Source organism: Myodes glareolus, chromosome 10, assembly GCF_982192425.1.
Source record: "Myodes glareolus chromosome 10, mMyoGla1.1, whole genome shotgun sequence".
NCBI classification, from domain to species: Eukaryota; Metazoa; Chordata; class Mammalia; order Rodentia; family Cricetidae; genus Myodes; species Myodes glareolus.
Genome location: NC_142035.1, coordinates 14022713 through 14164346, shown reverse-complemented (window position 1 = coordinate 14164346; position 141634 = coordinate 14022713). Strand labels below are relative to the sequence as shown.

Genomic DNA, 141634 nt, shown 5'->3' with positions numbered 1-141634 from the left:
AAACTCCTATTTATCAAGCAGCATCTCCCTTCCAGGACGTTCTGTTTTGGTGGGGCAGGGGCTGTTGGTAGGCATCAAACCCAGGCGTTAGACAATTACTTTATGATTGAGTCACATTCAGCTCTTGTTTGTTTGTTTGTTGCTATTTTGGGGTTTTGGATTTGGTTTTTGAGACAGAGTTTTGATGTGTGGCCCAGGCCTCTCACTCTTGACTGACCCCACTGCCTCTACCTTCCGAGTTCAGGGATTGACTGCATGTTGTTAGATAGTCGAATGTATTACTTTCTTTGAGTCGTTTTGAGATTTTATACTGTACATTTGAGAGCTCTATCCACCCACGAAGATTAAAGAACAAAAGGCTTTAAAACTTTAATGGTCAAAGCACAGTTCTGAGACGGGGCCTTATTCTGTAGCCCAGGCTGTTCTGGAATTCACAGCAATCCTCTCTCCTCACTCTCCGGAGGGCTGCGAATGCTGGGGAAGGCTAACATGAGCCGCCAAACCTGGTTAGTCAACGCAGTCTTAAAAATGGAAAGCCAGTATTCTAGGTCAGCGCTTCTAGAACATGAGTGAGTCCCTGGGGGCCGCTGGCCCCCACCCACAGCCCCAGCACCAAGCCCAGAGACAGGGAGTGAGGATGCAGTAAGTGGGGTCAAAAGCCATTCCTACCTCGAGATTAGCAAAGAAAAATAGTTCATTCTTCTTCTTTCTAGAGAGGATTTGCCCCCAAATAATCCTTCTCATTGCGGTTATTGGAACAAGGTAGATGTAGCTTCATTTCTTCCAAGTAGCTGACCATTGGTGTACTGCCATACTCCGTAGTACCTTCTGCCTTTAGCGTATACCAGACTCCCAGGGGAGTCGGCTGATTTCTGGACTCGCTGTCCTGTCCTGGTGACTCTGCCTGGAAGGTTGTGCCTTTTAGCGTTCTGCCTGGAGCTGCAGTCTGAAGACGTGCCTCTCTGTGCTGAATAACTATTGTTGGCGCTTAGCAGCTTACAGGGAAAGTAACGGTGTTAAATTTCCTTCCCATCACACACCTTCATTCTGCCCTTAGGGACTAACTACACGCTCTGTGAAAAGGCTTTAAAGACATTTATGTTTTGTGGTGGTCTGAATGGGAACGGCCCCCACAGGCTCATAGATTTGAATGTTTAGTCACCAGGGAGTGGTACTATTTGAAAGGAGTAGGAGGTGTGGCCTTGTTGGAGGAAGTGTGATATTGGGAGTGGGCTCTGAGGTTTGAAAAGCCCATGCCAAGCCCGGGGTTTCTCTCTCTCTCTCTCTCTCTCTCTCTCTCTCTCTCTCTCTCTCTTTCTCCTCTCTCTCATTCTTCCTGCTTCTTGTGGGTCTGGATGTTAAACTCTCAGCTCTTTCTCTAGCACCATGGCTGCCTGCGTGCCACCATGCACCCCACCATGATGACAATGGACTAATCTCTGAAACTCAAGCAAGCTCCAATCCAGTGCTTTCGAAGAGTTGCCGTGGTCATGGTGTTTCTTCACAGCAATAGAACACCGACAAAGACAAGCGACTAGCAGATGGTCATCCTGGTTATTGTTAGTGTTTTGTTTTTGTTTTTTAAAGACCACGTATAGAGAAATGTGCAGAGACCCTCAGTTGGTCCTGTGGTCAGTGACCACTCATTAATTGAACACACCTGTGGTAACTTCCTGGCGCTGCCATAGTTAAGCACCATGAACTCAGTGGCTTAAAGGGACAGACACTGGGGCAGGCGAGACGGCTGCAGGTAAAGGCACTTACATGAACACAGTCAGTGCTTGGGTTTAGGGCTCAGCCTAACCAGGATAATCTCATCTGGAAGGATCTCTTTTGCTAAGTAAGGTCACACTCACAAATTCTGGGTGGGCATCCGCCTGAACACAGAGGTGGGAATTGGTCAGGACAGGAATGGGTTAAATGGCATTCTAACCAGCCCACAACCTCCCCCAGGTAATAAAAATTCCACAGCAGAACTGGGCCTACTCTTGGGGGTTGTAACTTGGTAGTAGGGCACCTGATCAGCCATGTATGAGGTTCTAGGTTCAATGCCAGAAATGGCAAAATAATAATAACAACAACAACAGTAATGACAAAGTAATGATGATGGCAATAACAGACACCATACAGCTCAGCCTTCCTCACATCCTGTTTGGCATCGGAGGCACCACTTCCATGACTTGGTTTCCTTCCAAGCTTTCGTCTTGAAGATCTCAACACTTTAAACAGCACAGTGGGCACCGCGACCTTCACCGCCACACAGCTCTGCACATACAGCCCACAGGCCGCTCCTCTTCTATTTGTGTCTCTACACAACAGACTTTTGTTGTTCTTATCCTTGGTTTTGAGACAGGGTCTCCCTATGTAGCCCTGGCTGTCCTGGAACTCCCTCTGTAGACCAGGCTGGCCTCAAACTCACAGAGTTCCACTTGCCTCTGGCTCTCTAGTAACGGGAGTGTACACAAGCTGGGTAGCAGTGGTAGATCCACCACTTCCGGGAGGTGGATCTCTGATCCACAGAGCGAATTCCAGGGCATCAAGGGCTACACAGAGAAGCCCTGTGTCTAAAAAACAAACACAAACAAAAGGTGTGTGTCACTACACCAAGCCCAAGTTCATGTATTTTTTTTTTAACACAGAGAGTTGGAGGCAGACACCCTCACATTTCACTCCTAAGTTCTCTACCTCAGTTTCCAAAGAGCAGGGCAGACTGCTACATAGTTAATGGACAACACAAAGTCTGTATTGGGGTCCCCCCAATGGTTCCTTCCCCTCATTTTCCTCAATGGGAAGAACTTTTCTCACCACCCCCCATTCCCGCCTCTGGGTTTTGTTTTGTTTTGTTTTCTTCGAGACAGGGTGTCTCTATGTAGCCCTGGCTGTCCTGGAACATGCTCTGTAAACCAGGCTGGCCTCGAACTCATAGAGATCCACCTGCTTCTGCCTCCCAGTGCTGGGATTAAAGGTGTGTGCCACCTCCTGGCTTCACGCTCTCTTTTCCATCAGTTCAGGGCCCAGCCCCAGGAATTGGTGCCCTGAGTCCACGTTGCTGAATGTAATCTGGCATGCCCACAGGTCAACCCCTTCTAGACAGTTTACTCTAGATTGTGTCAAATTGACAATTTCAAGTAACCATCGCAAGGAATATGTCGCCCCACGCCTGGCCATTTCTCACAGACTTTTGGAAATACAGCATACTATTGACCCTGGATTCAACATCTGAGTGTTGCTGTGTGCCTAGCTCAGCTGTACCTACTCCAGATGCAAATACTCAGCCAGCTGTGATGTCTCTGGGGCGTCACTAGCCATGGGTGACATCCGAATGCTTGAAATGTGTCTGATCACACTAAAGTGACTTCTAATTTTACTTAATTTCAATGTAAACTGAAATGACCCATGGATCTCATGGCCTCTGAGTCAGCACCCACGCCACCCCTGCCATCTTGCTCATTCTGCACACACAGCTGGGACTGCTGGCAGGGACAAGAACCGTGTCCTGGTTCCCTGGGATTTTTCCTAGAGGGGTGTTGCTTTGTCCTGGGAGAAGGGGAGGGCAAAGGAGGAGCCTGCAGCATCTGTGAGTCCCCTGCCTCTTCTGCATACCACCCCTCGTCACTCCTTCCTGGGTGCACACACATGTTTACCGAGCACCTCCTAAGCATTTGGCTGTGAAATGACAGCAATAGACAAAACAGATGTGGTCTCTGCCATGGCTCTGATGGAGGGGGTCGTAAAAGTCTGCGACTGTGTGGGCCATACATCCGCTTATCATCCTCTGAGGTCAGGGCCTGGCTCTATGCCTGGCAGTCAGAAAGAGCTTGGTCAAGGTGTTCTGAGGCCTGGCCTGTGGCCTGTGGCAGTCATACTCAGCAGAGTGAGGCAAGGAGGTTGCAAGCTCAGGACCCATGTGTGTTACATAAGAAGTTCAAGACTGACCAGGCAACTTAGAGAGAGCCTGTCTCAAAATAAAATTTGAAGAAAGGATCTGAGAAAGCCTGGTGCAGTGGCAAATATCTGGAATTTTGGGACTTAGAAGATAGAGGCTGGAGGACCAGGAGTCCGAGGTTATGCCCAGCTGCACAGTGTGTTGGAGGCCAGGTCTTGAGATGCCCCCATACTCTAAAGAATGTGTGTGGGCTAGCTTATGCTACATGAGACCCCACAAACACACACACTAAGGAGGTATGGGGGGCAGTCTGTGCTACGTAAGATTCCCTCGTACACACAAGGAATATGTGAGCCAGCCTGTGCTACATGAGATCACCCGACACTAAAGGGGTGTTTTTGGGCCAGCCTGTGCTACATGAGCCCTACACACACACACACACACACACACACACACACACACACACACACACATTATTTGAGCATGTGTGATAATATAGCTCACTGGCAGAAGCTTTGTCTGGTTTGCCTGAGGCTCTGAGTTCAATCTTACGAAGTATCACCAAAACTCAAAAGTTTCCAGAAGGAAGAGTGGAGAGGAGTGGAGCAGGCTTTCTTGGACTACCAGCCCGTCCCCCGTCATGACACAGAGACTTATTATTAGTTATATATTCTCGGCCTTGTCTTTTACTTGTCCCACTAGTTCTTATAACTTAAATTAACCTGTTTATCTACGTTTTTCCTTGGGACTTTTTACCTTTCTTTCATTCTGTATGTCCTACTCCGTGTCCGGCTAGCTAGTGCCTGACCCCAGGCAGCTCCCTCTTTTTCTCCCTCTTCTCTCCACCTGCCAGCCCCACCTGTTCCTCTACTGCCTAACTATTGGTTGTTCAGCTTTTTATTCGACCAATCAGGTGCCTTAAACAAGCAAAGTGAAACAGCAACACATCTTTACATAGCTAAACAAATGTAAAACAACTTTACATGGCTAAAACAAAATCCTGCAACACAGACAAATGTAACACATCTTTACATAGTTAAAATACAATTCCACAGTAGAGGAGGGGAAGTTTGGGGATGGCCTTTTAGTGCCAAGACAGAGGAGACAGGAGAGCTGCTGCTGGGGTCTCACCTCACCTCGGGAGGACTGGGTCCACTTGAGAGAGCCCAGGCAGAGGTACTAGCTCCCAACAGAGGTACCAGCTCCTGGCAGAGGTACCAGCACCCCGGAGGAAAGAGACTCAGCTCTTCAAGAGCCTGGCCCTTAGGGCAAGAGGACACCACACCTCTCACCCCCGGGTGTGAACTCTGCCCTGCCCTGCCCTGCTCACAGCTGACTCAGACTGAAACTGGACCAGGTATTCATTTCACCCTGAGACGTTTGTCCTGTCAGAGCCTGGGCTGCCAGTATCTGGGGTGTGACCAGCTGCCTTTCATTTGCCCTGCAGGGAAGACTGTGGTGATGTGAGGGGGACTCAGACTGGAGATTGCCAAGGCTGTCGATCCCTACTCCTCTTTTCTATACAGCAAACTGCTATTCAGTTCTCAAAACCTGCCAAAGGCATTGTTCCTGTGGAAGACTTCCCTAACCTCTGGCTTCTACCAGAGTTCACCACCTCTTCTGATGGGCACTTGGGTTTGAATCTTAGCCTGCCAAATATTAGCTGTTACCAAACTTTTCTGTGCCTCTGCTTCTACATCTGGGAAATGGGGAAAATAACAGCACCCAGGTCACTATGGGAATTAAATGAGTTATTAAATAAAAAATTTTAGGATAGTGCCTGGCAAATCAGATGGCCCAAAGAAAAAGGGTGCTGTCAAGACAGCTTAGTGGGGAAAGGTGCCTGTTGCAAAACTCAGACTGATCAACTTCTGGAGCCACACAGTGAGAGGGGACCCTCTGGGGGTTGTCTTCTCGCCTCCATGCTCGTACAGTGGCATCCATGCATGCACTGTGCCACATACCCACACACCTATGTGCCAACACACCCAATACCCATGTACCCACACATGCCCACTCTAAACAGATACATATAGCAGACAAGTAGACTGCCATCGGTATTCTATTTCTTTATTTAAGAAATATCTGTAAATGCCACAAACACAGCCTTTATCCCGGTGGTGAGAGAGAGAGACAAACAGGAAATCCACTCTGACTTATGAAAAAAAATGCCACAATAAGGGAAGTGGTGGGTTGAGGGGAGTCATGGGAGCAGGGAAGAGCTCTCCTTCCCAGGTTGGGTGGTCAGCGGGATTTTCCTGCAAGAATCTGACTCAGTTGAAATCTAAGAAATGAATAAAACAGCTGGATAGAGAGGGAGGGTGAGGGAAGGCACAGGAAGGAACAGCATCCAGCAGCTGGGGGCCTTGGTATGCTCTGGCGGGGGTAGGGGAGTGGAGTGCTGGTGGGTGGGTGCCCTTGGCTTGTAGCCTGGAATATCAGTCCATCACCTTTCTCTGTCTCCTTTCTTGGTTTTCAGAAAGAGCAGAGCTCACAGCCATTCTCTACACTGGCACCCTGCCTGGCACCCAGCCTGGCACTGGGCAGAGGCCCGGTGAGTGTTGCTGATGGGTGGTTATTTCAGCCAACCTTCTTATGTGTTGATGCTTGTAAGTTCGAGCTCTTAAGAGCTGTAGGAAGTCAAGTTCATGAGTCTGTTCAGTGTTCTTTTTTGTAGGGCATCTCAGTCCTCAGAATTAATGATTGCCTTCAGGAACTTAAACCCCCGGTCTCATACATGCTAGCCAAGAACTAAACCTGAGCTATAACCCCAGTCCCCTGCAGCATCCCAGCTTCTACGACCTACCTGTCACCTAGGGGGCTTGTGCAAATGAAGCAGATTCTGGTTGAGGAGCTCCAGGTGTTTGCTTGGACTTCTGCGTTTCTGATGGACTCCTAGGTAACAATGTTACTGTGGGTCCATAAGCTACACTTTGAGAAGAAAGACCAATCTAGTGACAGTATTGTCTTTTCCTCCTCTGCCCTTAATTGCCATCCGGATTGCAAAGGCAGGTTGGATCCAGACTCTCTGAAGCCTTGGATGGTAGGCTAAGGAGTCCATTTATTTTGGAGGCACTGGGGAGCTGTAGAAGCTCTCAGGACATGACCAGGCATTACTGACCAAAGGGGTAAACCTGGGGATAAGGGTGCTGAGGGCTCAAGGGCTAACCCTCTGCATATATAGCAGAAAAGGAAGGGCTGAAGCTCAGAGAGAGGCTGTGATAGCAAAGGAGGGAGTGTATCATGGGTTAACCTGGGCCCCCTGCAAATTTATATGGTAGGTACTTAACCCCCAGCACCTTCAAATGGATTGCATTTGGAGATGGGGTCTTTAAAGGTGTAATTAAGGCTGGGCAGTGGTGGCGCACACCTTTAATCCCAGCACTCGGGAGGCAGAGGCAGGCTCCGTGAGTTCGAGGCCAGCCTGGTTTACAAGAGCTAGTTCCAAGACAGGCACCAGAAACCCTTTCTCGAAAAAAAAAAAAAAAGATGTAATTAAGTTGAAATGAGGTGACTACGCCAGTCACTAATCCATTATGACCGATGTCCCTAAGGAGAGGCTATTAGGACACACACACATATGAAGAGCATGTGAAAGAGAAGCCACCTAGAAAACAGATGGGAGGCTTCCAAAAAAGCCAACCAACTGACGTCAACACCTTGATCTTGGATCTGCAGGTCTGTGAAAAATGACCTTTCTGCTGTTTAAATCTCCCGGGCTGTGGGGTTTTGTTGCAACAACCCCAGTGAATGTATAGATCCATAGTGGGTGGTTTTGTTACAGCAACCCTAGTGAATGTATAGATCCATAATGGGTGGTTTTGTTACAGCAACCCTAGTGAATGTATAGATCCATAGTGGATGGTTTAAGAGGATTGCTCAGGCTGCTAATGACTTGAGGGACAAGGACAGGGAGAAGACACAGAAGGTTTGAGAAGACCCAGAACGAGAGAGTGCAGTGAACGCAGAGCGGGAGGGAGCTGGAGGGCTCAGGTCCCATTGGAAACACCACAGAAGCATCAGGAGATGCTCTAGCAGGCAGGAGGAAGGGAGGCCTGTGGTTCCTAGGGCCAGGCACTTGGGGCTGAGCAGAGGAAGAGAATGGTCCTTGTCTTAGTAGGGACCCTCATTCGCTCTCATCACGTCTGTTTCAGTTAGCGCATACAAACAAGAATGCAATGGAGCCAGGCAGTGGTGGCACGTGTCTTTAATCCCAGCACTTGGGAGGCAGAGGCAGGCGGATCTTTGTGAGTTTAAGGCCAGCGTGGTCTACAGAGCAAGTTCCAGGACAGTTAGGACTGTTAGACAGAGAAATCCCGTCTCGAAAAAATAAAGAAAAAAGAAAAGAATGTAACAGAAAGGTTTCTGGAGGCTCCTAGAAGTGATGCGAAGGCTTGAGGGCCAGGCCTGGCAAAGGAGCTGAGGCCTGGGTAGACAGGTCATCAGAGCGTGGTGGGAACAAGCTGCCAGACCACCTGGGAGGACTGAGCACGCTGGGTGAGAGCATCCTAAGGTGCTAGTCTAGTCACATGACTGCATCCTAGAAACACTCGCAGGTGTCCAGAGAAAGATTCTCTCTGCCCCTGGAAGATCAAAGATGGCTAAAGGCTCTAGGATTCTCTTTCCATGAAAAAAAATGGACTATACACTTCCTGTTCTTTGTGACTGCCTCAGTCAAAGGACTAGAGTAGAGATGGCATTGAGAGAGTCAGAAGCTTCGGCCTGGGACTGGGAGACTACAGAGCCTGTGGAGAAGGCCCTCTCTCAAACACTGGAAGCAGGAGGTGGTGGCTCCAAATGAACCCATTCCTCAGGTTAGCCCTGTCAAGAACCCAGGATTTTGGTTTTAACAGGACTAGTGAGGCCAATTGAAAAGAGAATTTGTTATGTTGGGTGTGGTGGTATGCACCTTTAATCCCAGCAGAGGCAGGCAGATCACTTATGAATTTGAGGCCACCTTGGTCTTCATAGAGAGTTCCAGGCTAGCCAGGACTATATACTGAGACTCTGTCTTTTAAAAAATAATAATAAAGCTGGGCACTGGTAGCACATACCTTTAATCCCAGTACTAGGGAGGCAGAGGCAGGCAGTTCTCTGTGAGTTTGAGGACAGCCTGGTCTACAGAGTAAGTTCCAAAACAACCAAGGCTATACAGAGAAACCCTATCTTGAAAAACAAAAACAAAATAATAGTAATATAATGATAAAAATAGATAAAATAAAAATTAAAGAATCTTCTGGGCAGTGGTGGTGCAAGCCTTTAATCCTAGCACTCAGGAGGCAGAAACAGGTGGATCTCTGTGAGTTCAAGGCCAGCCTGGTCTACAGAGTGAAATACAGGACAGGCTCCAAAGCTACATAGAGAAACCCTGTCTCGAAAAATTAACTAACTAACTAACTAACTAAATATTAAAGAATCAAGAAAGGGTGAAAAATTACTATTTAAGTCCCCAAGAGGGCCACCTAGGGAACACCAGAGTACCACTATCTAGCCAAAGCTGACTTAAGATTCTTGGTAATCCTCCTGCCTCAGCTTCCTGAGTGCTCAAATGACAGGAGTGAGCTAGCACAGTGGCTGTGGAAACTGTGTTGGATGGGGTCTGGCGGTGTGTGGAGGAAGAGACAGTGATGAGGATTGAACCCAGGGTCTTGTGCATGCCAGGCAAGCACTCTAACCACTGAGCTACATTGCAGCTCAGGACTAATTAATTAGTTTGAATAATTCCACCGAGGTCTGATTTCCAGGAGTTAGCCTAGTTGCCCAGTGCCTGGGTCTCGGGAGATGCCGAAGTGCAGGAGTCAGAAGAGTAGGTAGGAAGCTTAAGAGGTGTGGGTTGTCTGGATTGGCTTGCAGCTCCATTTACAGGGTGCTTGCAGGCAAATTGTTCTGGGATCCAGCTAATCCTGGGAGGGGCAGTCCCACTAAAGGCCTAGAAGACCCAGATGTGGAGCCCTCATAAACTAGAGAACATAAAAGGAGTGATTAACATGTCCAAAAATGTAAACAAAACCTCACTGAGCCTTGCAATCTGTCATCAGCCACCAGCTGACTATTCAGTGGGACTAAGCAGAGTCACCGAGGGAGTGAGCAAGCAGACAGACAAGCGGAAGGAGCAGGCTCTGGGCCTTCTATTTAGATTACTCAACCACAACCTAGTGCTATTGGTCAAAATAAACCATGTTGTTTTCAGAGATATGAAACACACCTGTTTTTGTGTGTTTGGATTTTGAGCAGGGGAGTCTCAATATGCTGTTCCAGCAGGTTTTGAATTCCTAGGCTCAACTCATCCTTTCTGCTTCAGCTTCCCCAGTGGGAATGGGACTTCCAGGCAAGAGCCATGGCTCCAGTTATTAGCTTTGAGGCCCCTTTTCACAAGACTCACCCATTAGTCGTACCTTCCAAACTTCACGAGGGCCTGGTGAATATATGGTTTCTCTCACCGCATAGTGAACTTAAAAGCCCCCACCCCAATACATTTTACTGGAGGAGACAGGGTTTCATATGGCCCAGGCTGGTCTTGAATTCTATGTGTAGCCAAAAATGACCTTGAATTGAACTGATGATGCTCCTGCCTCTACTTCCTAAGTGCTGGGATAATAGATGTGTAACTGCACTCAGCTCGCCTTTTATTTATGTATTTAGTATCCGGTATGCATGGAGGAGCGCACCACAAGACACATGTGGAGGTCAAAAGCAGTCTGAAAGAAGTCAGTTCTCTGTAGGGTGGAGTGTAGAAAGGGGGGTGGCACATGCTTTTTGGGACAACCAGGGCTCTGGGGGATTGATTAGATTGAACTCAGGTCATCAGATTTGGAGGCAAGAGGCTTTATAGCCAGCCCCCCCCCCCCACCTTTTAGATGAAGAAACTCAAATTCGAGGAGAGACAGTTATAATTAACTCAAGGTCACACAGTTCAAGTCCAGGTCTGCCAGATCTCACGCCCCTGCCCGGGCTGCCCTCCACCTGTTGCCCATGACTGGAGCTGGGAGAATATTCTGGGTGGCCTCCAAGCCAGGACCCTCATTCAGACCCCTGAAAGGAGGAAGCTCCCACCGCCCCATCTTCCTAGTGCTCCCTAGTGTTTTCCCACTAGAGAAATTCCGCATGGTCCAAGGGACCGGCTGCCACCAGGCCCCACGCCTCTCTCACGGTCACAAGGCTTCCCGCACCGTGCTCCCGCGTCTTTCCGCCCCTTCGGGTGTATCAAAATCGCAGCGCTGCGGGAAGTTCAAGTTCGAACACGTCTCAGTAGGCTTTGTGAATATATTAGTTTTCTTTTCCTCTAACGCGCTACAGAGGTAGAGCTGGGGGGCGGGTGGGGGGAGGGGGGGGATGGGCGGCGCTGGAGCCCGGTATGCAAATGTATGCAGATATCTAAATGAGGGTGTCTCGGGGATTCGGGAGCAGAAGCCGCTCAGAGCTGGCCCGGCTTGTCGCAGCCCCCGGGCTCTGCGGCACCGCAGTGGGGAGGGCGGCTCGTGCTCTTTAGAGTCTGTGCTTTGAAGCAGTGTCTCCGCAGCACAGGGGAGGAAGCGCTGCGGAAATTGGTTCTGGATACTTCCTGGCGGTGTTCTCAATTGCTTCAGCTACGTTGGGGGTGCAGTGGGGGAGAGGGCGGAGAGTCTCTGAACCTCTCTGGGTTTCCTCAGCCGGGAAGGGGGCGGCTGTTCCTGTTGTCATTTCTACATCCAGAGATCTTGCTAACACCCGTTTCCGGACCCCACTGATTACTGAATCAGAGTCTTTTATTTATTTATTCCTTTTAAAGTCCCCAGCCTAGGACAGAGTGCAGTAGCCCACGCCTTTAAGCCCAGCACTCTGTCTCTGTGAGTCTGGGAGTCTGAACGAGGCCAGCCAGGTCTACACTGGGAACTCCAGACCAGCTGGGACTACAGAGTGAGACCCTGGTCTTTAAAAAGAAAAACAAAATGTCCCAAGGCTTGATAAGGACTGAGGCAAGCAAACCTGGAGCTGTTAATTTAGTCTCTGGCAGGTGGGGGAAGGGCTGTGTAGATATGTTCCCAGCCGTGACCGTCAGAATCCCTGGAGCTTCACACTCAGGTTGCGCCCCAGACCAGCTAAGTCAGAGGGGTTGATGAACCGGGGACACCACTAGCCACAAAGAAAGTCCCAGGTGGGAAGGCTGTATGCGGAGGGCTGGTACCTATGGCGGAACTAGTCTGTAGAGTGTGTGGTCTTGGGTTCTACCCCCAGCATGGACACAAAAAGACGTTTGTACCAGGAAGCCCACTGTGCAAGCAGCTTTGCTGGACAGATTTTCCCGCAAGACACATGCTCTTCCTGTGTTCTTAGTCTGTTAGGCTCAGGCCCCACGCCTAGTGTGCAACCTTCAGGGGTCTCCTGGAATGAAGCCTGAACCACACCAGCATAGCGGCAGCGCTATCAACGTACTGGCAGATTCCTGTGTGAGACTTTGAACCTCGCTATTGCCTTGCGCCCTAGCACACCTGGACCCTCGAGATCCAGTTCTGAGAGCCCAGGGCTCCTGAAGTGCTTGACTGCCTCTTCCATCTATAACATGGCAAGGAGAACATCAGCATTACGGTCAAAAAAATCTGGATTGGCAGCCAACGTTGGTACTAGTTATATACCTGGACAATTGGCTTTAATTCTCTGACCTCAGTTTCCCCATCTGGAAATGGGGTCAAAACCCTTCCCACTCACTGTAGGGATGAGGCTGTATTAAAGCAGAGTTTTCGGGCACCTGAATCACCTAGCAAGCTTGTTAAGTCTAAGGCTGTAGGGGTGGGGCAGACAGAGATGGGGTCACTGGTAGATAGCTTGCCTAGAATGTACAAGGCTGTGGGTTTGAATCCCAGCACCACAAAAATGAATGAATGACGACTATTTCTGGCCTCCATTTGGACTGTTGGGGTAGGGACAGGTGCGGGTTTGCTTTTCTAAATGTCTCCAGGAGCAGCTACTGCAGGGTGCTGGGGACCCCGAACAGGAAGAGAACTTCACCTGAACTTGAATAGGAGCAAATTTGTGTGCTGTGTGTACGCCTCCCTTCTGAATTATTCCCCAGGGTCTCTTCCTCTTCCATTCTGTCAGCAAGCACTGAGCCCCTCAGACTGTCACCACCGTGAACAGTGAGGGTTAGGTGTACTGTGATCTCAAGAGTCACAGTGCGCTTTCCAGATGTCACCAGGGTCAAACAGCAGCACTAAACCCTGGAATGACCATAGAAGGACATCCAACTGACGGTGGATTTTTTGCACATTGGCCATTTTAAGGTTTTTTTTTCCCCTCCCAAATATCAAAAGCAACTTTTAAAAACGTGTATTTTGAGACTGCACCTGCTTGGCTGAGACCCCAAGCATATTCTGAACTGTCAGTGGGCAATTTAATGTAGAAGGAATGGGTCTCACCTCCACCCTCCTCATCCCCTCCCCAGATGTGACTCTCAGCATCATCCTGGGAACATGACCATCAGGCCCTCAGGGAACTCCTCTGGACTGTTCTGTGCCCCTTCCAGCTACCTGGCTTTCTTTCTTTTTTTTATTCGCCTCCCATCCCTCTCACTTTTGTTTTCTATAGAACCCAGCCAAATGTATCCTACCTACTGTTGGTTCTTAGACTTAACCCCCCCCCCCCAGCCTGGCTTCTGAGCACCCCCACCCCACCCCAGATGCTTCCCCCATTGACTTCCTTCTTGCCTGAACCAGTGACCTGATGTTAGCATGGGATTTAGAGTCAGAAGCCTGAGGCAGGAGCCCTGTCACATTGGGGGATGGGGGGGGGGGGCAATGAGCAATTTAAACACTTCTCTAAGCCAGGCATAGTGACACATGCCTTTAGTCCCCAGCTCCAGAGGCAGAAACAAGAGAACCGGAAGTTCAAGGCCACCTTGAGCTGTATAGCAAGTCAATCTCAAAACAACAAAGGGCCGGAGGTGTGGTTATTGGGAGAAGGTTCTTCTGGCCTACACCAAGCCCCAGAGCTCTAGGTTCCCTAGCACTGCTTAAATCCGGGTGTGTGGTGTGCATCTGTCCCTCCCTAGCACTGCATAAATCCAGGTGTGTGGTGCACATCTGTAATCCCAGCATTAGGAGGAAGGGAGGAGGATCAGACATTCAAGGTGATTCTCAGCAATCTTGTGAGGTTGAGGTCAGCCTGGTTGCATGGAACTTTGTGCCAAAAAAGCAAGACAAAACCAAAAAAGCACTTCTCTAGGCTCTGCGTCTGTCACCTTGAAAACAGTTCACAATCTCTGCTTCCAATGAGTGTCAAGGATTCTGAAAATCACAGATCCAAATAGGACGTCACGAGGATCTACCCTACGGTACAGTTTTCTTATCTGTGAGATGGAATTATGAATGGATGCTTATTTGTAGCCATGAGATGAGAACATGAGAGTCAAGGAATCATCACGTCCTTCTCCACCCCCTCCTTCCATGCCTGTCAGGTGTCAGTCACTGTGGTAAAATTTGCAGTGCATAATCTCAGAATCCTCACCGTAACTCTTTGAAGCAGACCCCTTGGAACCAGGCCTTTGCAGGACCCACAGCAAACAGAGCACATACTTCATGGCTGAGCTGTACCCCAGTCTTGCCAGAGTTTCAGAGAGACAAAGTGACCTGCCTGAGGTCACACAGCCAGTGAATGGTAGAAGCTGGGGTTTGAAGCCAGTTTCTGACTTCCCTATGCAATGGTGCTAAGCACTGGCAAGGGGGAGGCGTGGCTTAGCATCAGGAAGGAATCTTGGAGTCAGCAAGGGGAATTGCCCCCAGCCTGTGGGAGGGATGCCTGTGGGAAGCTGGGATCTAGTAATGTACTTCATGGGGACACCTGTTTCGTCCCAGACAGGTAGCTTGTCTCCCTCACATCCTGCCAGAGCCTCTCAGGCCTACCTTCCGCTACCCTCTCCAACAAGTTTGGGAGAAGCAGACTTGGAATTCCCCCATGCTAGATAAAGCATGCCATTCCTCAGCTCTGAGGCTGTCCCTGCAGTGGAGACTGTCTGGGGCTAGGTCACCTAACCAGTGACTCAGGACTCTAGGTCTAGCCCAGTCCCCATCCGACTGTAAGGGGCTCAGAATTCAAAGATTCCAGGTCAGGGGTTCAGGGGGTCAGGGTTGTGCCTGCTGGGGGGGCACTTCCTGCTCCCTGCCTCCTTTCTTGGGTTCTTAGGGGGAGCTGAGGAAGTGGGGAAGGGGATGTGGTAACCAGAACCACTTCCTGCTATAGTTGTGTTGAAAACCAAACTTCTCCCAAGTTCCCTTTGGTGGGGGCTGGTGTGCAGGGTGTGTGTGTGTCTGTGTGTGTATGTGTGTGTGTGTGTGTGTGTGTGTAGGTGGTGGTAAAGGAGGAAGTTGAGGGTGGGGAGAGGAGAACTCTTGCTCAGATGGACTCCTAGCTCTGGGGTTCCCAATGGGCACTCTCTTCTCAGTTAGTAAGAACCACCATGAATCCTGAAGACAAGCATAGCTGAGAAGTGGTAACCGTAATTTACACAGTGTGCCAGGCACCACTACATCAGGCCCAGACGGGAAGCACTGTTATTAGCACCATTTTACAGATGGGGAAAATGGTAGGTTGTGCCAATCGCTGGAGTCACACAATGGACTGAAGCTTGAATTTAGGCAGTCCAACCCCAGAGGGAGAGCTCCTATTGCCCTACACACTCTCTCTGCCATGTGACTCTGCTGGGCCTCAGTTTCCTCATCTGCATAGTGAAGGGAATTGAGTAGATAGGCACACCTCCATTTATGGCGTTTGTATTTCTGTTAACACTTTTTGCTTTAAAAAAAAATTTCTAACAGGTCACAGCAGTGTACGTCTTTAATTCCAGCTCTCAGAAGGCAGAGGCAAGCAGCACTGTGAGTCTGAGCCAACCTGGTCTACACAGTGAGCTTCAGGCCAGCTAGAGTTACCTGGCAAGACCCTGCCTCAAACCACAACAATAAACAGTCACACACACACACACACACACACACACACACACACACACACACATTTATTAAATTTCTCTGTGCATGTTTGTGTGTGTTATGTATGTATGTTCGAATGTGGAGGTCAGAGGACAACTTGTAGGAGCTGGTTCTCTTCTACCATGTGAGTCCCTGGGATGAATCCGGGTCCTCATGCTGGGTGATAAGGAAACTGGCTCTCTGGTGACTGATTATTTATTCAGCCCCTCTCTTACTGGACTATCAGTCCAATAAGCAAGGGGGCAAAAGCATAACTACTAATCCAGTTTATTTTTTTTCATCCTTTTCCTCTTTTACTTCTTAGCTAGGATCCCGTGTAGTCCAGGCTGGGTGAGAACTTGCTATGCAACCACAGATGGTCTTGACCTTCTGATCCCCCTTCCTCTGACACCTGAGTGCCAGGATATAGCTCACTTCTTAGCATAATGTCTGGCTCATAAAACTTAACAAAAATGTGTTAATAGGTTTATATACTTATTTACTTTTTTGACTTTTTTTTTAAACTTTAACTTTATTTCATGTGCATTGGTATAATGTTGTCAGATTCTCTTGAACTGGAGCTACAGACAGCTGCAAGCTGCCATGTGGGTGCTGGGAATTGAACCCGGGTCCTCTGGAGGAGCAGTTAGTGCTCTTAACCACTGAGCCATCTCACCAGCCCCCTTTTTTGACTTTTTAAGACAGAGTATCTCTGTGTAGTCCTGGCTGTACTAGAACTTGCTCTGTAAACCAGGCTGTCCTTCAACTCACAGAAACCTGCTTGCCTCTGCCTCCTGAGTGCTGGAATTAAAGGTATGTGTTACCGCCACCCACCCATCCATCCATCCATCCATCCATCCATCCATCCATCCATCTATCTATCTATCTATCTATCTATCTATCTACCTACCTACCTATCTATAAAGCCCAGGCTGGCCTCAAACTTGCTATGTATCAGAGATTGGCTTTGAACTCTTGACCCTCTTGCTTTTACTGTCCAAGTGTTGAGGGTCAGCAAAGTAGAGCAGTCATTAAAGATTTGAGGACCAAGCTGGGCATGGTGGCACACCATTAATCCCAGCACTTGGGAGGCAGAGGCAGGCAGACTTCTAAGTTCATGCCTTGTCTACAGAGCAAGTTCCAGGATAGTCAGGACTATACACAGAGAAACCCTGTCTTGAAAAGCAAAAAGCAAAAAACTACAACAACAAATTGGGGATCATCATCAATGGTTTGAGTATTTGATGCAACTTTTGGACCACTTACAAAAAAAAAAAAAAAAGAATCAGCACACACCAGAGGTTCTTTCCCCTCCCCCAGGGAACATTTGGCAACATTGCTGGTTGTCACAACTGGCAGAGGTGGTACTACTGGCATCTGGTAGGAAGAGAGAGGTTGAGGACACCTCTACACACACTTCAGTGACCAGAGAAGTCCCCAAACAACCATCAGCCCCAAGTATCAAGAGTACCAACCTTGCTAGGTGTGGTGGCACATACCTTTAGTTCCATCACTTAGGAGGCAGAGGCAGGAGTATCTCTGTGAGTCTGAGGCCAGCCTGGTTCATATTAGCAAGTTCTAGGCCAGGCAGGATGCCAAGCTTGAGAAACAAGACAAACATAGACATGACATATGGCATAGATGTGTCACACAACACAGACAGGACATATATACATAGATATGACATTCAACATAGACATGGCATAACCCATAGACATGTCATCCACACATATAACATCCTCAGCACAATTGCTGGCAAGATGGGGTTACTTCATAGATTTCTCTGAAGTCCTTGTCTGCCACCTAGATAAAGGGAGGCCCTCTTTTGTTTCCATTTCGAATCTTGTATTACTCTTTGACCCCACACTCCCAAGTCTGTGTAATATAGTTGCCTGGATCCCTGTCTGCAGCCTATGAACCCTCAAAGTCCTGAGCCTCTGTCCTTATTGTAGGAAGGTGGCATGGGATCAGAGGAGGCGGGTACAGGCTCTAAGGCCCTGCAAGCCCACCCATTTCTTTCATCTGTACTCTGATCTGCTTAGCCCCCTGCACAGGTAAAGGGCCTCAGAGTCAGGCTGTCCATACTTGAATTCTGGCTCTCTGTCTGAACTCACTGTGTGATCATGGGCAATTCCCTTGACTGCTCTGAGATGAAGTTTCCTATTCCCCAAAAGCCAGGGTTACTCACCAAATCAATCTCATAAGCCAGGCATGATGTGCACACCTGTAATACAGCTCTTGGGAGTCAGAAGCAGGAGATGGAAGCTAAACACAAACCTGAACTACATAGGATCTCGTCTCAATAAACCAAGGATGAGCCAGGGAAATGACTCACTTTCAGGGTAATAGCATCTATCTGCTGTAGAAGCCTGAGGACCTGAGTTCGGATCCCTATCATCCATGTGCAGATCTGGACATGACCACCCATGCTTGTATTCCCAGCACCAGAGGGATGGAGACTCAGACAGGAGAGCTGCTAAGGCTTGCTGTCTGCCAGCTTATCTGAAAAACACTGTGCTCCAGGTGTAGCAAGAGACTCTGCCTCAAAGGAATAAGAGGGAAAGATGGCAGAGGAGGACAACCAATGTCTCCTCTGGCCTTGGTTGGCATGGATGTGTGTCCCTGCACACACACATGTAGACATATACATACTCCCAAAACAAATAAACAAAAACAAGGACTAGGGACATCTCAGATGCAGAGTGCTTGCCTGGCATGTGGCAGACCCTAGTTGTATGTATGAACATGTACACACACGCACACAGAAAGACACACACATACACAGACACACACACACACACACAGAGAGAGAGAGAGAGAGAGAGAGAGAGAGAGAGAGGAGGAGGAGGAGGAGGAGGAACAGGAAATGAAAGGTTTATAGGGAGCACATCACAGTGTTCAACACAATAAAACACAAAAAGTGAATTATCACTGTGGCTTGGAGATGAAATGACTTGCCCAAGGCAACATAGTTGGGAAATGGTGAAGTTGGGAAATGGTGGACTCAGGACTGCAAGTCAGGACTGAAGATCATCCATCAGAAGCATATAAGAGAAGCAGGGATGCCTGGGAGCACACCTAGTCTCCCTTCTCCATCTCGCGAGTCTGTTCAGTGCAGGAGTGGATAAAGTTTGTACACACGGGAGGCTCTGTCAAAACAGTTCACTGAAGGCAAATAAAGGCCTGTTTCACCATGGTGGCAGGCCGGGTGGATGGAAGGCGGAGGGGGGGGGGGCGGGCGGCGGCTGTTGGCTCTTGGTGACACCGTGTAGAAGTTCTCATGGATGGAGCAGGGCTGGAAGAGGGAAAGGGTCTGTGAAGAATTCACAGCTCAGGGAAAGGAAGGTGTGTTCTCCATATCACCCAGAGGCTCAGAGTCAAGACTCCAGTCTCTTCCTTCCGATCCCAAACCCAGCCGCCAGATGGTTAAGAGGAATCAGTGCCATCAATTAAGGGCCCATGCACACTGTGCTAAAAGCATTTTCTGTGATTCATGAGTCTCATTTTAGCCTCACATCAATATGGGGACAAAGAATTGAGGGATGAAGGGTCTGTTTTTATTTTTTATTTTGGTTGTTTTAATTCTATGGACAGCAAAGGAAGGATGCTTGCCTGAGGCCCCTGGGAAGGGTGAAGTTTCTGCTTGTTCCCACATGTCCCTGAGGCTCATCTTTCTTTCCCCAAGGAGTCAGCCTGCTGAAGCTAGGGGCTTGCCCAGTGGAATTCCCCAAATCCTGCCTCAAAGAGCCTGCTCCCAGCTGTCAAGAGAGGAAGCTGAGTCAAAGGCACTATCAGGGAGAGGGATGAGAAGACAGAACCTACAATGTGGGGAGGGGCTCCAGGCTGAGCTCTGGCCAGGGAGTGGGTATCTCAGAAGCCCAAGAAATGGGGAATCTCAGGCAGTTTTTCCAGTCCTCTACCGAACTAAACACTTAGGACCTTCAGTCCTAGGGCTAGGGTAAATCTCCCCACCCCTTTCCCACAAATTCTGTAGTTTGCAAAACTCAACCACCCCCAGTGCTGTGGTTTCCTGTGGGTCTGGGGTCCTGCCTTACTCAGCAATGCTAGACTGTGGGCAGGGCAGAAAGGAGGGGGTGGTGTAAGTCCTTTCGTTGGGCTGTCCAAGACACATAAACACACACACACACACACCCTGAGTCAGCACCTGCCTGGAGGGGAGGGGCGGGGCTACTGATTCAGTTTTACAGCCTCTTTAAAAATCTCCGAGAGGGCAGCTTCAGCCAGACACTGCCATCCTCACCATGAGCCCTCTGGTCTTTGCACTCCTGGCTCTAGGCTGCAGCTCTGCAGCTCCTCTCCAGCGTCAGCCGACTTTTGTGGTCTTCCCTAGAGACCTGAGAACCAACAACCTCACCGACACTCAGCTGGCACAGGTAGATAAATGCCTCGGTAGAAAGTCGGCAAGGGCCAGGAAGATGCCCAGTGTCCCTGAGAAAGCATGGGGCTTCAGATATGCTTTCTGAATTTGCCTGGCACTGGGCATATCTGAAGAAACAGAGGTGCCAGGGTTTGGCACTAGGTGTAGTGTGGAGGCTCTGGGCAGTGATGAAAACAATGGACAGATTCGGGTTTACTAGGACAATGGGCTGGGATGACCTCGGCGGGTTGTGGATTAGGCACAGGTTGGAAAGGAGTCATAGGGGGGCTGTGAGGTAGGTAGGCATGGTTCAGAACATCTTAGGTGGGAAGGGGCTGTGTTATTCCTAGGATGGGGAAGTTCTAGCTGTGTGGAAAGCCCTGGTGAACTGGTTTTAGAGTCCCTAAGCGTGTGACCCAGAGGGCAAGGAAAGGGTGCCAGAACTCTGCGATGTTTCTGTCCCTCCGTCCATAGGAATACCTGTACCGCTATGGTTACAGTCGTGCAGCCGAGATGCAGGGCGAGAAGCAGAGCCTGCGGCCTGCTTTGCTGCTGCTTCAGAAGCAGCTGTCCCTGCCCCAGACTGGTGAACTGGACAGCAGGACCCTAGAGGCCATTCGTGCACCACGCTGTGGTGTTCCAGACTTGGGCAAATTCCAAACCTTCGAGGGTAATCTCAAGTGGCACCACCATAACATCACATACTGGTGAGATGCTGGGCTCGAAGCAGGTGGCTGGGGCGGGACTGGAGGCCAGGCTGCACCTGTGCCTGACTGACGAGGTATTTTAGCAATACACGTTCTGAAAGCTGGGAGCCCTGAGTGTGTAGCTGCTACCCCGCCCCCTCTCCTTTGTGAACCCGGCACGCTCCCTCCGCCCCCAGCAACTCCGGCTTTTCACCTGCAGGATTCAAAACTACTCGGAAGACTTGCCGCGAGATGTGATCGATGACGCCTTTGCGCGAGCCTTCGCCGTGTGGAGCGCGGTGACACCGCTCACGTTCACCCGCGTGTATGGCCTCGAAGCAGACATTGTTATTCAGTTTGGTGTCGCAGGTAAGAACTCCTGGTCTGGGCCATAGGAGGACAGAATAGAAGGGGCAGCAGACAGCATTTTATTTTATTTTTTTTTTTTGCCTGCCCCACAACCCACAATCCCTAGTTGCACAAAGGAAGCCCCCTCCTGCGGGGCATCATTGCCACTGTCACCTCCTTGCAAGCCTGGGGAGTTGTTCAGGGGGACACAGCCTTCAGGCTTCTGTCACCAAAGAGAGCAAAGCCTACGCAATTATCGCTGGTTGACTCCTTTCCACCTGCCTCTGCAGAGCACGGAGACGGGTATCCCTTCGACGGCAAGGACGGTCTTCTGGCACACGCCTTTCCCCCTGGCCCCGGTATTCAGGGAGATGCCCACTTCGACGATGAAGAGTTGTGGTCGCTGGGCAAAGGCGTCGGTGAGATCTTGAGCCTTCCTATACTCTCCCCTGCCCCTGCCCCAGCTCCCTTCTCTTACAGTGGCCCGTGGCCGGTCGCCCTGACTCTAGTCTCCTTACTACAGTGGTTCCCACCTACTTTGGAAACGCAAATGGTGCCCCATGTCACTTTCCCTTCACCTTCGAGGGACGCTCCTATTTGGCTTGCACCACAGATGGCCGCACCGATGGTGCGCCTTGGTGTAGTACTACAGCCAACTATGACAGCGACCGCAAATTCGGTTTCTGCCCCAGTGAGAGTGAGTATACGCTGGGGTGGGGGATTATGTGGCGGGATGGGATGCCAGCCACCCTTAAGGGTCCAGAATCTTAGTTTCCAATCCCTCTTTGCCACTAGTGGTGTGGCCAGGTCTCTCTCCTCTCCCCTCCCCTCCCCTCCCCTCCCCTCCCCTCCCCTCCCCTCCCCTCCCCTCCCCTCCCCCTTTCTCTCTGGGTCCAATCTCCTCTGTGTTATGAGGCTGGGACCCTGACGATCGGGGCCACACATGGAAGTAATAATGCTGGTCTCCTCAGAACTCTACACGGAGCACGGCAATGCGGACGGCAAACCCTGTGTGTTTCCATTCATCTTTGAGGGCCGCTCCTACTCTGCCTGCACCACTGAAGGTCGCTCGGATGGTTACCGCTGGTGCGCCACTACAGCCAACTATGACCAGGATAAGCTGTACGGCTTCTGCCCTACCCGAGGTACCTCTGCCTTGCCTGGAAGGTTGAGCCTGGCTCTGTCCTCCAGCATTGTTCTCCAAAAGGTGGCTTTTCCAGCATTCATTTTCTCTCTCTATTTACCACCCACCGTCTCCCTCCACATCTCTCTGTGACTTCCAGTTGGGCAGCCTTTTTTGTTTGGCCTTAGGCCTCTGCCTTGCTCTCCTATTCTAGGCGCTGCCCATTAGGGTTTCCTGGCTTCATCAGTGCTCCACAGCGCCCACTAGGCTTCAAAAAATAGGCTATCGAGATTCTCTAGTGCAGCCCTTAGTTTGCCCCCACTTCTCCGCCCCCGCCCCCCCAAGTATCACATTAGATCCACCCACCTGACTCACTTATGGTCCTTGGTCTCTCCAGCCGACGCGACTGTGGTTGGGGGCAACTCAGCAGGCGAGCTGTGCGTCTTCCCCTTCGTCTTCCTGGGCAAGGAGTACTCCACTTGTACTAGCGAGGGCCGCAGAGATGGGCGCCTCTGGTGCGCTACCACCTCCAGCTTCGACACTGACAAGAAGTGGGGTTTCTGCCCAGACCAAGGTAGGCGGCGCTCTGAGCCTCCTAGAGTGGGTTCCGAGGCATCTCCTGGTAGACGTGGTGGTGGAGCAGCCAGGACTGGGGCCTTGACCTGCTGTTTACATCTTAGGCGTCTTCTCCTTTCCAGGGTACAGTCTGTTTCTGGTGGCAGCGCATGAGTTCGGCCATGCACTGGGTTTAGATCATTCTACAGTGCCAGAAGCGCTCATGTACCCCATGTATCGCTTCCTCGAGGGCTCCCCTCTGCATGAGGACGACGTGAGAGGCATCCAGCATCTGTATGGTGAGGTTAAGGGGACAGAGATGGAGAAGCAGATGAGGCTCAGCTATAGGACCAGAGAAGAGGGGAGGGAAGAAATGGAACCTCAATATCCATCTAGGGACAGGGCCTGAGAGCCCAGTGAATGCTTGGAGATGGCACCCTGGACCTGGGTTCAGAAGCCAGTCCAGGGCTGGGTTTGCAGCCTAGTGGTTAGAATAGGCACTGGGTGCTGCAGAGCAGACATGAGGCCCTGGGTTTGATCCTCAGCAGGAGGTGACATCCCAGCCACTTCATAGGTGAACTTGGGTATGTCAGATGACCCTTCATGTCCTCCTCTCTAAGGTGGGTGTGTGATAATAGTATGCCTCACATAAGGCTTTGATAGAGTTATCTGAAGCAGAATGATGCCTGGCTTTACTAGGTGCCATTTGCTTGCTTGTTTTGTTTTTGGTCATCATTTACCCTAAAAAATGGGGATGCTTGCTTGGTATGATGTTGCAAGCCTGTAATCCCAACACTCAGAAAGTTGAAAGGAGAGTTACCAGGAGTTTGAGGCTAGCCTGAGGTACATAGTAAGCTCCAGGCCAACCTGGGCTACTTAAAGCCCTGACTCAAAGGAGCTTCCAAAGATTAACTTACTTGTATTTGTATGGGTGTTTTGCCTGTGTTTATGGCTGTGTACCATGTATGCATAATGCCAGCTGAGGTCAGAGAGGGTGCTGGATCCCTTGGAAGGGAAATTACAGATTGTTAGCTACCGTGTAGGTCCTCCGGAAGAGCAACCAGGGTCTTAACCACCTAGCCGTGATAGCAGGCCAGGTATGCTTACACATGCCTTTAATCCCAGCATTTAGGAGGCTGAGGCAGGCTGATTTCTGTGAGCTGGAAACCAGCCAGGTCTACATAGTGAGACTCAATCTTAAAAAAAAGAAAAGGGAGGGAAGGATATTGAGGAACTAATTTTGCGAATTTATAATGCTTAGAGTACTGTTTGACATGGTGGCCACTCAAAAGACTCTCGCCTCTCCTGATTTGGGGGAGGGAGGGAGACACTGCCTGTTGTTCTGCTCTGACAACCCAATCCGTATCTTCACAGAGTTCAGTATGGACAGTTAGGCTTGGTGTGTGGGAAGAGGCCTGCTTGTAGCCTCCAGCTTCAAGGGAAACGGAAGACATCACTGCTGGCTTCAGGAGTAGGCTGGGGCCCAGAGAAATGCTAACTAATATGTCTTACCTAGTGTCTTGTTTTAGGTCCTGGCCCTAAGCCTGACCCAAGGCCTCCAACCACCACTACTATGGAACCACAGCCAACAGCTCCTCCCACTATGTGCCCCACCCTACCTCCCACCACCTACCCGACCAAGAGTCCCACAGTTGGCCCTACAGGCCCCCCTGCAGCTGGCCCTACAGGTCCACCTACTGCTGGCCCTTCTGAGGCCACTACAATATCTTTGAGTCCAGCAAACAGTCCTTGCTCTGTGAATATTTTCGATGCGATTGCTGAGATCCAGGGCTCTCTGTATTTCTTCAAGGACGGGTGAGCAGGAGAGAGTGTGCGGATGAGAGAGGGGGCTTAGAGAGCAACCTGCCTGCATCTCCCACCCACTTCCCTTCCTAGGTCAAGGTTCAGGGTCCTGCTATCTCCTTTCTTTCAGTCGCTACTGGAGGTTCCTGAATCGCAGAGGAAGTCGCCTGCAGGGCCCCTTTCTTATTGCCCGCACGTGGCCAGCTCTGCCTGCAAAACTGGACTCTGCCTTTGAGGACCCGTTGTCCAAGAAGATTTTCTTCTTTTCTGGTTAGTTTGTGCCTCTCTAGTTCACCTATTCCTTCGTACCCATCAACTTAGGACACAGAGTCCAGGGTAACCCATGAAACTGTGACGCAAAAGTGTGGGCGCGTCCCCTCCTGGAAGATGCAATTTGACATTTATGGGAAGGAGGCTTTTGAATTTCGATTGTTCTGACCCTTGAGTGGCATCTGAGACTAGGCTCTCTGGCTTCTCCCTCCTGGTATTCAAAGAGACTGTGCCCCACCTTTGTGTCCCCAGACCAATGTGACCCTTCTCTTCTGCAGGGCGCCAAGTGTGGGTGTACACAGGCGAGTCGGTGTTGGGCCCCAGGCGTCTGGAAAAGTTGGGTCTAGGCTCAGGGGTAAAGCAGGTCACGGGGCTCCTTCCGCACAGTGGCGGGAAGGCTTTGCTGTTCAGCGGGGAGCGTGTGTGGAGGTGAGAGCAACCGCGGCCGCCGGTAGGGGGAGCCATGGCGCCACTCACCCGTAGCCCGTGGGGGCGGAAGGAGCTCAGAACTTGCTTGCTTTCCTACATACAGGTTCGACTTGAAGACACAGAGGGTGGATACCCAGAGCGTCACTCGCTTGGATAACTTGTTCCCTGGGGTGCCCTTGAACTCACACGACATTTTCCAGTACCAAGGTGAGGTTTGCTGATGCTGACTGGGGAGGGTCCCTTCATGAGATGCCTCCCACACTGATCTCCCTCCCATTAGCTACTGACCAGTTTCCCAGCAGGAGAAAGCCCTTGGAGACTGAGGGAAAGCGCCCCCAGTTCACACAGCCAGATCTAAGTCCCAGACTGCTTGCTTATCTTTCTCTTCTGGGAACTTAAGCACAGAACACAGTTTTTGGGACGGTATAAAGAAATAATAACCAGTATTCAAGGGCTATAATGTGCAGGCCTGCCACTGGGGATACTCCGAGAGGCAAGCAAGTTCTAGCTGTCTTTGGGCAAGTCACTGCCTCTCGTGGGGCCTCAGTTTCCCCATCCGTACAACAGAGCTTTTATCTACTCTTTTTAACATCCATACTCCATCAGTTGGCAGTTTTAGGCTGATTCTAAAGCTCAGATTTCCCAAATCTATCATTTTCAGCCATCTCCCTTATACCCCTCCCTCCAATCATACTGGCTATCCAATAACCTTTAATACATTCTGTAAGAGTGGGGTGGGATTAGGAGTGGGGGGCAATGGTCCTGAGGGTGAGCTCCAGCAGATGCTAAGGTGGAAGAAACTAACATGGCCTGATCACTGTCCTGTCTGTACTTCCAAGTTCTCCTCTTCCCTATACTCTTGATGTTCCCCGTGTTCCACCTGTGCTGTGTTTCTCAAGGCCATTCCTAGCTGAAGGCCTTGGGGCCAGCCGCTCCCCTATTTGGAAGGCTTCCCACCTACACCGTCACTGTGCTGCCCCCCTCTCTCTCTCTCTCTCTCTCTCTCTCTCTCTCTCTCTCTCTCTCGTCCTTCAGTGCCAAGGTCATCGTTTCAGAGAGTCTCTCCCGACCTTCATTATGTCCTCGCTTCTTTTTATTTCTGCCTGTATCTTGAGATCACGTCTATATTCCTCAGGCCTCTCACAGTGCTTGGCACATAGCTGGTACTTAGTAAATATTTGTTGGATGAATGGAGAGTGGACGAATGAATGGGTTTGTCCAATGAATGGTTGTTGGAAGAATTGATCTGAGCATTCAGTACTACCCATTCATTAATCTGCTGATTTATTCACAACCTCTGTGTGGAACACCTACCAGGCACTGGGCTTGTCAGTACTTTGGGTATCAATGTCTATGCCCTCCAGCATCTCCTAGGCAGGTAGAAGAGATGAAAGTGTTATGTAAAAACCACAGGAAGATATAGAAAGGCTGGGACAGGTGTGTCTTAGTTAGGGTTTCTATTGCTGTGAAGAGACATCATAACCATGGCAACTCTTATAAAGGGAAACATTTAACTGGGGATGGCATACAGTTCAGATGATTACTGTTTAGTTCATTAACATCATGGTGGGGAGAATGGTGACACACAGACAGACACAGTGCTAGAGAGGTGGCTGAGAGTTCTACATCTGGATCCACAGGCAGCAGGAAGACAGACACACTGGACCTGGCTTGAGCATCTGAAACCTCAGAGCCCACCCCCAGTGACACACTTCCTCCAGCAAGGCCACCCCTCCTAATAGTGACACTCCCTATGAGCCTAAGGGGGCCATTTTCATTCAGACTGCGACAGGGCGACAGGGCGGCTGTAAAAGTCTTGTTCCTGTGCCTGTGAGGGAGTATAGGACTCAGCTTTCTTGTGTCTCCTTGTCTCCCACAGACAAAGCCTATTTCTGCTATGACCGATTCTACTGGCGTGTGAGTTTCGAAGGTGCGATGAACCAAGTGGACCAAGTGGGCTATGTGACCTACAACATCCTGCAGTGCGCTGCCAACTAGGGCTCCCCTTTGCTTCAGCAGTGCAGTGCGCGAGGGACCACCCCAGAGGGACAGGAGCCAGTTTGCCGGATACAAACTGGTGATTTCATTTACAGAACGGGAAGGAGTGGAGGTGGGCTGGGCCCTCTCTTCACACCTTCCTTTTGTGTTGGCCTATTTCTAATAAACGTTGATTCCCAAAGCCTTTACCAGCTACTTTAATCAACCGGCTTCTCCTTGGTCGTGTGCATGTCCACATAGGCACGTAGAGGTCAGAAGAGTCAGTTATGTCCTTCATTTTTTTTTTTCTTTTTGTGGGATCTGGGTATTGAACTCAGCCTCTCGGGCTTTTGTGGCAAGCACTTCATCTGCTGAACCGCCTCACTGACTCTAGCCACTTTTATTTATTATGTATGTGGTCACGTTCACGAGCATGTATTTAACTGATAGAATGCTTACTGTGTGTCAGGCAGTGCTCCAAGCTCTGCATAAATATTAAGGTATTCAGTTACCCCTCCTGTAAGGTGTTATGTAACTATTTCTCTTTTACATCTGAGGACACCACCAAGCTATTCGTTCATCAAACATTTATGGGGAGCATCCCTAGGGACCCAGGCTCGGTACTGGGCGCAGGGCACAAAGGAATTCATTGGCTATTGGCCCTTCCTTCAAGGATCTCTCAGTGACTCTCAATGTCCTGGACACCTGCTTCACCAGACCCCAGACCCCACTCTTGAGAATCCAGCTCACTCACAAGGGAAAGCCTGTGGCTGGCAGAGCATTGAGCTTGGAAAGTACTTGTGCTCGAGAGGTGTGTAGGAGGTATTGTGGGAACTCCTCAGCCAATAGCCTTTTAGATAAAGGCCCACTTGGGGTGTGGTTTCAGGTTCTGTGAGTGCAGATGAGACACCTGCATGGCCTCTCTTTTCTGCTCAGTCAGTAGAGCATTAGATTCTGTTGACTGAGGTTTCTGTCCCACCAGGTCCCACAGTCGTTCAGTCCCAAAGAAATACACAGAGGTTTATATTATTTATAAACAGCTCAGGCCTCTTATTAACTCTTTTTTTTATTTTTTTCTCTTATTAACTCTTATAACTTACATTAGCCCATAATTCTTGTCTGTGTTAGCCACATGGCTTGGTACCTTTTTCAACGAGGCAGTCACATCTGGCTTCCTCTGTGTCTGGTTGACGACTGCAGACTGACTCTTCCCTCTTTCTAGAGTTCTCCTGTTCTCAGTGCTCCGCCTCTACTTCCTGCCAGGTCGCTCGCCTATACTTCCTGCCTGGCTACTGGCCAATCAGCATTTCATTAAACAAGTATAAGAAACAAATCTTTACAGGGTAAAACCATTGTCCCACAGCAAGACTCTTAATCTCAGGGTCGTGGGTTTGAGACCCACATTGGGCTCCAAATTGTAGGCGTATCCAAGGGTTTCACAATAGCCCAGAATGGAATATAACAAAGGCTTATTTATTTGGGGATAAACTCACAGTAAGGGTAGCAATCTGCAGTCCTCTGTGTGCGTGGAAACGGAGAACCAAATCCAGCAGAAGAGAGGCTACTCCAATCTGCACACAGAATTCCTTAGCATGCCTTGTTCAAAACCTCCTGCCGGTCTCCCCTAGGGTACTACCCTGCTTCTCCTCACCCCCAGGCCCACTCACAGGAAAACTTACCCATGAGTGGGTCCTACTCTGGTTTCCACTTCCTTGTTCCCTTGCTCTCTACACCATTACCACAGGTTCCTGCCTCACAGTGCCACTGAGTCACCTGTGACCTCCCACTGTCAGCACACTGCCTATTCTCCATCCACCCGTGTGGTATGTCAGCCCGTCCCCATCCACACGTGTGGTATGACAGTCCATCCTCCATCCACACGTGTGGTATGACAGTCCGTCCTCCATCCACACGTGTGGTATGACAGCCCATCCTCCATCCACACGTGTGGTATGACAGTCCGTCCCCATCCACACGTGTGATATGACAGTCCATCCCCATCCACACGTGTGATATGACAGTCCATCCCCATCCACACGTGTGGTATGTCAGTTCGTCCCCATCCACATGTGTGCTATGACAGTCCATCTTACTCTCTCCAGAAGCCTTTTTCTCACACTCGGTGTCAGGAACCCTTTCCCTCGCAGCTTTTCTCTCCTCACTGGAGCGTCTCATGGTAGCATGCCCTACGGCTCAATTCTCAGATTCTCCAGTGTAGACATTTACTCCCTGTGATCTCACCAGCTGTCCAACTTTGAACAGCATATCTGTCCAAACTGATGCCCCCAACTGAATCTCTGCCCTGAGCCCTAGACTCAGGTTTGACTGCCTGCTCTTTGTGACCTAATAGGTTTCCCACCTAAACAGACCCAACGTCTCCTCCTTCAGGTGTTGCCACCTGATTTTGTGGCCAGGAACATCCATACACAGCGACAGCTTGCATTCCACTGTGGTTATTCAGCAAGCACTTTTACCCACTAAGCCATCTTACTTTTCTCCCCGGGTATTTAAACAGGTCTGTCTCTTGAATCCTTTTGTTCAGTCTCTGTGGGATTTGTGCAGCATTTGTAAATAGCAGATGGTTTATTCTTAGTCCTATGCCCATTGAACGCCTGACAATGATCTATTTTGCTACTGGTAGACATTTGGGTAGATTCAGGTCTGGGATTATTATGAATAATGCTGCTATGACCAGTTTTGGAAAAGCCTTGGTCAGGGAGTGGTTGGAAAGACAATTCAGTGGTTAAAATACTTGGTTATCTGCAAGACAGACAATTCAGTTCCCAATACCAACATCTGGTGTCTCACGATTGCCTTTAGCCCCATTTAACCTCACTCTTCTGAGCTCCATGGGCACTGTACACACACACACACACACACACACACACACACACACACACACACACACACACACAGACACACACACACACACAAAATAAATAAATAAAAATAAAAGGGAAACAAGCCTTTGGGAGCACATGGGTAGCCATTTTTTCCACCCACAAACTGGAGTAAGACTTCTGGACCAAAGGGCATATATATGCCCAGCCTTGGGATAAGCATGTGACCAAGCAGCACCCCAGAGTGGTTCTAACCGTCTCTGCTCCTCCACAGTGCAGTTGCTCTCTGATTCCATTGTTACACCCTATGCCATGTTCCTGCTGGCTGCACTTCCCCAATTTATCTGCTGCATTCCCAGTAGCTGCTCCTGACTCCTGCCTGAGTGTGTGTTGTGTGTAGACATGCATATACACATGTGTGGGTGCAGAGGCCAGAGGTCAACTTGGGTAGTCATCTCCAGACATTCTCCATCTTGATTTAAAGACCCATTTATTTATTTGGGTTTTTGTTTGTTTGGTTGGTTTTTTTGAGACAGAGTTTCTCTGTGTATCTTTGGCTGTCCTGAATCTTACTCTGTAGACCAGGCTGGGCTTAGACTCCCAGAGACCCTCCTGCTTCTGGCTCTGGAGTGCTGGGATTAAAGGCATGCACCACCACACCTGGTTATGTACTTAATTGTTATGTGTGTGTCTACAGCACCTGCGAGTTTGAGTGTGGAGTTCAGAGAAGCCCTTGCAGTGCCGGGTTCTTTCATCTGCATGGGTCAGGGATCAAACTCATGTCAGACTTGCTGGAAAGCACCTTTACCTGATGAGCCAACTTTCTACACCCAGCCCCATCTTATTTTTTGAGGCAGGGTCTCTCTCTCTCTCTCTCTCTCTCTCTCTCTCTCTCTCTGAGACCCAGGGCCTGGCTGGGCTGGCTGTCACTGAGCCCCTGGGATCCTCAGGCTTCTGCCTGTGGTCACATGTACTATACCCACCCCCATGTACACTTAGCTAAGTAATCTTCCCATGCTTTTAGTCCAGCTCTCAGAGCCACTGATCTTATAATTAAATATAAATTATATATATTTTATATATATATATTTTATATTAAATATATAATTAAATATAAATTAGATCATACTATCCTGCTGTACCAAAACTTCCAGCGGCTTCCATTTTGGATTAGAAAAGAATTCAGGCGCCTCCTCAAAAATGTTGTCTTAAGTTCCTATTGCTGATAGAACACTCAGACCAAAAACAATTTTTGGAGGAAAGTGGGCTTTTTTGTTTTTTTTTTTTTAAAATTCCAGCTTACATGTCCATTACAACCCATCACTATAGAAATCAGAGCGGGAACCTGGAGGCAGGAACTGAAGCAGAAGCCACGAGGAACATGGCTCACAGGCTTCCTCCTCATGACTTGCTCAGCCTGCTTTCATACAGCATCCAGAACCACCAGCAGTACCAGAGATGGCACCACTCACAGTAGGCGGGGCCCTTCCACATCAATCATTAGTCGAGGAACGGTACCACAGGCCTGTCTACAAACCAACCTGGTGGAAACATTTTCTCGGTTGAGTTTCCTTCTAAAATGGCTCCAGCTTGTGCCGTGTGCCTATGAAACAAGCTAGCACGGACTTTGGAGGCTGCTTGCTCTCTTTCTCATCTCCTGTCACTCACTCTGATGCAGACAGTGTCCATCTTGCTGTCTCTTGAACAGTCCAAGCGCCTTCTCACCCCAGGGCCCTGTGCATGCCAGGCAAGCATCCTCCCACTGAACTACATCTCTAGATCTATGTACGCACTGCTGCTTCTGCTGGAGAAGTCTTCCCCGAGATCTCTGCATTGCTGATTCTCCCCATCAGTGAGGTCTCAGTTCAGGTCTCATGTTTTCTGGGAGCCCTTCTCAGATCATCCTTTTAGGTCTCCTCAACAATGGCCCTACTTTTCCTTCTTAAGATATGGCACAGGCTCAGATGATGATATCTACCTAATTGCTTATGTCCTCCTTAGAACATACGCCTCAGGAAGGTAAAGTAGACTGTATGTGCAGAGGTCTCCACCGCTTAAAACAGGTTCACCACCAACTTGTGCTGACTGAACAAACCCCAGGTGTTCAGGAGACTCCAGCAGAGGTGGAGGAACCCTCCTTGCGAAATGACTCACATTTGGGTGGGCTCCTCTGGTACTTCTGGTGAAACTGAGAGCCCAGGGCCTAGAGTGGCCAGATTGGGGAGGCTGGGCACAGCGGGCACTAGGACCCGGCGCGACGCGCGGCGGGCGGGGAAGCTCTTGGCGCTTCAGCAGCCTGGCTGCGGCCACTTGTGCGATCCCGCCGCCCCTCGCGCCATGAGCCGTAGGTTCACGGTCACCTCGCTGCCCCCCGCGGCGCCAGCTGCCGCTGCCGACCCTGAATCTCGCAGGCATTCGGTCGCCGACCCCCGCCGGCTCCCAAGGGAAGACGTCAAAGGTAGAGGCCGCAGGGGGCGGGACTGTCGGGGGCGGGACGAGAGGGCGGGGCCACTGCAGGGCGGGGCGGGGCCTAGGCTGGGCGAGGGGTGCTGCAGGGAGCGGAGAGGAGTGCGGACCAAGGATTTGGGATGCCCCAGCGGGAAAGGCGAGGGGGGCGGGGCCGGATCCTGGGGGGCGGGGCCACAGGGGAGCAAGTAGGTCCAGGAAAAGAGCTGGGGTAGGGGCCAGAGAAGAAGGGGAGAGCTGGAGACGGAGGGGTTGGTCTGGGTCTGAATGGGAGTAGGCCCCAGCACTAAGGAGGTGGGGGACCTTGAGAAGGGAGAATAGAAGGGGGAGAGAGAGCGGGGACTATGATGTTGGGGGAGGAGGTGGGCTCCAGAACTGCGGGAAAGCGGGCCTAAGTCGATTTGGTGGGCCCGGAGGATGAGAGTGGGGCCAGGTTGGGTGGGTGGGGTCGCTGAGGCAGGAGCCACGTCAGCGGGCCCTTGATGCCCAACGGATTCTCCACTCTACTGCCTCTCTGTAGAGAGTCGGGAACGCCTGGGTATCCCCTAAAGGAGATCGCAGACAGGGAAGTCGCATCCTGAGTAGCTAGGTCCAGGAAGGATGCCAAAGGACCCAGTCTCAATTCCCCGGGACTCATCTCCCTCTGAAGGAGAGCTCCTGAAGGGTTTGGAGGAGCTAGCTCAGCCGGAATTGGGGGGCCCAGGGCAGTGATCTTGTAATGGAAGTCACGCGCAGCTACAGTGGAGAGGGCAGAAGGATCCTTCTGGCCTTCCGAAGCGACGTGACATCCTGGTTGCAGACAGAATCTCGTCTGCAAGGATCACTTGCAGGGTTCTCGCTCTCCCTAACTCTGCGCCCTTCATGTTTGGAAGGAGAGGGGCGAGTGGACTTGGAGTAACCCCAAGGCCAAGAGGAGAGAGAGAGAGAGAGAGAGAGAGAGAGAGAGAGAGAGAGAGAGAGAGAGCCTTCCCTGGGCGCTAGGGGTCGCTCATGAGCCGCGGGTGAGCTGGCCTTTCCTGGTGCTAACACATGCATGATTCTTAGGGGAGATCCTTCAGGAGGCTCCTCAAGGTATGAACAACTCCAGGTCTGGACTTTTGCAGGTTCCATTCCGGTGACCCGACCGCCTCGTGGATGTGGAAACTAGGGTTTCTTCTCACTCTCTCTCTTTACTGTAACTCCTCTTGTTAAAAAATGGCTTATTCAGCCACTCAGAATCAAAAAATTCAGCAACGCTGAGTCTTACCACTGTTTTCTCTTCTCATCAAACCCAACTGTCCCTCGTGATTTGGCCACTGACCTCCAAAACTGATCCTGAATTCTGTTACATCTCTCCTCTGCTTGTCGTGATCCCCTGATCCAAGACTGCAACGTTGCTCACATAGCCAGGACCACATCCTCCTCTCGGGATTCCCTGCCGCCAGCTCGTTCTAAGCATCCCACAGGCAATGTAAAGATGCCCACCACTGTAGGATAAAGGCCGGACCCTTTAGTGTGTCATTCAGCTCCTTTCCTCATTTGCATCTGGTCCATCTCTCCCTGTTCACCTCCACCACCGCCCCCACTTCCACAAGCTAGGAAAACTCCCACTCATTCTGAAAGCTATAGCTTATTTTATCTCTTATGAAGCCCTTTCCCCTTTCCCTCGCTCCCAGGAAGAGGTAGTCATTCCTCCTCGGTCTGCCCACTGGAGCACATCAACAGATGCTGGTTGAAGTGTACCAAAGACAGAGATCATGCCTTTTATCTTCGTGTTCTGAGTTCTATACCCAGAGCCTGACAGTCAGTGATGGGGCTTATCAGATGAGAGTATGTGGCCCTGGTCTCCTCCCTCTTTGCCTTTTCTCCTCCTGTTCTTCAAACCTTGGCTTGGGAATAATGTGTTGGGGACTCAGGTCCCAAGGTGATTGCTTAGTCTTTCCACTCATACTAACACCTGCACCGCTGACGTAAATCATAGACCCAGAACCTGACTGTCCAAGTGTATGTGGGAAATGAATGTGAATATGGGACGTTGTGTGCTTGTGGCTGAGGCTGTGTGTGCATGTCTTGATGTGTATATCCCACACTGACTTCCATGACCTGTCAAAAACTCAGTGAGCCAGTGCTTATGTGTGTCACGGTACTGCCAGTGTGTATGATGGACACGGCGTATAGATTTCTGTTTTTGTCTGTGGGGTGGGCTCGTGTATCTATGAGTTCATTCAAAGTTCCCCTTTGTCATGATTTGGGTGACTCTTTACCTCTCAAGCCCTCAGATGACCTCAAGCACCTCCTCCTTGAAGGTCACTGAGCGGGGAATTAGACACGTGCTCCCAGGGGGAGCTTAGCATCTGGTGTCTTCCCCACAGCTGCCCTGTGTCAGTGTGCAGACAAGAGTCAGTCAGTGAGCTGCTCAGAGAGATGCTCTCCCCACCTCTTGTTCCCAGGGTCAAAGGGAGCGGTGACAGCATATGTAAGGGTGGGAGGGGCTGTGGGGACACTGGCAAACCACATATGTGTGAGTGTCGTGTTTTACTGTGGGTCCAGGCTGTAGGATTTGCCATTGCGGGGTTGCCTGCTTTATGATCTACAGGGATGAAAAGGTTAAGAGAGACTGAGCCTTGAATACACCGTTAGCCCTGAACTGCAGCACGCATGCTTCGGTTGCCTGTCTTGGTCCGTAGGAAGGAAGGCGGATGGTAGTCTCCCAGGATAGAAGTAGACAAATCCTTACAGTTCTGAACCAAGCCCACATCCTTTCACCCACACCCCATCCCTCGGATTTTCAGGGGGAGGCTGGACAGTGGAAAGGGACCCTAGGGTTAGCCAGGCTTACAGAAATTGAAGCTTGCCTTCATGGAAGGACAATGAATTAACTTTTGCTAGGGGATGAAGCAAGACCATAGGATGGACCACATATTCTCTTGCCCAAGCTCTGTGATATCACCTTGAATATGCTGCTTTCCTTCCGTGGGTCTCAGTTTACCTGTCTGTAGTATAAAGTAGGAAATGTTCTTCCTGCCATAAAATAACTGAAGATGAGCTTGTAGCAATAGTCACACCTCACACCAGTAATTCCAGGAGGCTGAGGCAGCCTAGCCTGAACTATAAAGAAAGACCCTTCAAAAACAGAACAAAACATTTCAAATGACAAAAAATGAGGCAAGAAATTTTGATGCTCTATAAGGGTGGGGCCTCCCCTCGTTTCAGACCTCATGTTGCATTTTCTCTCTCTCTGTAAATTGGGAAGAATGATGCTGTTATTGGTGTGTGTGTGTGTCTGTGTATCTCTGTGTGTGTGTGTCTGTGTGTGTGACCATGTGTATGTGCTGTCCAATTGGTTTCTCCACCTTCAATCAAGACTCAGAACCTTACTGCCCACCTCAGCCCAAGGTGAGCCCTAGGAATCTCCATGACAACAAACTGGTTACGAACAGGGCTGCAGTTGCCATGGTGACAGCTCTCTCTCTCTCTCTCTCTCTCTCTCTCTCTCTCTCTCTCTTTCTCTTCCCCTCTCTCCTTCCCTCCCCCTCCTTCCCTCTCTCATTCTCATCCCCCTCTATCCTCTACTCTCTTCTCAATGAACCAGAACTATCTACAGACTCCCCCTTTCCAGGCAGGGTGAGGGTAGGGTTGAGTTACACAAGAAGAGGTCTAGATTGGGAAATAGGGAAGATAGGTTGAGTCTGCATGGGAATAGGGGGCTGTTGGGGTGCTGTTGCCATGGCGACGGGGCTGCAGCCTGTTAATTAAGCCCCCAGTTGCCACGGAGACGGTGGTGGTTGACGTGCTCTGCTGCAAGCCCTGTATGTGTGGGGTGTGCTATGCTCTGGACTCATCAACTTTGCCAGGATTTGGGTCTAGAGGATAAGGCGTGTGGGTGACAGGAGGAGGGGTGAAGGAGAGGTCTTGGGGTCTTAGCTCCATGACAGGAGGAGGTGATACTGTGGTAATAAGGATGGGTGGGGAATACTGTGCCAGTGGATAAAAAGGTACAGATGGGTCTTCCAGCTTCCTCTGGACAGCCCCTATCCTGGCTTACTGGAGAAGGCCTGCCTAGAGTTGGAGATGCTGGATTCTAGTCTCCACTTGTAAATTCAGCCCACGAGGAAAAATGCCTCCCATTCCATTTCCATTTCTAGACTCCAATTCCATCATAAGTGGTAAGTGGAAAAATAATTTATAAAGTCCTTCCTTGCACCTCAGTCTTCACGTGGTGGGAGGCAGCTTCTCTGAGCTTCTCTCTGAGAAGCACAAGGTGGGGGGGTTATGAATTTTAGAGACTCTGAGTTCAAAAATAGGAGCCTGCTCACTGTCTCTTTAACTGCTCTCTCCAGGGGTTTTCCTCTACTGTCCCATCTTCCCAGGGCTCTGGTCCTCTGCATGGGGGGGGTATAATGAGTGGTCTCTCTGACTCCTGGGTCTCAGAACTGAAGGCCACCTCTTATTGGCCAAGGCCAGGCCAGTCATGTAGGAGGTGCTTGTGGTGAATTTTCTGAAGGCCTCACCAGGAAGGCAAAGAAAAGGGCTCAGCCTCCCTGAGCAGTGTCAGTTGAACGGCTTGGGGACTCGCTTTAAGACTCTACCTTTGCTTGGTCTAGAATCCCCAGAAGGAATGGTTTTTTCCCTCCCTCACTTTGCAGTTCCCTGTCTGATTTGGCATTCATCTGTAGACCAGGCTAGCTCCAGACTTGTCATGAGAACCCCCTCCTCTGTTTCCTGATAGGTGTGCACCACTACAACCAACCAGGTAGCTTCCCCTACCCCTAAATACTTTGTGGTGTCTAGGATTGAACTCGGAGGGCCTTGTACATGCTAATCAAGCTCTCTCAAACAGAGCTATATCCCAAGGCCTCCTCAGGAAGAGTTTAAGGCCTTTATCCAAGACTTTCACTTCATGGAAGCTGATGCTGAAGTCCAGAGAGAGGAGCTTGGTTTTGTCCAGGAATAAGTAGAATTCTGCAGCAGAGGACAGAATAGAAGCAGTACCTTCCACATTCCAGGCGGCTCTCCAGGTCAACGCTAATGAGGATTCACAGGGGGCAGTCACTCTGGCCTTCACCTGTTTTCTGTGGGGATCCACATGTCCCTATAGACAGGTTTACTCCCTGGATGATCAGAGATGCTAGGCCATAGACCATAGATGAAGAAATATGCCCCTAGGGAGACATCGCAGACTGTAGATTGCTGGAAAACATTTCAGACAAACACACTTTGTTTTACCTTTTTGCATACCTCTACAGTATGCTGGTATGTGTGTGTGTGTGTGTGTGTGTGTGTGTGCGCGCACACACACACACACACACGCATGCACGTGACTACCTGACCCTGGGACAGTCAAGGGTACCAAATACTCACACCTTCTTTAAAATATTGTATTGTTACTGTGTATGTGTGCAGTATGTGTAGACAGAGGACAACTTCCAAGAGTTGGGTCCCAAGCATTGAACTCAGGTTATTGGTCTTGGCTGTAAGTACCTTTAATCTATCACTGAGCCATCACACCAGATCCCACATGCTCACATCTTGTCTGAATAGTTAATTCTCCTCTCTAACGGATTAGCTGGGTGTCTACAAAATATGTAAGACTCCACCGCTGGCCTAGTCTGAAACTATTGACAAATTCCACAGTGCCCTGTCCAAGGTCCCAAAAATGCCTGCATTGTAAGGTATCGCTGCAGATACGGGAGACTTTCTGCTCCAGTCAAGAGGGCCCAGGATCTTTGAAACCTCAGGGTAAAGGGGGTAAAACTCATCCCAGACTAAACCCCTGTTAATTTTTCTTTTCTTTTCTTTTCTTTTTTGAAGCAGAGAATCAGAGGCAGCTGAGCAGCGTAGATATGATTGTACTCTTGTCTCTTTCATTGGAGGCAAGATGAATTTAAAAAGAGGTTCTGCTGAAGAGCGACCAAAGCTGGAGTAGATAGAAATGGGTACTAGACTGAATTCTGCCATTCATTGGCATTCATGGGCAGTCATTTTCTGTCTTGGGTGCTTAGTTATTTTCATTTATGAAATGAAAACTGTGCAATAGATAAGACGAACGGTTCTTCTGCCTGGGATTTTGAGGACTCGAGTCAGGAACCAGAGTGACTGTAAAGCTATTGCCCTTACACCTGATGGTATGTTTAGATCTCCCAGATGCAAAGGGTCAAACCTCAGATGTCACAGTCTGCAGCGGTGTCTGGACTCTAGGGTTGCTGAGGGCTCCCAGGGGAATCAAGCTCCTGGGGGAGGGGATGGAGAGGAGGAGGAGCGCAGAAGAGCATGTCAGGGTTAGAAAGCCTCAGAAAGCAATCCTGGATTAGGGGATTAGACACTCCCGCTCCAGGAGAAAATCTGGTCCCCAACCGGCAGGCGGCCTCATTCCCCCTTCCCCCACCCTGTTCCTGGCCAGCCTGGGGCCAGCATACCCTCCCTAGGGGCTGCACCATCTCGGGTGAAAAGGTGGTATTGTTGAGCCTCACTACTGCCTGCAGCTCACTGCACTTCATCCATAAATCCTCCTACATCAGAAAGCCCCCGTCTGTGGTGTGGGCTCCAGAGACTTGTCTTGGGGTAGGATGCTGAGACTCCAACCAGCCTGAGCACCATGAGAGAGTTCTCTACTACTCCTCTAGTGGCAGCCACCGGTTTAAAAACAGGATGGCCCAGACAGATCCATTGACCTGAGGCCCCTGGGGCAACACAGGGCCTCACTGATGGTGGGGGGGCTAGTTTCCATCTTCCTTCAACTACAACCTCTAGGACAGAGGTCTGGGAATGGGTCGGTTTTCCTTCAAGGCCTTGCCTCACCAGTTTTGTAGGCAGGTTCCCCGGGGCCCTTATAATTTCACAGTGCCCGCCCCTGCCGCCTCAGTTCCCCACATCTTCCCTCCAGGGGTCACCTCGGACCCCCAGTCAGGCAGCCGCTGAGGGGCCGCCTCCCCGCGGCCGCGACCTAGTTCCCTGCCGTTATTTTTAGGGCGCGGGATGGCACCTGCCCACGTGCCGGGCCCCGCCTGCGCCGGAGAGTGTGGGGGTGTTGCTTCTGCTCTAGGAAGCAAGGGCCGCGTCTCCCGCAGCACCCTCTCCATCCCACCCGCACAAGCCCCCAGTTTTCCGGCGAGGGGGCCACTGGAGTTCTCGGTCCGCCCCTCATCCCCTCTCCTCCCTCCCTCCGGCTCCCTCCCCCCCCCCAAAAAAAAACCCGCCAGTGGCTCACGCCTCCTGCATACGGGATGAGGTGAGCAGCGCCGCTGCTGAGAGGGGGCGCGCGCGGGTGTGAGCGTGTGTCCGTGTGTGAGTGTGTGTGCGCCGGGCGGGCGGGCACTGCAGCTTCTTCCTCCGTGGAGCGGAGAGCGAGCGAGAGAGCTCGAGCAAGCGAGCGGCAAAGGCGGGCAGAGGGGCGCGGGCAAAGCGAGGCAGCCATCCCGGAGCCGGCACCGCGCAGCCACCATGCTCAACAACCTGACGGACTGCGAGGACGGCGATGGGGGAGCCAACCCGGGTAAGCAATGGTCCGGGGGCGGCGGGGGAGGGGGCGGCGAGGAGGAGGGCAGCTTCGGGATGAGAGGCGGAGCGGGGGCCGCCTCCTGTAGAGAAAAGCCGGGGACTGACCCGGGCTGCGGATGTGGAGGCCGCCGAGAGGCTTGCTCTATTGGAATGCGATAGGCGCTGTCCGAGGTTCTGGAATGCGCCGCGCTCCGAGGCAGATTGGGGACCCCGGGTTGGGAAAATCCGCGGCCTGGGGCCAGACTTGGATTAGCTAAATCTGAGAGGCTGTTGGAAAGGAATGAAATAGCTGGAACAGGACTGATGTGCCATTCGACGGGCAGGAGGGAGGCTCCTTTCCCCGAGAGGGGACCCGGACGTCCTGGCGCAGAGCAGGGACCAGCGGCTTCTGGGGGCGCAGTCTGCTGCAGTCCCTCGCTCTGAGCTTCCAGTTGGAAGGTGGGGGAAGTGATGGCTCTGAGGTCTGGAGGCATATGATAGATCCCGTCTGGGCTGCGGCGTCCCCTTAAGGGGTACTTAGTGCAACCAGGACACCCTCCCCCAAGGCTTTCTGAAGTCCTGATCTCAGGCTGAAGCTACCTCCTCTGTGGATTTTCAGGTCTACTTTGCCGAATTTCCGCTCCCTCTCGGTTCTCCGTGGGTTCCTATTCAGGACAGGAAGCAAGATCCCTTCTTCCCTCTTTCCCCCTTCTCTTGGTACCCCGGGGCAGCAGGATGGTTTTCAGGGCGGGGCAGGGGAAAGTCTCTACAGTTAGCTCTTTTAGCATCCTGGTGAGGCCTCAGAAACGGGGTCTCAGTGGCTGAGTCCCCAGCACCGTGGCGACACTGCGGACTCGCTGCGGTGGGTGCAGAGACTTGCCAGGAGCTGAGAGGGGCTCTGGAGCAAATCCTTGTGCAGTTCCGGTTCTCCGTCATCCTTCACTGCCGTTTTTTTCTGCTCTGAGGTCTTGGGGCCAGGCACCCCCTCGGGCTTCCAGGCCCCTCGCCGCCCCCCAGCGGTCTCAGGCATCCATCACGGCTGTCAGTCGCCCCCAGCCCCCACCCTTTAGCGGCGTTGCGTCCCCTGCGCACTAGCGCATCTCCTGTGCCTGCTGTCTGCGCTCAGAGCCTTCAAACGCTCCCTTAGACATTGCTTGACCCTCTGGGCAGAGACTCCCACAGACCTCCCCAGGAGATGGCCCAAGGCCCCAAGAGCTGAAAGCATGATCTCACAGACACTAGCAGGTTTGACTCTGAGGTCCTTGGTTTTGGATCACAGTCAGAGCCAAGTGGAGGCGTGGGAAGGCTGGGGGCATCAGCATCTCTGGTCCTTTGTCCGAGACACCCCATTCCTATTCTCCCACGGGGCTGAGTCCTATGCAAGGGACAGAACTGCTGCTGGCTAGCTCATCCATCTCTCCAGTGACCCTGGGGTCACCTCTTCAGACACTTCTCCCTTGGCTGCAGGGGAAGGGGGTTGTAAAAGTCTACTCTGCGGCAGCGCCAGGCATCTTGAAGCAGTGCTCCGGAACGAAGGAAAGGGATGTCACTTCCTCCCGGGGTCCTTCTCAGGTGTTTCCACCATGAGACATCCCTGCTCCCCAGAATGGGTTCTGTGTATTCTTCAGCACCTGCTTCCTACACCGACCTTCACTGGACCTCTGTGTTTCTATGGGGTCACCAAAAGAAGGCACATGTGTGCTGGAAGCAGGATTCTAATAGTTCTTTGCAGTTCTCAGGACTCCCTGTACATTTCTAGACACCGAGTGTAGCAGGCCCACCTGGAGACTTTCTTTCTATATACAGAGTCCAGCGCTTGGAATTAGAATGGCCAGAACCTGGGTCAAGCATTCTGTATCCTAGAGTGGGAAGGTTTCCCCTGGACTCTTGGTGAAGGTGATAGAAGGAACTAAAGACTTCCCGGGTCTGAGCAAAGAGGGACCAAGAGCCCCTGACTCTGAGTCTAGATTCCTCGAACTAGATGGAAGGATCTGGTGTTGACCTCAGGGAGAGTATGAGGGCTCCTCTGAGCCAAAGAAGATCCCAAGGATATAGTCCCTGGAATCCAGATCTCCTTCCCTTTGGGGTCAGACGCCCCTTTCCCTCCCCAAGCTGCCCTGGGGATTCCCTTCAGGCCCAGCCTCTGGCCTCAGGGGAGGCTCCTTAGCCTGTGCCTGTTTCCTCCGGCGAGCTCTGGCCTCCGCAGCTTAATTGAAAGCCGATTCAGGCTGAGAGCTCCCAGGGGGCGGGGACGGGGGCGGGGGCGGGGGCAGGGGCGGGGAGGGCTCAGCCTGGGTCTGGGCTGCCTCTTGCGCGCCTCTAGAGCTCTGCCAGCACCCAGACTCCTGGCTCTGGGGAATCAGGACGAGTCTCCCCTTTGCTGTCCTGCTCCTTTGAGAACGCAGACGCTCACTCCCCATCCCCCTTAACCAGTGAGCCCAGCGTTCCAGGCAGGGAACAAAATCAGCCTTTGGTTGATGAGGCCCGGAGCCTGGCGTCTGACCCAGGCAGCGGATGGAAAGGCGGGACCCAAGACGAGCCTACCATACTGCTCCCCTCCCCTGCGCTCCTTTCCTGGCCGGGATCGGGCCTGTAGTCTGGCTCTGCGCTGCGCGCTACGTTACATAAGCGGCTGCGGGCGCGTGGCCGGCTGAGCGCGCTGCGCTGTCGGTCCGCGCTGTCGCCATGGAGACTGGCGCCTGGCCTCCTAGTTACGGGGTCTTTGGCCAGGGTGTCCCCCTTCCAGTTGGTTAAGCGTCATCCGCTGGGGCAAAGAAAGAAGGCTTGAGAGGGAACGCGAAAAACAGAGAGGAGGGGCTCTTCTGATGGTGGTCTGGGACCTAATGGAGAGTGCTTCTAAGAAAGGCACCCAGCTGTTCAGAGAAGCCCTTAAATCTTGCAGCTAAGGGAAGGATGTGGGATAAGAAGCCCAAGCTAGATGGGTACCAGGCGTGCTGAGAACGGTAGATGCAATAGTAGCAGTAGGTACTCTTGGGTCGCCACCGTGATATGTGTTATTTCAGTTGACTCCCTAGTCATTCTATGAGTTAGTTAGGCCAACTTAGTAACCCTTTGCAACAGGAGACAGAGCCAGGGAGACTGGTACTGAAGCTTAGCTTTCCCAGCTCAGTCCTTTCCTGAACCGCTAGGGATTTTTCTCTTACACCCCATTAGCTTCTCTAGTCCCAACTATCCTGTGGCAAGAGCAGAAGGCATCTGGCCAACGTTTTAGAAGAAGGTGGGACCCACCTCACTCTCATTTCTCCTGGTTTCTGGTCCCAGACAGATCTTTTCAGATTCTGGGGTCTGAGACGGAAGTTTTGCTGAATTTTCCTCTAAATACTGTTTCCTGAACATCTATTACATGCTGGCTATCACAGGGAGACCGGGCCTGTTATTCCCAGGATCTCACCTCGGTGAGAGGAGAGAATGGCTGGCGGCCTGGTTAGGTAATCAGGCATTTCTGCCTCAGTGTGGCAAGGTGGAGGTGGGTGTTTTTTGGAGCAGGTGCTGTCCCCTGCCCCCAAATTTCAGACAGGTTGGGATACATCATGCTCTTGAAAGGGGTCCCTGGCCCAGTGACTGAAGAAGTGTTCCAGGAGGCAGGGAGGAGGATGCTAGACAGATGAGGACACCAAGAGATGAGGGCTAGGGGACTCAGGGTCCTCAGGGCCTCAGCTTTACTTGGAACTTGGACAATGGCGATTCTCCCCTAGAGTCCAGGAAGATGTTTATCTACTGCTGGGGCTTCAGCCCTGGCACTGAAGGAGGCTGATGGCTGGAAATACCCAATTATGTCCCTGGAAACCTCTTATCTTAGAGGGACCCTTCTCTGCACCAACAAAGTTTCTCCTTGGCTTGGCACATTTCCTATATACATTTGTGTGTTTACCCTTGGGTCTTCTGGTGCGCAACTTCTTTCATGGACTTTGCTCCCTCCTTGTGCCCAGGAAGCTTCTGAACCTTCCAATGGATCACCCTCAGCTAAATTTAGCTTCTTCCTTACCCCAAATTCCTCTCTTGCACACTTCAGTTTATTAAGCTACATCACCATCCCACCCATTGGCCCATGCTAGGAACCCCAGGCATTATCCTAGATTCTTCCCTCCCCCTCCCCAGACATCTGGCACAGCAATGCTTCCATAATGACTGACGCTTGAGTCTTCCCATTGCCCCACATTACTGTGACTGAGGTGTTGTCAGCCTGCGCCTGGACTGTGGAGATGTTCTAGTTGTTGTCTTTCTCACCTGAAGCCAGAAAGCTTGCTGCAATACCCCAGTCAGGTCATGACACTCTTGGGCCATTGTCCTCTGGGTGGGATCCAAGTTCTTCAAGATGGCCTGGCACTTCCTTAAGGCTCACACTACCTTGAGTCATCCTCTCCCAAGCCACACTTCATTCCTTAGCCCCAATGTGCCCCTTCCTAAGACTCTCGCTAGATCATGCTTTGTTCAGCAGTAACCTGCTCTGTTGGCTTCCACATCTGGGACATCAAACACACTGTTCTGGGTTCTCCGTGCCTGGAACACCCTCCTGCCACCCCCCAGTCTAGCCCTTACTCATCCTTCAGGTCTCAGCTGACGCGTCACTTCCTCTGGGAAGCCTTCTGTGACCTCAGGCTGGGCTGGGTGCCCTCCTGCGTCCCTGATGTTTTGTTTCCTTCACAGACTCTAGGAGTCCTGTCTGCTGCTTCTCCCCTGGCTTTGGCTTGGGTCTCTAAGGACAGGAACAGTGCTTAGGCTGCTTGATTCCTCCTCTGGCCATTCTGTTGGCACATGGGAGAATGACAGTGAAGCGGGGGGCGGGGGAGAGATATAAGATGCCAAAAGGGTATCCTTGGGAGTTCAGGTGGCAGGGTTCTCTGCAGCCCTCTCTAGAAAAAAATCATGTATGCACCCACATACTAAGATGGGCTCATTTATATCCAAGAAGAAAGCTCTGACGACTCATGGTAGATGAACCAGGACCCTTCCTCAAGAGCAAAGAAGGACACGCATGTTCATCAGGCACTCAGAACAGCCAGCAGTAAATTGGGTTCTTTATCCACGCTGCCAACTAAAATCACGCAAGAAGGCAGTGTAAGCCCAGTTTCTCCAGCCTGTGACCCAAGGCTCCAGGTGTCAAAGTGGCCCCATAGCTCTATGCAGGATGGATAGGGAGCAAGTGATGGGTGTCACCCCGACTCCTCTTCTTCTCAGGTGATGGCAACCCCAAGGAAAGCAGTCCCTTCATCAACAGCACTGACACAGAGAAGGGGAAAGAGTACGATGGCAAGAACATGGCCCTGTTTGAGGTGGGCTGCTTGGGCGACAGTTAGTCACGCTGGCTCATCAGAGCTCCCTCCCTCCCTCGGGAAGAGTAGACGCCTCTCCATTCCTCCCTCAGGTCCACCATCTTCCCCGGCCTCCCTAGCCCTCCTTGGTCTTTCCTGCCTTTACCTCGTGGTTCCCTATCCTCCTCTCCTACCTCACCACTTCCTTCTCCTGCCCCCTCCCCGCTTCCCCCTCCTCCGTTTCCATTGCATCCCAAACTCAGTGGCCTGACCTTTGTCCCCATCTCACTCCAATTGCTGCCCCGACCTTCCTGCTCCCTAACGCTGACCCCTTTCCTCCATAGGAGGAGATGGACACCAGCCCTATGGTGTCCTCCCTGCTCAGTGGGCTGGCCAACTACACCAACCTGCCCCAGGGAAGCAGAGAGCATGAAGAAGCGGAGAACAATGAGGGTGGAAAAAAGAAGCCGGTTCAGGTGGGGCCTCGGGGGAGAAGGGATGGGAGAGGAAGGATGGAGGTGGAGGAGAGGAGGAAGGAGGTGTTTTGAAGGACACATGAGGGAGGCAATGAGAGGAACCTGGAGGCAGGTAGAAAGGAGAAAAGGATGTAAGAGGGAAGAGGGATGAACGGAGGGGAAAGGCAAGCGAGGAGAGGCAGGGAAGGAACATGGAGGAGGTGTGGGCTAGGCTGTTGGTACTGAGTAGGGGGTGTAGAGACTGATGCTGGCCTCTCTGGCAGGCCCCACGCATGGGCACCTTCATGGGCGTGTACCTCCCGTGCCTGCAGAACATCTTTGGCGTCATCCTCTTCCTGCGGCTCACTTGGGTGGTGGGCATCGCTGGCATCATGGAGTCCTTCTGTATGGTCTTCATGTGCTGCTCCTGTGTGAGTGACCCCTCTCCTCTGCTCAGTGAAGACAGCTGGGGTTTGGTCGAGGCCTTGGGGGTGTGTAGAGGGAGGAAGCATGAGACCTGAGATTTTTTTTTTTTAAATAGGAGTCACTACTTGTTATCTCTGAGAGTGAATTAGGTCTGACTGGTCCTTCCTGAGTCTCATAGGCTTCGCTCTGATGACTGTCAGCAGGCTTCACCTGTGTGCCTGTGTTTACGTACTTGCACAACCACTGCAGATTCTTTGATGAAAATGCTAAATGCAGAGAAGAAAACACAGTTCAACATAATTGCATGAGAGTTAACATTTTGGAAGGTCCCTACTCACACACACAAAAATGAGATTATGTCTCACAGATAACTTTGAAATTAGATTCTTCCCGTCCACCTTGAAAAAAAAAATCTAATATCTATTGAACACCAAGTTCATATTCTTGTGTCTTCACACATACCCTTGGGACCACTCTGAATATGTCAGTGCTGAAGCTATGCCTCCCATTTTATAGATTCGAATACTGAGGTTTGAGAAGTGAATTGTCTTATGAATTGTCCTAAGTTACCTAGGGGCCAAACTAGAGTGACCAGAATTCTCTTGTATGTATGGTAGCTCCTCCCATTTTCGTGATGAATAAGAGGTTATTTTTTGAGAAGGGCTTGGCATGTGCAGAGGTTGGAACAGACCCAGAGAGAAGCTCAGGAGAGGAGAGCCTGTGGGTTTGGCTGGTGGCTGTGGGGTATATTGGCTTGGCCGCCAGCCAGGCCACTGCTGCCCCCAACAGCCGCCATTCTGATTATCTCTCCTGCAGACGATGCTCACAGCCATTTCCATGAGCGCGATTGCAACCAATGGTGTTGTGCCCGGTATGTGACTGCGGCCTTTGCAGAGTGGGGGAGGGATGGGGCCTGATGATTGACGGGGGAACAGACGGCCAGGCTTTGTGGGTCATCAGGACCCAAGATCCAAGACTGTATTGCAGGCCAAGAATAAGGTTATTATTGTTCATGAGGTAGGTAAGGGTGAGCATGTTGAGGTTAGGGAAGGAGGCAGATGCTGGTGCTGAATAGGGCAATGGTCACCTTCTCTCCTGCTCAGCCTGAGACCCTCTTCTCTGCTATCCTATTTTCTGAGCTATGACCTCCTTACAGGGGTAATTAGCAACATGGGAATAATTACTGCCGCAAACTCCATGCAGAGTGGTTGGCTGAGTCTCCTGTAGTCTCCTTTCTGGGGCGGCAGCCCGAGGTCTAGAGAAACCTTCTTCTGCCCTCTGTCCCTAAGTCCTGCTCACTGCAGAGCTGTCCAGGGCCCTCTGACCCTCTCGCTGATACTAGTTTTTTTCTGCAGCTGGTGGCTCCTACTACATGATTTCCAGGTCTCTGGGCCCAGAGTTTGGGGGCGCCGTGGGCCTCTGCTTCTACCTGGGCACTACCTTTGCTGGGGCTATGTACATCTTGGGAACCATCGAAATCCTGCTGGTGAGAGGGGGAGAGGAGGAGGTGTGGGGTCCCAGGCTGTCAGCCACTTAACCAGTGTTCCCCAAACTCCTGCTATAGGCCAGGCCACACTGGAAGTCGGATGTGGTCTGTCTCGAAAGAGTTCCCAGTCTGGCTAGGGAGACAAGATACAGTAATTATGTAACACAAACAGCTGTGGTTTATCAGGCACCCACTGAGCTCTCAGAGCTCCAAGTGCTTTACAGTCATTATCGCGAATCCTTAGAGGTTTAAGTATTATGATGGCATTTTACAAATGAGAAGTCCCGAAAGGCAAATAGATCACTAGCTCAAGGTCACTCAGCTATGGGTGAAGTGGCAGAGGTGGGTTGGTAAGAGTTAAAATAACAGCTGGAATAATGAGAGCCCACCACATTCCAGGGACTGTGCAAAGTGCTCTTTGGGCCAGGCGGTGGCGGCGCACGCCTTTAATCCCAGCACTCAGGAGGCAGAGGCAGGTGGATCTCTGTGAGTCAGAGGCCAGCCTGGTCTACAAGAGCTAGTTCCAGGACAGGCTCCAAAGCTACAGAGAAACTCTGTCTTGAAACTGCCCCCTCCCAAAGTGCCCTTAGGATGTTAGCTGCAGAGCTCCGATAGAAGGTTCTTAGATTGTAAAAGAGAACAATGAGGAACCATGCAGAGAGATCTCTTTCTTAGGATGGAGAGAGTATAGGTGTCTGAACTGAAGGATGGACAGGGCAGCTGCCTAGGCCTCCTGTTCTTTCTGTTTGAGTGGGTGCAGAGTAGGGACCCTTGGTTTAAAGAAAGGGGTGCAGTTTAGTTACCTAGAGTGCTCCGAGTCCTGGCTTTGCTTCTCAGAACAATATCCACACTCCACCTGGGCAGTGGAGGCAGGAGGATAAGAAGTATGAGATTGCCCTCAGCGAATTGTGAGCTTGAAGCCTGTCAGGGCTGCAAGAGATCCTGTCACAAATGAAAAGAAAAGAAAAAGTGGAGCTTACATTTCCCAACCCCCTATCCTCTGCAAACCCTAAGATTTTAAGAGTAGCACACCCCCCCACCATGAATCTCTCATGTGTTAGAAGAGAGGGCAAGGCCAGAGAGTCTCAGAAACGTGTTGAGGGACGTGAGCCTACATCCCTCTGGCTTCCAGGGTCTATGCTTGCCCACTGTCCCCTATGGTCTTAGGAACCAAAACAGACAGATCCAGAGCTTCTGGTTTGGGGGCAGGAGAGAAGAAATTGGGGACTGGGGGCTGGAGGGGCACATTGGGGTAAGCACTGTGGACTCTGTGACTTACGGCATTTCTAGATGCATTGTCAAACAGTTCTGCCCACCGCCGACACTGGAACTGTCAGAGTAAGGAAGAAAGGGACCTAGTGAAAATTAGAAGCATTTTAGTGTGTAGCTCTCACATTTCTGCTCTTTTATATGATATTTTGTTCTGTCTTTGCAAAACACAACTCCACCTCTAAATATTTCCTCGAGAACCCTAAAACTCCCTTTATTTATAAATAAAGAGTAACTTAAACAAACATAAGAATTGTAAGTTTAATGTAGACATTTTAGAAAGTATGAATTATGCAAGACGTCACATCTTAATTATTCAATAAAAGCTTCCATTGTCCTTTTTTTGTTGTTGTATTGTTGTTCTTTTCTTTTCTTTTGTTTTTTGAAACAAGGTTTCTCTGTGTAGCTCTGGCTGTTCTGGAACTTGATCTGTAAACCAGGTTGGCCTTGAACTCAGAGGTCCACCAGCCTCTTCCTTCCAAGTGCTGGGATTAAAGGCCTGGGCCACCCCACCCAGCTAATTGTTTTCATTAGACAGGGTCTCCTTATGGTCCAGGCTGACTTGATACTTTTGATGCTCCTTCCTCAGCCTCCTGAGTGCTTGGATTACAGACACTGATATTTGGATATCCCTACAAACACATCTACAATTATGCACACATACATGAGTAAATATTTCCACATATAAATTATAGAAATAAGATCTTAAGATACATTGTCTTACAGAACTTGACCTTATTCACCCAATGCCACCACACATAGTTTTTAAACTCTTGAAACGAGGTCTTTCTATGTAGCTTAGGCTTGTTTCAAATTCTCCTGCCTGAGCTTCCCATATCTTGGTATTATAAATCTGTACCACCATGCTCACCACGGATAGTTTTAGTGTCAGTCCCTATAAATTCATGCCTTTTCTGCCTTTGCTGCTGGGGATCGAACCCAGGGCTTGTATTCATATTGAATGTACTTTTTATCAATGAGCCATGCCACAGTCCCATGCCATCTTTTTAAATAGTTTTGTAGTTTAAGTAGAAATATAATACCCTCTAGGGATAAACATCTATTTTCCACCTTTATATCATAAATAATAAAAGTAATAACTATAATTAATAGCTATAATAAATAATAGCAGTGAAGAACCTTCCCCAACATCTTTGAGTGCTATTTGTATTGGCTGCTTCTTAGACATTGCAGAAGAGCCCACACCATCCTTAGCCAGTGCATTGTTAATGGATATCACTTTCTGTCTTGGAGATCATTTCCCTGGGGTGAGTCTCCGCTGACCTTTCCTGGGTCACCTGTCTGACTTGCTTCGCTCCTTTCCGCAGGCTTATCTCTTCCCAGCCATGGCCATCTTCAAGGCAGAAGATGCCAGTGGGGAGGCAGCGGCCATGCTGAACAATATGCGGGTTTATGGCACCTGTGTGCTTACCTGCATGGCCACCGTGGTCTTTGTGGGTGTCAAGTACGTCAACAAGTTTGCCCTGGTCTTCCTGGGTTGTGTCATCCTCTCCATTCTGGCCATCTATGCAGGGGTCATCAAGTCTGCCTTCGACCCACCCAATTTCCCGTGAGTGCTGTCTTTCTGAGTCTACAATATTGTGGCCCTCACTGACCCAGCTCAGGTCAGCATAGTAAGAACCTCTGCCAGGTCCCTTCTCTCTTCACCTCTCAGAACTGGAGTGTGTGGGTTGTGAGCAACATCCCTGCAGGGTAAATGTTTCCTATTTAGGCCAAGTTCATTCAGGATGGGATAACATTTTTGGAGGTGGGAAGAGGTTCTCTTGAGTGTGTCAACTGCTTGCTGCTGGAGAAGGAACACACCCTGTGTGGTGGCAAAGCTTCTGGATGGGTCAGCCACCTGGAATGGACAGTCTTAGTTTTTGACACAGTAACCAGGGTGGAAAATAACCCAGAAGAGAGAACCCAGGGTTCGGGTCCCCTTTGGTTCTCTTGCTCCTCTAGTACAGAGTTCCCGCAATCTCGGTGGCAGAGGACAGGACGCCACGGCTGCTGTCCATGGTGCTGAGCACACTAGCGCCAACAGGCTAGCCTTGTCTGCATGCTAGCCTCTCTTGGGAAACTATAGAAACTCCAATGGCGTGCTCCAGACAGAACCAGAACCTCTGGATGTGGGGCCCAAAAATCTGTATCTTTAAAACCCCCAGTGATTCTACTGTGAAACCAGGGAGCGGTCTTGTTCTTCCCACCTCCCTTGCTTGCTTCTCTCCCTAGGATATGCCTCCTGGGGAACCGCACGCTGTCTCGCCATGGCTTTGATGTCTGTGCCAAACTGGCTTGGGAAGGAAATGAGACAGTGACCACACAGCTCTGGGGCCTTTTCTGTTCCTCCCGCTTCCTCAACGCCACCTGTGATGAGTACTTCACCCGAAACAATGTCACCGAGATCCAAGGCATTCCTGGTGCTGCCAGTGGCCTCATCAAAGGTTGGGGGAAGGGAAAGGGCTGGCATCCATGGAGTGCCTCGGGGATTATGGGTTAAGTTGTCAGGATTAGGGGCGTTCCTTGGGTTTCGGTTCAATTCAGTCAGCTTTAATTGGGCATCTTGTGTAGGCCATGTTCCGTCCTAAGCAGTATGGAGAGGGAGAGGTGAAAGAGCGGAATGCACTTCATTGTTATTGGAAAGAAAGCCAGTCTAATAAGTGTTCTCTGCCTACTAAGTACACACGAGTCTCAGTACTCAGCCTTGGGGATTTTAGTGACAGATGGATGCGTCAATAGATTCTGATCCATAGAGATGTGTATTCAGTGAACAGGGAACCACGAGGAGACACAGCATCCATATATATCAGATGTCAAGAACAAGGCTTCCTGCACTTGCCAAGGGAAGCTTTGGAGGACAAGCAAGAGACTGCCAGTTGTATAGAGGAGCACGGGAATTACAGAGCAAAGGACAGCCTGTTTAATGTGTGTGGCGTGAGAATCATAGCCTGTCCTTCAGACCGCAAACCATTCGATGTGACTCGGGGGGCAATGTACAAGGAAAAGGTGACATGTGATGAGGTTAGCGAAGGTGGCACAGGTCAGACTGTTGCAGGCCCTAGGAGCCTTGCTGCGGAGTGTGGGTTACATCCTGAAGGCAGCAGGGGTGCAGAAGGAGGCAGACGCTGTGAGCCCAGGAGAACGAGGACTCTTCTGAGAAACAGTGATGGTTTCAATGGCAGTGGAGTAGGGGTTTTTAACTGGAGCCAATCTTCTGCCCTGGAGGTGGCCAACCCATCCACGTGCACATGCACACACATACATATTTTGTGTGTTTATATGTATATGTACACACATGCCATGTACATATAGAGGTCATAGGGACATCTTGCTGGGGTCTGTTCTCTCCTTTCACTATGTGGGTCTCTGGATTTGAACCCAGATTATCAGGTTTGGCAGTAAACTTCACTGACTGAGCCATCTTGCTGGTCCCTGGTGATTTTTTTTTTTTTGGTCATCAAAACTAGAGGGATTGGGGATAGATAGACAGATGGCTCAGAGGTTAAGAAAACCAGAGGACCCAGGTTTGACTCCTGCACCCAGATGGTGGCTCACAACCATCTGTAACTCCAGTTTCAGGGGATCTGATGCCTTCTGGTCTCTGCAGGCACAAGGCACATATGAGGTTCACAGACATGCATGCAGACACAATACCCATGCACATTAGACATGAGGAAAACTTGAAGGCCGCTACTCACATTTAATGTGTGGATGACAGGCTTCTGCCTAACACCCTGCGGTGCTGTTTGATAGCCCCCACAGCAGAGTCATCTACCCCAGCTGCCACTGGTGCAAGGTGGAGGAGCCCTGGAGGGGGGAAGAAAAGCTTGTTTGAGAAATATTAATGAGTGGTGATGGGTAGAAGTTGAGATGCTTTGAAGCAGGGGAAGGGAACAGGCAGTTGACAGCAATGCCAGGGTGTTTGAATTGATTGATGCTAGTGCCATTACCAAGATGAGAGATGCAGGGACAAGCTGGGGATTGAGGGCTGGTGAGGTCAACTGGGGACGTATGGAGTCAGTCTTGGAGAAGATTTTCTGTGTCTGTCCCACTAGATTGGACTATTTAAGGGCAGAGACACAGCCCCAGCCCCATTCAGCTTTGAAATCTGTGTCCCCACCCTGGCACGGTATAGGAGCTTGGAAAATGGTGTGAGTGAATGGCCAGTTGTGGGAATGAGACCTGGTTGGTCTTACCTTTCTGCTCCCTACCCCTCCTGGTCTAAGCTCTGGCCGCCGACTTCCGGTCATCTCCCCCTAAGTGCCTCATCTTCCTACAGAGAACCTGTGGAGTTCCTACCTGACCAAGGGGGTGATTGTGGAGAGGCATGGGATGCCCTCAGTGGGCCTGACAGATGGCACCCCTATCGACATGGACCACCCCTATGTCTTCAGTGACATGACCTCGTACTTCACTTTGCTTGTTGGCATCTACTTCCCCTCAGTCACAGGTGAGGGGCAGCTTGGGGATGGAGGCCAATGCCTGGGAGTGGGTGGGCAGGAGGTTCAGAGACAAGACAAGTGGCCCTCCCTGCCACCTAAGCAGTAGGTGATTGTTCAGGCCCAATGGGAGAGAAGGAGGAATCAGGCTCCAAAAAGATAGCACAGGAGCCAGGGTGGTACCAGTGAGGTACCAGGCTCCCAACTCCAATATGTGTCCTTTCCTCAATGGCCCTGGCTTCTATTTGAACTGCTCTTCTGCCTACAGGAATCATGGCTGGGTCCAACCGGTCTGGAGACCTGCGGGATGCCCAGAAGTCCATCCCTACCGGAACCATCCTGGCCATTGCCACCACTTCTGCTGTCTGTATCCTACACAGCTGGGCTGTGCCCACCCCGGGTGTGGGGGAAGTACTGCGGGAGGTATGGAGGTTGCTACCTTCTCTGGTGTCTCAGGATGGGTGATGGTGGGGCATCACCTTGCTAGGGATTCTCCTTCATTCTCTACCTTAGACATCAGCTCTGTTGTGCTGTTCGGGGCCTGCATTGAGGGGGTCGTCCTGCGGGACAAGTAAGTAAACGAATGGGGGTGGGTCTTGTCCTGGGGGAGGGGCAGGCTCAGGAAGAAATCGACCTGGCAGGGTGTCCTGAGCACAATACTTACTGGTTTATTCATTTTCTTCTTACTGAGTATTTTATCTTTCTTGTCACTGAAACTTAAGAAGCTCAAAGGATGTCTACTTTGGTTTGGGATAATGATACATTTATTTAAGATCTATTCATTCATTCATTCATTCACCTAACACCCCTGTGTATTGTTCACTGCCTTGAAGGTTCTGAGGGAAGCAAAGAGTAACACAGATTTTTGTACAGGGCTACAGAGAGCTCAGGGGGTTCAGTGTGACCTGGTCAAGCAAACAAGCAAACACATTAATAAATAAATTACTGCTAGTTGTAAGGTAGTTTGACTTCTTCTTTTTTTTTTTTTTTTGGTTTTTCAAGACAGGGTTTCTTTTCTGTATAGTTCTGGCTATTCTAGAACTTGCTTTGTAGATCAGGCTGACCTTGAACTCACAGGGATCACTTGCCTCTGCCTCCAGATTAAAGGCGTGCACCACTACCACACCCGGCCCATTTATCTCCTTTAGTCGTAGACTTCCCAGAGATCACCAGGGTCCCTTCACCTCAGCTCTTCATCTAGCATTTGAAGGACTTCAGCAGACATCCGAGGAAAATCTGGAAGGGGATTTTGTACATTGTAATCTGTCCTGCACCAACCACAGGTCAAAAGCATTTGACCAAAGCTCAGCTTGTGTAGACTATTACCATTAATAATAATATGCATCGGGGTTTTGCTGCATGAGGCTGTCAGGTACCCTGGAACTGGAGTTACAGTCAGTTGTGAGTCATCATGTGTGTGCTAGGGATTGAATCTGGGTCCTCTGGAAGATCAGCCAGTGTAGACTTGCCCTGGTCATTGTTCCCTAAACAATACAGTGTGACATCCAGGTTCACAACACTTCCAGTGTGTTAGGAGTTGTAAGTCATCAGACACAATTCTGAGTCTTCAGGGAAGTGTGTGCTTGCTGGTGGATACTTTGTCACCTATAGATCTGACCACCACAGAATCTGGCATCTTGGGAACAGAAACCCACCACACACAGATTCTGAGTGATACTTGCCTCAGTTTTCCTTCCCAGTTTCATTAAAGTTTTTATTTATTGCCAGCCGTGATGATGGTGTACAAACTTTAGCCCTAGCACTCCAGAGGCAGAGGCAGGCAGACCTTTGTGAGTTCAAGGCCAGCCTGGTCTACATAGTGAGTTCCAAGCCAGCCAGGGTTGTGTAAAGAGACCTTGTTTCAAAAAATGAAGAAATTGTTTTTTATTGGCAGTGTGTGTATGTGTGTGTATGATGTGTGAGTAAAAGGGAAAGGGTGTGCATGTGTTTGTAGGTGTATGTGTGCCATGGCACACATGGTTTGATCTGCATGCGTCCCTTTTAACCACAGACCTCCTATGAGACTGCCTTGCAAGGGTCCATGTTTGAAGGACAGGCACCTTTAGCCCTGAGTCATCTCACTGGCCCCTTTTTAAAGTTTTATTTTCCTTTACGCTTTCAGTGTTGGATAGAGATTACAAAGCCAGGAAGGGAGGGCATTACAGGCAGCAGGGACATTTTCCAGGGTGAAGAGGAGAAATGACTGTGTTATGTATGTCCATGTGCATACTTAAAGCTGTATTGGGTTTAGTGCCCTGGTCCCTTGCTTCTGGAGAGCATATGAACACACAAGGAGCAGGGGGAGGGAAGGAACTCACGCTAGTACTTTGGTTTTTCTGTGGCAATGCAATGGGGTTGTGAGACTGGGCAGGAGTCAGGATGGGGGCCTGGGCTGCAGTTAGGATGGGGGCCTGGGTGGGAGTCAGGATGGGAACCTGGGCTGAAGTCAGGGTGGGGGCCTGGACTGGAGTCAGGGTAGGGGCCTGGGCTGCAGTCAGGATGGGGACCTGGGCTGGAGTCAGGGTGGTTGTCTGGCTTTTCCACAAGGAAATTAAAGCTTGATTTGTTTTAAGAAATGGAGTCCACTGCAAGGTCTTTTGGTGGTGGTGTGGCCCAATCAAGTGAAAAATTTGCTTCTATGATTTTTTTTTTGAGTCGTTTGACCTCCATGCATCTCATTTCATCATAGACCTCTCATGAGACTGCCGCCAGTCCAGCAGCCCCTCATTCATGGCTCTGCCTGGTGAAGGAGCTCAGCAATGTCCCCTGCACACATCTCCAGGGACAGCATTCCAGCTGCTGACAGCAGCTCCACCTTCCCTCTCTTCCCTCTCTCTCTCTCTCTTTCTCTCTCTCTCTCTCTCTTCCCTCTCTTCCCCCCCCTTTCACCATTTTAAGAACACTTGTTTTTATTTTATGTGTATGAGTGTTTACCTGCATGTATGTCTGTGCACCATATACATGCCTGGCGTCCGTGGAGGCCAGGGTGAGTGCTGGATCCTCTGGGACTGGAGTTCCAGGCAGCTTGTGAACTGTCATATGAGTGCTGGGAACTGAACCAGGTCCTCTGGAGCAGCAACAAGTGCTCTTAACAGCTAATCCATCTGGTATACGCCTTTAATGCCAGCATTTGAAGGCAGAGGCAGGCTTATCTTTGTGAGTTTGAGGCCAGCTTAGTCTACAAAGTGAGTTCCAGGACAGTTAGGGCTAGGGCTGTTACACAGAGAAATCCTGTCTCAAAAAACAAACTAACAAACCAAAAAAAAAAAAAACAAACAAACAAAAAAACAAAAAACAAAAAACCCAAAAAACAACAACAACAAAAACAAATAACATCTGATCCATCTACTCTGCCTCATCCCCCTTTCTGGAGGTGAGGTCTTGCTGCACCACTCTGGCTGCTCTTGGACTGAAGGAGTTCTCCTGCCGAACTTCACGTGGCTCGGGCTGCGGGAACATGTGGGCACATGCGAGTGACCACACCGTTTTAAAGCAGTGATACAAAATACTTTCTTCTGATTTTGTTTGTTTGTTTGTTTGTTTGTTTGTTTTTTGAGGCAGGGATTTTGTTTGTAGCTCTGGCTGTCCTTGAATTCACTCTGTAGAGCAGGCTGGCTTTGAACTCAGATCTGTCTGCCTCTGCCTCCCGAGTGCTAGGATCAAGGATGTATACCACCCTGCCTGCCCTGATTCTTTCCTATTTTTTAAACATTAATTTATTGTATGGATGTATGTGTGTGTGTTTATCTGTGCCATTAGCATCCATATGGATGCCAGAAGAGAACTCTACCCTGTGGGTCACGGGATGTGACAAGCGCCCTTCCCTACTAAGCCATCTTGCAAACCCTTTCCCGTTTATTTTTATGCCACCAGCACACACTGAAGCCGGAGCCCCCATTTTTCACATGGAGATGCTGCAGCCCCATTGAGCCAATCAATTTTCTCAGGATCACCATGTTAACAATGGACTGTTTATTAAAATCATATTTATACCCTGTCCTGGGGAGTTTTCACATTGCGTCTCTATTCCCTCACCATTTGTGTGAGGTAGGCAGGCTCATGAAGATCCGCAGCTCACAGCGGAGGGCCAGTGATGTGCTCAAGGTCACACAGAAGCCAACGCCTGTGGTCAGCATCTTTCTGGGCACGCCGTCGGTGGTAGCATTGCTCACCCAATGTCTCTGTGCCCTCACTGTCTCTCTCCAGGTTCGGGGAAGCTGTGAATGGCAACCTGGTGGTGGGCACCCTGGCCTGGCCATCTCCTTGGGTCATTGTCATCGGCTCTTTCTTCTCCACCTGTGGGGCTGGACTACAGAGCCTCACAGGGGCCCCACGCCTGCTGCAGGCCATCTCTCGGGATGGCATAGTGCCCTTCCTGCAGGTCAGTGTGGCAGAGCCACCCCACACAACAGATCAGTCATCTGGGTCCCTGCCCAGGAGACACTGCAACAGGGTCTCGGCCAGCCTTGAGCTCCCTCCTAGGTACTGTGCCCCACAACTGCACTAAAAAAGAAGGGACCTTATTTGGGATCTGGCCTGTGATCTGTGCCATCTCTGAACACTATCTGCTTGTAGAAGAAGAATAGATGGCTCTTCTCCAGCCTCGGGGGCAGTTGGGGACTCAGAGAGCCAGCAACAGGACTAGGAACGGCTGTCTTTTTCTGTGATTCTTAAGGGAAAAAACCTATTGAGCATACAGACACACGTTGCCTGTTCCTCGGGAGCCTCTGTCCCTCTGGGGGTCATTCCAGTGTCATTCCACAACGATAGCAGTGAGGGTGGGTGAGACAGAGAGAGCCTGCCGTTCCCTTGGGTTCCCTGGAGGATGCAGATACCCCCTCACTGGTTAGACGGGTCCTGCCTCTGTTCCCCTGGTTCCCAAGACTGAAGGCTTCAGTCTCCCATGATGGCTGCTCTGTTTCCAGGTCTTTGGCCATGGCAAAGCCAATGGAGAGCCAACCTGGGCGCTGCTGCTGACTGCCTGCATCTGTGAGATTGGCATCCTCATCGCCTCCCTGGACGAGGTCGCCCCCATCCTTTCCATGTGCGTGCTAGGCCTGGGGCCTGTCCTTTGGCCCCGTGAGCCTCTCTTCCTGGGTCCCTCCACCACCACCTTAACAACCCAGGGAGTTCCCCAGCGGCCGCAGAAGCCCATCCTCTGTCGTATAGATTCAGCCTCACAGACAGCAGGCTGTGCTGTGAGGTTTGGCTTGTCGGCATGACTTGAGCCTCTCCCTTCCTCCTTCTCTTTCCTCCAAGTCCTGTTTCTTCTTCAAGCCTCGGTTTTTCTATTTCACAGCGTCCTGCATCTGCCTCACCCGAGTCTTTTGCATTCCAGGTTCTTCCTCATGTGCTACATGTTTGTGAACTTGGCTTGTGCGGTGCAGACGCTGCTGAGGACACCGAACTGGAGGCCACGCTTTCGATATTATCACTGGTGGGTGCCCACTTCCTCACCCTTCCCACAGCCATTTCTTACCTCTCTTGAGCCCCACGTTAGATCTGAGGTCTGAGCAGTGTCTCCCTCCTCTACAGACAGCTCAGTCTTATGGTGACAAGCAGTAATGTGACACAGTCAGAAACGCCCCAGTGACCACTCCTCTGTGCCTACAATGCTCAACCTCTTACACGGTAGCACGGAGGTTAGAGTCAGCTGGACTCAAATTCACAGCCTGACTCTCCACTTCCTGCCAGTGGGAGCTTGGACTGATGATAGAGCCTCTTTGAACCTCAATTTCCTCATCTGGGAGATGGGCACAGTAGCCACGCTCCCTCCTAGGTTTCTGGTGAGCTTGTTGGCAGGTGATGCAGAGAGGATTCTCTTCTGGAGGGGGCTAAGATCTCCTTACCGTGTTAGCCTGTGGCTCTTCTCCTGTGACAGGAAGAACTATGCTCGCTCCACAGTGGGAAAGTTGAGTTCACAGCAGGTGACTGACCCATGGCCACCCATAAGACTATGAGATAATAGTCTTTCTTTTTTTAAGACAGGGTTTCCCTGTGTAGCCCTGGCTGCCCCAGAACTCTCTCTCTTGTAGACCAGGCTGGCCTCAAACTCATGGAGATCTGCCTGCCTCTGCCTCCAGAGTGCTGGGATTAAAGGTGTGCGCCACCACCACCTGCCGGGATAATGGACTTTCATGGAAGCCACATGATTTCGGTCTTAAGGCTCCTTGCTGCTGGCCTCTTTCTGGAAGGTCCTGCTTCCAGTGTGTCCACGGACCTCTGTCTCAGAAACCATATGAACCCACATGCCTGGAGGGATCTGGCAGGGTCTAAGGGACAGAGACTAGTGACTCTGGAGTCGGGTGGGACATGGATCAGTGTCTTGTGTATGGCTACTTGTTTATTTAGAAAGTCTGCACGGTGCTCAGGGTGACACCAGTGTAGCATTTAGATCCAGATGCCCATGTCTTGCCCAGGCCTTGCCTGCCACCCTGCTCTTGCTGCCCGAGCCCAGGTGTTACCATCAGCCCTGCAGAGGGCTCAGGGACTGGGTTCGCTTCATTTTCCAGGACTCTCTCCTTCCTGGGCATGAGCCTCTGCCTGGCCCTCATGTTCATTTGCTCCTGGTACTACGCATTGGTAGCCATGCTCATCGCCGGCCTCATCTATAAATACATCGAGTACCGGGGGTAAGTGCCGGGAGGAGGCCAGGGAAGCTGAGGGTGGGCAGGGTGAGGGCTGACTGAGTGACGGTCCAAGGCTGGAGTACAAGGAAGGGACCCTCTGGAGTAGGTTTAGAGAGGAGACTGACGACGCCTTGGGAAACAGGCAAGAGAGCATCTAGATTTAGGAGTGATTTCAAAGGAACCGGCTACAGCTTGACTAAGTCAGAGGAGAGCGACATGGGAGAGATGACTGTGCCCTGGGACAACTTCACCTACCACTCCTGGTCTCCTGGACTCATGTGACCCCCCCTCCTGGTCCCCAGGGCAGAAAAGGAGTGGGGCGATGGGATCCGAGGCCTGTCTCTGAGCGCTGCTCGCTACGCTCTCCTGCGCCTGGAGGAAGGACCTCCGCACACCAAGAACTGGAGGTGAGTGGTGAGGGTGGCTGGAGAGGGCCAGGGGAGGGATGGCAGGGGAGCAGGGTCCAATCTATCCCCCTGCCTCTGGCTGAGCGGTACCTCTCTCTAACCCTGTCCCGCCTGAGCCCCCTACAGCACTATGATGAACTGAGTCCTGGACATTTGTTCTCCAGATCTATTCACCACGTTTGTCTATTTGGTCATTCCATTACTTGTGAAAAAAAAATTCCCAAACTCACGTTGTATGGCCAACTCCCTTCCTGGGGGTACTGCCAGCTCACAGATCTGTGGAAATGCACACAGAGAGGCAGAAAGACCAACTTCTGCAGAGTCTACTCTCTTACTTTGAGAGGGACAGGGTCTTTCAGGAGTCTCCAAATTATTGACAACATTTCTACTGAAGATAAGGGGCCCCAGGGGTTCTAGACTCTTCCCCTTCTGCCCTTAGGTCAGGTACTTCCTAAGTGGCTACTGTACACACCCAGCTTAACATCTGTCCCCTGGTTCCACCAAGGGTCAGGTTGGAAGTCAGAATTGTGGATGCATTACTAACCTGGGGCTCCCAGGTACTGGGCTTGGCACTATCTGTAAATTCTCACGCGGTCAGCATGGGGTCCAGCCCAGAATCGGAACTTGGTGGATACTATGAAAGTGATGGAGAGTGGGAGGAATGCCAGGCTGAGTGTGTGAAGAAGTGATGGGTAAATGGCAGGGAGGATGGCTGGATAAGCATCTACACATATGGAAGTCTGTCTGGGTGAATAGATGGATGTGTGAATGGATAGCGGGTGGGTGGGTATGTGGGTGGCTGAGTGAATAAGGCCTGGTAGGTAAATTCATCTGGATTCTGCTGGATGACTGAAGGGTGAAGCGGATGAGTGGGTAGCTGGATGGATGGATGAATGGGAGAGATGGAGAGATGGGTGGGTGGCTGGATGGATAGAGAGGGGTGGGCCATGGCTGGAGGGTTTGCTGCTTAAGGAAATGGTTGCTGCGGCCCAGCAGGTTGCGGTGGATGGGGCCTAGGTGCGGGGGCACAGGGGACAAACGGGTAAACAGATGTGACTCATGTGGTGGACGGCGGGCGGGTGGGTGGGGGGTGGGAGGTGGGTCACGTGAACCTGCACCCTCTTCAGGCCCCAGCTGCTGGTGCTGGTGCGTGTGGACCAGGATCAGAACGTGGTGCACCCCCAGCTGCTCTCCTTGACCTCCCAGCTCAAGGCAGGGAAGGGCCTGACCATTGTGGGCTCTGTCCTGGAAGGCACCTTTCTGGACAACCACCCTCAGGCTCAGCGGGCAGAGGAGGTGAGCGGAGGTCGGGAAGGGTGGGTGGTCAGGGTCGGAAGTATCGAAAGGCAGTCTTCACCTTACTGTACTTGTCTTTCGGGACAGCTCTGGGATCTTGGGGTACTCGTGAGTGTGTCTTCTCCTTAGAAGAGGAGCCTGAGGGTCAGAGGGTGAGCGAGTGCCTGGGAATTCTACCCACAGGGGCTGGGGAAATGGCTCAGAGGATGAAGCACTTGCTGTAAAAAGCAAGAGAACCTAGCACTGAGGGTAGGGAGTGGAGACAAGAGGATCCCTGGAGCTCATGGGACTGCAAGGCTAGCCAATCAGTGAGCTCCATGTTTAATGAGCAACTCAAAAGGAGTGAGATGGAAAATGGCTTAAGGAGACAGGTGATATTGACCTCTGACCTCCACATTCAGCCTACAGAACCAAAGGCTGACAGAGCCAGAAGGGCTCATTTTATGGATAAGGATACCAAGGCTTAGAGGTCAGGTTACCCTGAGGCAGAAACTACTCTCTTCCTTCTGGAAGGGGAAATCTTTTAAATCTTTCAAGGTGTTTTAAAATCCAAGCAAAACAAAACAAAAACAAAAAAACCCAACCAACTAAACAAAAAAATTAAACAAAACAAAACAAAAAATTCAAAGATCTTCTAGGAGGAAGTCAAGGCCCGGCATGGGCTGGCAGGTCTCTGAAATCACAAGGCTGTCTGGAAGTCTAGCCAGGATCCGCACACACCCCTGGCTCTGGGTCGCCTGCTTTTGACACGTCCACAAAGGAGCACGCAGAGCCGCTGTGAATGGGGCAGCGGGTGGGCATGACCTTTAGGAGAATATGAGAAGTACCTCGGACCCAGAGGGTAGAGGAGGAAGTGTGCTCTACCTGCAACTCAGGCCTGTCTTCCCCCAGGGCTGCAGCTGGGAATAGAGAGAGAGAGAGAAAAGGGGGTCCAGGGATGCAAGGTGAGATGGGGAGGGGCACCCCTAATGGCCTGTGACAGTTGCCGTTTCTGCCTCACTGAGCTGCTCACACCAATCTATCAAGACTCAGAGCTGGAGGCTCCAGCTGGTCAGGACAACTCTACGTGGACTGACCGAGAGCATGCTGGGTACCAGGCATTAGGCTAGGCACAGGGAGAGCATGCTGGGTACCAGGCATTAGGCTAGGCACAGGGAGAGCGGGACCAAGTGCTAGCCACAGGCCACACACGGAAGGCTCCAACCCCATTTGGCACCGTTGAGTGCTGTTCTGGGTTAATAAGGACAGGGCAGTATGACACATTAGGGCTATGATACAGGGCAGTGTCCTGAGCCCTTTCATGAATCAAGCTGTGTAAGCCTCCTGATTCCTAAGTGGAACTGCCCCTCCCCCCGCCACAGGACGATAAGAGTAGAGGTTAGGTGACTTGCATGAGGCCACAGCCGGGAGGTGGCAGAGATGGAATTAGTTAGACATCAGGTCAGTGGTTGAGGGCAGAGCGGCTGAAATCCTCCTGGCTCCTGAATCGTCACTTACATTAGCAGCCCGTCCTTATGCAAGTCTTAATTTCTCTGAGCCTTGATTTCCTCATTGATAAAATGGGAACAGCGAGAACCCTTCCCCCAGTGCAGATTAAATGTGCACAGAAAATGCCCATCGTTTTGTTAAAATAAATCATTACATTGTGTGGCCATGCAGAACAGCCTGGCTAAACTGTGGTCTAGGTGGAGGGTGGTCTCTGGGGAAGATGGCACTGGAGTAAGGGAGGCAGGTTTAATGCACCATGGGCCAGGAGCACGTGGGATGGCAGTGGAGAGCAACAGCAGGGTGTGCGGAGCTGGGGTGGGTCACTGGTGATGAGCAGGAACAGGAACCATAGGTGATGAGGTGCTGGTGTGGGTCCCGGAGTCCGGTAAGATCACAGCTGAGGTTCAGGAAGATGGGACAGACACAGAGAGAGGGAGGGAGGGGTGAAAAGTCCAGAGGGAGGCTGCGAGCCTCAGCCTCAGCGCAGGCTGCCCGAGGCTGGCCCTCATCCACACACGCCTTCCCCACAGTCTATCAGGCGCCTGATGGAGGCTGAGAAGGTGAAGGGCTTCTGCCAGGTGGTCATCTCCTCTAATCTGCGTGACGGAGTGTCCCACCTGATCCAGTCTGGGGGCCTCGGCGGGCTGCAACACAACACTGTGCTAGTAGGCTGGCCTCGCAACTGGCGGCAGAAGGAGGATCACCAGACATGGAGGAACTTCATTGGTACTGATGCGGTCGGCTCGGGGGCGAAGGGCCGTCCATGGGCTGCTCTGCTTCTGAGGGTTCCTGAGTACAGCATGGGTGTGGGCTCAGTACGTGCAGGTGGTGCTATGTTAGTGTCTACGTCAGGCCCTGGGAGGAAGACGGGGCAGGACAGGGTGGGCTGAGGGCGGCAGCCTTAGAGTCATTGTGGTCAGGATCTGGGTCTGTGCTCTGGTCTTTCACAGATGGGTCCAACCATCATTTAGAGAATACATTTTGTGTGCCAGGCAAGTCGAGACTTTTCTAATGCTCTCCTGACCTGAGCATTAGGCACTACTGTCTGCATGTTGAAGTGATGCTGAGACATAGAGACAGAAAGAAACTTGCCTGGGTCACACAGCTGGGAGGTCGTGTTTGAAACAGCTAGAGGCCACCCACAGTGGGTTTTGTTGTTCTTTTGTTTTTTTAAGACAGGGTTTCTCTGTGTATCTCTGGTCATCCTGGAACTTGCTTTGTAGACCAGGCTGGCCTCGAACTCACAGAGATCCGCCTGCCTCTGCCTCCCGAGTGTTGGGATGAAAGACATGGGCCACCACTGCTTGGCTTCCGATGGGTTCTTAATAATTAGTAGAGGCATAGGAAAGGGAGAGCGCCTAGTTGGTAAACTGCTGATCATGAAAGTGTGAAGACCAGAGTTTGATCCTGAATCCAGAGGTCTCCAGTGTTGGGGAGGCAGAGACAGGAATTTCCTGGGATTCAGCTGCCTGGAAGTCTAGCGTCGTCTGTGAGCTCTAGCCCCGTTGGGTCAGGCAGAGTCCCATCTCCAGCAAACAAGCAGACAGCAGCAAAGACAAATGAGAACCCCCAACAAGGTGATGGCTCTCGAGGAACAGGGAAGGATGCCTGAGGCTGACGTCTGCTTCCATCCACGTCTACACATGTGTGCTCACGTGAACATGCAGCCCTCACATATATGCACACATGAGAGGAAAAAGAACAGGGGGCATCATTGCCATTTAACAGATGGGAGAACTGAGGCCAGGAGAGACTGGAGTACTTTCTTACAGCCAAATAGTCAGTAGGCGGTGAGACCCAGGTAGATGCTGGAGTCCACGTACTAGAATCCAATGTCAGGTGGAGTGTGGTGGGTGCTGGTGCCAGGAGGCTCTGTGGCTTTCCCTTGGCACCAGGGGGATCGGTCACTGTTGCCCTCTGGTCCTTTTTTTTTGGCCTTTCCAAGAACTGGTCCGGGAAACCACAGCTGGCCACCTGGCCCTGCTGGTCACCAAGAATGTGTCCATGTTTCCTGGGAACCCTGAGCGCTTCTCCGAGGGCAGCATCGATGTGTGGTGGATCGTGCACGATGGGGGCATGCTCATGCTATTGCCCTTCCTGCTGCGCCATCACAAGGTTCGTGTACACGCACGTCTGCGGTGTGGGGAAGGCGTGTGTGTCCGTGGGGAAGCTCGGGGCTCTGGCCAGCACCCTTCCTGGGGGCTCTGATCATCTCACTTATCAGGGGCGTTGGAGAACCAATGCATCATCCCGACAAGCACACTGCTGCAAAGGAGGAGGACACTTAATACAGGGAGTGGCCCCTTAATGGAGGCGCCCCAGACCTGAGCAGGGGAGTCTACAGATAGGGATTGGGTGCCAAGAGCCTGTAGGAAGGGTCTTTGACCATGGGTCTTCTCATAGCTTCTGGTTGAACCTGGCTGGACTGCTTTTGATCTTGGCAGGTCTGGAGGAAATGTAAGATGCGGATCTTCACTGTGGCCCAGATGGACGACAACAGCATCCAGATGAAGAAAGACCTAACCACGTTTCTGTATCACTTACGCATTACGGCAGAGGTGGAGGTGGTGGAGATGGTGAGTCCCCAGAAGAGCCTCAAGTGCTTCAAGTCCCGCCTGCAGCTCTTTCCTCTTGGCCCCAGCACCTATCAGGGCTCCTCCGATACCCATCAGCGGAGGACACAGGTTGCCTTTCCCTGTGACCACCCCTTAGCCTTTTCTTTCACAGAGTGGCCGCCATGTTGGAGAGTGCTCACTCTGTGACAGACTGATGTAGGGACTCTCCCAGCTTCCAGTGAGATACACGCGTTAGACCTTTTTTCAGTTAGAATGCAGAGACCCACAAAGGTTCAGTAATTGACTGCTCAGCACAGTGAGCAGCAGAGTCAGTTCAAACCCAGGCAGGCTGCTGCTGGGCCTGCTCCTGGAGGGTATGCACTCCTCTCTCCACCTCCCCAGTGGATCTGTGCCTCCTCCTGTTGTCACTGTCCTACCCATGTAGCCATACCCTTAGCACCCCATTCACAGGCATGTGTCCATTCATCCCTTGCTCTTTTCACAAACATCTTCCCCTCTTCATTCACTCAGGTGATTAATCAAGCCGCTCACTCACGGCTTCACCATTCACATCTTTGGTTCTGCGCTGGGTGCACAGGGAACTAGCTGCCTTCTTTCCCAGGCCATGGCCCTGTGAGCACAGTCCCTCGCCTCCTCCAACCTTGGTGCCAGGGCATGTGATGGGCAGGTGCAGACTGGTGGGAGGGAGGGCTCCCCAGGTTCAAGCTCCCGCTTCCCTCCTGTTCACAGCATGAGAGCGACATCTCGGCATACACCTATGAGAAGACACTGGTAATGGAGCAACGCTCTCAGATCCTCAAGCAGATGCACCTAACCAAGAATGAGCGGGAGCGGGAGGTAAGGGTCCCCTGTGGGACTCTGGTCTGACATCCCTGGCCATCAGCACCACTGTCTTCACCTTTAGTAACCCTTATCTGCCACCACCTCCTGATACCCTGCTCCCCTGTGGTGGGACTACATGTGTCTTGCTGCATCTTCCCAGCCCCCTCACAGGGACTCTGGCATCGAGACAGACTTGCTCCTCTGTAGGAGACTTCTAGGCCCGAGGGAGAAGAGTGGATGCTAAATATGTATGGATGACGAGTTCTCAGGGGTGTGGGCTGCCAGTGTGGGAGACAAGGTTCATGGAACAGACTCCCGGGGTGGGGAACAGATGGGTATTTAACATGGATGCTGGGTAGGAGTCGGGGCAAGACTCCTAGGGGATGAGTGAGTGAAGGGCTTTTGGGAGTAGCTGTGCTGAGCACCCCATGGGGTAAGATCTCTTAGGTTTCAGTCTCTGGTCTTTTGGAGTATGGATAGAAGAGCCACCCCAGGGGGTGGAGTCCCTGGGGGAAGTGAGGGATGGTGCCCAGGGCTGTGGACAGAGAAGCGCCTAGAAGTGGGCGTGAGTTTGTTCGGGGAATGAGTGGCAGGTCCTGTAGGCTACGGGGAAGAGCCATGATTATGGGTCTCCCAGGTGAGAGAATATGCTTCTCAGAATGTGGCTGATATGTGCTTAGGGAAGCGAGCCATGGGCCCTTGAAGGATGGGGGTGTCACCTAGGCTGATAGTGATAAGAAATGGCATGCGCTGGTGTGTGCATGTGCTGGCATGCGCTGGGCAGCCAGAGTGGCGTGGGACCAGAGTGCTAGGCTCAAGCCTTGCTGTGCCAGGTGTTAGCCTGTGGTTGTTGGTGGCAGGAAGGTCTGAGCTCTGGAGACCAGAGGCCAGGTCAGCGATGCCTAGGTGTTTGGTCTTGAGGCACTGTGGCATTTGCAGTGTGTGCCACTCGGGAATACTTGTAACCTGGATGAGCATCAGTTGTAGTAATGGCTCTTGGCAGGGTGTGGGTGGTGACCCCCAGCAGAGCTGGCATCAACCTATGTCACTCCCTAGATCCAGAGCATCACAGATGAGTCTCGGGGCTCCATTCGGAGGAAGAATCCCGCTAACACTCGGCTCCGCCTCAATGTTCCCGATGAGACAGCAGGTGACAGTGAGGAGAAGCCAGAGGAGGAGGTGAGTGACTGGGGATGGGTTGGCTCTGGCAAGTGGGAGCAGAGCCTTTGACTACCAGAAGAGTCACCTGCTGAACAATCACCCTCCTTCAGGTGCAGCTGATCCATGACCAGAGTGCTCCCAGCTGCCCCAGCAGCTCACCATCTCCAGGGGAGGAGCCTGAGGGGGAGGGGGAAACAGACCCAGAGAAGGTGCATCTCACCTGGACCAAGGACAAGTCAGTGGCAGAGAAGAATAAAGGCCCCAGTCCTGTCTCCTCCGAGGGCATCAAGGACTTCTTCAGCATGAAGCCGTACGGGCCTGGGGGCTGAAGCTGGGGGCGGGGGCCTAAAGGACTTGTCTAACATGGCAGAATCAATGAGCAGGAGGGTCCTCTTCTGGCAGTCTGACGATCCAGGGCAGAACTCACCTTGGTTTCCCCAGCTGGAGACTTACAGGGCTGGGCTAGAATCAGAACCAGCTCCTAAGTGCAGGTGTTGAAATGAAGAACGTGGTGGGGGCTGTGAGAGTGAGGTCATGCTCACCCAGGGCAGACGATGGTTGGCTCAATGGCAGGCACCTTTTCCTGACCCCTCTCTTTTTCTTTCTCTCTTTGCTTCTCTTTATGTTTCCTGAAGGGAGTGGGAAAACTTGTAAGTGCGCCACTATTTTTCCATCTTCTCTTCTAGGTCTCTAGGGTCCCTACTCCACGGAACCCTCAAGGGGTGTACCTGGCCTCTGGGGCCTCTAAATGGCCCAACTTGGAGAGATCTGGGGTTGGGGGAGGTCCCAGACTGGCAAGCACCAGGCTGGGCAGCCCGACTCATACTGGGAGGGTGACCAAACTTCGCTCTTCCTGGCCTAGGTTAATGCCCTTGCCTTCCTCTCCTTTCTTCTGCAGGAACCAGTCCAATGTGCGGCGCATGCACACAGCTGTGCGGCTGAACGAGGTCATCGTGAATAAATCCCGGGATGCCAAGCTAGTCTTGCTCAACATGCCCGGGCCTCCCCGCAACCGCAATGGTGATGAAAACTGTATCCTGAAGTTAGGGGGAAGAGGGGGGATGTTGGCAAAGTACGTGTGTCCTCTAGCCTGGAATGAAAATAGCAGAGCGGGCTCAGCACTGGACAGGGACGCGGGCTTTGGGAAGGCACAGGCTCTGTCTCCTTGACCAGCTCTCAGACATGGAATTTCTAGAGGTCCTCACTGAGCAACTGGACCGGGTGATGCTGGTCCGCGGTGGCGGCCGCGAGGTCATCACCATCTACTCCTGAGGGCCAGGACCTGTCACGCCGGCCCCGGAGCCCTTGCCGCGCCACCCCGCCGCTGTCACCGTTTACATAAGACCCTGTGCCCGTGCCCTGGCCCCTTTTCCCGCTGCCTGCAGCCCGGAGGCCGCACCTGTCGGGGCTGACTCCGAGGACGGCCCATGGGCCCCTTTTCTGAGCCCGGCCTCGCCCCGCCGGAGCAGACGCTGCAATAAAGGTGGCGAGGCGGCGTGGAGAGGAGCGGAACCGCAGTCCTGGGCCCGTCCCTCCCCACGCCCCGCCGCGTTCCCCCGGGACCCTGGTCGCCGAGCCCGGGGGCCGGCCGGCCGCGCTATACATAGTGTACAGGAGACATCGCGTGTATTTTTAATGTCCCCATATTTCTGTAACTAGAAGAGCAACGGACTCCTCGCCACGGCCGCGCTCTCCCGCTGCGGGCGCCCTGGGACGGAGAAGCCCTGGGAGCCAGATTTCTCTGCGCGCCGGAGCTGAGAGCCAAGTGCTTTAAGGCCTACGCTCTCTCCCTTCCCTGTCCACGCCCTGCGTCTCCCTCTCTTCCCTCCAGTTCTTGGCAAACACAGGTGAGACGGCGGCCGGCTTCAGTGGATGCGAGCTTTCTGGCGGCCAGGAGAGCGAGTCGTCGTCTCTCCAGGGGGAGAAAACGAAGCCCCGCTCGGTGCCTTCGCGGAGGAGCAGGCGTCTCTCCTCTGTTGGCTGCCGCCTGCTCCCCATGTCCCGTGGCTCCTCGCCAAAGACTGAATTCGTGGAGCTGGAGGGCACCCCCTCCCCAGTTTCCTCCTTGGGACTGGCGAGGGCCGAGGGGCCAATTCCAGTCTAGAGGCCGACTCACCAGGAGGCCTGGGCAGCCTCTGCTGTTCCCTTCGTTGGTCCCCATCTGCAGGTCCTGCCTGGGGACCCAGCTGCCTCTTGAGTGCTCTGGAGCTGGGCCTTGCTGCCTAGCAGCAGGTCCTTAGCTAAGTCTCCTAGACATCAAGTCCTGGAGTGGGGCTGGAGTCACGTGGGCTCCGGGCTCCATTGTTTCCCTGAGCTCCTCTGTCCTCTTCTGACTTGGACCCAAGGCCTTTTGCTTCCCTAACTCGTCCTTGGCGCTTCTGCAACACCAGCCCCACCAGTGGGGAGGTGCCCTCAGCCCTTAGAAAGGCGTTTGGCCGGTTCCCTTCCCCTAGGGCACGTTACTAAGGGGATAGGCACTGCATGCTCCTTTAAGCGCCCTCTGGGACTGGGTACAGTGCCTCCAGCCCCAGGGCCCTGACCTGCGCACCTAGTTAGACATTCTGCCCACTCCAGGGCTGGGGCCACTAGCTGACCTCACCACCTCCTTTCCCTTGAGTCCAAAGCAGAGAGCTGCAGCTGGTGCCATCTAGACAACGTCAGGTGTGGCCAGTGGCAGGACTGGAGGTTCACTGCTCGGCTGCAGGGCCTAAGACCCCTCTGAGATTTGATGGGGGACTGGATATTCTTCCAGCCAGTAGCCATTCAGTTGGAAGTGTAGGACCCTGGACCCGTCATCCTTCAAGACTGCCCTCCCTTGCTATGGGTCTTGCCTTTTGGGGCAAGAGAGGGGCTGCACAGAAGGGGAGGAGGCTGTATCAACACCAATTAGGGAACCAAAGTTGCACACTACCTGGGCCCAGACTCTGGTTGACAAAGGCAAAGTTTCCGTTGATGAAAACAAACATCCCACATCAAAACCCCAAGTTTTCTGTGCTCCATGTGCAATATTTGTTATGAACCTTGTGTCGTTCAAGTCACCTTTATAATCACTGTAGCTAGATGTTCCATGTCCACCCAGGTGACTTTCACTGAGTGCAATATTTCAATAGCCTGGTAGTGAGAACGAGTGTCGCTTTTCTTTCAGCCGACCTATGTGCAGGGCAATGCAATGCAGTCCAAAACCCTTGTAAATAGGAGAGGTTGCAAGCCAAATCAAGAGTATTTATCGTTATTACTATTATTATTAGGCCTGCCTTTAATTTTAGTGTTTTGGTATTTCGCATCCTGCCTCGGTATTGATCTTGTGTTCTTTGTGCCAATATGCAAAGGAGAGGGTCGGTTCTTTCCTTTACTGTTGAATGCTCCCATTTAATGCTTTAAGGCTTTTACTGTGTTAATTTTTTAGATACCTGTCTGCACACAATGCAATAAAAATAATTTTATTACACCCTTGATAGCCTAAGGGGTACGGTTTGGACACTTTAGGATGAAATCAAATCCACTGTCAACAGATGTTTTGTTTTTTTGAGACATGGTCTCATGGAGTCCAGGCTGGCTAGGAACTTTGCTACATAGCCAAGAATGACCTTGAACTTCCAATACCCTTGCCTCCTTCTCCAAAGTGCTGGGAATTTTATGTGTGAGCCACCATATCCAGTTAGAACAGGATTCCTGGGTGGGAAACACTGTCCTCTCTGCTCACAGAAGAGAGTACACCAGCTTTGGGGCCCTGTGCCTGGGCCGGGACATGCTTCCTAGGTACCAGATCACATGGCATTCTCTGGAAGGCAGTGAGTCTCTAGAAACTTGAGACATCATGTCAAGTGTTATAAGGGCTCTTCAAGGCTTTCAGGTTGACTATAGATTATGCCAAACTCCTGCATAACAGGCAGCAACAGACATGAAGGCAAAAGAGGAATGCCCCTGCCTCCAACCATTATCCATAAAGGCTCCTCATAACGGCTTCCTTCCCTACAATGCATTTTGGACACACCTGCTGATAGGCTGGCTGTCTCTACTATAAGCAGATGCAGAGTATGGCAGGTTTTGATGCAAGGCCTTTGCTCTGTCCATCACTAACCCTTCTCACCAGGTGGGAAGTGCAGCACACTGAGACTCAAGCTGGGTGCAGAGATATTAAGGCCTCATCTTGGGAAAGTGCTCTGCAAAGAAGCGCTGCAGATATACCCAAGAAAGGTGAGCACAGGTCTGACTTTCTTATTTTAATTAAAAATTATTTCATTTTATCAACAACACAAGAGTTCCAAAGAGGGAAAAAAAACCCCACCATATAACACAAACAGATCAGAACATAAACTGCTGCCATTTGGGGACCTTGAGTTTTGAAACTGGTTTGCTCAACCCCTGGCAGGGACTCAACTAGAGCTACCACTCTTGACTGAGAGCAATAAGGCCCTCCTTTCCCACAGATCTGATCCACAGGGTTTTAATGAGCAGTCTTTCCCAAAGGCAGAGGTGTTTTCCTTCGGCTCCATTCAGGTGGCAGCCATAGTCCTCCAAGTGTCACTGACTCCAAAGATACGAATGCTGTCTGAGAACATATCCAGCATCCACAGTCTAACATCAAATGGTCCCTACCTCCTGCTCATCAGAAAAGAGAACAAGAGCCTGGATGCAAACAAAAGTCCGGGGCTCAAAATAAACCACTGAAAACATGGGTGTCCGTTGTCAGTCTAGAGATGCCCTCTCAGTGCTAGCGCTGTGGAGAGCGAACAGCGGGCCCCAGAGTCACAATTCATGTTGAAGTCCTGAGTGAGCCACTTAGTCACCTGCAGACCCTCCGAGAAAATGGGAAACTACAAAACCAAGCCAACACTCAAGGGACCATTCTGCCGCAGATAGATTTTTCTCTTCTGTGGCTGCCATGTCACGCTTCCCCAGTTCAGAGTAGCCATTCTGAGTCCTTGAGCTGGAGTTCCATTCTCAGATGGGACACAGATGACACTGCCTGTCAAGGCCAACCCAGGCAGCTCAGTTCTGACTGATGTGTGGAGGTGGAAACAAAGGCCGTGACCACTGACTCCACAAATAGTGCTTCAAACTGGGGCAGCTGGGATTTGGTTTCTTCCTTTTTTCCTCCAAATCCACCAGGCAAGGGCCAGAGCAACCCCATCAGACAGAAGCTGAGCCTAGACCCCAGGAATACCTATTTTCTACCCAAATAAAAGCTCCAGCCCCAAAGCAGTCTGAGTTCTGGTTCTGTTAAGTGGTAAGCAACAGCCGTAGGAAGGAGCAGTGTGAGAAACCTAGGAATCTGATGTTGACCTGGAGAGTGCGAAGAACACTTTCAAACATCTCTACTTAGGAGGAAGTGGGAGGGGCCAGGGGAAAAGGGGACTAGGGTCAGTGGACTGGTAGAGCCTCAGTAATGCCTCTGGTAAGATCCCATGGGGGCCTGGGGTCGCCCCACCTGTGCTGCAGTTTGGCTAACCAGGTGGGAAAGGGCAGGGCCACTCTGGATCAGGGTGTCCAGAGCCTTCTGTACACTTGGATTGTCAAAGTTAATACCTGTGGAAGATACAGGCCTCTGGGTAGCTATGCTGCTGGCAGGTGCCAGGCGACTGGAAGGCTGACCAAAGAGAGCTTGGGAAGGAGCCCCAGGCCTGGGGCCCATGTTCCGAGTAGACCCTGCCTGTCCCACAATGTTTGGAGGCTGATTTCCTGAGGCCTGTGGTCTTTGCTGTGGCTGGCTGTTTGTTGTTGTGGAAAAATTCTGGTTCTGGGAGCTTCCGGCACCAACTGAGGGGGATGTAGAGCTGCTGTTGGCCGCAACTGTGCCACTATTGAAGAGGCTGAGGATTTTGGCCTGAAGCTCTTGCTGGGAGGTGGGGGGTGCGGCTGGAGTGGGTGTAGCAGAGGGGAGCACTTGGCCGCTCTGAAGCGGTTGGGAACTTGCTTGTGTCTTCAGCGAGGCACCCGAGGCCTCCCTGAGTGGCTGGCGGGAAATCGGGCCTGGAAGACAGAAGAGGAAGGCATCTGGTTGAGAGTGCCCCCTAAGGGCAGGAGGCCCAGCAGCCACAGGAAGAACAGCAGTCATACATCACAACAATCATACAGTACAGACAAAAGCATCGAATTCCAAAAGGGCTATCTCAGGATATGGACTGTTTCACAGAAAGCAGCCTAGTGCCCAAGAAAATTGCTTGAAAAAAGGAATAAATAAATAAACAAGGGGCATCCATCATGGCTCTCAGGGAGCCAACAATACTAGCTTACCCCCTACTACCCAATACAGGGAGCAGAGCTCAGCAGTAAATCTAGATCATCATTAACAGCATCATCAGCGTGCATGGCTGGTGGGGGAAAAGCCAATGGATGGCTCATTTCCCTTACCCACCCCAGAGAACCCTGGGCATGCCACCCTCCCACCAGAGCACGGGATGAGAGAAATGCAGAGTGAGAACTTCACCTCGGCCCTGCCACGTAGCTCACCAGGCAGAGAGTCGGCGCTGCTCCTCAAGAGCCGCTCCTTCCGCTCACGCAGGTAGTTGATGATCTTGTCTGTCTCCTCTGCAGTGAGATATCTGTTGTCTGCCAGGAGGTTGATGAGACTCTGGATGGCTGGAGGGTGCCCCCCACGACCTCCCTCCTCAGGGCCTCCACGATCTCTTTCCTGTAGAATGGCTTCATTAGCCATCTTGGCTGCCTGTCGGGCAATCTCCTCACGTTCCTTCTCCCGACAGTTATTCTTGTAGCGCTCATAATTTCTGGCCACCAGCACCATGGCATCTGCCTGGGGCATGTTGCGATGCTCTGTAGGAGGGAATGACACGTTATTTCTCCCATGACAGAGCCAAGTGCCCACTGTTGCACTCTGCCGAGCCTTCTTCATTCTCAAAGCAGAGGAGCGCTGCAGAGCCAAGAAGCCTGGAGTAGGGAGTGAGGTGGGCTGAAGGGCAGAGCGGTGCTCTTAGTATGGGACACACCTTCCAACAGAGCTATTTCTTCAGTGAGATTCCTGGATCACAGACTTGTGATAAAAACCAAAGGAACACAAGAGCCTCCCACAGAGTCAAACAGACCGCATGGGGAGCAGTCCTGCAGCCTCTAGACAGCAGCAGGGAGCTAAAGAATCTCTGTAAAGCCTGGTTCCCTGCTGTGCTCTTCAGGGCAGAGCCATCACTGTTTTTAAATTCATCAGTTCAAAAGTCACGGACGAAGATCAAATTGTAACCCTAAATAACCTCCTTTTCTTAATGGTGACAACAGTCTTGGAACCTTACATAAATATCCTCACACACACTAAGGACAGCTCCTCAGAGACAAGTGACTTAGAGATTCTAACATACCTTGTGACTATGCAGGTGCCAGACAGGCCTACAGAGATCCTTGCCAGGGTGGAAAAGGGGAAGTTAGGCTTTAAGAGCCACAATCAGGGCATGAGTGGCTGAGTCTCAATGCTTGGGCTCAAAGCACTACAAGTTACTTTGAAGGATGCTGTCCTTCAAAGGAGGCCAGAGCCTCCACCTGTCCTCAGGACTCCTCTACTTGCTTTTCCATCACACTGACTGTCTGTGACAGTCTCTTGTCTCCAGAAGCTGCATTTCAGGCAGCAGATGCCTAAGCCAGACTTCACTGGGAGCCAGGTGTGCCTAAGTCTTTCCACGAGTCCCTTCAGGTATGTCACACTGATGGCCTGAGATGGGACACAGTGGGAGCACTGATACCAGGGATATTAGTGATGCTACAAATCACCTGCCTCCACAACAGAGCAGTATCAGAGAACACCAAGGAAAATATGATGACCAATGTCTCCTCACAGCACAAGAAGGATCTGCCATATTGGAGCTGAAAATCTCAGCCGGTCCCCAAAGCCACTCACTTCTCACAAGCAGGGCACAGAATCAGTGTGCTGGTGACTATCTCTGGGAATTGGACTCCTTGGGCCTCCATACCTTGTGGAGTTCCAAACATGATGTTGACTGTGCAAGAGCGGTGAATCTGGTGCTGCTGGGTGATGACAATGGCAAATGGGGACCCTCCCCGGCTGACGTCCTCCAGCGCTTGTGAGAGCGACACTTCTGTGTTGAGGAAGATCAGGTCCACAACCATGCCGAGATCTCGGACCTTCCGCCCCACAGACTCAGCATAATCTCTGTAAGAACAGGATCCAGATGAGCATTCCCTAGCCACATCTCAATCTGGACACTGCTGGACCTCAGTCAGCTGTGTCTCTTCCTCAGAACCCAGTGTGAGGCTTCCCCAATGGTTTCACTTGCCTGTGAGCACACAGGAAAGTTGCTAGTAGGACAGACAGTATTTGACACCCATCCCTCCATCTCATCTACTCGTTAAAGCTGACTATCACTGGGCACTATTTGTATTCAGAGTCTTGCTCTGTTAGTCCCAGGTTGTTCAGACCTTGGGAGTTCATCATTCGGTTCCCTGGTACTTTACCTTGGAAAACAAGTCTCATGGAGAATACTTCCCACCGAATTTAGCTCAAACTGTTTCCAGAGGACCAGTCCATAAATGAACCAGAGGGAATATTAAAAAGGGCATAAGAGAAGAAATGTGATCCATTTCATGAGTCTTAGAACATCAAGGTATAGCTTCAACACTTCCACAAGGAAAGATCTGGCGTACTAAAGACTTCAGCTTCATAAAGTTAACAGTTACAGTATGAAGTGACACCAGGAAGCATCACCAGCTTCACTTCGTGCCTGAGTCATCACAGCCTCACTTATACGGAAGAAACTTCATCTTCCCTTTTGTTCTCACGCCACTCAGATGTTTAAAATGGTAACACCTCTTCTTCCAGTCACGGCAAAGGCAGTGTCAGAAAGATGAAGGGGAACTGAGCACGTGGAGACATGCTTGTTCTGGAGAAGCCTGTCTGCTTCTTCCATGTGTGATGTTGTCACTCCAAAGGGTAGCATGTGTCACAGTAGTGTAGGTGTCGTCAGCAGCAGGATCACACTCCCCAACACTGGAGAGCCTGCTAGAGTGCATCCTGGGAGTACCCAACTGAAGTCACAGGACAGGAGCATAGCTCCAGACTTGCCACTCCCATCAGCCTCTGCCTTCTGTCTTTAAGATCTCAACAATGGAGTGGTTAGGGTAGATCTCCAGTGGGTCCTCTGCTGTCCTTTAACCCCAAGGCTGTTGTTTCTCAGGGGTCAAACCTTCATGATTTTTTTTGTTGTTATTTGCTGTCTATCCATAAGTGTCCATGACAACAACAGCATAAGGATGTCACCAAGAAATTTGACACAACTAGCTTTTCAATCTTTTTCCTAAGATATTTCATAATTTTGCTAAGTTTTCAAACTTGATGTTCTCTTCCATGTTCTGGATGTCCCAAGTAGCCTTTGTAACTGACACATGACCACAAAAACTCTTCAGCTACTGGACACAGCACCAAGGAGCTCAGTCACATAGATCACTTCTGAGCCACTCCTTAGAGATGGTTCATAGAGGGTCCTCTGGGAGAAAACAGATGTGTTTCTGGTTTTCTTCACTCTGGTCTTTAGAAGAACCCACCTTATCCTGAGAAGCAGCTGTAAAAGGAGTGGCGGGCTGTGTTCCCGCCACCCGGCTCCTGGCTAGCTTACCCCCGAAATAATTACATGGAAACTGTATTTTTTTAAACACTGCCTGGCCCATTAGTTCTAGCCTCTTATTGGTTAATTCTCACATCTTGATTAACCCATTTCTAACAATCTGAGTAGCACCACAAAGTGGTGGCTTACCGGGAAGATTCTAACCTACGTCCATCTTGAGCCGGAGCTTCATGGCGACTGCCTCACTTCCCTTCTTCCCAGCATTCTGTTCTGTCTACTCCGCCTACCTATGTTCTGACCTTCAGGCCAAGCAGTTTCTTTATTAATTAACCAATGAAAGCAACAGATAGATAGAAGACCCACCTACATCAAGAAGCCATGTTGTATGGTATAAACTGTGAGAATATCCAACCTGAAGGTAAGGCTTCACAAAACTTTTTGTAGTTTCTCTTTATCGTCTACCAATTTATTACATTTAAAACATTTATTTTCATTTTCTGTGGTTAAATGTCTTTGTCTGCATGTATGTCTGTGTACCATGTACCTTGTGTCCTAGGGGACCAAAAGTGGGCACTGGATCCTCTGGGACTAACTAAAGAGAATTGCTGGCTGCCACGTGGGTGCTGAGATTGAACCCTGGTCCTCTGGAAGAGTAGTCAGGAGTGCACTGAACTCCTGAGACACCTCTCCAGCCTATCTTCTACCACTTCAATGAATAAACAGTTCTAAGCATTTTTTGATTTTACCAAATTCTTTTTGATAGCTTTCTAAATTTTGCTTTGATGCAACATTTCACAGGAAATACTTAAGAAGGAGATTCTTGAAATCCACAATGACTCTAGTAAAATTCAGATCCTAAGGGGCTAACTTGTGGTTATGCAGTCCAGTGTTCCTCCCAATTGCTGGTGGAGTACTCGGGGAGGTCTTACTGATGTCGCCAGGCTTCTTCCAAACAGGCTTTATTCTGTCAAGCTCCTCGCCACCCTTTTCTTCTGCCTCTGCCATGGATCTAAGCATGTATCATGGGTTCTGCACCAAACTTCTTTCCATTTCTTTCTCTTCTTTGTCTTTAGCCTCATCACTGCTGACTGTCTCATTCATTCTCCATGAAGAGTGTAATGAGATAAGCCAAATAACCAGGGACCATTTCTTTACAACCTTCTTTATTCATCTTTTCTCTGAGCACCCAGGTGCAGTGCTCTTCCTGGTGCAAAGGAACATTTGTTCTACGACCCATGGGCTCCCTGTCAGCCCATCACGCCAACACCTAGGCTGAGCAGTCACAGCATGCATCAATATCATGTCATTTCTCAGCAACCAGATACACCAAATAAAAACCCCACCAAACTGGGCAATGATGCAGGACTCTGCACTAGCCTGCACAGTCTGCATGAAAATTTTAATCCTAGACTTGGTGATAAAGTCAAGCTTCCTGATGAAGCTGGCCTTAGGTCAGATCTTGTTGACTGGGAATTGGATGAATGTGAAGTTCCTTTCTAGGTTTTAGTTTATCAGGATCTGTCGAGCTTTCATATCTGATTTTGTCCAGAGCATCTAATGAACCTATATGAACAGACAGTATTAATGATCAATGATATTATTTACTGGGCAGTTTCTGCCTGGAAGGCAAAAATCTCAACCTCTTTCTCCTCCATCGGCAGGGTTTTCTTAGGTATACTATCTGGACATACTACACAGGTTCTGCAGTATAGCAGTCCTAGGAATCTAAAGTATATGTGTACATCTCAAAACAGGATTTTACCATGTAGTACAGGCCAGCCCTGAAGCAATTCTACCTTTACTTTGGAACGCTGAGACTATAGGCATGCCTCACTATGACCAACTGACACCTTTCTTTTGATTCTCTAGTCTTACCGCCAACGGCTAAGATCTGGTGTACTTCTCATCCCTTGGGAGGCTGCTTGGGAATACAATGGGAAGAAAAGCCTGGGTTTTGATGTTAGAAATATGTTTGGATTTAAGCTCCAAGATTTATCTGAGAAGTTATGAAGCTATAGAGCAAGTTCTTTGTCTCTTACCAAACTCAGCTTTTTTCTTCTAAAGCCAGTAAATGAAGAATATGGCTCAGTGCCTGTCATTTTCTTCATCTTGCCTCCAACTTAAACCCCTAACCTCTTCCCAGCATAAGACTCACTCATATGCTTTTTCTGTCACCTTTCTTACTAGGCTGAGAGCTAAAGGCAGATAGGACATGTTTGTTTATTACTACTGTAGTCCCAGGACCTAGCCCCTCCATCTACCTTCCCCTTGCTGAATGACATACATATAATTACAGTAATATAAAAACTGTTTATGTAAATCACCCAGGGGGTTGTATGGGATAAGACACTCAGGGGGTCATACTGGGTAAGTACTCAGAAAATGGTGGCTATTTATTTGGCCATCTAGACAAGACAGGGCAACTCAAAGCCTGTGAACTCTTGCCTGATGATTAGTGTTTTAACATCAACTTCAGAGCCACTGCACTTTGAAATGAACTTTTCTAACTGCAAAAGGCTAGAAAATATACAGATTATCTAACTACATAGGGAAATAGAACACAACCATGGCCAAATGTGTAAGTTGGACAGAGTGGAACAGAGAGGTATCGTGGCCTTTGACTTGACTAATATGGTCACTTCAGTAAGGCCAGGCTCTGTTCCATTCAAGACTGCTCCTTATGGAAGCAGAGGAGATAAATTATTTTTCTTGACTAGTATATACTCCCAACCTTACTCGTAGTTCATATGGTTTTACTAGGTTAATCTCATTGTTAAATCTATAGCATACAACCCAGCCCTAGTAAATTACAATATTCTGGACCCCTATCCATAAAATCAGACATAGAAGTTATTATAGTAAGCCAGTTTAGTCTCACAAAAAAAAACAAACAAACAAACAACAAACTAAGACTTCTGAAAGAATAACTGAAAACGGCCTAGCAGTTGAGAGTGCAGCTGAGCGAGCACAACAACTCAGCAGGTAACAGTAGTCCTACGTTGACCAAGAGGCCCTTTCTCTGTCCCTGTCTCTCTCTTTTTTGGTTTGTCAAGATAGGGTTTCTGGGGGCTGGAGAGATGGTTCAGAGGTTAAGAGCACTGACTGCTCTTCCAGAGGTTCTGAGTTCAATTCCCAGCAACCACATGGTAGCGCACAGCCATCTATAATGAGATCTGGTGCCCCTTCTGGCATGTAAGCATACATGGAAAGAATGTTGTATACATAATAAATAAATAAATCTTAAAAAAAAAAAAAGGGACAGGGTTTCTGTGTGTAACAGCCCTGGCTGTCCTGGAACTCACTCTATAGAACAGGCTGGCCTCGAACTCAGAGATTCCCCTGCCTCTGCCTCCTGAGTACTTGTATTAAAGGCATACTAAGTCAGGGAGTAATAGAGAAAGGAGGGCCTATGCTGTCCCAACTTCTCCAGCATCCATACACATATGCTCATGCGTGCACAGGAACGCACATACACATGTACAGGCGCATGCGGAGTGCTAAGCAAAACCTTCCATTTTTCTGATGTTTTTCCACACTGAGGAGAAGCAAGCACGGGTTCTTACTTAGTCTGTTTGTTGACCACAATAACAGAGCAGTCCACAGGCCTCTCAGCATCAAAGCGTCGCTGGATCTCCTCAAAATACTGACGATAAAGCTCCTCTCTACGTCGTTCCTCACGTTTCAAACGCTCTGCAAGATACCAGCAGGGAAACTGGAAGTAAGGGCTGTCCTTCCATAATGTAATTAAGACATTCTGAATTAATCCTCATATACATCTCTCAAAATTAACCATTTTTATTATTTTCGATGAAACCATAGGTGACAGGCCTTGGTCACTGTAACGCTTTATATGATCCTTCTACTAAACTGCCTCCAAGAAAGGCTGTCAACCATTTATTTGATAAAGGTAGATCAACCAATGTGGTGACTCATGCCTGTATAATCAATCCTACAACTTGGAAGACTGAGGCAGGAGGACTGCTGACTTCAAGGTTAGCCTGGCTTACAAATCGAATTGCAAAGCCAGCATGGGTTACTTTGTCTTTTTTTTAAAAAAGGAAAAGTTTGGCAAAATGGTCTATGCCATTGTCTATTTCTCTGAATACCTTACCCAACACTGGGCATTGCTATTCTTTTAACTTCTGCCCATTTGGCAGATATATTTCATTACTATTCCAATGTGAATTTTTATACTTTTTTTGAACGAACAAACCAGCCAACCAACCAAAGTATAATTTTTATAATGTCCAGTGCTAGTCAAATGGGCAAGAGTGACTATACTCTGGACATCTGTAATGAGGTTCCTCCCATCTCTTATCTGGCTAGTATAAAACAATAAGAAAATTTTGAAGACAGAGTTGAGAAACATAGGTGGTAAAAAGTAACACCCATGCTTGCCTTTACCTAAAGAGAAGCTGTTAGGTAAGCATGATAGAGACACACAAACCCCACACTATATGTGTGGTCAGCTACCTGCAAAACAAGCAAAAAGGCAAGTAAGTCTCAGAGCCTTCACCTGTGATGTCTGCTCCTCCTCACTGCTGGACATTCTCATTTCCGGTGGGATGACTAACCTACAGGATGGTGCTAATTTGCATTTAAACATCAACATTAACATTTGTGGATTGCCTGGCTGGGTCACTAAGCCCTTTGTGTGGAAGCAGTGGTATTAATAAATGACTCTCCCTCAGTAACAGGAACACATTGTTGCGACTTCACCTTTTGTACGAGGACCTCGTCCATCAAAGCTGTCTCTGTAGCGGTCAAAGTAGGAGTCATCCTTTCTCCGGCAGTAGTCATCCATCCTCAGATAGCGGTCGTAAGAGCCTTCCCTCCTGAAAAGTTAGGGACAATTTCTCAAGTTACAACACTGTCCTACCCAGCAAAACTCAGATGTGGAGAATACTTCAAAACCAAAGTCCCTCCAAGGTAGTCTCAGAATTTTGGAATCCAGGTTTGTATGTAGGACTTGTTTATTGTCTCTGGGGCTGTGATTAAGTTAACTCATCTCACAAAATAATATGGACTTGGGATGAAATGAGATGGAATAAACACAGCACTGGAGCAAATGAACCATAAAATGGTCAGAGGAACCATTTTATGCCTTCTCATCTCTCTTCCCTCTACTTTAAAAAAACTGTAGTAAGGGGGCTGGAGAGATGGCTCAGTTAAAGAGCACTGGTTGTTCTTCCAAAGGTCCTGAACTCAATCTCCATCAACCACATGGTGGCTCACAATCATGTACAGTGAAATCTGATGCCCTCTTCTGGCATAAAGTCATACATGCATATACATAAAATAAATGACTAAATCTTAAAAACAAGTAGTAAAATATGTATCAATAATTTGCCATTTTAACTTTTTTATCAGCAGGATCTCATGTGGCTTGAACTTGCTCTATAGCCAAGGCTGGCTTTGAACTTCCCTGCCTCAATTTCCTGTGCTTTCATAGGTGTACATCACCATATGGGCATCAAACCATCTAAGCGCATACTTCACTGGTGCTACAATCTCAATGCCATGTAGCTGTGACCATTACCCATTTGGAACTGCTGGACAACCTCAAACAGAATTCTAAATCATTTGTCTGCTTTCCCCAGTCCCAGTGATCTCTATTGTCTTCATGGATTTGCTTCTGCTTTCGTTTGTATAACACTGTCTTTCACAACACAGATGACTTAGATGCTTTTTTGTTTTTTTGAGAAAGAGCTTCTCCTGGCTCTACTGGAACTCACTCTGTAGACCAGTGTAGACATAAGTCACCAAACAATCCCAAAACAGTTTGGAATTATGATTAAAAAAAGGGTTATTTACTTAAGGGGAAAACTTACAGATCACTGTCTAGACAACAGGCCTCTGCGAGACCAAGAACAGAGTCTAGTAGCTGGAAGCGGAGCCAGAAACAAGAGAGAGAAAGCAGGGCTACCACTCCTTTTTAAAGCAAAAGAGATCATGCCCAAGTGGGCTGGTATCTTAATGAATATTGGCTGAAGGAGCAGAAGGAGCTCCTGCAGCAGACCAGACTAACCTCAAGCTCAGAGATCCTGTTTCTGGCTCCTGAGTACTGGGATTAAAGGACTGTGCCGCCACCATCCAGCTCCAGATGCTTTTAATAAGCACAATTCATCAATCTTTTACACACTCATCAAACAGAGTGCTACTTGATAGGAATATAAGGAAATGCAAGGTAACTTATACAGAATTTTCAGTAAGTGCCCCCAAACACAACTAAGAAAAGTTGCCAACAAAAAGGCAGATGGACAAGTTCTGGACATACCTGTACAGAGGGTCTCGGGAGTCTCTTATGTCTCTGTATCTGTCATACACAGGATCTCGATGATCTCGAAAATCTCTAGAGTCTCTTAGATCACGAAAGTCCCGAAAATCCCTCAGGTCCCTAGCATCACGTATACTTCTGCTGTCTCTGTGATCCCGAATGTCTCGGCTGTCTCTGTGGTCCCGCAAGTCCCGAGGGTCTCGAATGTCTCTGCTATCCCGGGCATCTCGGCCATTTCTGCCATCCCTGGGTTCTCTCCTTGGACTTCCTCGAATTGGAGAGCGATCACGCCTTGTATCTCGACTATCTCCAAAGCCATATGGATCCCTGTGGGAGTTAACAAAACATGCTAAGACAAAGAAACTTTGAGTGGCCAATCCTTCAGTTCTTTATAGGAGAATGCCACCTCCCTCCAAATATTTTTCTCTGAAATATAGCACACAGTGAGAACATAACTGAAAATGTTAGGACAGTCCCCATCTTGTTAACAATAAGTCCTAGAAGGTTCCAGAACCTCAAAGATTATAGCATCAAAGGAAGTATGCACAAACAAAAGACAAAAGTTGTGGCTGAAGTAGTAGAAGTCATCGGGCTTCAGGCATTACACAGTGCTTCTCACACATGCCGAGTTAGCTCTTCCACCACAGGTTTTCAAAGTGAGAGTGCTTTCCTCTACACTCTATTTCCTTCCATGATCAGTTATCTGAAAAAGACTTCATGGGTCAGGACTACAGGGCACAGTAAGGGTCAAGGTTCACAAAGGAAAAGCCAACCTTTCAGCTCTTTATGGGAGAAAGTGCCACCCTTCAAGTCTTTCCTCTCAAACACAGCCCTTCAACAGTGAGAGCAGGACTAGAATTTTAAGGACAGTTACCTCATCTATCACCCTGCTCAGACACACTCTCATACAAAGTAACTGGAGGAATAATTTTTACAGTATATATAGAAAACCAGTTGAAAAATCTAACAGGACACTGATGCGGGAGAATTGTCTGTATTCTGTCAATCATATTTTAATAAAACGCTGATTGGCCTGGCAGGCAGTATAGGCGGGAAAACCAGACAGGAAGTGGAGGTGATGCAATGAGAACAGGAGAATTCTGGGAAGCAGGGAGGTTCCTCTGCAGTTCTGCCCAGGCCACCGGAGAGGAAAGATGTAAGCTGCCCCACTGGAAAAGGTAATGAGCCATGTGCTAACGTAGATAAGAATAATGGGGTAACATAAGTTATAAGAGCTAATAAGTAGCCTGACCTAATGGGCCAATCAGTTTATAACCTTATGGAGTCCTGTGTGTAATTTCTCTTTGGGATTTGCCGGCTGTTGGGGTACCGGGCGGGACGGAAACCCCAACAAGCCGGCCCTCATGCTACAACACTCAATCAAAGAGAAAAAGCAAGCAGTCTGGTATGCCAAGCTAACAGTTCTTAACCAGCTCTTGTACTGCTGCTGGTAGCAGTCCCTTTGCACAGAATCTTGTTAGGTCCTTTCCCACTATTTCCTCCATGTTTACTGGCTCAACCTGAGTTGCTTTTATGACTTTTCACAAACACACCTATCTGCACACTTTTGTTCATATGGCTTCTCTATTTCCTACATGAATCCAAGTGCCACCAACCCTCACAAGCAAGGCCACGTGCCATCTTCCAGCCATTTCCTCAGACTTGTAACTGTAACTGCTTTCTCCCTGCTACAGCCTCCATGTCTGACCCACTTGCAGGATTACATCCTTCATAATGCCTGTCCTCAACTTTTGATCTTCCGCAACAGCTCCACCACAGCTCTCGACTTCAGTAAATGACATGACTGAGAGGCACTCAGGCTCCAAGTTCTGTCTAAATCACACACGTTAGTTTCCTTCTCTGAAAGCTGGCATCAGTTCTGTTCACTTTACCTTCACCAAATGCTAATTCCTAAACCAGAGTTAGAACCTTCTAGAACCCTCCTTTCTGTTCTTGCTGGAATATTTATGCAGTAAAACTTTTTTGTTCATTTCCCACAGTATTTAAAGTCAATAAAAAAATATCCACCACGGGTAGGAAGGGCCTCAACAATCTTGGTCCCTAACTTCCTCAACCCTGCAACACTTACTTCCTCCACGGTTTACTGTATTTCATCTAGCTAAGATCTTTCCCGATCCTCTAGCGCAGCAGGATGGACCCAGATCCCATTTTTAGGTTTCAGTATAGAAATATCTCCTATGCCCTGATTCTTATAAGTTTATTTTTTGATATTTGAGACAGGGTCTCATAGCCTAGATTCATGATCCTCCTGTTTCCCACCGAGTGCTAGGATTACAGGTGTGTGTGCCACAACACCTGACTGATTTTGTTAGTTTAAAAAGCTTTTCCAGGTGTGGCAGCTCATGTCTGAAACTCCAGCACTCAGGAGACTAGGGAGGAAGGATTGCCATTGACTTTGTGGCTAGTCTAGCACACAAAGAGAGTACAGACAGCTATACAGTGAGGGCTGTATAGCCCACAATGATGGAAAAAATTACTTTCTGCTTCTAAAATGTCAAGGCTATAATCTTTGGGGGGTGGTATTAGGGGTTAAACTCATGGTATCATGCATGTTAAAAGTGGGTGCTCTACTTTTAGAGCTGAGCTGCATCCCATCCCAACAACTGTACTTTTTCATATTGACTATGTATATATTCTATATTCATTTAATATATCTTCACTAGTAAACTGCAAAATCTACAGGACAAAGATGTCATCTGATTCTGCCCTAAAAACATATCACGCTGGGAGGAGCGTGTCCTACACACACTACTACTGCACTCAGCAAACTGTCCTGAGGCAATGGTCACACAGCGCACATTTTAATCAACAATGGACCACGTGTGCAACAATATTCCTTTAAGACTATATCACTGAGCAGCTGTCTGAATGTAAATACACTTTATATTGTTTACAAAACAACAAAAAAATTGCCCAGTGGCAGGTTGGTGGTACCTGTTCACATAGACTCCCTAGCGACAGAATGCTGTCTTGAAGGCTGTGCCCCTAAGATACAGCAAGGAGTTCAGGAAATGTCTGTACTGACCTCTGTTGAGATTCTAGCATTCATCACCACTGTACACATGAGGCATTTATCACAATGCCATTGGCTTGAGAAAGCCTTGGTTTCCCTTCCTCTTCATAGCCATAGCAAAAACAATTTAAACGCAATTTTGTTTTCTACACATTTTTTTGCCCCTCCCCCCCTGCCCTGAGACGAGGGGCTTGTAAGGTTGTTTAGGCTGATCTTAAACTCTAGGTTCAGCCTCAGCTTCCAGAACAGCTGTGACAATTCTGGTCCTCTATTTTAGGACTCACCAGTACTCTTTGATTTGTTAGCACTGTCACACAGCAGTAGCCAGGTGTTTAAATGGGTGCCGAACATTCTTTACCAGAATCAAGTGCAGACTAACCAAGACTGCCAAGCTCCTACTGTATCACAGAACCATCCTGCTATCTGGAACATCTGCTGCAGTGTAAATGTGGGCAAACAGTCAGGATACGACAGGAAGTGATAAATACAAAGTATTTTTAGATTATTAATGACCGGCAGATAAACCTGCCTTGGGGAGCGATTAGAAGTAGTCATTAGAGGTGGAATCAGATTTCAAGTGTTCTTGGCAATCAGGGCTGAAATAGCATGAGTCTGATCGACTGAGGACCACACAGGCCTTGGGCTGGGAGAATGAGGATAAGAACCCATGTGTCACAGCATGTTATCTGCAGCCGTATGACAATTATGAATGCCGTAACTGGCTCTTGTTATTACTGTTTTTATTTTTGTGGTGCTCCTACACTCTGCCACCAAGTCGTTCTTATTCTTTCCACCCCATTGAAGCATCTTACCTGGTAGTTTACCTTTGCAGGCTGACTGTTAACAACCCTGTCCTCATAGCCTGGGTCCATACTTCTTGTATGACACAACATCCCTTCCCCTTCCCTCAAAGACTCTGAAGTCCATGTGCAACAAAGCTAACAATTCTCTTCTGGAGAAACATGCAAAAGGGACAATATTCCCAAAGGGGAATGGATAGAAGCAAAGGAGTGGTGGTAGTGAGGGCAGTAAAGACAATAATTCTCCAAAATGAAAAGGCAAACGTTTCCCTCCTCCAGATGAACAACATGGCAGAGCACTGTTGTTGCAGAGACAAAAATAAAACAGTAAAATCCTGTTAGGGCTACTCTAGAACCCAAGTAACATTCTCAGAGCAATGACACTCCTGTTTTTGATCCCACTACCTTTCTCAAAACAAAGACAGTTAACAAAAGGGTAGTGCTGTGTCCAGTATCCAGAGCTAGCAGAGGGCAAACTCCTGCATGAGGAGTTTGACCTTAGATGATAGGTATGTTACAAGCAGGTTTCTGGAGCACAGAAAGCTCACACGATCACTGCATCAGCAGTGTTTACAAAGGGAAGCTAAAACAGTACACTGTCATGTACTATACCACTAGAGACCACGAAGGAACACAACACGGCAGTTAGGCAGCAGCACCAGAGACCACAGAGGGAGACAGGTGGTTAACACACAACTGTGCTCCATGTTCATGATCTATTCGGGGGAGAGGGAAGGGGAGGTAAATGCTCTTTAAGAGACAATCAAATCACTGGGCAACATTCTAGAGACAAGGCAGGGATGGGTAAGGGGAAAAACCATGGCTCAATAGCAGTGACTTGCTTCTGGTTGATAAGCTTTCTTGCTGGGGACTAAAGGAGCTTGGAGGGTACTAGGCATTTGAAAGCATACAGAGAAGAACCGACAGATGATCAGCTTAAAAGGCTGAGTTGGACTTGAGCTGTTTTTCAGCCAGCTTGAAATGTCAGATCCAGGACAGTGTTCCTTGGTTTTGGCAGTCCAGGAGGTTCAGGAGAAAGGCCCTATCTTCTTTCCTTTTTGTCAGTGACTCCTTTCTTCCTGTGTCCACCGAAGTATTGGGAGGGTTAGTCTTCATTTGATCCTGAGAAAAATCCTTTGTCAGCTCTTCAAATTTCTGTCATAGATTCTGCCCACAAACACCATTATCTAAATGCAGTGTGGCGCTGACCCTCCATGACAGCCCCAAGTAGTGAGGAATAAGGAACTTGTAGAATTTTATCATCAAATACTTGTAGGAAACGAGGTACAATGAGATGTACACTTCACAGGTCCGAATTCTTTAGGTGCTCAAGCTTCTCCTCAGGAAGCATGTTGGCTCCTCCACTGATAGAAGTGGCACTTCTTGAGATCTGATGACTTTTCTTGAAGAGGTAAATCACAGCCGAGAGTCTTCCACTGTGATGCCACTGAAAGTTGGGGCAATCTTATACCAACGGAACAAGCAATTATGGAAGAAGTTAAGGTCACATGGACAAGGTGAAAACACTGAGGCCATACAGGAAATTTATCCAGATCTGGGTTACTTCTGATGAGCTAATCCCCAGTGGCTTTCACCAGAGAGGTATATATATGTATATACATATATATATATATATATATGGTCAATATCCTTCAAAAATGTAAAGGGGAAAACCCCCTAAGGAGCTTTTGTTGTGGAGAAAGTAATTCTATTTATTGTTCTTTAAGGTCATATGGGAAGGTTTAGGAAATAGTATTTGAGGCCACACTGGCACAAGGATATGTTGTAAAATTTGGTTTTCAAGGTAAACTGAAAATGGCAACTTCAAAAATCTGGGTCATGAGAATTCTAACTCAGTCCCCGAAAGCAGACCAGTGCCTGTTGACCAGCTACAGATAACCTCTACAAGTATGTAGTGCACTAAAGTGGTCTAAGGAAGCAGCCCAAGGGCTGTGCAATAAAGATCCTGGCTGAAATGTGATCGTGAATTAGGAGCCCTCATGCAGATTCTATGCTTGGCCAGGCCAACAGAGTCAGAATTATACTATGACAGCTAGAAGCATTAGGGAGGTACATTACTGAGCACCGAGCAAGCCCAGCAGAACTGTGTTCACAGAGACATCTAAAGAGGTGATAATCCTGTGAAAACTCCCAGAGACACAGAGGTGTTCTGACAGTCAAGGTTAAAGTCCAGCAGAACAAGTGTTATAAAGGCCTGGCCAGCACACCTAAAAACAATTTTTGTTTTAGAGTAGACAGAACAAGGAGATAATGGTGTATCTTAAAGGAAATGCCGGTCGCCAGCTCAGTGTCAAGCTTTACTCCAGAAAACACCAACCATGTGCATATGTAGAAGGGTTTGGGCTGCTCAATGAAGGCAGTTCACCTGCTGACACTGAGCTACCTCAGGCTTTGACTGGAAGCATGCAGTCCTGCCCTACCTACACATGAATTCCACTGCTGTTCTACTGGTGTCCAGAGAATGAAGCATAAGGTAGGGCAGTGACCAAAAACAGCACTACTTTTACTTCAGTACATTTACTTTGTCTTGATCTATTTCTGTTTTTTTAAAGTAAAAATTTGAGCTTCTTTTGTTCAAGTTTTAAGTGGTGCTCAAAACAAATTTTACCAAACTTGAGCATTTTGTTTTCCCCTCAAACAAATAAGCATAACCATATAGAACACCACTGTGCTAACTGCCAAGGAACCCAGTCACATATCACAAGAAAAGCTGTTAATCAAATGGCACTAGCCTAGCAATCCGTTTTGCTGATTGTGAACATGGCAGGAAGCCACACCCTATCTACATTCAAACAATTTGTCTAGAGGTTAGTTCTGAGGTCTATCAAGGTATTCGTTTATCTGGCAGGGAGATCATTTGAAAGGGTTCTGTCTAATGCTATTTATATACTTGTTTGCTTATGGGAGCTATTTTTTAAAAAAGAAAAAAAATACTATTTTTTCCTGCAGTAGTTTGAGTAAGAATGAATATATAGGCATTTATACTTGAATGCTTAGTCACCAAGGAATGGTGACATATATTTGAAAGGATTAGAAGGATGAGGAGGTGTGGCCTTGTTGGAGGAAGTGTATCATTGGGGGTGTGCTTTAAGATTACATAAGCCCACACAAGGCCCAGATTCTCTCAGCCTAGGGGCCAGATGTAGCTTCAGTGCCATGGTGCTCCCATGCTCCCTGAGTGATTATTCTAGAAAGTGTGTGTATATTTTCCTTTTTGTATTTCCAGCTGTAAAAACATAGCTGATTCTATCCGGAGACTACAAGCATCACAGAGGGAGAATTTTTCTAGTAGAGTCAATGTCTTCATAGTTATAAATTCCATACTCATTTAAGCCACTTAGTTGAGAAAAATACAAACTAGTGCTCTCTGAAAATGACACATATCACATCTCCTCTTTCAAGTCATTAGCAATTACAATTCTGACTCTCCTAATTCTGACCTTGGATGCAAACTCTTGGCTATATCCACTGCATGTTTATTAAAGCAATGAGTGACATTAGAGATGGGACTGCGACTGCCCTAAACCTATACTAGTTAGATACAGCCTGACTGAAAGAGATATTACATGAAAACTTTTTAAGTTTTAAGGCTTTGTGTCCTTACAATATGTGCGAGGCTCCTCACACATACCTGTAAGTCAACCAAGGGAGTATTTATTTGTAAGCCACAAGCAATCATTTCCTTTCTTTTCCTTTTAAGACAAGCTCTAGTGTATCCCAGGCTAGTCTTGAACTTAGTATGCAGTTGATGATGATCTTGAACTCTAGTGTCTACTTCACAGATACCTGGATTACGGCATGCACCACCACACCACACAGTTTATGTGGTACTGGGGACTGTACCCAGAACTTAGCATACACTAGGCAAGCCTTCTACCAACCAACTTGTAGGCCCATATTTCTATATGGCATAGCAGCCAAGTCATCAAGCCATAGGCCACACCTGAGATGGGTCAGGTATCTTGCCAGGCAGGCTGTAGCTAACCTAACAAAAGGTCAGGATGTTTTGCTCCTTCCATTGTAATTTGGAGGATGCCTGACAGAAATGCTAATTCAAACCTACATAGCATACACAGCAGACAGGTAGTTGTGGATGGGACTGAAAGCCATTCCTGGTTACCTTGGAGACAGAATGCTAATGTATTTCCACCTCAGTTAAGTTTTGGTATAAGAGACTGTTTGGAGAATAAATGAGAAAATTTTTCAGAATGTAAACTCAAGATAGCATGAGGGATCTCTGAGAATCTCCCTCCTGATAAAACCATGTGAGTCGTGTCTTTATTCCCATCTCCTCCACGCCGGTCCAGAAAGAGATAGTTTATGTTGGGGGTCTGGTCAAGAGAAATAATTGAGGGTCTGGGCTAGCACTGGACCCCAACACCAACTGAGCTATACTTGCAGTCTGTCACAGGCATTAAAGGATTAGAAGGAAAAATATACGACATGCTTTCTTATAGAATGAAACCAACAGATAGCTAGGACATCCACGTGACAGCTGCGGCATAGCTGCAGTGTGGTGTTGAATTCAATTTCTTTGTACATTAGGGTTTTGTCTGAACAACTAAGCTTAGTTCATGTAGGGAATGTAGTTTCATTTAAAAATTCCATTTACAGCTGGGTATTGGAAGCACACACCTGCATTCCCAGCACTCAGGAGGCAGAGGCAGGCGGATCTCTGTGAGTTTGAGGCCAACCTGAGTTACATTCCAGGACAGCCAGGGCTACACAGAGAAACCCTGTCTCAGAAAACAAAAACAAAATTTACATTTACTCTCTCTGTGTAGGGGTGTCACCGCACACACATGTGGAGATTAGAGGAGACTTATAGGAGTCAGTTCTCTCCTTCCACTATGTTGGTCCTGGGGATCCAACTTAAGCAGCTAGGCTAGTGTCAAGTACCTGTTCCCTCTAAGCCATTTCACTGGCCTGGAATGTGTTTTATTGTGGGTTGTAGTTTCTGTGGAAATTTGGCATTTTATTTAGGAGCAAAGGCAAAATCTAGAGTATACTTGAGCTTTCAAGGGACGTCAGATATCAACTACATTGCGTCGGTTTGCATCCCACACAAAATTGCACATACTGCATCCCATTTGCAGGTTGCCATGGGACCACAAAGTGTGCATACAATCTCAATGGAACACTAGCAGAGTTCTTCCTTTGTATCTTGAGAGTACACACCAAGGATATGACTTTTGTCTATACTGGAAGGAAGGTCATATTGGGGAAATGCCTTCTATGTGCAGAAAAGCTCAGAAAAAGGAAGACTTTTGAGAAGTGGAGTGTTTTGCCCTTTTTATTTCCCCTCAATTAAGTAACCCAAACATGCGAGCACACAGGATCTGCAGCACAGGCACAGCAGCAATCTCTCAAGCAGCTCTTTCTGCAAACCTGGGTTAACGTCTGGACCGGCAGCAATTTGCAATGAAGAATCAAATCTCTGCTGCCTGTTGCATTGCAGCATGGCAGGCAGACACCAACACGACCCTGGGGCCCTCTTCCTGCTCTGAAGGCTCCCAATGACACGTTAGCTGGGGGAAAATAGAGGTTTATCCTCTTCCAATTGCCTGCAACTCATGCTGCAAGCTGAACTTGCTGATTTTGTCACCGAAAACACAAAGCTTCCTCTGCATCTCCTGATGTATGATTTTAAAAAGTAGGAAGGCCCTTCACACAAGGTCCTTGTTTGCTTGAGAGTTTCTCATTTGTTGGGGGGGAAGAAAAGACCCTTGATGTGTGAAGTTGGGCTTAACTCCCCAAAGCCCAACTCTCCCAAGGTAACTCACTGCTTCAGGGTACTTTACCTTCGTGTGGGGCTGGGTCTTGATGGAGCCGTATTCATATTTCTTCTTTCCGCTGCCTTATTAATATCTGTAAAGAATAATCAACCCATCTGTTCAATGCTACGGAATAAAAACAAGATCATCAGCACATTTTAAATGAAAGCAACAACCAAAAATAAATAAATAAATAAAAAAGAAAGAAAGAAAGAAAGAAAGAAAAAGAAAAAAACAATGGCAACCAGCAGGTATAAGGAAATCCATTCAGAGACAAACTGGCATTTGGGCAGTTTTTATTATTAAGTTAAAGGTATACAGTGTCATGACTTATAGGTAAAAGATGTCCTTCTATTTTGTACAAATTTAATTATGTCAATATTTTAATACCCTGCCAAACCCTAAACTTAACATCACCCTGTCCAAAGGGAAGCAAAAGTGGTTGTCAGTTGGATATTGTGTTTGTGTGTGTGTGTGTGTGTGTGGGAGAGATAAAGCAAATAATTCTTACATTAAAAAGAAGCTAGAATTAACTGTCTTAAAACATCGCTATAAAGCACAGCCTTTTAACGTATTTTAGATTGCTTTTTAATTGGATGGAAATCTTCCAGAATGAGATATAGGAAAGAAACTCATTTTTAAAGTAAAGAATGTGATTCACTCACATCTATAAGCGAAGGTGAGCACGAGCACGTTGCATATGGGCTGCGAGAAACCATTCCTAGTCAACTTTCATTTAGAGAGGATGGCATGTGCCATGGGATGAACAGCATTTTAGGAGCTTAGAAAAAGGTCGATAAATGCATGCAGCGAAAGATTGTTTTGTTAAAAATAAAATACCATATTCTAAGAGGTAATTAAGTACTTAAAGAAACATACCAACCGATGCCTCAAAATAACAGCTGATCTCAGAAAATAAATGAATGGATTAGAACTTCCAAAGCTGACAAAGAGACACACTGCCTCCTACTGCAGTTCAGCTTCATCCCTCTTGTTCCACTGAAGCAGTCAACAGCATCACAGCTAATGACTCAAATGGTATTAAACACTCAGGTAATAGAATGCTTTAAAATAGTAATTATGTATTTTTTTAAAAATCCCAAGCAGTTTCCAATCATGTGCAAGACCACGACAGTAAGAAAAGCTTACAGTGGTCTAGTATAGGCTTCACTCACTTTGTAAGCTGCCAATTTTTAAGTTCTCATTTAAGTGAGGAAGATCTGTAATTCCACTTAAATCAGAAGTCTCTATATTATGACCTGGAGGATAGTTTTAACAAAACTGAAGAGAACATGAATCTACATAACCAGAGAAACTTACTCTGCCCAAATCATTCCTTACCTCCTGAATTACAAAGACACAGAAGAATATAATCTCTACTTAAAGTTAGAATATATTTTCTATGTACGACTTGATTAGAAATAGATGCCAGAGCTTTGATACTGAAGGAGATTCTGTAATTTACAGTTAAGTTCACAAATACCCAAATCATACATTATATAATAACAGGCATCACAGTGAATAATTAAAATTTTTAAAAACTGTGCATGCATGTGTGAGGGCTGGACAACTTTTGGGGTCAGTTCTTTCCTTCTATAACACGGGTTCCTGGATCAAGTTAGGCAAGCATGTATCTTTACCCACTGAGTATCTCCCTGATTCTTAATAGTTTTTTTTTAAAATATGCAATTGTGAAGAAAAAAGTTAAGCTCCACAAGAGCTTACTGATCTATCAGGCTCATCACACACTTCAAGTACAAATAGGATTTAGAGGAAATATACTACCTTTAACTAGTTACAGAATTCTCATACTATCACTGGGCACACCTAGTATGTGCACATAAATGGTGCTGTTTATAGCACAAGCTGCTTTGAACTTCAGATCTCCTGCCACAAACCCTGGAGTGCCGGAATTTTTAGGTACCATACTGCTCCCTGTGGTACTGTGTTAACTGCTAAGTTTCTGTCAAATCTGTCCTTTCCCTCTGCATATGAAAGGTTATTATACTGTATCCAGTCTGTGAATGTCACCATATAGGAATTACAAGATCAAAGTGGTTATATATTATGAAAATTTGAGGCAAAATTTGAGGTTCAAGATAGGAAGGGGATATTTTATGTCCAAGTTACTAAAAACGATTTTGATTTAAAGATTATTTAAAGAACACTTACAATTATATACTTAAGTCATTTTTATCATAATTGCTATGTAGTATCTATTCTCCTTGAGTAATAAAAAGCAATGATATACAGATGGTGTGGTATATATTTCCTCTACAAAAGAGAGAGAGAGAGAGAGAGAGAACTCTCAATTCCCTGCCACTTTCCTACTTCTTTGAGACAGGCTAGTCCCACATTGAAGACACTCCTCCTCCGGTGTCAGTACACCAAGTGCTGGCCTCCATAACTAGTTCTGTTTTGTGGCAGCAGGCAGATTCTCTGCCACTGAGCTGCATCTTCAACACAAACTACTTTTTATGTTAGAGGCCAACACACTTTCAGTGTGGTCTGCCAAATGTTTGCCTTTCCACCCTCATTTCACCCATCTTTCAGTTTGGTTGACATGCAGAGACAATGAAATGGGACTTTTTGGCTAAGGACCTCATTCAGGAGGACTGCTCGTGTTAGGGTAGGGTGGAGAGGGTTTCGGACAGTAGTGAAAGCATCATCTCCGACACTGTTGTTGAGCCCCTCACAAACCTAGCACACACACAACTTGTGGAGATCTGAGTTCCTGTCGCCAGAGGCAAAGGTTTAGGGAGCTTTTCTCTGAAAACACACGCAGTTATTGGTAAAGGAGCTTCTGTATTAACCACATTCTTTTCCTCCTGACATCCCAGAGAACTAGATAGCCAACATCAAGGAAATAAAAATGGCATTATCTAAAGGAGAAGAAAAAAAGCAGCAAGAGTCAGAGCTTTATTGGGACAAAAATGGGGAATTATGATTGGATAAGAATTAGTCAAAAGGAAAGTGGCAGAGACTTGGGAGTCTTTCCAAGGACAGGTAGAACACTTCTCTAGAGCAGAAGAGGGAACAACATGGCTTCTTTCTGTTTCTGACATATTATTTTGGTCAAACACTTTTATAAAAACCAAAGTCAGTCTCTCCATGTCTTCTCCACTTTTGCTTGGATGCTACTTATACAGTTAAATAATCTGATCAGCAAGGTGCCATTTTGTATTACAATAATCAGCAGGAGATAGAACCTCAGCCTGAACAGCTGTGGTTTTCAAGCATTCTGACAGCTTTAAAGATTGTTATGTCAAGAAACCAACATCAACCAAAGGGATTTACAGAAAAAGAAAAAAAAAACTGGAAAAATAATCAAGAAAGCATGTTTCACAGAAGCAGAATAGCCACTTTAAACCGTGACAGAATAGGGTGAAGATTCCAGACAGTATATAGTTTCCAATCTACACTTTCATTTTATTTCAGACTAATATGTCACGCAGGGCTCAATAGGTGCCCTTGTGTGTTATAAACACTCATGTTTCATTCATAGTACCATGAACTGCTGTTCTGCTCCACATACATACATATGTATATGTATGTATCTGTATCTGTATGTGCATGCATATACATGCATATATATATATATGTAGAGAGAGAATACAAATTGTTTACAAAACAAGGATTTTGTTGTTTCTGCAGTACTGGACCTCATGAATGTGAAGTAAGCTCTCTACGATGGAGCTGCAGACATGCCCTTCAAAACAACCTTAAAACTAAATTCTTCAACTCAGCAGGCACAGCAACAGCAAACAATGAGCATGAGATGTAACAGCGGTGTGAACCAGGAGGCCTGAATGGTTCACAGCACCATTATTACTGTTAAAAGATTTCAGAAGCCCATATAATTCCAATAATGGCCAACAAATGAAATAAAACTTACCCCAGAGTTTAGTTGAAAAGCAGCTAACAACCAGGAGTGACTAAGCAGGCATTATATGAAGATGACACCATTTGGAAAAACCATTCCCACAAAGACAGCAAAATCACCTACTTCAGGGTTTCTAAAGGAAGATGGCTTTGGTGACACATGTAAGTCAGGGACACTGTTGTGAGTTTTACTGTCACAGGCCAGAGATTAAAAAAAATGCCATGAAGCTGGGTGTGGTAGTGCACACTTTTAATCCTAGCACTTGTAAGGCAGAGGTGGTGGATCTCTGTGAGTTCGAGGCCAGTCTGGCCTACAGAGTGAGTTTCAGGACAGTCAGAGATACAGAGAAACCTTGTCTCAAAAAGCCACCCCCCCAAAACAAACAAACAAACAAACAAAAAACCCCACCTGAAACCAAAAAACAAATTAAAGCACACACACACACAAAATAAGGTGAATGGTAATAGGGGAACCCAACCTATGTCCTACTCTGACATCCCTACACACATGTATATTCATACTCATGTGCACATCATGTATACACAATATCATTCCCACAAAAAAATCTGAACTCAGATCCAAGTCCAACCAACACAAACTGCTTAAATATCGGGCTAAGCCTGCCCTAACAAAAACATGGTTTCTATTTAGAACACTCTTGCTGACTGATCACAGCCCAAGGGAACCTGGAAAAGGGCCAGTCTATGCTGAACAGCCAATGTTTAAATACTCAATAGATACTCATAGATACTCAATGGAGTAGAATTTACTTTATCAATTTCCATTACCTCAAACTAAATATTTCTAAAATATTTCTGGGTTTTGCTACTGATATTTTAACTCTTCAGATGAAAATTATTGTTGTTTTGGCCTTTAGTTCCAAATTCTCCTGTCCCGGCCTCCTAAATATTGGGATCAAAGAGCTCCAAAAAAACTTAACGGACAGTAATTTCTTGCTCTTTTTTTTTTTTTTAAATATTTATTTATTATGTATACAGTGTTCTGCCTGAATGTATCCCTGCAGGCCAGAAGAGGGCCCCAGATGGTTGTGAGACACCATGTGGTTGCTGGGAATTGAACTCAGGGCCTCTGAAGAGCAGCTGGTGCTCTTAACCACTGAGCCATCTCCCCAACCCCAATTTCCTGCTCTTTTAACTGTGAAATTTTGTGTGTTATTAGAGAGAGGATGAGAGGCGTGGGCACTCTGGGGATTGAACCTATGACCTAGTTTGTAAAGAGGTGGGCAACACTCTACCACTGAGCTTAACTTTTTTATTCTATTTTCTGAAGCTCAAATTTAAAAAAATTAAGAAACACACAAGTTCGTATAACTTTCACCCCTCACCAAAGAAGCTTTTTTTGGGGGGGGGGTGTTTCGAGACAGGGTTTCTCTGTGGGGCAGTCCTGACTGTCCTGAACACTCTGTAGACCAGGCTGGCCTCGAACTTACAGAAATCCACCTGCCTCTGCCTTCTGAGTGGAGTGCTGGGATTAAAGGAGAGCGCCACCACACCCAGCACAAAGAAGCTTCTTTTTTGCAGCAAATGACTATTACAGAAATGTACACACTGCAGGCAGTGGTGGCACACGCCTTTAAGCGGACCTCAGTGAGTTCGAGGTCAGCCTGGTCTACAAAGTAAATTCTAGGACTGTTATACAAAGAAAACCTGACAAAAAACCAGAAAGAAGAAGAAGAACAAAAAAGAAATCCACAAGCTGGTCAAATGCAGAAAGTATAGAACCATGGGGTGTCCAACTCCAACTGATACATTTAAAACACAACCCCCATACCTAAGGCTCAGGGAACAAACATCTTTGAAGAGGAGGCAGGAAAATAACGTTAACAGGTAGAGATTCAAGACACCTTCTGTCAGACAGTGTCTTGCAGACATGGCAGGGAGAAGCATCCATGAAATCTCAACAATACCACTGTCTAGACAATATTTGTAGAATGACAACACCAGTTTACATGCCACTGTAGAAAGGGAAAATTTCACAAGGCCATATCCCTAGAGGAAGAGCTACATATAGGTAATCAATGGCTGCTGAGAGTCAGAATCACTTTTTTCCAGGGACAAATCCTAACAGGCTATCCAATCCCAAGCGCTTAGCCCTAAACACATGTACACATTAGCAAATATAAAGAGGCTCAGTAGTTACATAGATGTACACACACATACAGGCACAGCTCTGTGCACATGTATATATAATACATACAAATATATAATATAATACACATAATATATCAACGAGTTGGGGATGGGGACATAGGAGTTGGGTATAAATACAGTACTCATGGATGAAATTCCCAAGTAAGAAATGTAAATGAAAAAGCTCACAAGTTATACCCATCTGTAATTATGGGATACGTTGTGATGCTATAAGGTACAGAGGTATGCATATTCATAGTCTGTGTCATGTGTACATACATATATGTAGTGTGGAATAATTGAGTTAAGTTACCATCCATCACTTTCAACACTTATCCCGAACTGCATTTTACCCCTCCACCACCATCTCCCCAACCCACAGTAACCATCATCCTCTTCTGCTGTGAGATGACTTTAAAGTCCACATAAACAAGGTCACTGAGCTTTTGCCTATCTGTGCCTGCCGATTCCCCTTTTCTTTTTTTTGGCTAGGATCAGCAGATCCCAGCTGAAGCCCCACTTAAGGAATTCAATCAGTCAAATTGTTTGATTTCTCTGAACCTGTGTCTTCTTGATAAAATGAATATTATACTGTGTTTGCTATGATGATTTAATGAGACAAACAAAAAGATTTACTGAGAGTCACAAAGTTCAGTTAATATAAAGTAAACCACTTCTACAAAAAAATTAAAATACAGCTTTAAAACAGGCAAAATAGAAAAGCTTAGTTCAGCTGGGTGGTGGTGGCGCACCCCTTTAATCCCAGCACTCGGGAGGCAGAGGCAGGCGGATCTCTGTGAGTTCGAGGCCAGCCTGGTCTACAAGAGCTAGTTCCAGGACAGGCTCCAAAGCCACAGAGAAACCCTCTCTCGAAAAACCAAAAAAGAAAAGAAAAGCTTAAGTAAGTCAATGAACTTGAAAAGGACAGTTTATAATTAACACATGGAATATTTCTTTTATGTTGCCATTTGTTGAATTCATACTGTATAAACCAGGCGGTGGTGTTACACACCTTTAATTCCAGCACTTAAGAGGCAGAGGCAGGCAGATTTCCGAGTTTGAGGCCAGTTTGGTTTAGAGTGAGTTCTAGGACAGCCAGGGTTACAAAGAGAAACCCTGTCTCGAAAAGCAAAAATAAAAACAAACAAACAAAAAATTCTTACTGTACTAGGTGTCAGATATGTGGAGACGACAAGGTTCACGTCCCTGACTTACAGGGGTTCGCTGTTTAATAAAGGTGAAAGGTACTCCCAGGGAGATGGCAGGTGATGGAGGTGGGAAGGAAGGACTGAAAGAAACAGTGGAACCTAAAGGAAGAACGGCGTGGGAAAAGGAAAGAGCCACATAGGAATGCAAAGGAATGATGCAAAAGACACAGCCAATCAGAACAGCACAGAAGAGGAGGGCAGATGAAGCCAGTCTAAGGCTAAATCCACATCACGAAACACTTTGCTGTGAAAAAAGGAAGAAAGTGATGGCAAAAGGACCTGCTAGATATGAGACATGAACTAAATTACCAAAACAAAGCCAAATTAACAAAGCTTCCCTGCCTAAGAACAGGGCAGGAACATTTAGACTTAGGGTAGTTTTTGCCAGGCAGGGAGGTGGCTTTATGGAGAAAGGCAATTGCCACAAAAGCCTAGTGACCTGAGTTCAAACCCCAATACCCATGAAAAGGAAGGAGAAAACGGACTCTATAGAGTTGTCCACTCTCCACCACATGAATGCTGTGACATGTGTGCACCCCCACACATCACACCCACATAACAAAATTTTCAAAACAGAATGCTGCCCATTACAGTATCAATCTTTGGGAACCACTGGTTTAACAGTGAAAGAAAAAGGTGGAGAAAATTTCAAAAGATTATGATTTTACTTTTAATAATGGAATATAAAAATGAACTGATGATCAAATAGCCACCACGCTTCTCTTTAGCCAGCTTTCTAACACTTTAATAGCAGAAAGAAATGACAACCATTCTCCATTTTCTTAGCATCATTGAAAAAATTACAGCAAATAACAACAACAACAAAAAAGAAACCATCATCTTAGCTCTGAGTTCAGTGCTAGGGTAGACCAAAGGGCCTTGAGCACACCAGGCACGTGCTCCAGCACCAGCTTCACCCAAGCCATCTTAACACTTCAAGTGGACACTTGGGCAGGAGTCTTGCAACCTTTCCATCTTACAAAGCTAAAACTCTGTGTCCATGAAACAATCCTCCCTTCTCTCACATACATAGGTATGTTTCCACTTAAATTACACATATACATTCATTCCCTATGTCACACTGCTTTAATAATGATGTGTCAGGACCACTTGGAAAGTTCATTTACTTCCTGTCCTCAGAGCAGAGGACTGGACGAACTCAGGGCCACTGAGTTGAATCCCCAACTAAAAGTTAATTAATAAATCAAATTCCTAGGCCCTGTCCTAAATTTACAGAATCTGAGTATCAGACCAGTATTTGTAACTGAGCTCAATTCTAAGGGGACTTAACAAATATTTGGGAAGTACCAGTTCATTTCCTATTTATTCCTCCAGCTTACACAAAATAACACACAGGCCTTTCATTTACACATCTCCCTAAATCTGTCCAAACAGAAGTAACAAACACCAACTATCAGGAAGAAAACCTAGTCATAGCCAGGATTATTAATTGACAGTGACAACTTCTGGTTTATGTTTGCACTTGTCTTCAAATGCTCTTAACTCTAAAAATGGTTCAGCTTCATAGTGTGAACTAGATTGCTTCTTAGCTTTTCATCTAAGTTGTAGTGTAGTCTGAACTAGAAACAATAGGAATATTTAGAATGTCTCTGGACTTTTCGATCGTTAATACCTTACATTCAGAAGAATGCCTTTTCCTAACAAGGAATGCCTCCCAAGATTAACTTCAGATTTACTAAACACTGCTTTAGTGGTGTGGATGTGAAAGTATGTATGTGGCCATCTTAATTTTTTCCCAAAAGTTACATTTAGGTAGTAAAACAAAATACTTCAAAGAGGACCCTAGGAGCAAAACAATACTGACAGCTCTGGCTTGCAGAATAAGTTTGCTCTTCATTAGCCAAAGATTGGGCTAATGAAGGTAACATGCTTTCAAAAACAACAAACTCAGTAAAAGGAAAACATCGGAATGCACTCCACCATGACTGTGTCACGTGTATGGAGGGTCTGTTTCCTTTGGAGGTAATAGTGTGATTATACTTTTCACACTGCTTTCAGGGACTGTGTGTTCCCATGTTGATGACGCAGGGCGATTGGTAATGAAAAGTCCCCAGACTATCTTACAAAAGATACAGCTTTAATAAAACAGAAGAAAAAACTTACAAAGAATCCCACCTGTTTGGAACGCTGGATCCAGGCCAGGGAGAGAGGGAGAGAGAGAGGAGAGAGGGAGAGAGGAAGAGAGAGAGAGAGAGAGAGAGAGAGCGCACGAGAGCACGTGGTGGGGGTGTGTTTCACCCGCCAGGTTTATAGGTAAACTTTTGCCTTAGGGCAACATGCCCCACGAAGAGGATGTGATTGGCTAAACTCCTCTATCACCATGTTTTAGCCATTGTCATAGCTTTTCTTTCTAGCAGATGTTTAAGGGTTATTTCTCTTTCACCAGGGTTTTAGGAAGACTTCTCAGTAGATGGCCTAACTGAATGTTATACTGTGGAAGCTGGAGGAATAAATAGGTAGCCTTACCTTTACCTTTCATTGTTAAAACTGCTATTAATGAGAATAACAGAGGGTCATCTTCTGTGCCCTCCTCCATCAGGGCACTGCTCTGACAGCTTAACACTAAGAAGAGTAATCTACACAACTGTGCATGCTGTTCATAGGACACATCTTTTAGCACATACAAAAAGATGACAGTGAGCTTTAAAAGTATTAAAGACACATGATAATCATTCATAAACCACAAGGTGTACAGGAAGCAATGCAGTAGAAAGAACAATGCTTTGGGGTGACATTTAACTGGAGTTCATGGGAAGACAGAGGCAAAGTCATAATGAGACTATCATTATCTCTGGAGAATTAATACACACAGACACACACACACACACACACACACACACACACACACACACACACACAGGGCTAGCAAACAGAGAGACCTCAGAACTCCTAGACTACGGATGCTACACAACATTGCCTCGTTTTGCCTATGAAATCTTTTATCTCTAACAATATTGTCTCAAAATGTTCTTAATATGTGATCTTGGGCAAGAAATTTTAAAACTCCTTGAGCTCCCATTTCCATATATGCACAAAACTTCACAATACATCTAATACCACTAATGCACATACTTTACAGAACAAGTTGCAGGAGCAAAGGAGAGGTAGTTACTGCGTGCGTTGCTAGCTGTGGATCCCCTCTGCAACTAAGTGCCAATGGTGAGTTTAGGAATAGAGACTATTTTTCATGCAGGGAGACTATTTTTCATAGCAGAAAACTGAAGAGCATATTCCAAAGGTTTCCTTTTCGTAAAAGGCTTTTCAATCTTAAAAGCACATGCGGATTCTAGTTCTCACAATGACAAGCTTACAAAGGCACTGCCACCTGCAGGCACAGACACGAAACACCAGAATGGCTATTTAAAAAGTTTCATAGCAAACCTTTGCTCATGGGACTTCTAAAGCCTTTCCAAAAGCTGTTTATTTTTAGTTTGGAGCACTAATAAATGAGGCTCCACTTGTTTAAGTTCTGAAATGGACTCCTGAGTAAAATAAAATTATCCTTTTTTGCACAGGATTGCTGCTTGAAAATTTGAGGTCAATGATTGACCTTATGCTTAGTTCTACTCTTAATATCAAGGTCATATACCTAAGAACAAGACTTCTTGTCTTACAGCCCTTGGAGGTGGAGTATCTGGAATGGCCCAAATTGGCTTTGCTGAGTTTCATTTTAGGAACTAAAGTAAATCTGCTCTCACACTTTATAAAAATCAAATTTATGAGGAGAGAACCAGTGGGAGAGTTAACACTGCTATCTAGACAAATGCCTTTACAATATGGTGGGTGTGCCAGCACACTGTACAAGGAAAAGCACTCTTTATGAGGAGGGTAAGAGTATGCAAGTCAGGGGTCCCCAAGAATATATGAAAGGTGAAAGATGAGCTAAAGGGAAGAGACAAAGAAACCAAAAGGAAGAAAGACATCCATGTTGATCATTGGTCAAGGATCTCCAATCCCCCAAGGCAAAACCAGAGCCTGGTTCCGAAAGGTCAATACAAAGTTACTGTTTCACACTCAGACAATACACAAAAGAGTTAATGTACAGTTGTCAAAAGCCCCAGTGGGGTTTGCAGAAACATCCGTTTATGAACTGTCAAGGGGGCTACCACACCACAGTGCTACAGAAAACTGAGGCGGCATGTCCAGCGTATCTGAGGGGTGATTCTTGCAGCTCTTGGGGTTCCGCTTCCAAGTCAGTAATGGCAACCTTTAACAACCAGGATAATTATCATCCCGAAGATCCCAGGGCATTTCAATGGGATCTGGGATGCCGCAGGGGGAAAAAGTCTATATACAGTGAAAGTCACAATATGACAATTAACCTCGTAGTCCTAGGGCAGCGGTTCCCAAAGCCTGGAGCGCACAACTTCAGGAGGAACAAGGACACAGTGTTTATTTTAATAGACAGGTATTTATTTTTTCTTTTATGAGCGTCAGAAAAATAACTGACTTTCCATTTATACGGTTTGGGGTTGAAGTTTCCGCCTTAAACAAACTGTATTTAAGGGGAGGGGAGGTTCAGAGTCGGTTTTAGGAAAAGCATTTAACATTCGGTAAATAGTACAGATGACAGGCGGACTGTAACGGTGCCGCGCGAAGGACGGAAGCTGGGGGACCTGGCCTAAGCACAGCCCCTGGCCCGCTACCGTGGAGCGGAAAGGACCCAGCGCTAGGGCCCTGAAAGCCAGTGGGTTGCGGCGCTAAGTCCGTGTAAGAACCTCGGGCACGGTTTCTCTCGCCCAGTTTTCCGGGCCCAGGGTGCGTTTCCATAAAATGGGCGAGGTGTCACACAAGTTGACATCTCGAGAATGCGCCCAGGGCGACAGCGCACCCCAGGTTCCTTGGCATGAGGACACTGGCGCCGAGACTGGTGTCCACGACCCAGGTTCGAATCCTGCCTGCGCCCACTGATTCGCCGAGCCCCTCCCGCCGCCCCCCCTCCCCGGGCGAGCGAGCGACTTCACAGACTGGTGCTCAGGGAGTGTTCGAGCCTACAAAGACGACTCGGCGGCTGCGACCGCCGCGGGCCGCGCTGTCCACCTCATCCCTCAGCCCTCGCTCGCCAACTGGACTCGGCCAGACCCGGGCCTGGGCCGGACCGGAGCCGGAGACAGCCGCGCCCCACACCGGGCATGCGCAGCTTCGCGCGCGCGCCCGGAGAAGAGGCCTCGGCCGCGCGTCGAGCGGACCCTCCCGCCACAGCGCCCCCCAACCCCCAACTGCCTGCCCATCAGTCCTACGCCTCGGCGGACGGCCACCGCTTCCCGGCACTCACCGCTACCAGCGCGGCCGCCTCCCCGCCGCTCCTCCGCCTCAGACCCGCCGCTACGGCTACGGCCTCAGCCCACCTGCCCGCCGTAGGACAAAGGCGCCACCAACCGACCGGCGCGGGCACGAGGCAATGGCGGCCGGGGCGGAGTGTGGAGGTGGGGGCAGAGGGCGCGCACGCAGCGCGGCCGCGGCAGTGACGTAAAGAGCGTGCGGGTTTACGGCAGGGCTGAGTTGAGGCGTCCATCTCCTTGGCGACGAGGGGAAGTGGCGCTCGGGCGGCGGTTGGGAACGCCAACGGTTGCCTAGTAACGGGGTCTCTGTGGCTCTGTGGAGCCCCGCGGAGGACTTCGGTCTGGCCTTTCCCTCGTCGGTAACTAGGCCGACAGATTTAAGTCCCCCAATACCCTCGGTCCTGTCAGACTTAAAGTCCTGGACACTTAAGCACCTGTAGATTTGTGTATTGGAGAATCTGCAGTCTCCAAACCTGAACGCAAGGAACAAAGAGCAGAGAGGCTAAGAAAAACTTGAATTTAAATTTACATTTAAATAGGCTGTGTACCCTATTAGTTTCACTGACAAGAGGCAAAAGACTTCTAGGTATATAGTCGTGGTTCTTCTTGAGTTACTTCTTTGAGGAATACTCAAGGTCAAAAAAAAAATTTCCCTACAAAGTAACTGTCGACCGTGAAGCATGTAAAAATATTGCTTTTTCTTTTCCGCATTTAATCTAGAGTTTGTCACAGGGAATGGATTTGCTCACACAGTTGAACATGCTCTCCATTAAAGCCATGGCTACATGAATAGCCTCAGGGAGCTTCTTAGATGCTATCGGGTCTTGTCTTGTTTTCTCCCACCCACCCCACCTGCAAATAGTACAGATCAAGTAAAATGGTGGCTGTGAAATTTGAACACTGAGAGGCTTATTTTCTTTCTTTCTTTTTAAAATTGATTTTATTGAGCTATACATTTTTCTCTGCTCCCCTCTTCCTCTCCCCTCCCCTTCAACTCTCTTCCGTGGTCCCCATGCTCCCAATTTACTCAGGAGATCTTGTCTTTTTCTACTTCCCATGTAGATTATTAGATCTATATATGTCTCCCGTAGGGTCCTCATTGTTGTCTAGGTTCTCTGGGATTGTGATTTGTAGGCTGATTTTTGCTTTATGTTTAAGAACCACTTATGAGTGAGTACATATGATAATTGTCTTCCTGGGTTTGGGTCACCTTACTCTATGTTTTCTAGCTCCATCCATTTGCCTGCAAATTTCAAATGTCACTATTATTTTTTTTCTGTGTAGTGCTCCATTGTGTAAATATACCACATTTTCTTTATCCATTCTTCGGTCGAGGGACATTTAGGTTGTTTCCAGGTTCTGGCTATGACAAACAATGCTGCTATGAACATAGTTGAGCACATGTCCTTGTGGCACGATTGAGCATCCTTTGGATATAAACCCAAAAGTGGTATTGCTGGATCTTGAGGAAGGTTGCTTCCTAATTTTCTGAGAAATCGCCATATTAATATCCAACGGGGCTGTACCAGCTTGCACTCCCACCAGTAATGCCGAAGTGTTCCCTTTTCCCCACACCCTCTCCAGCATAATTTGTCATCAGTGTTTTTGATCTTGGCCATTCTTACAGGTGTAAGATGGACTCTCAGAGTTGTTTTGATTTGCATTTCTCTGGTGACTAAGGATGTTGAACATTTCCTTAAGTGTCTTTCAGCCATTTTAGAGTCCTCTGTTGAGAGTTCTCTGTTTAGGTCTGTGCTCCATATTTTATTGGATTATTTGTTCTTTTGATGACCAATTTCTTGAGTTCTTTGTATATTTTGGATATAAGACTTTGTCTGATGTGGGGTTAGTGAAGATCTTTTCCCATTCTGTAGGCTGTCGTTTTGTCTTGTTGACCGTGTCCTTTGCTTTACAGAAGTTTTTCAGTTTCAGGAGGTCCTATTTACTAATTGTTTTTCTCAGTGTCTGTGCTACTGGGGTTATATTTAGGAAGTGGTCTCCTGTGTCAATGCGTTCAAGTGTATTTCTCACTTTCTCTTCTATGAGGTTCAGTGTGGCTGGCTTTATGTTGAGGTCTTTGATCCATTTGGAGTTGAGTTTTGTGCATGGTGTAGATATGGATCTATTTTCATTCTTCTACATGTTGATATCCAGTTATGCCAGCATCATTTGTTAAATATCTTTTTTTCCCATTTTATATTTTTTTGTTTCTTTGTCAAAAATCAGGTATTCGTAGGTGTATGGATTGATATCCGGGTCTTCTATTTGGTTCCATTGGTCTTTCTGTCTGTTTTTATGCCAATATCAGGCTGTTTTCAGTACTGTAGCTCTGTAGTAGAGTTTGAAGTCAGGGATTGTGATGCTTCCAGAAGTTCTTTTATTGTACAGGATTGTTTTGGCTATCCTGGTTTTTTTTTTGCTTTTCCATATGAAGTTGAATATTGTTCTTTTGAGGTCTGTGAAGAATTTTGCTGAACATTGCATTGAATCTGTAGATTGCCTTTGGTAAGATTGCCATTTTAATTCTATGTTACTTCCACCTACCCAAGAGCATGGGAGATCTTTCCACTTTCTGATGTCTTCTTCAATTTCTTTCTTCAAAGATTTAAAGTTCTTGTCATATAAGTCTTCCACTTGTTTGGTTAGAGTTACTCCAAGATATTTTATGCTATTTGTGGCTATTGTGAAGGGTGATGTTTCTCTGATTTATTTCTCAGCCCATTTATCATCTGTGTAAAGGAGGGCTGATGATTTTTTTGATTAATCTTGTATCCTGCTACATTACTGAAGGTGTTTATGAGTTGTGGGAGTTCCTTGGTAGAATTTTTGGGGTCGCTTATGTAAACTACCATTTCATCAGCAAATAGTGAGAGTTTGACTTCTTCTTTTCCAATTTGTATCCCCTTGATCTCCTTTTATTGTTTTATTTCTCTAGCTAAGATGAGAGGCCTATTTTCTTTGAACATCCAGTTCTATGTTCAGTCTGCTCATTGACTTGCTGTTTGTTGTATATCTGCCCTCAAAACTTGATTTGGGGGTAAAAGCACATACTCTCAAGACCTGAGTTTATTCACACACACACACACACACACACACACACACACACACAGAGAGAGAGAGAGAGAGAGAGAGAGAGAGAGAGATTAAATGATAAGACAAAAAGTCGTCTTTAATCCTAGCACTCAGGAGGCAGAAGCAGGCAGATCACTATGCATTTAAGGCCAGCCTACACATAAGAAGCTGCAGACCAGCAAGGGAGATCCTGTTTTGTAAAGTTTTCTTTTAAATTATAAAATAATTCTTTAAAAGACTCTGTGACTTGTTGTGTACCTACTTGCTAGGCACCATCCCTAGCAAATAGAGACCCTCCTCTGTTCCCTTGGAAGGTAGAGACTAGTAGAAAGATAGACCAGGTTAAAAGAAAGCAGCCTAGGGTATGCAGCTACATACTGAGGTATGTGCTAGGGGAAGAAGTAGGCATTCTTAGCTAGAACCTAACCTTACACACAGGAGAAACAGCTGTAGAAATAATGATAAAATTGCATGAAATTAGAGATCAAAACAGAATCTGTCAATTAGAACATCCACGGACACTTATCCTTTCTTCTCTAAAATAGTTCCTAAGGTATGGGGCTGGAAAGATGGCTCAGCAGTTGAGAGTGTTTGCTACTCTTGCAGAGGACTGAGATTGGGTTCCTAGCACCTATATGTCAGCTCACAACTGTCTATAATTCCATTTCCAGGAGATCTAATACCCAATTCTTGCCTATGCATGCACCAGGCACACATATGGCACACAGACATTCATTTAGGCAATACACTCATACACCTAAAAATAAATACTTAAAATACATCCTAAATTATAAAAATTTAAGAAGAATCATGCCGATCAGGTTATTTAGCCAAAGCATGGGCTAGGGCCTGGCACAGTTGGCAAAGTGTTTGCTTACCATGCAGGAAGCACTGGAATGCATCCCCATCACTGCATAAACTGGTGTGGTCTTGCAAGCCTATACTCCTAACTCTCAGGTTAAGGAGGAGGATCAGAAGTCCGTGGTCATCCTCTGCTACACAGTGAGTTGGAGGCCAGCTCAGTTAACATAAATAAAAGGCAAAATCACTCGATTTTAAAGGTATATAAAGGAAAAACAGACAAGATCTTTGTCCTTGGGGTGCACACAACCCATTAGGGAGCATAAGCGCGTGCACCACCACTGCTCGGCTTAAATGGTTTCTTTTATTAGTTGCTTTGGTCATGGTGTTTTTGGTAAGCATTGGATCTCCAGTTGCTGAGTTCCTCTGCTGCTCATGCAACAAACCAAATCAAACCAAATTAATAAATCCAGATTTAATAACCAGGGCAATGCAAAGCAGAGCACTCCTGGGTGGCTCTCAGGAAGGCAAGAGAGAAAACATGAGAGCACACAGGGCAGATCAATGGGCCAAGTCTTAGATAGCCCATAGGCACCAATGGCAGGGTTTCTCAGGTGCCGGTTCTGGAATGGGAAGTGAAGCTGGACCAAGCTTCCCAACAGTTTCATCACGAAAGAAACATAGTTAAGACCTTGGTGCTCAGAATGAAAACTTTGTAACCTTGTGCTCAAATATGCTCTTTTGCCCATAAGCAACATTGTTCTTTGCGATAAAGAGTACCAGATTCATGTATACCTGTTAACTCATCACTGATAGACTCCAAAGTACGGCTGATGAGTGAGAGGAAAGCTGGTGATGATGTCAAACGCATCTTTGATTTCAGTATGGTGGTGGTTTGATTAAGAATGGCTCCCATAGGCTCATATATCTGACTGCTTGGCTACCAGGGAGTGGCACTATTTGAAAGGATTAGGAGTGCAGCCCTAACACTAACAGGGAGTAAGTGTGTCACTGGGGGGTGGGTTTTGAGGTCTCAAAAGCCCAAGCCAAGCCCAGCGTGTCTCTGGTCTCCTATTGCCTGTGGATTAAGATGTAGAACTCTCAGCTCCTTCTTCAGCACGGGGTCTGCCTGCACACTGCCATACTTCCCACCATGATGACAGTGGACTAAACTTCTGAAACTGCAAGGCAACCTCGGTTGGGAGAACTCCTCCACAGCTGCAGCAGGCTCCGTAATGTCACACTAGCCTTAATGTGCCCTTTGTCCTCAGCACCTTCTGTTTAACATACATGAATCCTGTCAGAGAGTTTCCCAAGGGAATAAAACCTATGCAAAACTTGATTGGGAAAAATCCTGCACACTGTGATATTCCTTCATTGAGAATTTGCGTTTGGCATTATGCCTCTGGAAGCTTAGTTAGGATGTTTAGGGGATATGGAAATCAATTTGCTAAGGGTGTAAACTGGAGAACAATAAAAAGGCCCTTGGCTAAGGAAGAGGATCTCAGTCTGAGATGCTAAGCACTGCAGCTGGAAGGGCTGGATCCATCCTTAAGGTGCCCTGTGCCTCCTTTCCATGGACCTGTCTGAACCCACACGCATCCTACAACAAGCCCCCAGTTAAATACTTTCCTTTTTAAGGGTTGCTGTGCTCATGGTGTCTCTTCACAGCAGTAGAACACCCACTAAGACATGCCATTGGATCTATGCCTAGTAGTGGGATTTCTGGACACAGGCTAATTCCCTTAACTTGCCGAGGAACCTCTAGATGACTTTCTATAACAGCTGTACTAATTCACATCCCCATCAGCACCACCTTCCTCTTTGCATCTTCACCAACATTTGTTGGCATTTGTCTTTGTTTGCTTGCTTCTGAAGCCTTGCTTCTGTGGTCCAGGCTGGCCTCCAGCTTGTGGTGATCTTGGTGCATCAGCCACCAAAGTGTTTAGGATCATTAGTGTGTTTTCTTCTAAATCCCCTGTTGCCAGAGCACCCTGGAACATTGTGTGTCTACAGGTCCACTGTCTAGGCAAAGGGATTAATCTCTCTTATATGCAATTCTCAAAGGGCTCACAGGAGCTAATAGAAGTCAAAGCAATCCGCATTTCTTAGCAGTGGCCTTAGTGGGATTCCTGGACCGTGGAGCTGTCTGACAGAGGTGAGGAGAACCCGTGGAGACTGGGGCAGAAGGAGCCGCAGCCTCACTCAGCTGGCTGCACAGACTAAAAGCCTGCTGGCCTGTGCTGCCTTTAGGCTGGCAATGGGGCGACTCTAGTCAGTCACAGATCTCCATTATTTTAAATTCCTTGGCTCAAGTTTACAGGCAGACTTCACCGTTTGTGAGGGCATGGTGGATGAGAACACAAGCTACGGGATCAGAACGGCCCATGTGCATCTCTCTGCTCCACCACTTCGCAGCTGGGCAAACTGGAGCTTGTGTTTGAACCTTTCCTGAACCTCGTCTGCAAACAGGAAGCAAGAGTATTGCGTGTTCTGTTCAGCTGAAGTAAGGGTAAAAATGCCATAGCATGGAAGCTTTGTATGTACAGCTCTCTGAATCAGGCCTGGCTCATAATGGATTCATTAACTCATAGATATCATCTGCTATTGCTTTCTGTTATGGCATCATAGTTTGTGGTTTTCTATAGATCTGGTTGGGCTGTGTTTTTAGATCACTGCTAGAAAACAAAGGTGTTTAGGTTTTCATGTCCTTATGTGGCATAACTGTCACCTGTGGCTTGAATCCTGTTCTCCCTAGAACATTGGCGAAGGGGTGGAGGGGACTTCATTGCAGTGATGTGAAGTTCCTGGTTAGCCTCAGCAAAGCTTGTAGCCTCCTGAAGCAAAGCTTTGCAAGCCAAGTAGATGAGACAAGGCCCTGTCCAAGGCTGGAGTAGGGAGACTGTTGATTGGCCACTGTTAAGTGTCTCACAACCATTAGGAAGCCTCCTTGGCAGGGTCACCTGATGAGGAAGAGTCTGGTGTCTGGTCACATCCTATGTCAGGGTGGCTTTGTAGTGCTGTGGTAGTCAGAATTATGACTGTCAAAGATGCCCATGTCCTCATTTCTGGAACTTGTGGATCTATGTCTTTACATGGGAACAAGGATAATGCCATTGGTTTTAATATAGGAGATGTCCCTGGGTTGTCTGGGTAGGCCCATGTGATTGCACAGGTTCTTATAAAGGAAGGTGGAAAGCAGAGGAGAGATGGGAGGAGATGGGGAGGAGAAAAAGGGAGTTGTGATGGTTTATATGTGAAATGTCCCTCACAAGCCATGTGTTTGAACACTTGGTCCCTACCTGGCGGTGCTGTATGGGCCGGTTACGGTGGTCCTTAGCTGGCAATGCTGTATGGAGGGGTTATGGTGGTCCTTAGCTGGCAATGCTGTATGGGGAGGTTATGGTGGTCCCTATCTGGCGGTGCTGTATGGGGAGGTTATGGTGGTCCCTAGCTGGCGGTGCTGTATGTGAAGGTTATGGTGGTCCCTAGCTGGCGGTGCTGTATGGGTAGGTTATGGTGGTCCCTAGATGGCGGTGCTGTATGGGGAGGTTATGGTGGTCCTTAGATGGCGGTGCTGTATGTGGAGGTTATGGTGGTCCCTAGCTGGCGGTGCTGTATGGGGAGGTTATGGTGGTCCCTAGCTGACGGTGCTGTATGGGTAGGTTGTGGTGGTCCCTAGCTGGCGGTGCTGTATGGGGAGGTTATGGTGGTCCCTAGCTGACGGTGCTGTATGGGTAGGTTGTGGTGGTCCCTAGCTGGCAATGGTGTATGGAGAGGTTATGGTGGTCCCTAGCTGGCGGTGCTGTATGTGGAGGTTATGGTGGTCCCTAGCTGGTGGTGCTGTATGTGGAGGTTATGGTGGTCCCTAGCTGGCGGTGCTGTATGGGGAGGTTATGGTGGTCCCTAGCTGACGGTGCTGTATGGGTAGGTTGTGGTGGTCCCTAGCTGGCAATGGTGTATGGAGAGGTTATGGTGGTCCCTAGCTGGCGGTGCTGTATGAGGAGGTTGTGGTGGTCCCTAGCGGGTGGTTATGGAAACATTTGGGAGAAAGGGGCTAGATGGAGATGAGGAACAATCCCTGCATCCTTTAAATTCTAATCCACCAAAATCTGAGAAGAAGAAGCCTCACACTCCTACTGCTGCCATCACGCATTCTCTGCTGTAATGGACTGAAATCCCCCTGTAGCCCTGAGCTGTAACAAATCCCTCCCCTGCCAGTTGCTTCTCTCAGGCATTTGCTGGGGGCAGGAGGAGGGAGAGAGAGGCCAGGTATTGGTTGGTCCTGGGAAGCAAGCAGCTTCTAGAAGCTAAAAGACATAAGGGGATAGATGTTCCCACAAACCCCATGGGAAGAAACACAGCCCTTCTGATGTTATTTTAACTTTAGACTTTATTATCTGCAGAACACATGATATAGTTTTTATATAAGTTTTAATTTGACTTACTTCTTCCCCTTTAATAATTAAATATTTAATTAAAATTTATCTTAACATACCAGAAGCCAGTCTCATTAGATTTCCTCTCTTCTCTCCTTAAGCTATTTAACACCAAATAACACTTCAAATAATTTTTGTATATGTTCATTTTGGGCGGGTTGAAACAGGGTTTCTCTGTGTAGCCTTGGCTGTCCTTGAACTAACTCTAGACTAGAACTAGCTAGACCAGAATGACCTCAAACTCACAGAGATTTGCCTGCCTCTGCTTCCTGAGTGCTGGGATCAAAGCCATGTACCACCACCTCTCAGCTGTGTGCGTTCATTTTTGAGACACCATTTTTTGTTCTCTTGATTGACCTTGAATTCACCATGGAGCCAAGGATGACTTTGAATCCTTGATCATTTTGCCTCTACTTCCAGGGTGCCAGAATTATAGATGTACACCATCATGCCTAGCTCACCCTGAACCAATTTTACCTTTCTTCTTTACCATATAATATTCTATTCTATAAAGAAGAATAAGTTCAGGGCTATTCACTATTACAGTAATGTCTATGTTTTGATTCCTATTACGCTTGATAGAATGTGTTTAATCTGTCTGTAGAGCCATGTGAAATGTATTTGCGAAACATTTAAAAAGAATCATCATTAATAAGAATCTATGTTACTCAGATGACCAGTTTGATCCATTCAATGCCCTGTCATCAGCAAATCTCAAAAGATTCAGCACCTCATTTGTCTCTGTACTAGATTATGTAAAGAGAGTATATCAGGCCAGATGGTGGTGGCACAGGTCTTTAGTTCCAGCACCTGGGAGGCAGAGGCAGGTGGATCTCTATGAGTTCAAGACCAGCTTGGTCTATAGAGTGAGTTCTAGGATAGCCAGGAATACACAGAAAAACCCTATGCTGTGGGATAATGTTCTTATATACTGTAAAGATTTGTCACTCATATTAGTTTAATAAAACACTGATTGGTCAGTAGCCAGGCAGGAAGTATAGGCAGGGTGACCAGACTAAGAGAATTCTAGGAAGAGGAAAGGCATAGAGAGTCAGTTGTTATCCAGAAGCAGGGGGAGCAAGATGAGAATGCCTACTGAGAAAAGGTACCAAGTCACGTGGCTAAACATAGACAAGAATTATGGGTTATTTTAAGTTGTAAGAGCTAGTTAATAATAAGCCTAAGCTAATAGGCCAAACATTTGAGTTTCTTTGAGACTGAACAGATGTGGATGCAGAACCAGTCACAGCAGAAGCTTTTGACTACAATCCTATCTTAAAAAGAAATCCTGTCTTGAAAAACCAAGAGAGAGAGAGAGAATAGTCAGACAGAAAGATGAAAGACAATGACAGAGAACAAGACAAGACCCCTATTTCTGAAAGATCCTGATTTGGGGAGCCTAAGGTAGAGTCTGAGAATGCCTTCGTGTGTATGTGTGTATGTGTGGGTGTGGTATATGTATGTGTGTGCATATACGTACAGGCCCATGCTTGGGTGTGTGTGAGACCCAAAGTTAATGTTGAGTATCTTTATTATTGTTCACCTTATTATTTTTTGATACAGGGTATCTCATTGAAACTGGAGCTCACCAATTAGGTAGGCTGGCTGGCCAACAAGTCCCAAGGATCCTCTTGTCTCTGCCTCCATGTGCTGGAATCACAGGTGTATACTGCCATGATTGGGTTTTTGTGTGAAGGTTGGGGATCTGAACTCAATCCCCATGCTTGTACAGCAAACACTTTAACCACTGAGCTATCTCCTTGCCCCCAACCCCTTTTATTTTGAGAGAGGGTCTCCCTGCATAAACCAAACCTTGAACCAGAGATCATGCCTCAGGCTCTCAAGTGCTGGGATTACAGGTATGCATCATCACTCTCCACAAGTATCTGCATTTTAATTTTAAAAAGCTCTCCCATGTTTGCAAGTCACTGGGCTGGGTAATTAAAATTGCAAAGATAAAACACACACACACAAACATTCACCATATGTCACCATCTCTCTGGCTCCTGTAAATGGAGACTTCTGTCCTGCTTGATCCCACAGCCATCTTTAAAATAATCACTCAAAGGCTTGATATTAATTACAAACCGTTTCATCTATTGCTCAGACTTATTACTAACTAGCTTTTACAACTTAACCCATTTCGATTCATCTATATTTTGCCACATGGCTTTGTGGCATTACCTGTTCTCTAGCTCATCTTGTTGTTCTGGCAGCTCGCTGGCATCTCCCTTGACTTTACCCTTCTTCTCCCTGTATCTCTGTTTGGATTTTCTGCCTGGTCTATCCTGCCTTGCTATAGGCCAAAGCAGGTTCTTTATTAATCAATGGTAATAAAACATATAAACATCCTACAGAGCGGTTATCCCACAGCTGGGTCCTTTGCAGATAACCCAAATTGGTCACATCACATGTCCCTTCTGAAGTTTTCCTCTGGATAACTGGTTGACTCAGTAGAGATGGGATGAAGATGAACATTTCAGATTAAAAACCCTATGGTGAAAACACCATTTCCTTCTTATCCATAGTTTCTGGGAATCAGGAGGGGCTGGCCCAGAAGATCTAGCTCAGAGTCAGTGGCTGCCTCAGTGACAGGGGGCTGGGCAGGTCTTCACATGTCCCTGGAGTGTCTCCACATTGGTTATCCACATGCCCAGCCTGGGCTTGATGGCACTCTAGGGCAGTCTTGCTGTTTACACACAGTTCAGGGCTCCAAGAGAGCCGCTGAAAGAAACCAGAGAGGCACGAGCTCCACAGCTTTCTGCGACGGAGCTTGAGTAATCATTCAAGTCTGGACAGCTTCAACTAGGAAAACATAAATTCCACCTCAGAATGGGAAAAACGTTCAGACCCCGTTCTGGGATGAGCACAAAGTGTTGAGGAAGAGCTGTGACTATCTCTGAGAAACCCGGTCTGCACAGTTGAATCATCTCTCAGTCCCACAGTTGATGATTTTGAGCCTGTCCCTTGGATCTCTCCATGTCTCTGTGCATCCCAGACAAAACCTAGTCTAGGCTGTTGGCATCTCTGGGTTGGCCCATTCCATATAAATATAAATGTGTTTGTACACACACACACACACACACACACACACTCATTCAATATTTTTGAGATGGGGTCTCACTGTGAACCTATGACTGGCCTGGAACTTACCATATTTAGTTCAGGGTAGCCTTGAAGTTATAGAGATCTGCCTGCTTCTGCATCCCAAATGCTGGGATTAAAGGCTTGTGCTACCACACCAGCTGGGATAGTTTTGCAAGATGAACCTGTTCCCATTTCTAGAATAAACACAAAGCTATCTTCAAGGTCCTCTGAAACAGGTCCCCTTTCTGCCTTCCTGCTTATTTGAGGTCACTGTCTTCTATGTTTTCAATTTGCAATTACAGCTGTCCTGTTGGGCCCAACACACACCATGTTCCTTGTACTTCATGGTTTTTGTATGTCTCATTCTCTCAGTCCCTTCTTTCTCCTTTCTTCCCTCCTTCACTTTCCACTCTTTAAGTCCAGCTAATTCTAAAGGTTTTAGGCCTCAGCTCTTGTGCTCTGTGTAGAGAGGCTGTGTAACCATGTAGCTACAAGAGCAGACTATTGCTTAGTACCTAGGTTCAGACCTTGGCGTTCCCACTTACTACTATGTGACTTTGGGTGCAAAACTCTAATCTCTTCATATCTGAAATAGGCAAAACACTTAGCAGAGTGCCTGATACATGATACTCAGTGGGTCATTTGCAGCCTGTTGCATCATGCTACCACCTCATCTGTGACTTTGGACCCACTGCCGAGGACAGAGGGGTGCTAAGTAAGACGCAAGGGCCCTTAGCATGCGGTTCATGAACATGAATGTCTTCATTGACTGGAAGTAAGCCTTTCTCTTTATTGTGAATCGCTGCTCTGAAGGGAGACCTCCTCCACAGCTGCAGCTGGCTCCGGAATGACACATGTAACCTTAATCTGCCCTTTGTCTTCAGCACCTTCTGTTTAACATACATGGATCAAGAGTTTTCCAAGGGTACAAAGCCTACCCAAAACTCGATTGGGAAAAATCCTGCACACTGTGATATTCCTTAATTAAGAATTTGCATTTTGCATCGTCTCTTTGGAAGCTTAGTTAGGATGTTTTAGGGATATGGACATCAACTTGCTAAAGGAATAAACTGGAGAACAATCAAAAAGGCCCTTGGCTCAGGGAAAGCGTCTCAGTCCCAGAGAGGCTGAGTCCTCCTGCAGCCGGAAAGGCTAGATTCATCCTGAAAGTACCCTGTAGCTTCTTCCAGCCGTGAGTGAAGCCACACCTGTTCTGCAGCTCTGCTTTGATTCCAGCAGAGGTTGGCCGTTTCTGCTTCTTTGTGAGACTGGGGACTGAGCCTGCTAGGGCTTCAGACACGCCAGGTAAGCTCCCCAGTACTGAGCTACATCCTCAGTTCTCTTTGGGCGTCTGACTCTGAGACAGGGTCTCACTAAATTGCCCAGGCTGTCTTTGAACTCGCTCTGTAGCTCTGATTAACTTTGAACTTTTGATCCTCCTACCCCAGCCTCTTGAGTGAGTGGCAGAGATGACAGCCTATGCCAGTAGGCCTGGCTGCTGCGGGTATCTTCTTGTATTACTGCTCACACTTGTCCTTTCTTTGTGATGACGGAGGACTTGCCACTAGATCTGTTATTTAATTAAGTAATGAACAAACAGAGTGCTAACTGTGTTACATGCTTGTTGTCAATAGTTTGATGATTTTATGTCTGTATAATTGCTTTTCTTCATGACATTATTATGTTATGATATTAGAATCCACTGGGAGAAATCAGGGACTTAGACTCAATTCAAATTTAGATTAAATAAATTTATTCTTACTGCTGGCAGAGGGACGGCAGCCATAGAGCCAATACAGCATGCCTTGCACAAGGCGGTTAAGGCGGGCATCAGAAAGGTGTGCATTATAATGAACCATGGGATCCACAGCTGGGCAGGAGCATTGCTTTCCTCGGGTGTTTCTTACTTTCCTGCGATACAGTAATAAAAAGACATTTCATCTTTTTTCCATCACGATAAGCAGGCTTTACGGGAGCAAAGGCAGCTGTTAATGCTTCACAGCCATTCCTTCTTCTCAGCTCACCTGCAGACCACCAGGCTCTCCCAGACATTCCAGAGCAAGGACAACTGTAGCACGAATTCTAATCGGTCTTAATAAACAAAACCCAGAGTCAGATATTAGGGGGTGGAAGCTGAAGGATCAGAGAAGCAGTGTGGTCAGCCACTACAGAGACCTTTTACCTCTACCAACGCTCAGACCGAAGGGGCCATCCTGGCCTCAGCCTGTATCCTCAGACTGCACTGAGCTCTTGTCTCCTCCCACCTGATATTCCTCTCTCTGCCCAGCCATATCATTCCTGTCTCCGCCTCCTGAGTGCTGGGATTAAAGGCGTGGGATTTCAATTGCTGGAATCACCTTTGTGTGAGCTCTGTTTCTCTTTTAGACAGATTCAATCGCTTGTAGCCCAGGGTGGCCTTGAACTAACAGAGAGCCTTCTGCCTCTATCTCCCAAATTCTGAGATTAAATGTGTGTGCCACCACTTCCAGGCCTCTAGTGGTTTAGCTCTGCACTCTGATCTTCAGGCAAGCTTTATTTGTTAAAACACAAACTGTCACTCCAGTCAATGGCCCTGAAGGGATGGATGGCTCCATATTAAGTTTCTTTAGTCATCACAAGGGACCTGTGCAAATTATTACTCTGGTCTGAGTACTCTAATGACTGGGGTAGAGTAGTTCATTTCTGGACAGGCAATAAGACAGTGCCATCAGGTTAGGGATGGCTGTCACGTCCCCACAATGTCTTAGTCCTTGGAAAATATATTTCTAAGAAGGGTCCATTGACTTCTCCAGACAGTCAGAGGAAGCCAAAGCACACAAACACTTAACAACTTGGATATAAAGAAAGCCATTGATGGACAGAGACAGGAACTCTCTTGGGGTATATGAAAGAGCGAGAGAGCTCTTTGGGCCAGGAACTTTGCTGAGCACTTTATATATACCCTTAATTAGTGCCCTTTAACTACCTAAAACTTAGATATTACAATCCCACTTTCTGGATGAGAAAGTTGAGTCTCAGAGGAGCAGATAATTACCCAAGCGTATAAGGTAGTCTACTTGTGGTGGGGTCCTTGCTCTTGATATTTCCCATACAGTGACTCTTCCTTCCATTTTATAGATATGCAAACTGAGAATCAAAGATGTGAATTCATTCTGTTCCCTCCCACACACATTGTGAAGTGTTATAATCAGCATTAGAACCCACGTCTTTGAGACTTCAAAGCCCCCTTGTTGTACTGTGCCTTATGGAGTTTACGGAAGTGCCATGCAAACACAGTCTGGGTGAGCTGGTGGTCGGCCCTGCCTGCAGCTCCAGCAAGTGTGACCATGGAGAGCCACAGGCCTGAGCAAGGAGCATCCTGGCTGATGGGAAACTCACACTAGCATACAGAGAGCTCCATGAGCCCCCATTGTTTAGCCGAGAGAGTCAAAAGTAGGAAGTGAGGGATAAAAGAATTCCCGAGTAGGAAGCTCTCTGTTGGGCTCCTGCTGAAACAGAAAGCAGCATTATTTCGCAACCATTAATGATGAACTCCGCGAGGATGAAAGCAGTTTCGTGACCTGTGAATGTAACGAGATGAAAATGAGGTAATGTGATGTTTTATAACGATAGAGGATCTGAGAAGCTGGGAATTGTCTCAGCGTGAACACTCCACGGAAGAGGGAACAATGGGAGCCATCTGGAAGCAAATCTCTATTCAGCTGTATTTATAGTGGCATTCATCTTGTCTTTCAGTTCAGAGGTCACCAAGGCGCTTGTCTCACCTTGCGGCGTGTATGAAAATACGGCGCTTGTCACAGTCCCCACTGCTTCCTCCGTGCAACCTGTCACGTACAAAGAAGAGAAGCAGAGCCCACTAAAGAGGGGAGTGAATAGCTCAGGCTGAGATAGAAACGAGGAGGCAAGAGACCAGGGGAAGAGAAGAGCTAAGAGTCTTTCTCTAGCCTGGGGCTGTTAGACAAGGTGGTCCATACCAGCTACATGTGGCTGCTTACCCTTTTGTTAACAGCAAAAGCTGGACTGGGTTGCCACCACTGGTTGCCTTACACACATGCAGGGGCCTCAGTTTAATGCCCAGAACACACAAGAAAAAGCTGGTTGTGATAGCACATACTTATACATACAGTGCTAGGGAGGCAGAGGCAGGGGGGTCCCTGGGGCTTGCTGGCCAGCCAGCCTCACCCATCTGGTGAGCCATAGGTCAGTGAGAGACCCTGTCTCATGGGAGCTAGATTGGGCATACACACAGAGACACACATACATACAGACACACAGAGACACACACGGACACAGACAAACACACACATAGACACAGAGACACACATATACATACACACACAGATACACACACAGCTACACAGACACACATACATACAGACACACAGAGACACACACAAACACAGACAAACACATACACACACAGACACAGAGACACACACATTCATACACAGATACACACAGACAAGCACAGACACACATACGCACAAAAACATACAAGACACACAGACAAACACACAGACAAACAGACACACAAACATAGACACACACAGACAGACACACACAGACAGCACAAAGACATCCACCTCCTCAGTTGTAGTGTCCACATTCACCAGGTACTCAGCAGCTATTATATTGGATGGTGCAGATAGGAATATGTCTGCTATCACAGATGGGCTGACCCATTAATATACCTAGGAATTTTCAAATTCCAGGACTACAGAAACCCCATGGCTGCAACATCCCTGGTCCCCAGAGAGCCAGACAGAGTCTTCTAAAATGGATATAAGAGTACTAAGTGCCCAGCGATCATGGGGGAGTTATCCGAAGGCCCTGAAATGATTAGTATCAATGGTTAATATCATTTTTTGCTAGATATTATGATACTGAAAATACACACTCCAGTCTTTCCAGTAGCCATACATGTTGTCATTCACTTCACAGAGGAGAAAACAGAGGTTAGGATGAGGCCACACAGTCAGTAGCACTGTGGTTTTGAACCCATGTCTCTGAGGTCAGAGGTCACAGTGATGCCTCTCAGCTCCATGCTCTCCTTGGGCATGTTTCCTCACCTGTCATGGAAGGATCTTAGCTGCTGTCTCTCAAAATTGGAAAGTGAGGCAAAACCCTGAGTTCATTCACTGATGTGGGAGGCGGTTGTGTATCGGAAACATTCCATCCTGCCAGAAAGCTCCTTAAGAACTCAAAATAGCTTCAGGAAGTTCCTGAAACTGACCAGATTCATTCTCTAGATGAACTCCGCTCCCCTCCCCAGTCTACAAGAAAAGCTGAGTCCTTCTCAAAGCTGAGCTTTAAAGACTCAAAAGAAGAAAAGCCATGAAGACCGAGAGGTTTCAACCAGCTGAGTCACCCTGAAAGGGCCCCAGCTGTTGAGCTGCCTCCAGGTCATGCAGGGTGTTCCAGGTTCTCAACTTTTGTGAGCTGTCACCTATGATGGGGTGGGCTTTGGTGATGCAGCTGTCTTTGAGTCATTTCTGCTCCCCTAAGTAAACCATCACCTACATTTCTGTAAGTAATCTTAATAAAACTCATGGTTTACCAAGTTGGACTTCGGTAGTATCTGCACCTTGGTCTGTTGTCAGAGAAGTAGACATGTGTGTCACATCTCCCTGGGAAAAGCTTTGTCACACGATAGAGATGATGCCAGAAAGCTGCAAAGGAAGTTGAGCAAGTAAAACATCCAGAGGAAGTGCTTCCAGGAAGGGAGCCAATGAGCAGCTCACATCATAGGGAACTGGGGGTTCATCCTGACTGGATGATGATGCAGAATCTACTACCCCTTCGCCATCCTACCTGAGGGGCTGAGGGACTTAGGGCACTGGCTTATAACTCTGCCAATGGTGGAAGACTGTTTCCAGGGACATTTAATGCTGGCACTTCTGTTCTGCTCCGATGCAGAATTAGCTGAAGATGTTTTTGAAGCCATTAATGGCCTCAGAACAAGTGGTCACAGATGCTCAAGATACGGTGAAGAGTGGTCACTGTGGATGGAGGACCTGAGGGTGGGGGCCTGTAAGGTGCCACACGGTGGGTTGTTGGACACTTCTTTATGCCTAGAGCCCAGTACTATTTAACACCCTGTAACAAGAAACTAAGATGGGTATGGTCTGCCAGAACATGCCTGTGGGAACGCCCAGAGGCACAATTAGACATCTGAGCTGATGTTTGACATGAACGCCAGAGGAGAAGGTTAATATCCATTACATACAAAGAACTCATTAGCAATGGGACTTGTCTAGTTCAATACTATAACCCTAACACGTGACCCACAGGGCTCAGTGCCCTGGTTGATTGAATTAATGATTGAGACTGAATGACAACTATCTGGAAAAGGATGCTTAGTTCATTGATAAGGAAGTTCACGTGGCTGATAAACATTTGATAAAACATAAGAACTCACCTTCTCTGGGCCTGGTGGTGCAGAACTGTAACCCCAGCTCTTCAGAATCATGAGGTCAAGATCTTCCTGGGCTCCAGAATGAGTTCCAGGCCAGCCTGAGTAACTGCTTCACTATGGGAAGGAGACTGAGGACGTGTCCTGAGGCCCTAAGGCTCAAACCCTACAATCACAATTCTTTTTATTAATAATGGAGAAATATAATTTTTGAGAAATGTGAATTAAAGAAACAATATCTGTTATACATCAAGTTAACAAATATTATATGAATGATAACATTTAGTACGAGAGTTCAAGGTTTATTTCTTGTTTTTGTTTTTGTTTTTCGAGACAGGGTTTCTCTGTGTAGACTTAGCTGTCCTGGAACTCACTTTGTAGACCAGGCTGGCCTCAAACTCACAGAGATCCACCTATCTCTGCCCCCCTAGTACTGGGATTAAAGTGTGCACCACCACCTCCTGGCTCCAAGGTTGTTTCTTAAAAGTATCTTTTGTTTTATTTGCGACAGAGGATTATTATATAACTCTGACTGTCCTGGAATGGTTATGTACACCGGGCTGGCCTTGAGCTCAGGGAGACCTGCTTGCCTCTGCCTCTGGATTGCTGGGACTAAAGGTGTGAGTAACCACATCCGGCGGTCCAAAGCTTCTTAAATATGATTTTTTCCATTTTTTTCTTGCAAAGCATTTTGAAAATATTTGTTTGCACTTTCTACATATAGAAGGTTTCTTCTAGAACCCTGTTCTGTGGATATCAGAGAATAAGCACCCAAGCATGCATGATCAAGGACCTCTGCTGCTCAGTGCCCGCTGCAGAAGTGGAAACCTGGAAGCTAGTCCATGGCAGAGCAGCTGAATCAGATAGACAAGTTTGCCATACAGACTATCACACAATTATTTCAAACAGGAGCGGCAGATCTGTGTCTACTGACTCAGAATGATTTCTGTGATCCATTATTTAGTGGGAAGTGGTTTCATAAAATGATAGAATCTTCTGCTTAGGAAAAGAGCAAATACATTCTTTAACATGTAGAATGGTACCTAATGGGATGTCATGAGGAGGGGGACGGCAGAGCTAGATAAAGCAAACTGTGGGGCTAGAGAGATGGTTCAGTAGTTATCAGCACATACTGCTCGGAGGAGACCCAAGTGTGGTTCCCAGCACCCATGTCAGGGTGCTCACAGCCACCTATAACTCCAGCCCCAGGGGATCCAGTGTCCTCTGCTGGTCTGCACAGGCACTGCACATGAGCGCATATCATACACAGACACACATAATCAAAAGTCTTATAAAAATATCATAGGAACAGTGTTAACAGCATGATAATACAGGAAAAATGTAAAACGGGGATTCATGCTTTCCTTGGGAGAGAGAACTCCCAAGATATCAACAGGCTAAGACTACACTGTGAATACAAATGTACAAATGAAAATATTGATTGAATTTTGGAACAGGACAATGGATTACTTTTGGTCTGCAACATTTCATATATATGTGAAATGTCTATTTAATATAAATAAATAGACATTAAATAAATAGTCACTAAAGACCTAATATGTTCTGCAGGGGCATTGGAGAATCAAAATGCATGATTCTGGCCTGGGGGAGATGGCTCAGTGGGTAACATGTTGGGCATGCAGCTTTGGATATACCCCAGTCACATAAAAAGCTAGATGTGGTAGTGTCTGTAACCCTAGAATCGAGTGTTCATCAGTACAAAATATTGCTGTACAAGATTCAGAATCATGTATCTTGGGTATCTCTCTCAATCACTCTGGGCCTTATTCTTTGTTACTACATTTATGTATCTGTGTATTTATTTGTTGCATATGCTCAAGCAAGAGTGTCGCTACATGTGTGTGGAGTTTAGAGGCAACTTTTGAGAGCTGGTTCTCTCCTTCCACTGTATGGGTCCTGGGACTCGAACTCATGTTGTCGGGCATGGCAGCAAGCACCTTTAACCACTAAACCATCTTGTCAGCCCTGTATCTTATTTTTCTGAGACAGGCTTTCTCTCTGAACCTGATCTGTCTAGATTAGCCAGCAAGCCCCAGGGAGTCTCCTGCCTCTGGTTCCCAAACACTGGTATTATAGACACACACACTGTCTTGTTCGTATTGTTTTGTTTGTTTCTTTGATTATTTTGATACAGGCTCTAGCTATGTAGTCCTGGCTGGCCTAGAATTCACAGAGATCCACTTACCTCTACCTCCCCAGTGATAGGATTAAAGACATATGTCACCATGCCTGACTTTCACCTGTTTTTTCACATGTGTGTTGGGATCTGAACTCAAGTCCTCACGCTCTGGGGGCAAATATGCCACTGACTGATCCCTTTCCAGCCTCACCTCAGGGTTTTATGTTCTGAACTCCTTGTGACACCCTGTGAGTCACTAGTTTCTGTTGGTACACCGAGGAAGGGGACCCAGCGTGGGTGTGAAGAACAGGTGGTGGCATCCCGGGACTGTCTTGGGAACTGGCTAGCACAGGATGGCTGTAAGAGCTTCTCCCTTCATAGTCTACCTCCTGGGGTCCTGGGCTGAGTCTGGTTCTTCAGCCTTCCTGCCCAGCATCCTTCCAGTAACATTCTCTTCTGTCTAACTTCATGAGGACAGCATGGGGAGTAAGAGGGGCTGGACAGTGGAAGGAACTCCCTTTCAGATGAGGGTCTCAAAATAGACCTCCCTTGGAGACACCGTCTGTCTTAGATCTGACTGGGGAAGAGGTCACAGATGATGATGATGATGATGATGATGTGTGTGTGTGGGGTGCACAGACAGGGATCTGAGGTAGGAACAAAGTCTGCTTGATGGCTGGAGGTTCCTAGTGAGTGGGCATCAGAGGGGGAGGCCGGCAGAAGCCAGGATGTAGAAGACCTTGAGATCATAACAGGAAATCTTGAGTCACCTCTTCTACCACCAAATCCATCTCTTATTCCAGACACCCCAGTTCCAGAAGGCTGCTGGGGCTCAGTGCTGTGTTCCTATGTCTGGGGGGAGGGGATCAGAATCAGCCAGACCAGCAAGGCATATTAGCCAAATCCTGACGACTCTTGGCCGAAGCACCCTTTGGTTTCGTTGACTCTCGGGTTTTCCAGATTTCTCACTGTGTTCTTTCCTAAGTGTTTTAGTTCCTTTTGACAAATCCCAGCTCAAGTCTGCTGAGTTCTAGGGAAATATCTGGGGGACACAGTTAGGTCTGGGAATCCCAGCCAGAGAACCCAGTCATCTAGTAGAGATGGGCAGGCATGCAGCCAGTGTGGGGCCCAAGCAGGGAGGTCCTGATGGATTCCTTCAGACTTGTTACTTAACTGCTTTACATTTACTCAGTGAGTGCTTGATGAGCACCCAGCGTGGGCCCGTGCTCTGGATGGGCAACAGAAGATGACTGTGTTTGATAGTTTTATGTCAACTTGACACAAGCTAAAGCCGTTTGAGAGGAGGGAACCTTAATTTAAAAACTACTTCCACATGATGGGGCTGTAGGCAAGCCTGTAGGGCATCTTCTTAATTAGGGATTGATGGGGTAGTCCTGGGTTCTTTAAGAAAGCCGACTGAATAAGCCATGGGGAGCAATCTAATAAGCAGCACCCCTCCATGACTTCCGCATCAGCTCCTGCCTCCAGGTTCCAACTCCATTTTGAGGTCCTGTCCTGGCTTCCTTTGATGATGAACAGTGATGTGGAAGTTTAAGCCAAATAAACCCTTTCCTCCCCAAGTTGCTTTTGGTCCTGCTGTTTCATCACAGCGGTAGGAACTCTAACTAAGGCAATGACTAAAACATTGATCCCTTTCTCTCTAGAAATCAAGTCAGATGTGAGGCATGGCCATTATAAAGGTTATGGAGTGGAAGTTCCACTAGAAATCAGCTGGCAGAGCCAAAAGGGTCTGTGTTGTGGGGAGCCAGATCTCCCCAATGGCTTTACTAAAAGAGGCATAGCTAACTCTATACCCACTCTCCACAACCCCGGTTGCCCACTTTAACTAACAATCCCAGGCAGGGGAAGTATTTTGTTCTATCAATTACAGCAGGGTGTGCAGTAGAAGTAGTGAGGTGAAGGAGACTCAAAGGGCCTTGTGGAGGCTGAGGGTGCCTGTAGGAAGGGGATGTGGGATGCTGTCTCTCATGAGGTCTTCCTGGTAGTGGTCAGTGCCTATCCGGGCAGAAATCACATGGCAGAGCAGCTACCCCAGATAAAATGTTCCTGTGGGCCAAGTGAACACCACAGTAGTCAGGATCTAAGTAGACTGACTTCTCTGTAGCCTCCAGGAGGTAGCAGGGCCAGAGAGAAAAGCTAAACTCTGAGCTGAACGTCCATCAGAGAACTGTCTGGGGGGAAACCATGAAAATTACTCAGTGTCCCTCGGGAAGCCACCACTTGGCCACTGCAGACAAGGGGTCAAGCAGCGGGGAGAGACACTTTGCAAAGGCCAGACACTCCACCAGGGGCATTTCTGCCCTCTCCTGCTTCCTCTTTCCCATTTCAACCCAGGGAAGGCACCAGGGTGCATCTCCCAGTCAGCCCTTTCTCCTCCCCTGCTTTTTATTTCTAGCTGACAAGATTTTTTTTTTTTTCTGGCTCAAGTCAATCCTTGGATGAGCAGGGAAGATGAGATGAGATTTAAATTGAGTTTGTGAATAAAGCGTCAAAGGATGGGGGTTTTAACAACAGAAAGTGATCCGAGAGGAATGCAATCTGCCCAAAATGTCATTAAGGGACAGAAAAGGGAAGTTCGGCTGAGCATGGCTGGAGGCAGAGATTAGGGCGAGAGCTTCATTATCGTGCCCCACGGAGTCGAGCCGCCTCAACACACTGGTTCCACAAATAGACAGAATAATTGAAGTACAGCATGGTGGGGCTGAGTTTCACTTGGGCAACTAAACTGGCTGTGGGACTAGGAGAGCGAGCTAGGGGAGGTGGGTGGGTTATTGGTGGTGGGGGTGGGGGGAGGGGGAAAGGAGGACACACACACACACACACACACACACACACACACACACACGAACTCCCAGAGGAGGTGCACTGAACTCCAGCACCGAAGACTGAGACGAAAGCAGGTAAGGGGAAGGTATTGTCGGGTGGAGGTGACAGTGTAGGACGAGTGGGGAATGAAGTGGAGGTCTGGTTAGCGATGCAGACTCGGAAGCCAAGGGATGTGTACCCCTGTAAACTAGAAGGTGATGGTCCTGGGGAGTCTCTGCAAACCTTGGGGAGCACAATCAGATTTGCATACCAGCTGGGATATTTTTAATTAATTCTTGAGACAGGGTTCCACTATGTAGCTCTTGGTTGTTCTAGAGCTCACTATGTAGACCACAAAAATCCAGAAATCCACCTGCCTCTGCTTCCCGAGTGCTGGGAGTCAAGGCATGTGCCACTATGGCTAATATTCTCTTTTAAAATAAAACTTTATTGTTATGAACTTGCAAATAAAGAAAAGGCATCATGTAGTGAGATTAATCAGACCCAGAGTCTACACATCTCCATGAACATCATCTATACAGTTAGAAGAGCCATTCTGAAGTCATGCAGCTTCACACTGGATTTTATACTTTCACTATTAATTATATTTTATGCACTTATTCACCACACAAACCCTGACAAATGCATAACAGAGTTAAAACTTGAAAAAAAACCCATTAGCTTTATATCCCTTTTTACCACACACACACACATACATGTACATGTAAGTACAGTATACTATGTAGGAAAGGGAACAAAAAAGGACACCTATTAGCTGATGAGGAGGGACATTTTTCAGTAAAAGACAGGAATAGAGCTGGGTCTTTGGATACCGATGCTGCCGACTCCTCTGACCTCCACACATGCTCCTCAGCCATTCACTCTTCCCCTGCTCCTCACGAAGGCCATTTCCTCCAGTATTCCCAAATCTTGGATCACTGTTCTTTCCAGCACCCCTTGTCCTACCTCTATTGCTGGACCCTTCCCTTGATGAGATGCTGGCATTGCCACCCCCCCTGGAAGCATCTCACCACCCGTCTCCCTCCTCTTGCCTTTCTCAGCCCAACACAATTCTGTTCTTTCTCTAGGCCTCAGCACCAGCATCTCCTTGGGATGTGTGTGAACCGAAATATCTTCCCTTTATCTTGTCTGGTCTGCACCCCATGGGGCAACATGAAGGCTACTATTTATTCTTTCACACATTAATTTAAGATGCTTTAATTGCCGCTATGATATGTTTTATATAATATAATTAATGTTTTAATTCTGTGTACTGGCTTTCCCCAGGCAGTTTTGTGAAGGGCCCAATTTTGGAATCAAGCAAATAAGGAATAAGCAATAGCCGAAGTTTCTAGTAATGCCCCCATTCACAGAAATGAAAACCGGGCTTGTCTTCCGAAGGGAATGAAGAGAAAAAGATAGTTTAATTTTCTCTTCACCCTGGGTGTCTTTGGGTGTCTTTAATGGAGACTGCAGGGCCCTGATTTGAGTGCTTCTGGCCTTTTTGTATGTGATCGCCATCCTTTCTTTCTTTTTTTTTAAAAATATTTATTTATTTATTATGTATACAATATTCTGTCTGTGTGTATGCCTGCAGGCCAGAAGAGGGCACCAGACCCCATTACAGATGGTTGTGAGCCACCATGTGGTTGCTGGGAATTGAACTCAGGACCTTTGGAAGAGCAGGCAATGCTCTTAACCTCTGAGCCATCTCTCCAGCCCGATAGCCATCCTTTCTACCCAAAGGGGCCACTGTGGTTTGAGGTCAGCCTTGAGGCTTCCAGAGTTGTGCCCTCTTTGTCATCTTCTTTGTGATGGGTGCTGCTCCCGAGAGAGAAGTGACAACCTGTTCACATACTCACCCTGAGATAGGACAGTGGCAGAGGTGACAGAGACAGGACGGGTTCCAGAGGGAGAAGACAGCAGCAGAGCCCGGCCTCCAGGCATGCTCCTCAGCCTGTGCTGGCCTGTGCTCCTCCCAAAGGTAACTTCTTCTGGGACTCCTAAGTCTAGCATGAAGATAAACGAAGCTATTACTGTGTTTTTGTAGCAAAAGGCCTGTGGTGGTTTCATCAAGAATGGCCCCCATAGGCTCGTATGTTTTAATGCTCGGTCCCCAGTTAATGGAACTGTTTGGGAAGATTAGGAGGGGTGGCCTTGTTGGAGGGGATGTATCACTGTGGGCTTTGAGATGTCAAAAGCCAATGCCAGGCCCAGACCACCCTGCCTGCCACCTGCTGCCTATGGATCAGGAGGTAAAGCTCTCAGCTACCGCTCCAGGGTCATGCCTGTCTGCTTCCCACCATGATGGTCATGGACGAACCCTCTGAAACTGCAAGCAAGTCCCCAAATTAAATGCTTTCTTTTCTAAGAGTTGCCTTGGTTTGTATGGTCTCTTCACAGCAATAGAACAGTAAGCAAGACAGTCCCCAGGGCTGGGGTTAATGTACCATACCTTTCCTTTCCTTCCCCATCCCACCTTCCTTTTTCTTTGCAGCCTGGTCTCTCAGCATGGCCTGGACATTCAGCGTGGGGAGGATCAACATCCCAAGCACCATCTAGTTCAAGTTCTTTGGAAAGAGAAGAGGGGGAAATCGCTGCTCAAGTGAACTCAGTACGTCAGGCCCAAAGCTTGGACCAGAACCCAGGCCACCCTAGCTGCAGAATAGAATGCTGACCTTGGTTCAGAAATAGCGGTGGTAGTGGAGGGTGTAGGGTAAAGGCACTGCCTATGAAGCCTAAGTTTGAGATATGGGTCTCACATGGTGGAAGGAGACAACTAACTCCCCTAAGTTGTCCTCTGACCCCCATATATTTCATGAGGACATGGGGGAGGAGGAGAAAAGAAGGAGGGAGGAGGAGGAGCAGGAGAGACTATGATGAATAGTGGGCGGGCTGGGGCGATGACCCCGGGGTAAAGTGCCTGCTACACAAGCATGAGGGCCAGAGTTCGGATCCTTGCTCCCGAGCACACCCCACCAAAGTTAGCGGAGGAATAGGAGGGGTCCTGGAATCCTACGAAAGGCTGGTTCACCCAGTACATACCCGTCTCCAGACTCCGGATGGAGCTGGGATGGGAGAGACGCCAGAGACACGTAGGTGGCGTACATGGCTGGGAGGATGGGGCTCTGCCCCTACACGTGGGAATTTCCTTCTCAAGAAAGAGAAACTGAGTAGGGAACTCATTTCCTTGAATTACTTCCCGGCTCTCCAAAGCGGTCTTTTCCGTTTTCTGGGTTTGCGGCGATGCTGGGGACTTTCTTAGACCTCTCTGTCCCGATAGGGGACGCTTTCGGTTCTGCGGAGATTCCCGGAGGTATTAGGGGAACTGTGGGTAACCCATGGAGCTTCCCACCCCCAGCCCCTATAGGAATCCTTCTCCCCTCTGCTCCTTGCAAACCAGGAGGGTTCCTAGCTCTGCTATAGGTGGCTCTTGGGGTCCCGGGTTGTGGAGAAAGGGGTACCCTTGGGACCATGCTTCCTCCTGCAGCTTAGGTGCTGGTCCGTCCCTTAAACTCCCGGGGGAATCAGACTCTTGGGAAGGTCCTGGGGAAATCCCTGTTCATCACTAGCCAGAGGCCCTATTGGTGTCCGAAGACCCCGCCCCCTTCCTGGGCGGGGGGGCCCCCGGCCGCGACTTTGGTGTTACTAGGAGGCACCACCCTAAGCTCTGTGAATTGGCCGCTCGAATCCGCTATGGTGTCTTTGCCTTGGCAGTGCGTGCTCTGGGGCTGCTTGTTGACTGCGGTGAGTGGCTTCTGTCCCGACCCCAAGGGATTTGAGAGTGGGCGATGGAAAGAAAAGACAAGACTTGGGGAAGAAGATCTTCCTAGCTGGTCTGGGAGGGGGAAAGGCGGCGAGGGGCGAGCAGGGCGGTCTTGACTGTAGAATAAGGTGGGCTACCCCTTTCACCTCCCAGAAGGTTGGGGTTCTGTTCCGCATAGTCCACAGGGAAAGCTTAGGGAGGGCATGCTTACACAGCGGTGCCTGGACAACTTTATCCAATCCAAGTCTGGGCTCAGGAGACTGGAAAGGGTTTGGAGTGCACAGGAAGATAGCCTGGCTAGGGGAAGGGGTGGGTCTGGCTTGCTTCCTGTCACTTTCCCTTTGTGGATAGATGCCTGCCACAGTGGTTATCTTCTCCCTGCTAATTGGACCCACTTACTTCCAGGGCATCTTGTGAGAACAAAACCTTGGGTATTTTCTTGGTAAGAGGCGATTTAACACCCACCACGCCCTACCATAACTAAGCTAATCCAGGAGGAATCCCCAAGTTGGTGCCACTGCCTCTTGAACTTAAGATGGCGTAGGAGATACCCTCAGAGGAGGGAAATAGCTGTGGAACCCAAGACAGGATGACGAGACCAGCCTCTGTTTCTCTGGGCACCAGAATGGCTCAGACCCAGCCAAGCACATCGCCGGGATTTTCAGAAGCCAGAGCTTGATTCACTTTTGGTTTAAATGTATTTCTGCAGTTCCTCATTCTAGAGGCTGGGAATCCCCTGACCACCTGAGTCTCATCCCCGCCCCTCTGGCTGGGCTCCCCATGTTTTCCAGCACTGTAGAGTCTTCTTGCTTGGAGACCGGGACTTAGGTGTTCCAGCTGACTTCAAATTGCCCACGTGGGCAGGTGTCATGTTACAGGCCTGGCTTTCTGCAGCTGGAACCCTTAGTGCCCTAAGCACATACTATCAATCATGAGTTGAGTGAGAATCTCAGTTAACCCAGGTTGGCTTCAAATTCGCTGTGTAATTGAGGATAACTTTTAATTTTTTTCCTTTTTTTCCTGCATTGTGTGTGTGTGTGTGTGTGTGTGTGTGTGGTTTGTATGTATGTATACAATTGTCAGGTATGTGTGTGTTCTTGCACATGGGGCATGAAGCTGGTATCATGAGTCATTCTCGGACACCTTACTCATTGAGGCAGGGTCTCAATCAAATCCAGAGCTCCCCACATGACAAGTCTCACTAACGAGCTTGCTTTGGGAATCCCCTGTCTTTGCTCTGTGAGACTGGAGTTACAGGGCGGCCACTACAAATACCTGGCATTTTCATGTGTTTCTGGAGACCTGAGCAGTGGTCCACACATTTATGTGGCAAGCACTTTAATCGCTGAGCCATCTCTCCTGCCCTTGAATTTCTGTGTAGGGCTGGGACTACAGGCGTGCATCGTCATGGTCAGTTTTATGTGGCTCTTAGAATGGAACCTAGGGCTTAATGCGTGCTGGGCAGACATTGTATGAACTGAGCTACATCCCCAGCAGAGGGCTGTAGATTCTGACATGTGGCCTGGGCAAGGGTAACTGTCAGAGTCTGCAGCAGGAGAGGAGAGGAAATGAGGAAGCTTCCTTATAAGCTTTTAGTTACATGCTAAGCCGGTGGTTCTCAACCTGTGGGTCTCAACCCTTTCACAGGGGTCGCCTAAGACCATTGGAAAACAGGTATTTACACTACATAACAGTAGTGTAATTCATAACAGTAGCAAAATTATATTTATGAAGTAGCAGCGAAAATAATGTTATGGTTAGGAGTCACCACAACATGAGGAACTGTATTAGCGGGTCGCTGCGTCAGGAAGGGTGAGAACCACTGCCCTGAGCAATGGCTCTTAGGGAGACCGGATGTAGGAGGAGGGTGGAGTGGGTGAGAAGAGGATGAGGGTCTTTTGGGAGGAATGGAGGAAGAAACCAAGGTGTGATGAAGGGTAGTCTGGACCACCCAAGGTAAAACTCTGCCCTTGTGAGCCACAATCTGGGCTCCAGATAGGGGCCGGGCCCCGGCAGAAATAGCAAGTGCTATTTAGCGAGGTCTTTCTGTGCACAGGGCTGGGAGAGAGATTGCATACGGCCTGGCCTCCATTTGACTTCTCCCAACTCCTCTGTTACCCAGATGACCAAAATGAGGCTCAGGAAGGGGAAGAGGTTCGTCCAAAATCTCTCGACATGGATATGAATCCATATCTGCCTGACTTCTGACCTTGACACTCACAGGGCGAGGGGTCCCAAGCTGTGGCCCTGAGAACTTTGGGGGAAGGACCAGTGTTTTGGAGGACTAGAAACTGGGGCTGGCGTCAGAGGAAAGTTGTCTCTTTCACTTTCTCAAAGGCCCTATCGAGGACCCTCACTGCTCTGGAAGTAGGGTGGGAAGTCGGCTGAGGTGCTGCCTGGGGATGCAGTGTGGCTGGAGGAGCTTTCGGCTGCATTTCATTACGTGATTTGCTCAGATACCCGGGTTGAATTAGAGCAACCCATCAGCTGACTCCTGGACAGCCAGTCAGTTGCCAGGGTGCGGGGTACCCAGACGCTCATCTGTGTGCGCTGCTTAAAGCTGTTCTGTGAGCACACACCACAGTGGACTGCCAGGCCATCACATTCTCCACCCAACCTCCAGGGCAGGTGTTGTAATTCCATTTTAAAGGTTATAAAACAGGGCTAGAGAGATAGCTTAGTGGGGTTAGAGCAAACGCAGTCAAGTTCAGTTCTTAGCACCCACCCTGGGCTGGGACATAAATAAAATAATAAAAAAAAACCTTTAATGATGAGGAAACACAGCCTCAGAAAAGCAGGAGAATTAGCTTATGTTGCAAAATGATTCATCTCATCCTCAAAGGTGGGTGCCCTACAACCCTAGCCATGGTTGTTTGTAAAGTGTAGCCTGACTTTAAGGAATGCACATAAGGGCTGGAGGGCTGGCTCAGCAGTCAGGAGCATGTGCAGCCCCGGTGGAGGACTGGGGTTAGTTTCCCAGCTCCCATACTGGAGCTGAAGCTGCAACTCTGGCTCCAAGGAGTTTCCGATTTGCTCTGCTGTCCTCTGAGGGCACCTGCCCACACACCTGCACATAACCAGATATAGGCACTCATATCTACTTATAATCAAAATAAAACAAATCTTTTGGCTGGAGAGATGTTTGGAGCACTTGTTGCTTCTGCACAGGACCCAGGTTCAGCTCTCCAGCACCTACAGGATGGCTCACAGCCGTCCTTGGCACCAGTTCCAGGGGATCCAGTGTTCTCTTCTGGCTTCCAAGGGCACCAGGCACACACCAGTGCAGGCTAAACACTCATACACATAAAATATAATAAATAAATCTAAAAAATTAAAATCTTTAAAAAAAAACTCACATAAGTCCCCAAGTACCAGACCAGGGAGAAAGCTCAGTGGCTGGAGCAGTTGCCATGGCAGCCGGAGGACCCAAGTTCATCCCTGAAACCCATGTGAGATGTATGTGGTAGAAGCCTGCAGTCCTAATGCTCCTACAACGAAGAAGCAGAGTCCCCCGAAGTTCTCAGGCCAGCTATCTGGGCATATGCCACCGAGAACAGCAAAGAGACCCTGTTTTAAACAGGTGGAAGGTGAGGACTGACACCAACATTGTACCCTGACCTCCACACGCTTGAACTGTGGCAAGTGCGTGTGTCAAGTCCCAAACGGCACCGTGTGTGTGCACACACACCAAAACACAGCCTCACTGTACAGTTCTTTAAAAAAATCTTTCACACTTTTAAAAAATGAATTTTAATTACACATACGTATGTATGTATTTATGTATGTATGTATATATGTATGCACATGTGCTTGAGTACCACAGGGTCTGTGTGGAGGTCAGAGGACAATTTATGGGAACCAATCTTTCCTACTATGTGGGTCTTAGGGATTGAACTCAGGTCATAAGTGTCTTCCCTCCCTCCTTCCCTTCATCCTTCCCTCCCTCCCTCCCTTTCTTTTCTGTTTTGTTTTTTGTTTGTTTTTGAGACAGGGTTTCTCTGTGTAGCCTTGGCTGTCCTGGATCGTGCTTTGTAGACTAGGCTGGCCTTGAACTCACAGAGATCCACCTGCCTCTGCCTGACTTTAAAGGCCTGCACCACCACACCTGGCTAGTTAATGCCTTTGCTAATCCGCCTTTTAAAACTAGAATCAAGAGAGGCCCAGGGAGAGGCTCTAGGCGAGTACAGCCAGGAGCTGAGGTTTACTAATCTTGTTGAGAGTCTGTTGAGTGTATTTTTAGGGTTTCTTTTAATTTATAGGAAGTGATACTGGCTGTTCTCTCAAGGCAACAGTAGATTTACAGTTAAGGAGAAGTTTAAATTAGTAAGACGCCGTTCATAGCATGGGTGGCACCCAGTCACCCCAGAAATGGTGAGATTGAAACAGTGAGTGAAGAGGGGACATGCTGAGAGCTTTGAATTCTGTCCCCGTGGGACCCTAAAATCTAGCCTGACTTTAAGGAACACACATACAGGCTGGGGGGATGGCTCAGCAGTTAAGAGCATGTGTGGCCCTTGCAGAGGACCGGAGTTAGGTTCCTAGCACCCATGCTAGGCAGCTCACAACCACCTGCAAGTCTAGCTCTGAAGAGTATCTGATTCACTCTTCTGACCGCTGAGGGCACTTGCCCGCAGTGTCTCAGCCCGGTTGCTGCTCAGTGTTGCCCTCCGTAGAATGATTCTTATCCTGACCTCAGATGGTGTGGAGCTGGGGACAGAGACCATGGTGGTGCTTAGAAGGAGAAGGGCTGAGGCCAGCTGGAGCCGGCAGCCTTGGACCCCAGGAAGTGCTCGAGTGCTCCCTTGCTGCTGGGTCTTTCGGAGCACTGAGGAGTCAAGTAGATCTATTTGGGTTACAGAGTTCTGAGTTCTTGCTTTGTAAGATAGCAGAATGACTCTCTGGATTTTTTTTTTTTAATAATCACACCACTTGGCAATATAGTAAAAAGTCAAATATGCCTCATACTGTGGGGGCTTTCTTTTCTGCTTTGGGTTTCCATATCTGCCACAGTCTGTGCCTTGACTAACTTTCAACATGCCTGTCAAAGATCCCTTCCGGTTACACACTTCTGTTTTTAGGTCCATCTAGGACAGTGTTCTACATGTGGTGACAAACAGTACCTCTTCAATGACCAGTGCTGTGACTTGTGCCCGCCAGGTGAGATGACAGCCTCTCCAGCCCCACCCCGAGACCCTTCCTTCTTGGTTTGCTGGCAGATGCCGACCCCATGTATGAACCGTGAACTCAAACCTGAAAATGACTCATGCCCCCTGCTCTTTCCTTGATGCCAGAATGCCCCAGGCTGCCCTGGGTCTTCTATTTTCCCCACTCGTGTAGGGTCTGAGATGCCCATTCCAAGCTCCCTTCCCCCAGGTCCTGGCTCACCTGATTAGTGACAGGGTCTGATTCACAGGACTGGCCTGAGCTGCCTCATTTCCTCCCCATTTCCTCCCCAGGAAAGAGACTGGAGGAGCACTGCTCGGCTCTCGTCAAGACCCAGTGCCTCCTGTGTGGCTCAGGCGAATTTATGGACAAGTGGAACAAAGAAACGCGGTGTTACCAGCACACACACTGTGAATCTAGTGCGTCGGGCTGCTTGGGGAGGTGCACTCGAGAACTGGGTTAATATTCCTAACAGTGGCATCCCTATGACTTCAGTAGCCCGGGTCTGTGCCAACTGGTGGAAGTCTGGGTTGAGTTTGGGCCGCTGAATAAGTTAGGTGATCGCAGTCTGTGGTAGGAAGAGGGTGTAAGAAAACAGGAGACAATGTGAGAAGTGGGGTTCTTGGTGCTGTCGGGGCGGGGTTCCCATTCTTCCCTCTCATCTCTGCTCAGATGACGGGCTCCAGGTGGAGAAGGAGGGTACCTCAGATACAGACACCATTTGTGTCTGTAAGGAAGGTCAACACTGCACCAGCAAGGAGTGTGTGAGATGTGTGTCGCACACGTCCTGTGGCCCCGGCTTTGGAGTTAAGCAGATGGGTAAGTGGCCTGCCTGGGGAAACAGCTCTGTGGGTGGGAGGGAAGAACTGGGGGCTCAGCAGTCGGCCTTTGGTCCTCAGAGGCTGAGGGGGTAGAGACACTCCCACCCCGAACTGGCATCTTCCCTCCCGTTAACAGGAAATGGAATCTTTTGCATTCTGGTCTTGGCTATGGGCAACTTCCTGGGGAAGGGGGAGGAGACCCCTGCTGGATTTGGATTGCAGCCTTGGTGGGAGGCATGGGGGGGAACACACCACTGCAGTGGGGCAAGGAGCTGAAGGCAAGTGTTCTTTCCTGCCCTGCGGGTCTGCTGGCTCCCTTGGGACTCACACTCTGTGGCCCATTGAGATTGTTGATCCATTCTCCCCATACATTCCCAGCCACAGGGACAGCCGACACTGTGTGTGAACTCTGCCCAGCTGGCTTCTTCTCTGGTGTGTCATCACCTTCTGAAAAGTGTCATCCTTGGACAAGGTATAAGAGTTCCCTCTCCTTAACCAAAAGTGGTGTGGGTCCGCGTGCCCTTCAGTCCCCTCCTCCATGGCCACACTCACTTGTGAAAGTGACCTTGTAGCTGGTCTAAGGGATACTTCCTGCATTTTTCTTTTCCTTGCCTGCTCTGATTGGTTAATAGAATCTGTTGATTTCTCTAACTTCTTGAAGTCTCTCTTCTTGAGGCGCCATGACACCCCCTTCTCTTCTCTTCTGTTCCTTGCCAGTTCTTCTGATTTCTTGGTGTGTGCATGTGTGTGTGCGCATGTGTATGTGCATGCACTCCTGTGTGCATTTAAATGCATTCATATTTACGTGTGCACATGTGTGCATGCGTGTGTGATACCTATCAACCTGGGGTATTGTCCTCAGGCATTGTTCACCTTTTTCTTTTGTTTGGAGACAGTCTCTCACTGGCCTGGAACTTGCCAAGTAGACTAGGCTGCCTGGCCAGAGTCCCCGGGACCCTCCGTCTCCTCCCCAACACTGGGATTACAACCACATGCCACCAAGTCTGGATTTTTTTTTTTTTTTAATGTGGGCTCTAAGGATCGAACTTTTGTTCACAGGGCAAGTACTTTCCTCACTGAGTTATTGATCTCCCTAGCCCTTTTTGAGTCTTCATTGCTTTTCTGTTACTTTGTCTGGGTTCTTTTCTCCCCAATCATGTTTTCCGGCTCTCCTGGGCTTCTCTTATCTATGTCTATGGTTCCATCTCTCCCTGGATCTGTCGTTTGGGTCCCAGATGGTCAAGTGCCATTCCTGAATGTGGTGCTTCACCAACACCTCCGACTCTGTATATCCAGAGTGGGCCCCTAGCCAAACCCCAAGGGAGAGGCAGATTCTGGCTCCAGGCAGGCACAGTGAGCCGCCCACCCTCACTTCCCCTCCACTTCAGTCAGGTCCATACGCCTGGTATGGGCGTCTTGGGAGTCCACCTCCTTACCCTCTAGTGCGGTCAACTTGGGCCTCATCACTGTGGTGTGGTGATGGCATCGTCCCCTCACAGGCTCCCTGCCTCTGGTGCCCCCCTTGGCTGATTCTGTATTATATTGCCATTGTGAGCATCTGTAGCCCCTTTGGATCAGGGTGCTTCATGATTTAAAGCACTCCGTGGCTCTCCGCTGCCTCTGGGAGGAAGCCCTGACACTTTGGTGTTGGACTAGGGTCTAGCTGTGGTCCCTTAACTCTTCCCTCACACCTTGCACCCTGCATTTGCACCCCGGAGCACAGTTTATTCTTTTGCTTCAAAGTCTCCTGCCTGGCAGGACACTTAACTACATGCCCCACTATCTTTTTAAACGGGCAAACGCCTCCTGCAGGCTGTGTCCTCAGTACTCCTTCCCAGAGAATCTGCTAGTAACCAAGGAAACACCTTGACACATATGCTTCCCAGGACATCTTATACAAGTTGTGGTTGACCATCTATGCCTCGTTTACAGTTCCCAAAGGCTAACAAACTTTTTCTTTTTCTTTTTTCTTTTTTTGAGGCAGGGTTTCTCTGTGTAATAGCTCTGGCTGTCCTGAAACTTGCTTTGTAGACCAGGCTGACCTCAAACTCACAGACAGAGAGCTACCTGCCTCTGCCTCCTGAGTGCTGGGATTAAAGGTGTGCACCACCACTGCCTGATCTAACAACAACAACAACAACAACAACAACAACTACTACTACTACTACTACTACTACTACTTTTTCTTTTTTCTTTTTCAAGACAGGATTTCTCTGTGTAACAGTCCTAGCTTTTCTGGAACTTGCTTTGTAGACCAGGCTGGCCTCGAGCTCAGTGATCTGCCTGCCTCTGCCTCCCGAGTGCTGGGGTTAAAGGCACATGCCACCACTGCCCAGCCCCTAACAACTTCATAAATAGAGAGTTGTAGCCCCCCTCCGGCCCCGCCCTACCTCTCCTGCATTTGGAATGGTGCCATCTGCAAGCAGGCACTCACCAGCTGGTGCCATCTGCAAGCAGGCACTCACCAGCATTCACTGTGGGTACTGGCTGATCATAGGCTCCTGTATCGGAGTCCAATGTGCCCCCACCACACTGCCCCACTTAGTTGGTGTGTGCTGCTGTTTCAGCTTTGTACCTTTTGGGGCCCTTCTGACCTTCCTTTGGGGATCCCCTACACTGCCTCAGCATGTGTGGGACCCTCAACTTCCTATCTGGAGCTGGAATGCCCCTCTTCTCTGGAGGCTTCAGATGAAGGTGCTGAGTGTTTTTCTCACACACAGCTAAAGCATGTGCTTTCTCTGAAGTTCCCCTTCCTCTGCTTCTGGCTTTTCCTATGGCACGTCCCTCTCTGTCCACTTCTCCCAGGAACACCCATCCCATATCTCACATCTCCACTCCTGTCCCACCCCTGACTGGCCATACTCCCCACAAGGCCTCCTCCATGGCCTGGGGGCAGTTCCTCTGCAACACCTCCTTCAGGAGTGGTCTGGGGACACTTCCTCTGCAAAGTCTCCTTCATGTGTGGTCTGGGGACAGTTCTTTCTAGTTAGGTCGTCTGCCTGGGTGGCAAGGACACTCTTGAGCTGCCTGGAACTGTCCTGCCTGGAGCACGCCATCACAAGTGCCACCCACTTGACTCCCTCCTGACACACTAGTCCTGCCTAGCCAGCTCCAACTTTCACTTTCTTCAGTGCCTTCATAGTGAACTCTTCCCCGAAGGCCCTTACACCAGAGCTTCTGAACAGGGACCAGTTTTGTTCTCTGTGGGTCATTGGCTACTTCTGGTCCATCTTTCGGATGCCATCATTGCCTAG

General features: G+C 48.4%; 4 protein-coding genes and 1 pseudogene across 8 annotated transcripts in view; 4 read left to right on the top strand and 1 right to left on the bottom strand.

Annotated features, from left to right (window-relative positions):
- Positions 1–20007: 20007 nt before the first annotated feature.
- Mmp9 (matrix metallopeptidase 9) lies at positions 20008–27590 on the top strand. The gene is made up of 13 exons (XM_048441051.3): positions 20008–20213; positions 20672–20904; positions 21104–21252; positions 21522–21650; positions 21755–21928; positions 22203–22376; positions 22752–22928; positions 23053–23208; positions 24439–24724; positions 24843–24982; positions 25261–25411; positions 25515–25618; positions 27291–27590. The coding sequence occupies exons 1-13, from the start codon at positions 20082–20084 to the stop codon at positions 27407–27409; spliced, it is 2124 nt and encodes a 707-aa protein (XP_048297008.1). The 5' UTR covers positions 20008–20081; the 3' UTR covers positions 27410–27590.
- A 4960-nt stretch (positions 27591–32550) lies between these two features.
- Positions 32551–69176, top strand: Slc12a5 (solute carrier family 12 member 5). Of its 3 annotated transcripts, none has more exons than XM_087911026.1 (26): positions 32551–32686; positions 45349–45443; positions 45767–45898; positions 46162–46308; positions 47120–47174; positions 47659–47789; positions 50387–50628; positions 51294–51505; positions 53341–53511; positions 53769–53867; positions 54014–54071; positions 57707–57881; positions 58426–58544; positions 58839–58937; positions 60013–60132; positions 60432–60536; positions 61664–61832; positions 63851–64046; positions 65266–65435; positions 65765–65896; positions 66626–66733; positions 67775–67897; positions 67990–68189; positions 68515–68529; positions 68778–68911; positions 69060–69176. In XM_087911026.1, exons 1-26 carry the CDS (start codon positions 32566–32568, stop codon positions 69149–69151), a joined length of 3420 nt encoding a protein of 1139 aa, XP_087767152.1. In that variant the 5' UTR covers positions 32551–32565; the 3' UTR covers positions 69152–69176. The 3 variants fall into 3 exon arrangements, with proteins under 3 accessions (XP_087767152.1, XP_087767153.1, XP_087767154.1); XM_087911027.1 differs by lacking the exon at positions 32551–32686 and adding an exon at positions 39902–40165; XM_087911028.1 differs by lacking the exon at positions 32551–32686 and having other exon boundaries at positions 45399–45535.
- Positions 69177–72087: 2911 nt separating this feature from the next.
- On the bottom strand, positions 72088–105979 carry Ncoa5 (nuclear receptor coactivator 5). Of its 2 annotated transcripts, none has more exons than XM_048441055.2 (8): positions 105847–105979; positions 93337–93403; positions 83681–84007; positions 82123–82238; positions 80967–81093; positions 75796–75995; positions 74333–74653; positions 72088–73852 (listed from the first exon to the last, which is right to left on the bottom strand). In XM_048441055.2, exons 2-8 carry the CDS (start codon positions 93372–93374, stop codon positions 73263–73265), a joined length of 1719 nt encoding a protein of 572 aa, XP_048297012.1. In that variant the 5' UTR covers positions 93375–93403; positions 105847–105979; the 3' UTR covers positions 72088–73262. The 2 variants fall into 2 exon arrangements, with proteins under 2 accessions (XP_048297012.1, XP_048297013.1); XM_048441056.2 differs by having other exon boundaries at positions 73665–73852; positions 74310–74653.
- LOC146892747 (uncharacterized) lies at positions 104710–106044 on the top strand (annotated as a pseudogene).
- A 26216-nt stretch (positions 106045–132260) lies between these two features.
- Cd40 (CD40 molecule) overlaps positions 132261–141634 on the top strand; it is a 14043-nt gene continuing 4669 nt past the window's right edge. For both annotated transcript variants that reach the window (XM_048441062.3, XM_048441061.3), the window contains exons 1-5: positions 132261–132377; positions 137475–137553; positions 137853–137978; positions 138232–138378; positions 138759–138852. In XM_048441062.3, the coding sequence (XP_048297019.1) occupies positions 132327–132377; positions 137475–137553; positions 137853–137978; positions 138232–138378; positions 138759–138852 (497 nt within the window). In that variant the 5' untranslated portion in view covers positions 132261–132326. The remainder of the gene's footprint in view (positions 132378–137474; positions 137554–137852; positions 137979–138231; positions 138379–138758; positions 138853–141634) is intronic.

What these genes read in the sequence shown, in the direction of transcription:
- Mmp9 (XM_048441051.3), top strand. Translation starts at nt 20,082, where the DNA reads ATGAGCCCTCTGGTCTTTGCACTCCTGGCTCTAGGCTGCAGCTCTGCA. An exon ending in CACCATAACATCACATACTG is followed by an intron (nt 20,905 to 21,103) that starts GTGAGATGCTGG and finishes TTTCACCTGCAG; the next exon opens with GATTCAAAACTACTCGGAAG. An exon ending in CGGTTTCTGCCCCAGTGAGA is followed by an intron (nt 21,929 to 22,202) that starts GTGAGTATACGC and finishes TGGTCTCCTCAG; the next exon opens with AACTCTACACGGAGCACGGC.
- Slc12a5 (XM_087911026.1), top strand. Translation starts at nt 32,566, where the DNA reads ATGAGCCGTAGGTTCACGGTCACCTCGCTGCCCCCCGCGGCGCCAGCT. An exon ending in AGGCTCAGCGGGCAGAGGAG is followed by an intron (nt 61,833 to 63,850) that starts GTGAGCGGAGGT and finishes CCTTCCCCACAG; the next exon opens with TCTATCAGGCGCCTGATGGA. An exon ending in TCCTGCTGCGCCATCACAAG is followed by an intron (nt 65,436 to 65,764) that starts GTTCGTGTACAC and finishes TGATCTTGGCAG; the next exon opens with GTCTGGAGGAAATGTAAGAT.
- Ncoa5 (XM_048441055.2), bottom strand. Translation starts at nt 93,374, where the DNA reads ATGAATACGGCTCCATCAAGACCCAGCCCCACACGAAG. An exon ending in TCCCGAGACCCTCTGTACAG is followed by an intron (nt 82,239 to 83,680) that starts GTATGTCCAGAA and finishes CTAACTTTTCAG; the next exon opens with GAGGGAAGGCTCTTACGACC. An exon ending in CAGCGCCGACTCTCTGCCTG is followed by an intron (nt 73,853 to 74,332) that starts GTGAGCTACGTG and finishes TCTGTCTTCCAG; the next exon opens with GCCCGATTTCCCGCCAGCCA.